Source organism: Labrus bergylta, chromosome 4 (genome assembly GCF_963930695.1).
Source record: "Labrus bergylta chromosome 4, fLabBer1.1, whole genome shotgun sequence".
Lineage (NCBI taxonomy): Eukaryota > Metazoa > Chordata > Actinopteri > Labriformes > Labridae > Labrus > Labrus bergylta.
In genome coordinates, this window is record NC_089198.1 from 22,402,789 (window position 1) to 22,513,259 (window position 110,471).

At 40.1% G+C, this 110,471-nt stretch overlaps 1 protein-coding gene across 1 annotated transcript; it reads right to left on the bottom strand.

Annotated features, from left to right (window-relative positions):
• Positions 1-1,260: 1,260 nt before the first annotated feature.
• On the bottom strand, positions 1,261-58,826 carry cdh2 (cadherin 2, type 1, N-cadherin (neuronal)). The gene is made up of 16 exons (XM_020635352.3): positions 58,513-58,826; positions 56,785-56,893; positions 23,557-23,777; positions 19,379-19,546; positions 18,106-18,261; positions 16,637-16,781; positions 16,146-16,318; positions 14,596-14,733; positions 13,931-14,116; positions 13,153-13,406; positions 12,214-12,356; positions 10,918-11,151; positions 9,913-10,146; positions 9,525-9,664; positions 5,398-5,562; positions 1,261-2,781 (listed from the first exon to the last, which is right to left on the bottom strand). Exons 1-16 carry the CDS (start codon positions 58,570-58,572, stop codon positions 2,575-2,577), a joined length of 2,733 nt encoding a protein of 910 aa, XP_020491008.1. The 5' UTR covers positions 58,573-58,826; the 3' UTR covers positions 1,261-2,574.
• Between the last annotated feature and the right edge of the window lie 51,645 nt (positions 58,827-110,471).

A 110,471-nucleotide genomic window follows, 5' to 3' on the forward strand; every position in this document is an offset into this window, starting at 1 on the left:
ATTACCCCATGTCTATTTAGTCTCTGTGTTTCTTCCCCTGTGTGTCAGTTCAATGTGGTTAGTCGGTGTTGTATGTAGTTATGTCAGATGTTAGTTTTCCTTGTGATTCCTTGTGGTTACCTTTATCACATTTTGTCTTTTCAAGAAAGTAAGTTTTTGTTTAAATAAACATTTTTATTTTTTCATTCTGCACTTGGGTCCAGTTCCTGATTTTCCACACCCGTGACAGGTCCGGCGTTTTGTTGATGTCAAACTTGGTGTTGCTTCTGGCACAAGGAGTGCATAGCAACGTAAACTGTGAGATAAGTGTTTTTTTTTTACCAGACAAGGTCATTAGAAAACAACTCTCAGTAAAAGCCCTGGCATTGTACGAGGAATTATTAAAACTACTGGTGTTCTCGTGTGGTGCAGGATGTGGAACTGATTAACACAGAGCCGCTACAATGATTACACACACTGAAAAACAAAAGGCAGGGACGGTTCACTGGTTACTCTCTAATAGACATTCATTGGGTTTTGTGAGAGGACTACGAAACCAAAACTTGCTGTTGTCTAATTTGTTTGAATTAATAACCCATGTCCCCATCAGTTCATCTGGGTGAATCTAAAGTCCTGCAGTCACAGAGCAGAGTGGAGACAGGAAGGGCAGGTGAAGGCTAAATGGTCAACCGTCATCCTGTGACTTTCATCATCGAAACTTATCAGACAGAGAACAGATTGTTACTACTGCCACCGCATACAGTACACACACACACACACACACACACACACAAGCATCTTCATCCTGTCCCAAGAGTGCAGATCTATGCAGAGTCCCCGGGGGCCGTTTTTGCAAGCATCCTTCATTTTGAGGTCAAGTCCTATCTGACCTACAGTACTTTACTGTACAAATCCCCAATATCAGACAGGTGCTGGATGGATTTGACATTTCCATGAGCTTCTGACCTTGGCTTGGCTTAAGAATGCAGATAGTGTTACAGAATGAGCTTATTGTTTACCACACCGCCTGTGAGCATTGCAACTTAGCATCCATAGACTTAAATAGGCCCAAAGCTTTTTACTCACACAGTGTGTGCAAATAATACAAATTAAATAAGAGTATGAATGATTTATTCTCCCCTCCAGTAAAGTATTGTACAAGAGACTTTTTTTTTTTGTTCACAGCTATTGTCCTTTGAGATAAATTGCACAGTTCGTGATCAAATTAAGCCTCTGCAACAATGCTGAGTTTGAGCAAAAACACATAAATAAAGAGGCAGATTTTAGCTCCAAAATTAGCATTTTATTTGGATGGTTGGGGTCAGAGATGTATAATTTGTTTTCCAGTACACAAGGTTATCCACAAGGCTTAAGTCCAAAACCTTTTCCAGTCTTAAAGCTGATCCAGTAATTAGTGCCTAGCATGTCATCCCAGCCCCTTTTTGGTACAAATTCAACAGCTGTGCTGACAGATCACTACTTTTGAAATTTTTATCACTGTTTTTTTTTTTTTTTTTAATACAAAAACTCTCTTTACTTCTACACATGTAATGTCACCCAGATTTTTATTTTTTTCACTTTGTAAATAAATTTGGGAAACAACATTTTTTTCATTTTTTGTTGTCATGAAAAGATAAAAACATGCAAAAAACTTGAATTTGTAGTCCAAATTATACATTTACAAGTTTGGAACTTTTTGCACTTTTTCATATACTACATCAAAAGAAAAAAAAGATAAAGGAAAACATTATGTACACACATCTTTTTACAGTGAAGTAAAACTTGAAAATATCAGATGATGACTAAGGCAAATGAAGTGTACATAGATTAGACCAAAACAGTTTTTTTGTTGTTTTTGTAAAATACTACATCACTTCAGAAAACAAAAGAAAAAGAAATCTGCTACAAAAGTATGATTCGTAACTCCCTTTAATTGCAACCAGCTGCATAATTTTAATTTTTTGTGTGAAAAAGTCTAGAAGTCTTGCGTACTGTACAGTGCTGCTCTTAATTGTTTTTCACTCCATCCAAAGCTAACAGATGATCCTTCATTTCTTCTTCTTTGTATTTAAATATTCTTCAACAAACAGGAGCATTGTGGAACCAAAGAAAAAAAGCATGTAGAAGCATACCAGAGTGTAACATACTGTTTGAAATCACTCAAAAAGTCAGTACCATTAAAGCCTTGAACATAAAACTAATCATTTAGATCCAAAAAAATGTACAAAAAGGCACATTATATCCCAGTGCTTCTGTACTGTGAAATTCAAGTGTAACTGAGCGCATTCAATACCAACAATCCAAGTGGTGACAGTCCACCAGTGTTCCCTCCCACAGCCTCCAAAACTGGACCACAGCCTATGCCTAAGCTTTCAACAAGCATATGTATGCGTAGACTACAACAATAAGCCTAGGTTGGTTGTTTTTGAAAATATTTCTGAATCAGTGTTTGTTTTTTCTTTCTTTTCTGTCACAGTTCTGTCACTCTCTCAGGGAATATCAGAAGCTGTACGTGTCCATCAACAAGAAATCTTTCCTTCTCATCTTTTTTTTTTCTTCTTCATCTTTTCATCCTTCAGGGAGTGGCTGTGTGTCCTAGTCATCGCTTCCGCCGTACATGTCTGCCAGTTTTCTAAAGCGTGGGCCCCAGTCGTTGAGGTAATCGTAGTCCTGGTCACCCCCGCTGCTGGAGGAATTGAGGGAGCTTAGTGAGCCGGCTGTGGAGCCGCTGCCCTCGTAGTCGAACACTAGCAGGGAGTCGTAGGGAGGAGCAGTGGGGTCGTTGTCTGCTGCCTTCAGACCCTGTACAGAGAGGAAATAAAGCATAAAGCCACAGTGAGATGAGCAGATTAAAGCGTCTGCACACCAACACTGTCTGCAGCAAGGAGGGAGACACATTAACACCCCCCCACCCCCCCACCCCCCCCCCCACCCCCCCAGACCCACACGCACAAACAGGCTAATCTTCCTTAAACCTGTCGGTGCTTCTTCCTCCAATTGTTCAGGAAAGAAGACTAATCTGACTCTGGTGTCTCTGAGTTACCTCTGTGTTGTGATTTCTGGGATGTTAGATCATCTGATAGCTGATCGAGAGCCAACATGGAGCATGACCAGCAGGCTTACATGACTGAAATCATCCCCTCATTTTTCGCACTGACCTCTTTTCAAGCCCTCCTTTTTAATAAGAGGCCCTTAAACTGAAGTACAGTTGCAAACTGATACGCTGTGATCTATAATCTAGATGGCAATATCTTTAATATACATCACGTCTCCTGCTTTAACAGTAGCACTGGGCACAGCTGAGGCAGAGATGAGAGCAGTATATATATATATGTGTGTCTGCCACGCATGCGTGTCTCCGTGTGTTATCTGCCGGCTCGTGGCACTGGTGGGGGTGGTATTATTTTGAAGATTGTGCTCGACATTCCTAGAAATCCTCATAGCATCATGAGAGGTCCTCATGGATTGTTATTGATTTCCAGCACCGTTCCCTAACGGGACTCTGGAGACTTGATGGATTGCTAATCTAGGAGTGGAGATGTGCTTTGGCCATGAACCCCTTTGGATCTGAGCCTGGGTTTCTCCCTCTCATCACTTCAACTGAGGTTCCCCGACAAATAATAAATGAATTAACAGAAGTGTAGCAAACATAACGCAGAGAAACGAGACCTCGGCTCATTGGGAAGTTGTTCAAGATTTATAGTTTCCTCTGTGCTGCCGTTATAGCGCTGAAACACTCTCAAATAAAAAGATGGATTGAATTAAAGTGCCCAGGCACTTAGCTATTATTTTCTACTTGTTAGCTTTGGTTAAGTATTTGCTCAGGGCTACGGTGCTGATAATTTGGAGTGAAATATGATAAATCAATCGTTTATTACAATTATTACCATAAGGGCTTTGATGGTTATAGCCCCCTACCTCCACAACCAAAACCCCACTGGCACTTTCATAAGTCTAGTCAATCACAGAACTCGTTATTTTAATACATCTGAATCCTCCACTGTGCTGCAGACAATCTGTGAATCTGTCCTCAGTTTTTGGAGCCAGTCTATCCCACAGATAACAAAAGAGACGTGTAATAAAACCCTTCGGCTTTTCTACTCAGTTGCAGCCTCGCCAGAGCCAAAACAAGGCAAACACTGAGCGTAATCACTTCAGCTTTGTGACACTTAGTCCACCTGTGACCAACAGAGGTCACCCAACTGTGTTTAATGTAAGCCCCCCTCTTTTGTTGCAGACCAAGAGACCTTTGTTTGTCCCCCAGTGAGGTTAAAGTCCTTAAGCTAAACCTTTGCCTAATTTATTTCTCCTTTTAATTTAATTAAAAGCCACAAGCTTCTTTGGCGTTTGCACATTACAGGATGGAGATCAGACCCCCTACCCCCTCCTCTCTCATCTCCCTGTTCCCCTGGCAGCCATCCCCCTTATCAGTTAGGTCAGATTCCAGCTCCATGTGAGCGCCGCAGCTACCATGACTGAGCTTTAGCGACAGTCAAATCAGAGACTAAAAACAGATCGACGTTGCCTAGTTTGCAGGGCCTTTTTCTAGGTCAGGATGCTCAGACTTGAAACGTCTCTTAGGTCTTGTGAGAATTTTAAAATAACAAGTGTGATGAAAGATGGTGTGCGCTGTGAAACGTTCTTTATTTGAGCGCAGGAAAAATATTACATTTTGCTCGGTATCAGCTGTTACGACAAGTGTACGAGGTGTATTAATGACACACGCTGCGAGGGTGAAAATGAGCGGTGCCTGTGTGAAGGGATCTGAGAGAAAGATGGTCGGGGGAGCAGAGCTGAGAGAGCAAGTTCTAATCTAAAAACATGGGCGCCGTCCAAAACCTCGAAGAGAGCTCCATTTGTAATGCTGTGAAACTCTTGTCTGTTGGAGCTCGTGAAAAATACATGACTGCTTTTTTTATTTTACATTCTCCCTTCATGCTGGAGTCAATGATGGCCTCAGGCAAACGAGGGCACTCTGAACACGGCACTCCCATAGAAAGCCAATGTATTGCTGCTCTCATCTCCGATTTCTATGCTGACACATCTATAACTCCACTTTGGTGGAAAGTGAGGAGAAAAACAATTATATCTAAGTGAGTTAGGATCATGTACGTTCTGGGCTTCGTGCATGTCTGAGTGGATGTATGTCAGATGAGAAAAGTTTTGTGCCTTCTGCTTGGGAAAATATGAAATAATTCATATTAATCTATTAGATTTCCAGTTTTCCTTTCGTTCCAGCATACAAGGCACTGCACAAGATACAGGCCAATTAAAAGAAAGTAATTTAACTTAACAAATAAATAAATTCAACCCTTGTGACAGCAGTGATCCTTTCGTTTCAGCTCTTTTCCTAGATTCTGATTATGCAGTACAACAATTTTACAATCTCACTTTCTGGTAACTCTTTGAATTATTTACCTCATTGATGAAGTCTCCGATGTCTCCGGGGTGGGGTGCTGCTGACCTCATGGGGTATTGCGGCTCAGGGTGGAGGGGCCTCTCGTCTAGACGGCGGATTCCCACCGGCTTGATGGCATCGTGCTCTATCGTGTCCGGCTGCTGGAGCTGACTGAGGTCGTAATCCTGGGGAACACATGGACAGATGGGAGTTAGCCGAGAAGCGTGCGGAAAACCCCAAACTGTGTGCGATTGTTTAAAAAAAGTCAAACATCCTGTGCAGACCAGAGGAAGAGGAGTTCAACTGAGTGGAGAAGATTTTAAAGTTAGACTGCAGCAGGAAGAGTTGAAGGGACACGAGGGGAAACTTTAATCTTCTTGTCTGTGAAGCAAAAGCCCAGGGACAATTTGACACATTAAAAGAGGCAGCACTGAGGGGGTCCTGGGCTGAGGACCACATCATACGCTGCAGAGTGTTTGTACTTGTGCAGCGTGCTGCAGGAAGGATGTGCAGGCGACTGTTTTGCTCTAATCAATGCCCAGACATGGGATGGTGGATATGCATAAGCCATTGCTAATCCTATTAACATTACCAAGGCAACCTGAATGGCTCGCAGTTTGTGCAAAGTCATGGGCAGGGAAGGAGGAGGAGAAAAGAGTAAGGAGAGGAAAAGAGTTTGCAGAGGAAAAACCTGTGCTGAATGACGGGATGGTATCTCGGTGACAGCAGATATGATAGAGAAAACCCCATTCAAGAATCAGGGTGTGTGCCTAATAAGCGTGCATGATGGATTGTCCCTCTTTAGAAGATTTTCGGTAATCCATCCATTTCTAATATCCCCCTTTAAAATTGTCTTTGCTCAGTTGCACATGTTCCTCCACACACACAGCCGTGCGCTCACACTTTTTCATGCTTATTCCGAAGAAAAAAAAAAGGGCTGCAAACACTCCAATGTAAAAATAACCATACCAAGATAAACAAACAACCCAGGCATACAAATACGATGAAGGACATTGACATTTGACAAACACAACTCACCAAAACGTATCACCTCAAATTTTGAACAAACATTGATTATTCATGTGTAATTTGATTTTCATGGAGAATGACAGTAACCCCCGAGGCCAGCAGGAAGGGAACCACAGCCATCGCACATCACGCAATAATGCTATCCATCATCCGAGGTTCATTCCAATGTGACTCCTGTTTGACCTTCTCTGAGGTCACACACCAGAGGGGTCAGGAGTTGGTGACAGGAATTGCAAGCCAGCCTTATAATGGCTGAACTAAGCAGGAAGGTCTAATGACACACCAGCCCCCTTCAGGGAATTGACTCTTCACACATACAGTGGCCCGCTGAAATGGCCGCCCCTGGCTCTCATGACCCACATTCGATAATGGAAGACTGAACACAGCAAAGCCTTACACACTTTATCTGTCAGAAGATATAGCTGAGCAATTCCATCCGGTAAAGGAAAAACATCCCTAAAAATAAATCAATCGGGCAAGAAACAAGAGCCCACTGGTTTTAAACCAACAGATTTGTACGAAAAAACAAAGTCTAAAGAGGGACTTCAACCCTTTCACATTTGTGAACAGGGTTCCTTTGTTATGATGGACAAAAAACCAACGCTACAGCATGCTCACTTCTATTCTACCCTGAAACAAATCCAGCATGTTTATAAAGCTGTCAGTGAAGGGTCATTATGGTAAGAAATAGTCAGACATTCAGGATTTTTTAAAATTGTTAAAAAAAACTGTTAAATACAAGGCTAGTGCCACTTAGCCTAGCTTAGCATAAAAGTGGAAAACAAATAATGTATATTTTTAATTTGGATAAGCTGTTGCAACCTTTTTTCCAGTCCTTTTGCCAAGTTAAGCTTCATGTTTGCCATCTCATCCAACGCTTTCCTAGAAGGCTAATTAGCATATTTGTCAACATTTCAAACTCCTCTTTTTAATACGATCCCTTCTGTCTCTTGTCTTGCAAGGCATAGGTGAGGGTTTTTTGGTTGTGATTCAAAATCTCAGCAATTAACACCTTTTGTACAATGTTTTCTTAATTAAAATGGGTCCAAAAATACCCCCAGGTTACAATAAACCAGAACTGACTGCGATGTTAAATTTGTCTTGCTTGTCTGACGTGCAAAACATGAGCTACTTGAAGTATCTACAAAAACAGGTCTGATTCGTTTTGTTTCACTTACTGTGTGGGATTGAAAACAAATCAAAACATTTTTCAAAGCATGCCTGCGAAGCCACACTGTTTAAGGTTAATGTGCATCAAATGATTCTGAGGTGATGTGAAGAAGCAGATGACTCATCTCCGTCTTACATTTTATTTTTCACACCTGTGAACCCGTGCACAAAAACTTCTCAATTTGCTATTATCTCTGCATCATTTTTTCCCGTGTCTGTGCAGCCGTGCCTGATCAGCTGTCTGCTTTTGATGAAATGAGTGCCTCACGAACCAATACAAACCAGGGCGATGGCAGTGGCAACTAAAATCATATACTCTGAGAGCGTCCAATGGTCTGACACTTCAATTTCCTCCCCTGCGGGAGATAGGGGGAACAGAGGTGGGCATTATAAAGACCACATCGCCGGGAAAGAAAGGGACATTTTTTTACCCAACACTGACTCGCCTGATTCGGCAGACAAGACCATTTTCTCCCGGCGCCCTGCCTTCCTCTCTGCCACTCAAAATGGAAGCTTGTTTTCTCACAATAAATTGCTGCACCAGCTTGTTTGGCTTTGAGGGGCGTTACACGTTTTCTTTTTTCAAAATGTTCTGGATAAAAACTTTGGTTCATTTTGTGTGTTAAAGTGAGGATGTGTATACACAATTGGTCGACTCCCTCCTGCCTAATCACTAGCTGATGTGAGTAATGACTTTCCCATCATATTGTTACCTTAGACAGAGCTTCATTATTGTGCCACAGCAGATGTCTATCTCTAAATGACATCAGCTCACCAATTACAAGTCTCCGAGGCTAATTTAGCACTGTGCTGGGTCAGACCGGGGTCTACTGCTCATTTCTGCTGTACCTAAGCCTCTGCAGCACTTCTGCTAGCAGCAAGACACTAGCCCATTTGTAATAACACCACCTTTTTTATGAAATGGTTCCATTCTGCTAACAAGGGGTCATTAGGACAATTGAATTTGTGTCTGCGTGTGTCTGATCAGTGGAGGGGGATACAGAGATGTGGCTTTATTGATGCCCGTGGCTCTGCTTTTACACTGTGTGTTTGTGTGCATAAGCAGGAGACAGTTCCAGTTGAGGAATCAGTTCCAATATTTCCAGAGCTGATTGGATCAAAATCTGTTCACTGCATTGATTCTAGATTTCCATATCCAGCTCCTTTCAGGATAAATATACTATTTACAGTTTAAACAGAAACAGTGTGAAAAGTGTATCTTGCAGCAGCATAGCTCAGTATGCTGCTGCAAGATACACTAGACTCACACTAGAAAGGATGACTGGAAGTGTATGCATGCTATGAGTTTACATCGCCCTCTTTGTCTTCATGCTGCTTCAGTGCTGCACATTGTAGATGTGAGATGAATGTTTTACACGACAAAGACCAAACTCCTGACTCTTTACTGTCATCTTTTGCTTACATAGTGTGGCACGATGGTATGAGCTGGGGGATGCTTGACATTTTATTATACAAGTACCAATATGAAAACCACATTTCTCTACAAATTAAAAAAATAATTACCTTCTCTAATTAAACAAACAAGGCCTAAGGTCAATGTTTAAGCTGCCTGAACAAATGCAGCTAATTCATGGTTTCCAGATTAAAACGTAGCCAAATCCTGATTGTTGTTAGAAGTATATGAAAACCCTATGTCAACACTGAGACTACTTGTTGTTCCGTGGTCTTGTTGCTATTGTTGGCCCTTTTGTTGTTTTATGCTCCTGTTGTTTCATACTCTTACTTTTAAAATGTCAAATCATTTCAAATAAATGTAATACTTTTATAATTACTTATATAAAGACTACACAAAGCAGCACCGCTAGACGTCCTTTTTATCTTAAAAAATTAGGATAATGAAGGAATCATTGATAGTTTAAAGAAACAGACAGAAAAAAAATATTATAGTGTCTAGGTACAGAGTGTACGCTGTATATACATATCTTACCTGATCCTCCTCTCCTCCACCTTCTTCATCATACTTGAGAATGTTGTCTCTAACGTCATCCTCTGGATCGATGAGGAGCTGTTTGGCTTGACGTTCTTTATCCCGACGCTTCATCCACACCACAAACATCAGAACAAGAACTGACAGACAGACAGAAAGAGAGAGTTCATATTAAAAAATAATTATAATAATCATAACAAACTGCATATTTCCATACAAGTCTAATCGGATCCCATGTTTTAGAGCTTGGATGGAGGCCTGATCGGGGCTATCTTTTTTTGAGTAATCCTTCCGTAATCTATCAGTACCTCGGATCATGTTTAGCTGTCTTTATAATCCCTGTGTGATCGTGTGATGAGCTGTATGAAAGAGGCACCCAGACACTCACTTAGGAGGATGATGATGCAGAGGAGGATGGAGATGATGGCACCGGTCCCCAGACCGGCAGCCATGATGTGCTGCTGGTCAGTGCAGTCTCCATTGATGTCACACTGGCACACTTTAATCCGCAGATAGGAGGTGTTGGACATGGGCAGGTTGCCTGAGTCTGTGATTATGATGGGGACCTCGTAGATGCCACTTTCAAGGAAGCCGATCTTCAGGCTCATTTGAGCATAGTCACCTGAGAGGCGGAAAGGAGGAGGAACAAAAAGAATCAGAGAGTGATCCGCAACAGCTCCTTGTTAGAGCTAATGCAGAAATTCAGTCACTGTGTACTAAATTAAAATAACATGTTTCTTTAGCAGAGAAGTCTTTCAGGGGGGATTAATCCAAAACTCTGAGTTTGTAACGTTTGTGTACACCGTGTTCACAGCACGATTACACTCAAATTTCACAAATATGCAGCGTGAATTCATACCTGGAAGTTGCATCAGCATATCTAATCCAAAACATGGTCAGGATTTAGATTTAGAGCTTATAAATCTGCTGAATACCTTTTGATAATGCTGCTTAGGCTAAATTCCCAGTAGCTGTAATCCAAATGCTATTATCCTATTAAGATATATTCACTGCTTTTCCAGTCACACTGTCTAATAGCTAACACAAAACAAATTGTTTCCTTCTACTCATATTTTTGGTTCAAATTAGCATAAACAATTAAGGACTGTTTGCTAATGTCAGTACAATATCACATTGTCTGCCCCAGCTCCACCTGACCTCTCTGTTATATGAAACTTTTTCTTTCAAACCATTTTCTCACAAATTATTACAACCAGTAATTGAAGAACGCTGAAAGGGTCATCGTCTCTCCCTTTATTACCTCGTAAAAAAACACAACTAAAGGCCTGTGCAGGCCAAACAGTGGAATCAACATAACATGAAGATACGTTTGCTGCATATTAGCATTAAATATGACCATAACACATAATCGTCTGTGTGTTCAGTGTCTTACCACTGATTCTTGTAATGGTCCAGTTTCTCTTCACATCTAAAGGTCGGTGGGCTAACTCAAAGGCAAATGGCCCTGCGTTGGGGTTCAGGTCTCCATCAAGTGCAGTGATGTTGATGGCATTTGGCTCTGGCTTTTCACATATCTCTGCCTCCAGAGGGAACACCTTTGGAGCATTGTCGTTGATATCCAGCAGGAAGATCTGGAGAGTACCTGTGCCACTTGCTGGTTGTACACCTGCAAAAGCCATAAGATGACACACACACACACGCTGTTACATATTCGTGAGGAATGGGATTTTACACATTTACATACGGATAGGAGTTTATACTATTGAAATGCCATCTCTCAGCCATAATGCACTCCACAGAGAAAAGTAAAGTATGGAGTTTTTAATTCGAGTTTCATGTTATAATAAGACGTTCTAAACAGCTATTGGGTCTCATGGGAGAAGTTTCCAAATTGCATACTGATCTGAAAATCTAATCTCAAGTGAGGAGGAAGACAGAAAAGGGGAGATATCAGAACATTTGGGGAGTGTGTGTGTGTGTGTGTGTTTGTGTGAGTGTGTCCACAGAACGTCTTCCTGACGAAGGACACAGGACGGGAATACTAAAGCAGACAAACAGAGCCCACTGTCGCTGCTCTCAGGCTCCTCTATGTATTCACTCAGCTAAGAGGCTTTTTTATCATTCAGGCCACGCTCAAAGGAGCTAGTCATCCAATCCTGACCCATTAATGCTGAGAAACCTCTTTATTGGTAGAGTTTTTAAGCCTATTGGCCTAAGCTATGCTCCACAGAACAGGGTAAACCTGAACAGAGGTAAATCCCACCAGTGCAGGAAGAGGTGAATATATCCACATGATGGCTGGCTCTGGGATTGCCAGCCCATTAACCTTCAACTAAGGTGGTCAGTGTCGCAGACATGCCAGGTGCCTGGTACAAGGTTGACCTTCAAGCATGGAGGATGTCTTTTGTGGCTGTAACTTAGAGAGTGTTTTTCACATGAGAGGGAAAGTTTGTGCACTGCCTTCCATTGAAAAAAAACATCACAGAGGTAGTCAAAGCGGTTCTAGCTTCAGTCTGACCTTTAAGAGGAAGGCTGTATTAGACTTCCACTCTGCTTCTTTTTGAAAAGGAAGCATTATCTCTTCCTTAATGCTCTGACAATGATGGCTTGTAACGGAGTGCTTGTGTAACAGCATGGCTAAAACACCTAGACCATGTAACCGGTGCATCACAGCAGCTCAACAAGATATTTTAGTCAACTGCAGTACCACTGAAAAATGGTTACTTACCGCTGTCAGTAGCCAGGAACGTTGCATTGTACAAACTGTTCTTCACAAAGGGTGACTCTCGATCCAAGACGGCAATTGTTGAGATACGACCTGTGTTCGGGTCTATCCTCAGCCAGTTGGCTGGATCTGAGAGTTTTGAGTATCTGAGAGAAGAAAAACAATTATTAACACAATGATTCATAATCCTTTAATTTTACTTTAACTTCAAGAAAGAGCTCATCTTAAAGTTCCTCTTATAGAACTAGTGATGAAGTTTAAAAACGTTTCATTTTGTCCCTTGCAGAAGAAAATCTCTGTGAATTCACTCTCCATTTCCAGTCTGGCCGCTCTTCCTTCTCAAAACGCACTTGTTTCTATTTGTTTACACAAAATAAATATTTAAGATGCCACACATTTTACATAATTATTCTAACTTTTGCGAACAGCCTCACAGGGGAGCCTGAACCAGCTTGTTGTTATCAGTAGCTCAAACTAATTTGTAGGACAAACCGTGGAATTACAAAGCTAGCTCATTTCACACAGACTGTTTTCAGGCAGATAAACACTTCCACGGCCAAACAGCTGTGAGGCACGACGTCTGATGATGAAAAGGGGGGGAAAAAAAGAAATGCTTGTTCAAAAACAATAAGACGGAGAAATGTGTGCTGCATAGTTTCATTTGAGCAGGAGTGATGCAGAAAGTCATCCAAGCCTATCATGTCACTATTGTTTCGCTCAGAATCAGAGACAAACCTACCAGCATCCTCTTAGCTGTTGTTGCCAATTAATTTAGCTAAATGTGTGATATAAACATCTGTGATCGGTGATCAGGGAGATACTGGATGAAATTAACCATTCTTTAGAGGCTCGAGATATTATTCACATGTGTGAACAAGACTTGAATCCTTTGATGGTTTGCAACGGTTCACAGAATTTCACTCTCCCTCTTGTAAAACCTACCTTATGCTCTGCTGCATGAAGCGATCGGGGTCCTGTGCAGTGAAGGTGGTCAGTGTTGACTCAGGCATCATTCCCTCCTCCAGTTTAATGAGTTTGGGGTTGGGCTCGAAGTAAGGGCTCTCGTTGACATCTATCACTCTGATGGAGACAGTGGCGGTGGACTGACGAGGAGAGTGGATACCTCTGGCCAGGGGGACCTCGTTCCTCGCTTCCACTGTCAGCACATATGTTCTACTGATTTCATAGTCAATGGGCTGGAAAAAAAAGAGAGAACGAGTGCACAAAGAGAGAGAGAGAGTCATACATCTCAATGCGGCATAAATGACACAAAAGGAAATCACGTCATGTCGTTGATTAAATGAAAATGGTGAGAAAGCAAGGAATTAAGACTTTGCCTGAAAAGTCTTTTTGTGAACTCTCACAATGGACAGTGGGGTGACATAAAGAGACTTTATCCTTTTGTGGTCAGCTCACAAAGTCAGTCTGTTCAATTTCATCAGAAAAAGGCTCCTACATAATAGTTATACACACAATGCTACTATTCTTCAGACAACTGAACAAGACAGTTGGTAGATTAACTTGTTGTTTAAATTAACAAGTAGCAAAATATCCAATCTTACATCTTCCCTTAAACATACTAAACATACACTCAGAAGTATTCCACCTGCCAGAGAATAATTCAGAGACAACCACTGAAAACCCTGTCTGTAGGGCATTAATTAATCTCCCATGAATCTCCAAGGGATAATGTGGGTGGAGTGAGAAGAGCAGATCTTACCTTGACGACAGTCACCAAGCCCTCGTTAGTGGTTGGATCAGTGGGCACGGAGAACCTGCCGGTGGGGTCGCCCCCGGTGATTTTGTAGACGGCGTTCCATGCCGGCGTGTTGGGCTGGTCCTTGTCAGTCACCGACAGGTTGGCCACAATGACATTCACGCGGTTTTCAGGCACCTCTCCGAAAAACTGCATGAATAAACCATGAACATGGAGAAGAGCGAGCTGTTAGTGATACTGCTGTGGCAGCGGAAAACACTCCGCACCCTGCCTCGCACAGCACGGCAGGACCAACCTCGGGTAAATAGACATCTGAGGTAACTTATCATGTCGTCATGGTCATCTCATTCCCTGTCCTCCCCTGATAGCACAACAGTGGCATTACAAATTTCAGTGATTCGCAAGCACAGTAAGTGCCTCTCTCACTCGGCAGATATCTCCGTAGTTGCATGTGTCAACATTTGGAGGAGGATATAACACTTCACACATGGCTGGCTACTTGTATATCTGTATAGCTTCAGAAATGCTGGGCCAGCAGAACTAGGTAAGTGAGCTGAAGTGACGGTTCAGTGCATACTTCTACAGCGGAGTGAAACACGGGCCCATGCGGTGCTTTCTTTCAGCACGGATTGCTAAGTTGATGTCTCAGACGAGAGTTTGTTTCTTACCGTCTCAGCAGTAAACTCTGGTGGATTGTCGTTAATGTCAGTGACTCTGATGACAGCAGTGGCTGTGTTGGAGAGGCCGTACATCGGGTTGCCCTCCATGTCAGTGGCCTGGATGATTAGCGTGTATTGAGGCACTTTCTGGAAACAAAGGGAAAACATGCAGGATGAAAAAAAAAATGCTTGATCTTTGATGAATATTATAAATTCTGTAGCCATGTTTGGAAAACACTTACTGATTGGCAGTTTATTTAACAAAAAAATCAGATAATATAATGCAATTCAAATAATAATTCCCATCTTAACTCAAGTTATTTTCAAGTATTTTCAAATACTGATTTTAGTATCGTACAGAATATTGAAGGGTCTTAAATAAAATGATGTTCCTCAGTTAGGAAAATGAGAACAGAGTAGTTGCAAAAACAGTCTATATAATGAAGCTTAACATCACTCATCCACAAACTACAGTCAAGGAAAGGACTATGGAGTAGAATCGATCTTTCTCTTATCAATTATGAGTAAAAAGTGATCATTATAATTGTAATTACATAGGGTGTAAAACTACTTTGTTTATAGTGTAGTACAACATATTTTTAAATGTCCCTTAATCAATTAACTTAATGCACATAAGTTCAACTAACATGAGACCAACCTGAGATGGCTAGCTCTATGGGGTATGTGGGTTTGCATGTGTGAAACTTGCAGCTTTGCTTTGTAGACCGTCATAAAGCTAACAAATGACTCTTTTCACATTAAAAGCCACTCCGGTGACGGACCAGTTGCTGGGTAATGAGTGTAGGGCAAATTACTTTCATGGTGGCAACTGGCGAACATAAAACGGCGGCCCCAAGGCAGAAGTGATTGAGCAGCCACCTAGCCAGATTGCCCTCACTAGAATTGCACCAACTGGCTTTGGCTTTCTATATCATTTTTTTCTTCACAGAAAGCCGTGCGATTCAATTAAATGACAAATAGTTGCATTTACAGGACGGGGAATGGAGAGAAAGAAAATTCAAACTAAAGCTGCTGCTTTGGAGACAGAAAGGAAGGGAAGGCTTGAATGAAGGAACAGAAAAATTTAGCTGCTCAGTGATGCACACTGCCTCCTTGTAAGGGTAAACAAGTGTGAAACATCGAGTCCATTTCTACTTCTCATTTAGTCGGTAATCAGAAAAATTCAGTTTGGTTCATTAGGTCTCAGACAGCCTGGATAAAAGCAAATAGACTCAAGCTGTGTTTTGTTGTCTTCTTTTAAAATAGGCACAGCCCATTTGTATTAAAACATGGAAAATTTAAATTTGGTATGCACAACAAGCAGCAAACAAAGAAGAAATGATTAAATATAATGGAAGGACTTGTTAAGGGAAGTTTTACTTGAATACTGATAATTTTATACAACTCTGAATAAGATAGGGAGTGGAATGGTGTAAACATTGAGTTGTTAGAAGAGTAAAGAAGCTGAAAGCTAAGTGACAAACCAATGCATGAGAATATAGAAACGGAGAGAATGAAACACAGGCCACAGCAGTTAAGAAAGAGCATGGTTTAATCACCTCTCTGTCCAGCCCCGCAGCCACTGTGATGATGCCGCCGGTCTTATTGTTGATGGTGAACATGTTAGAAGTTGGACTCTCTGGATTCTGAGACAGGATCTTGTAGCGCAACATCCCATTTGCAGTTTTGGGGTCATCTTTGTCAACAGATGTTACTGTCATAGCAAAAGTTCCTGTGGAATAGACGGACAAGATGTATATACTTTTACATGAGCTTTATTTGTAACCATTTTTATTGGCAATTCTCAGACATTGGAAGTTGAGTTAGATGTTCTACGTTATAGACATCCACTGTTCTTCATTGTGACATAAAAATACCACCGGATCGCTTTGATACAGCAGAAGCAAAGTTAACAAAGTGGGCACCGCAGGAATGTCATCAATGCTGTTTGATCTGCTAACACAGCAGTGTGTGAAGCCGGCAGCTCAGACTACAGCCGATCAGCTGCTCATACAGTGTGATGCAACGTTGACTTTAAGGGGTTTATTACCTGGCTTGGAACCCTCTGGAACAGTGCCGTTCCAGATTTGATGAGTGAACTCGGGTCTGTTGTCGTTCATGTCGATCACATTGATCACAATGTCAATAGGGTTTTCTACCTGGTTGCCGTTCAGGTCGACTGCGTGAGCCCTCAGCTGCAGGAAACACAAACACACATCCGGACTTTAGAACTGATCCAACACACATGTCACAAACATCTCACCTATTGAACTGCTGTCACACAATTAACCTCACTAACCATTAGTGGGTGTCGTGGTTGTGATTATAAATTAAAACATTGAGCTTAATTAACACATACAGTATATAATCAGAAAACTCTATTACATTTTCTATTTAAAGGTTGAACTATTGCTCTGGTCAAATGTGGCTTTATCAACAGTGATTGTTTTCTACGCACTTTCCCTAAAGATTGTAAACTCAAGAACCACATCTAAAAATGAATGATAGAAGAAACTATTCACTGGTGCTTCCAGAAATGTTTGATAGAACTCGGAATTGAAATAAATCATGAACTTACAAGTGAAAGGGAATTGTAACCCCTACCAACTATCATTGAAAAGCTTTCACCCTATTTAGAAGAGCAAACAATTTTGAAAATCCTACTTCTAGACCAGTGTGTGACTAAGAGAGGAATTCAGTTTCCATACACAAGACAGGTTTTTCCCACCACATAATCAATCATGTGCAAGGCAAAAAGAGAAGGAAATGACTGGATTTAGTAAGATACCTGCAAGAGTCGACAACAAATGAGCCTTTTAGCTGCATTTTGATGTTTGTCTCTTGGAAAAGATACTCAGTACTGTTGCCTACACTAGGTCAAAACAGGTTCACTTCTATTCGACAAAAACAACTCTGGTATGAAGCATTTTTATGCACTTTAAATGTATCTCTCCTGCATACAAAAAAAACTATAAGGTTAGTGCCTCATACAAGATTTAAACTCAGTGATATATATACATTTTGATCCCACCAATTCATGCTTGGGAGTCTATTAAGCTTAAGTAGCATGTATTTGTGATTGACTGGCAGTGTTCTTCAAAGGACTTGGTATTATTTACGTACCTCACAATTCTTATTTGAATAAACATGAATAAATAATTAACATTTTATTGTACAACCTCATGTTATATACAGCAGAAAATTAGTTGAAATTACGGCCAAGAATCACTTGACACTGGCAATCTCAAACATCCATATACATCTAACACTGACTCAAGAACATCACATTAAAGCCTCAAATTCTCAGACGGATCAGGCAGACTTCCTGGGAGACCCCAGTCTGCATTGTGTCTGAGGAGACTGTGTGGGCAACACATGACTCTGAAGCACATGCTGACTGGTAGGAACAAACAGCACCGCCAGAGAGAACATGTTTCTCTTCATGAAGAACAACGGAAACACCATTTGAAAGTAATAAACACATCATTGTTTTCAAATAATACACTATGTCTAACTTACATGGAAGTTTGCGATGTGCTCTCTATCCAGGGGCTTGTTGACAGAAAGCTCTCCGGAGATCGGGTCGATGATGAAGATACCTGTGGGGGGCTGGTCAGCGCCGGGGCCTGTCACACTGTATCTGAGGGAACGGTTTTTGTCGTGGTCTGACCGGATCTGTGGGTGCAAAGATGTGTTCAATAAACTTACAACAAATGACAACTATACCATGATTAACACTAGACATTAGACTTTTTCTTCCTATTTTTTTCTCTTTAATTTATGTATTGATGGTGTATGAACAATAGACAAATCAAACAGCCTTCAAGTCTGATTATAAAAAACACAGAAAAGCAGCAAATTATCTATGAAAAACTATAATAAGTAAAGCCTTTGATCTGCTATTTCATTTTAATTGCTTTATTATATTTACAGACCAGCTTCTTAACTAATTGCTGCAGCATTAGTACGTATAGTGGGTCATAAATAGGTTGCTGTGTAAAAAGTGCATGTGTCTGTGGAATATTGAAGTCGTGTCTTGGCTTTGCTATCTATTCTGCTTGCCATGTAAGCTGAGACTCTCTGTGCCTCCCCCTGAATCCATACTGAGCAAACAGAGCATTTCCTCATTCAGATATCATCCGCTAAAGCCCAGAAACATCCCTTCTAATATGGCTGGATTAAATATAATACACACAAATAGCATGTACAGGACTTAGCACTCGGTAAGGAAGTCGGCTTAATATGCTGAAAAGGATCTGGTTCTTAGCTGTCCCCGGTATTGCTTGTCCTCTGTCAGCCACCCACACCCAGCCCGGACCACAGAATTGATGCAAATGAATGGAGCTGTGTGTGTCCTTGAGCCAAGATAAAAGGAGTGTAATATCTCAACAGTCTGCTGAGGGGCAATTGTGATGGTGAGCCCTTCAGATTTCTCTCTGTCTCTGAATAATACCAGGTTACATTGATATCAACCACAGCCTAAAACAAAAGCTAAATAATACAGCGGAGAAAGGAGCTCTGACCTTTAGCTAAGTGCTGTAAATACAAAGAATTTTGTTGAAAGCCCTAGTCTGATGCTTGTGGCCCCTGAGTGGGAGTTAAGGGCAACAGGGACCTTTAAGGTTGTCATACCAAGAAAAAAAAGTATTTTCCCTAAAGTTCTGAGTGTGTGTGTGTGTGTGTGTGTGTGTGTGTGTGTGTGTGTGTGTGTGTGTGTGTGTGTGTGTGTGTGTGTGTGTGTGTGTGTGTCTGAATGTCTTTGTGTGCCTGTGTTCATGCGTGAGCAACATACCCGGACAAGCTCTTGCGGGAATGGGCCTCGGGAGTTCTCTGGGACATTGATTGGGGGGATGACCCAGTCTCTTTTCATGCGTTTGAGCTGGCTGTCCATGTTTCGTGATGGAAACGATATTTCCTTCAAATCCTTGGACATGACTGGAGGGACAGCACCTTCCTGGACCTGGAAAAAGAAAATCACATAGTTAAAAAGCTGTGTAGTGATCCTATCTATGCAGAAAAACGCAGCTTCACCTCTGTAGCTGTTGGCATTACTCTATGGATGGCAATGTTGGTCAGTTAGTTGAACCTTCATATTACAAAACAAATGAACAACTACTGGCGGTATGGCGATTCAATAGTGTGCAAACTAAATGGTTCCAAGAGGAAAAATACTTAGAGATCAGGTAACCCTTGAAATTTCTTGAGAAAAAACTAACAAAAAAAAACATGGATGCGGAATTTGTTTTCAGAGTGAAATTTCTACACACCAACTGGATAGGAAACCATATAACTAGGTTCATGCATTCATTTCCCCCTGAAGATGCATTGCTGTCATTATTTTAATTCTTGTTTTTTTATCCAGCAAAACAAACGAATTACATGTCGATTCATTTGCGTTGAGTGCTTATTGTTTGCAAATTTTTCTAAAATCTTTAAACAGCTCTCTCTGATGTCTTTCTTTGGATACAACAATAATATTCTGGTTTCATTAGACTACGAGTCCACTTGTTTGAAAGAACGTCTTTTGCTTTACATCTGCATCTGCATTGCAGTTTCTATAATAAACAAGTGAGTGTAGATCATAAAGTGCGACTCAAACCCATTGAGCAGCTGCCTGAAGCCTTTTGAATTGAACTACCCCGTACAGGCACAAGTCTGTACAAATAAAGCATAAAAGTGATTTTGTGATCCTCTTAACCTGTTTAGAAGTTGAGGGAAATTTGACATGTAAACGTCATTCACTTCAGTGTTGGTTGGAATGGCACACAATGGCCCTGTGTAGCTAGCCTAGCTGTTGTTGCTCACGACTTGGTCATGTGTAGACAGAGGATGGTCGTGTTGCTGCAGTATTTTACCTTGTTTTTGCACGACTTGCATATTGCATGACTCGTGTCCAACACCCAACTTCCCAGCAAAAATGTGTGTAGTGGATAGAGTTTCTCACCAAGGCTTGTTTGTCCTGATATGAAATGTGCTTGCATCCTGTAGTTTGACTTTTACTGCCGTCTATTGGCTTTATTGTTAACTGAACCGTAGGCGTTGTGTCTTACAAAACTGCAATTACAGCTTAACAGCTATATTGATTCTGTAAAATCTGCATTGATGCATGTTTTTGCAAGGAGTGCATGGCAATATAATGCCATTACAACTTTTTGAGCACAACACTACTTGCTGAAGTGACACCTCACTTCATAGAATTGTATTTTAGATCAATCAATGGCCCTTCACTTTTGGTTTAACAAAGGGAAATTGATGTGGTGATAAAAAGGAAACAAAACCTAATAAGCGCTTCCAAATGTCATTTACTTCCCATTTAAAATGTGTGTTCAATCAAACCATCCATTCTTTTATGACATCCTTTGTAGCTTAAAATACCTACAGTACATCCTGTGATGATATGCCATGAAGTGCTTTTGATGGGGCTACTGCAGAAGCCTCACAACACCAGCACTGGTTTGCTTTAAATGGCAGGCCTCTTCTTATGTCCTGATAAAATGCACCTACACAGACAGACCAGTTCCCATAATGGATCTGCCATCCTCCCTCTGCTGTAATGAATGAGATTTGAAACAAAGGAGGATGGTACCTGCAAGCCAGACACTAAACACACAGATGGCTCAAATTGCCTCTGCTGCTCCAGAGACTGAGGAGACTGAAGTAGTGCCAGAGAAAGTTAAAATAACCTTGAACAAAACAAGGCGGGAAGGAAAACAGAAAAACAATATGTAAAATCTGTCAATGTCAATGAATGATAGCTGGGATTTGAACGGCACTGTCAAGTCCCTTGAAGTATCTTCCCTACTGGTGCCTGAAATCATTTGAACGTTGATTGTTGTGAGGTAGTTAAGACCTACACTCTACTACAAAGTGTCCTATGCAAATAGAAATTAATTACCACTTTACCACCTTAAAATGTGATCCACATCCCATACTCCCCCTCCTCCAACATCTGGGGAGCTGTCACAGAGATTCCACTAATCATGTTTGAAATCCGATTATACTGCTTTCACACATTGGATATTCAGAGAGGCAAGCAGACAGATAGTAAAGGAGCATGCTTCAGAAATATCTATTACCCTATTAAAATGGGTCCGGGTGAGAGCAGTAATTATTTGCAACTTGTGTCTAGAATGATGAATGGCATAGTGGGCTTGTTGAGCACAACATGCATCTATCTCTGGTGCACTGGGGGTCTGCACCTATCCACACTCTGTGAACCGTCCTCCATCTTTAGAGTCCAGGGAAATGTTAGGTAGAGTGATGACCTGAGTGTTTGTGGGTGTATAGGGAGGATAAGGCATGTGTGTATTCGCCTCTTTAGAAAGAAAATACTTTGTTCCAAGTACATACCGGTAAATGTTTTCTCCTTACAGACTACGGCCGAGCTGAAGTTCTTATAGCGGTGGAGATAGTGAACGTGAGTGTCCTCTCATGGTAATGGGGATATTGTTTGGTTGTCATTGATTAAAATGTTTCCCCAAGGCTGCTACATTCATGGACTAATAAGAAATGTAATCGCTGGTGTGATTAAGAGATGCGTGATGATTCATGACAATAATTATGCTGAGGGGAAGACAACTGCTCATGACCTCCTAAACGTGCAAGATACAGGAAAGTCAATCTCTGATTTCATTACAGACAAAATCAGGGCAAACCCGAGAGCTCTCTGCAGATACAGATCAGAGCACAGCTGCTGATGACACCGCTGATTATTTGTAAACATGTCTTACCAATGTGGGGCTCTGCCTTTTAGTTAAAAACTTTGGGAAAACCTCCTGTGACTTGTTTACCTTGCACGGGAAAACTATGCTTTTGCCTTTGACCAACCGACAACGGTGACTGATGGTATCATTAAAATCACATACCTGCAGCAGTCCCTATAGTTAATGAGTGTCAGTGGGTAACGATGGTGTTTTCAAAGCCATGAAATCATTACTGGCTACACGTTTAATTTCTGCCCAGCAGACCACTGAGCCCGCAGTAACTACACATAACTGTCAGCCCTAACTTTTAATCTACACCACCTATAAAATACGACGCTAGGTCCTGAGATGATCTTCTGTGCTACAAATTTAGAAATGGCCACTTGTGACCATTTTCTTTAATGTATTACAGAGATAAAAAAGAAAGTGCACTGCTTTCTTTGTACTACAAACATGATTATTACATTTAGGGGTGTTCATTAAGACACCAGAGGTTAATAATCTAAAGTATTACAACCATGATTATTTACAAATGAATGGAAATGCTCATTTTTAAGCCGACAAAATGGGTAAAGATGGAGAGTAGCACAGAGTTTTGAATAGCATCTGTGTTAGCGTCAGTCCTGTAAGACTAAAGCAATAGATATTATCTAATTGAGCAGGATCACATAATCCACTGGCACTGCAGTTAAAAACCACTACAATAACAGGGCTTCTTTTCATTTCCTGGTTATGAGGCAGACCAATAGGACATGCGAGTGCTTTTTTGTGTGCAATTCCTCTGATCCTCAGCCAAGCACAATGTTGACATATTCTAACTAATTGCAGATGACTGCACAACACGTCCAGTGGAACAGTTAGAGAAGCGCTCCACAGCTCAGACAGATGCTTCCTGTCTTCCAGAGCTCTGAAAGAGGTGCGTCCCCTTTTGCATGATACGGCAATAACCTTACAATGACAAGGCATGCTCACTCAAATCAACTTTATGAGGAGCTATTTTGCATCTGCTCTTGCTACCCTCTTGCTATGTTTGTGCTGCTAGTAAATTGACACATTAAGTTTTAATTAGCAAGCATCCATCCAGTCTCTTGGAACACCTGCTACAATTTAGGGAACTAGTCATCTGTGAATGTGCAGTGTGCCTAATAAGTGTAAGTTATTTGAGGCGAAGGGAGAATTGATCGTTCCACCTTTCTATATCGGTAACATCAGTCAGACAATCGACAACAGGCTTGAAATGTTATGGAGGTGGTTAAGGTTTATTTACCTGCTGGCTGGAATGAGCGGAGTGCGTCAGCTTGACTTGAGTCACCCATTGCTGCTGAGTGGTGGTGTCGCTGGCCTTGATCAACAACGGTGACGCAGGGAGCTTAGAGTGCTGAATACTCCTGGCAGCATAAACCACTCCATCAGCTTCTATCCGGAAGTCGGAAGGGTTACTGCATTCAAACCTCACCAGATCGCCTCGGCCACAGTCAACAAACCTCACTGCAAGAGACGGACACAGATAGATTTACGTTAGAAAAATATCCAAACAAAGAGCGAAAATTCAAGAAAATAAACTAGAGTTAGGCAATGGAAGTGGAAGACAGATAGACATGCAGTCAGAGGGTCCACAAAGGTTTTCTGATTCTCCTTCGCGCTCATACATTATTCACTTCAAGCTGTGCCCCAAAGGTATTGCTCAAAACAGGTGCAGTGGAGGAGGGAGTTGTAGGGAGAGAAAAACTAAAGAAAAAAAGAAGGGTGCCCCTCAAGGGCTATTTAAGAAGAATGCAAAAGCCCAAAGCATTACCTTAAAACCAGATGTGTAAATTACACTGTCTACACTGCCTTAGTTTTAGACATATATATACAGGGTGGATAAACATGTTTAATTCTGCTGGATAAGTCTTTTTTTTTTTTTCAGCTCAGGCCATCACATGCTAGCTTTGTCCTCAATGACATACAGGGTTGCCTTCCGCGGATGACTACCGATCCTCAGCTCCTCCTGAGACAGAAGTAAGCGCGTGTGATGTTTATTTCATCAGCATGCTCACACAGAAAACACACAGAAAACTCGTGCACGCATACGTAGGCCACAGACAGGTGGCTCATGGGGGCTCAAGTCCCATGGGTGCCTCAGAGGCAGTGGTACAACCCCAGTTCATGTTACAAGTGAGTGACAGGGCAGCACAGCCTACGTAGCTTCTACACACCAACACACACAAACACATCCACCGCAATACTAAGAGCTCCACTGTGTGATCTCTTTGTATAGCCATGTTTCCCTGGCAGCCCCCTCCCCCTTGTGTTTATAGCACCAAATGGTATAAACGGAAAGATACAAATTCCTCCCGGCCACTGAGATCCCAATATTACCTTATACTGTTTGTGTGGAGGCTCTGCTGGTGCCGCTCTGAATTATTAAAGGAGATGTGGAATTACTTAACAAAAGCCTTGAAGGAGGATGCCTAATCTTCCTTTGTGCTGCTACCTTGGGGACTCAATGGTGTCTTCAGAGTATCATCTGCACCCTCAGCACATGAGTTCCTTCGGGCTTTGGGAGAGGATGCAGTAGATCCGTCCGGGGTCCAAAGGAAGTCATAACTTTAACCGCCAGGCTTAATTTAGTAATATCACCCAAACACATGCAATCAATTGTCCTAAAGTGCACCACACCCAACTACTACTAAATCTCTCTCTAGCGTTGACAGGGGCAAATTGAACGCTTTTCTTATTGCTTGTAACAGCAGATGTTTTCAGGTAGATGCCCCTGGTCCCGGCACTGACAAAGACAAACTTGTTTTCCTGGTGAGCAACTAAAAGAAGAATGGCTGAAAGCAACGCAGCAGGAGAGGGAAGAGAAATCTTTCCTTTTCAAAACAGACTATTATTCATAGTGAATGAGAAAACATCCTATACAAATAAGAACGTTGAGGTGGTTTATGGAAAGTTTGCAAACTGACATGCTGTGTAATCAAAATGTTTTCACCCTGTTGAACGAATCTGAAAACTTGCTCTACTTTATCAAGCACTGAACAAGGTGAACAAATCTTCTGCCAGGACTATATGCTGCACCCCACCTACAGCTATTAGTCAAATATTTCAACAGTGACAAAACAGCTTATTTTTTTTTACTTTAAGAATAGCAATTCATCTAAATGGTGCTCAACGGCTCTCAAGGTGAAATGGTTTTACAGGAGAGGCAGCCGTTACAATAATGAAGATAGAAGATGACACGATCTTTTCTCTGTACTGGAATGCACTTGATATTGACCATCTCCTTCCTGGCTGCCTTTGTTAAATTACCCTTGACCAATTAGTTTTTTCTCTCTCTTTGAACCTGGCACAGCTGACATCAGATAGATGACCTTCTCTCTGTGAAGGTTTTGCCTTAAAGCCAGCAGCCTGTAAACTCAAAGCCTTCAGGCAATCACCAGCCGGTCCAAGTCAGCAGATACACAGACAGAGGGAGAATACAGAGTAAGTGTCTGTTAAAAAAAACACACCTCACAATGCACTTGGAGGTTGGTAAGGTCTAACTTAAATGTTCTATCTGAGGTGCTTGTACTTGTATTATGGTATTTAGCAAAAGTACAAGCTGTGCTGGAATTACTTAAAAAACTGTTAAAAAACAGCAGAACTTGTACTGCAACTATTTTGTTAATTGTTTTATTATGTACGGTGAGTTTTTATACAAATTTCAGGCATTTTATTTGAACAGCTTCTCAAATAAAGATCAGCTGTTTGTTTTCTGTTTTCATTGTATATTTGAATTCTCAGAGGATTGACAATCAGTGTTTTGAAGACATCAGTTTTGACTCCAGGAAATTGTAATGGCCATTTTTCAGCATATTCTACAGTTTTACATTTTAGATTATACATTTAAAAAAAAACTAGCAAATATAGATACAGAAAATAAATGTCTAATGAACCAAAAAAGTGTGAGCAGGTATATGTTTGTGTAATGATCTGGAACTGTCTGAACCAGGCTGTTCAATCCGTCTGCTGTTTTTGTCGTCTGCTTGTGTGTTATTTTAGCAGTTCTTCTTCTGCTCATTCCACTCCACCTAATTGTGCTTAGAGGCTTTCAGTTCCCATGTGGTCAATAAATCGTTAAAGGAAAACAGTAATGTAACACACTTCTTTAAATCATCACTAAATGCCTTTGATCTGCTGTCCATATATTTCTATTTCTAACCTTCTGTCACTTTTGGCCATACATTTGTGTGAACACGGTTAGCAGTGCACTTGACAGACGCAGTCCCCTGCCGGTTATTTTTGCCCAAGCCTCTTGCAGAGCTGTGGTCCCGCTCTTTAACTTAGTCTGAAATTTGGCCATCAGGACACCTTTGAGAGGCCCTTCAACAGTCAGCCCCCTCTGCAATCACTGCACAAGCTCCCAACAGGCACGACCATTTCCAATGATAATGAATGAGAGTGTCCAGCGTGTGTCTCTTCATCTATCAGAAACACTCTGGTGGTTTAGGAAAGCACAGAAATGTGTAGTGTGGCACCGCTTAAACCCTGGCTTCTGCAGCTTATCTTTATCTAGATGTATTGGCTCCCTAGGTGCAGGGCTAAGAGAGGTCTTGGCTGCCCCACCCTATCAGACATGTCGTCATGGCCACAACGATAAAGGCCTATGGTTTGGATAGAAATGCCGATGCAGCAGAGGGGGGACTGGGGGTTAAAAAAAAAAAGGAGGGAGGGAGCGAGAGAAAGGGGGTGGGGGTGGGAGAAACAGGCCTGTCAGCAGAAAGGCCTGTCCAACTAATGCCCTGCACCGGGGCCCAAAATTACCTCCGACTCAATGATCCTATTCACAGCTTAGATGCCCCCCCTCACTGACAAGCAACACAAAAAACCAGGCTAACCTCTCAGTGGAGCCAAAGTGCCTCTCTATTGTCCACGCCGTCACGTGATAACTCTAACTCAGACAGACACAAATAGTTAGAGAGAGACCAGGAGAGGCAGAGGGAGATTCATTTTAATTTGGAATGCAGAATTTGGACTGCAGGAAAGCAAAGAAAATGTTCCACGATCTCAGCTTTTTCATGCCTGCCTGCCAAAATCACCGGCTGCAAGTGAGCAGAGCTGAGAGTGCCTCTAATGTGCTGTAAATGTGACAAGCCTGAAACCTCTCATGTGAGATCATCCCAATACACCATCACTCATTTCTGGGAAGTGAGGTCACTGACAGTTGAGAAATACTCTGCATAGGTGTTTCATCAGTAGCTGTGGATAAATGCAGACCCAGGCAAATACCCCCGTGGCAATCGCTCTCCACACACACACACACGCAGGCACGCACGCAACCCGGGCAAATGCTACGACACCCCTGACAAAATGCATTATTCACAAATGAATGTGACCAGGTTTAGTAGAGTGGCCTGCACTGGCATTGAGACAATGCAATATGAAGCAGAGGCTCCAGCTGAATGTGCTGCGTGAGACATCCATGCCAGCCCCGCTGTTCATAAGATCCTGTTAAGCCCCAGTGGAGCTCACACTCGGGTACCTCAATTCAAACTGCTGTGATATGAAATTCTAATCCAGTCCCAAAACATTGGGGAGAACATGCCAAATTAAGGACAAGGTTCTCTAACAGTGTGCAGACTTCGTGCCAGACCACAAAAATATCCTTCACAGCATATTCAGTAATTGCCCAATTATTGCCCAAACTGCTAAAATCACAACACGCTAATGTTTCCTAAACTAAGATGGCTGCTTCAGGACGTAATTGTGTAGGCATGCTTTTTTTGTCTCTCTGACTGGACTCTTTTTCTAACGCTACTATTATGAATGTAGATTTCACAGCTTCAAGGCCGGTACGAAAAAAAACACCATTATGCAGCTTATTACATCTTATTCTTCACTATTATGACTTCTTTCTATGGAGACGCATACAATGCGTGAGTATTTTTAATAATACACTACTGTAAAGAATTAAGTCATACATCTCAGGTTGTGAAAGCATAACCCATCATGTCTTCATAAAATAACCAGCGCTTGTACAATGGCAGTCATTCCCCCCAGTACAATGTCACTACTAAATCAAGACATTTCTAGAAATTCTATTTATTTAAAGAAGTTGAGAATACATGAAGGAGACAAAGGTTTATTTGTGTTTTCATAAAACAGTGTATTCTTCAGAGAGAGTGAACTGTTTGTAGCTGAAGCTTGGATCTGGGAATGATGATACTGCCTTTTGCCAGACTAAGCCCTTGAAGGCGTTTTACTAATGCACTGCACTTCAAACGCGCAAAGCGTTCCATGCATTTATAGCTGGGCCTAAAATATGGGGATTTGCATGAAAAAAAAAATAGCAATGTTTGTCCTCTGTTCAGTGTCTCTAGCAATTAAAAAAACTAAAGAGGAATTGCATCAGAGCACAGGCACATTGAACATGCAGCTGGCTCAGTTTCTAAGCCCGATTCCAGTGACCATTCTCCCAACATTTTGTGTCGTGATTATGCATATCGTTTGAGCTATTTCTCCTTCCTAAAACTGCTGCCTCGATTAGAGAATTATGAGGAAGCCCTCAAAAACTGTATTGATACTACCTCCCCTTATCACACACGCCCACATTGGTATACAGAGAGAAATTTAAGTAGCATGAATGTCTGAGCCGCTGCGGCGATAGGAGCTTGCGCAATCTGAAACACGTGGATTTTTAAGCTCCCTTGATCTAGCAAACTGGCCCTTAGGAGAGGGAAACTATTTTTATTCCTTTAGACATGTTCTTTTCTTTTTACACTTGCTTTTATTTTGCATTTGCACATTGCCGTTTGTTCTCCTGGGGATACAGCAACCAAGTTTGACAACCATTGTGTTAACAAAAAGGGACAATTACAAGGTAAGCAGACCCCCCACCAGGCCAAAAGTCACCTCCATTTTCTTCAGGATGCCAAATTCTTTATTCATTTTCAGTACAATTGTTCCCTGTTATGTCCCAGCTATGATCAGCCTGGAGAACATACTATTACGAGCTTCTTTGATCATGCTAAACTGACATTATTCCAGAGGCAGAACAGGTTTCTCTGCAAAGAAAAGGAAATGCATGATGACATTCAGGCACATTTTGAAAATTAGAAATCTCAATTGGTTATTGGTAAAGCGGAAGTGCATTAGGGACATCACAATTATTCCCAGTTCTTTGTTGGGTAAATGAAATGATTGTGTGTTTCCAGTACAATGACAGGCGCACATTGTGTGGATTACTGTGTCACTGGAGCCAAGAGCTGATAAGACTAAGCTACATCCTTCTGCAGTTATCAGTGCATAGCTACTGGGATTTTGTTCTGTGAGTTATAGAGACGAGAGGCTTGATACAGAGGCTTTAGTCTGGTGACCACATTACCAGGATGTCAGACTTTAAACGCTTCATGACGTCTTTTAGAAGAGCTCTGTGACCCCTGCGACTGTTTAAAGGTGAACATCATTATGGAAAGCATCACATTTAATTGCTGGTAAATAAATCAAACAGATAAACTGAGGAGAGCTGATATCTTAATAGGTTTGCAGAGATTTTGCAGAGAGTCTTTTCTATTTCAAGTTTAAAGACAATTTTTGATCCTTTTTTAAAGAAACCTATATGATATATGATGAAGCTAAGCGTTAGGTGACTTTGATCCTATAATAAAAATCTAGTCTCCTGTTTTGAAATCTCAGAGCTTAGAGTCGACAGCCCAGAGTAAACCCCCGAGTTCATAAAAGAATGTGTTGAACTTAATGGCCATAACAGCTTTTCGCTGACCTCCCTCTCATGTAAGGTTAATGGTTTTTAATTGCTCTCTTTACCTTAATTCAACGTACAACTGCGGGAATAGATCACTTTGTTGGGTCTACAAAAGCTTTACTGATTAACAGAGGAGAGAAGATAAAGACTGAGAACAAAAGCAGGTAGAGGTTAAAATCAACCAAGCTGTGTGAGGTTGGAGGTCAGAAGCGGGTCGAGACATTTCAGATGTCTTTGTGGAAATCAGACTGTGAATAATAATCCATTTAAGATGTCCACATGCATCACTTTCTTACTGTTTCTGCATTACACAGGTCATTCTCCGGTGCCCATACACAGCAGTAATACACATTTTAAGGAGATGCTTGGCTGAACTGTACATCCATCACTGTTGCCACCGTGCTGCTGCGTCTCAGGCCTTTTCTTTTAGAAAGTTGACTCATCTCTGCAGGCTCTCATCGGGTGGGAAATACCCATGAATATTACACATCAGATATTGATCTCAGTCATGTATTATACATTCACTGTGATGAAAACAAAGACACTACTTAAAAGAAGGAGGTCAAGTATTATGCACAATCAGCCTACTCAGACACCTGCATTAATGCCTCAGTAAAATCACGGTTTAAATTATTTATTAGCTCAATTGCCTGAAATAATTAAACTACTTTCTTAAATATAACTGGTGGTTAATGTCATAAAGATGGGATATAAAAGACAAATATGTATTATAATAGAGCCAATGACTACACCAGCGGACTGATATTTTTTTTGGAGAAGCCACGAGGGCTGGGCACTTAAAACTGCCTCAGAGCAACCTGTAATATGACATTATTAGGTCCCTTTGATCTCGAAAGCACAGACTCGAAGCTATTTAGTTCTTGCCCTTGATCATTTCTGTCAAAATCCCATCATAAAAATCAAAGAGACAAAGAAGAAGGCAGTGACCAGTGATGAGGAAACCCCTGCTGGCATTTTCACTGGCTCTTGTAAGACTTTTTTTAATCACAGCGGCAGAGCTGGTCCTGTCTCTGATTTGTTGCTGGGATAAGAAACACAGACTTACATTTCTCTCAGCACCGATCTGTACCAATCATGGATCCACAGGGACAATCATTATCCCGCTTTGGGTGGAAAAACAGAAAAGGTGACTTATGCAATGATGTCAATGTCTAGTTCTGCTTTCACCAAGTGGAAAACTAATAGTGTTAAATCATAGACAGCAAGGCTATGGACTCCAGTTTCAATGTGTCCAGCTGTAAAAGAGATCATCCATCAAACACTGCTGCCCAAATGCTATGGCTCAGCACTGGCACGGCATCTCTCCTATTAAAACTGAGTCAGGAGAGAATGTTTATGGAAATTATATCAACAATCACTAACACTGCTGCAAAGGGATACTCACTTCTTTCTTTTTTTTAAAGAGTAAGACTGTTATCATGGCAGAAAAAGACTGTTGGTGTCTTTGTGGTAGAAGATTGCTGGTGCCAGAGCAGTACAAGTTTGTGTGCAAACATAGCATGGTTTTTTTTACAGGGAGGAAACATATTTTATCAACGAAATCCTGACCATATGAGGTGAACAAGAGACAAACTGAAGCTGAGGTTAGCCACATTCTGACATAGTTATACAAATTAACAGATAAGGAATGAATAAAAGAAGAATTTTGAGGAGTTTAAACCTTGATGCATTTTTGAAAACATTGTTATCAAAAAATTCTTTGGAGGCAGAAAAACCACCAACATTACCTTTCAATTTAACAGCGTTTCACTATTTAATATAAATAAATACTACGGTCAATATGACTTTTAATGAATTGTAATTCAGGGGGAAAAAAACCCAGGGTGTTTATTTTAGTATTCTATTTTTATTCATAAAATGCCTGGTTTGTGCTTAATAATGAAAATGGTAATAAAAGTTGAAGTAAGAAAAATAAATTTAATCTTTAATCCATCTATAAAAGCATCTATTTATACATATTGCATTATTCATAGGAAGTTTAGAGACAGACACGACCAGCCAAACAGTTCATTAAAACTTTGTTTTCAACAGGACAAAGGCTGTGCAAATTAATTTTCAAGAAGACAAAGCCTGGGAGACTGACCACCGAGGAAGCTATTTGTAAGTTATCAAATTTGATAAGATGAACACTGTTGTACATGTGGAAGTGATTAAATTCTAACACATTGTCTAACCTCCTGTGTCATTGCTTGACATGGGGTTTGACAGTGAAAGGAGGCAGATCAAGCAACCATAAATAATAACCTCCATGCAACAGAGCCCCCTCTTCATCTGTGACAACCTCTGAGCATAGCAGCATGTGGTTAATGCTACTCCTTACACCTTAATGTGCTTCCTGTCTAGTTTAAAATGTAACTATCTTAATAATCTTCCTATTTTTAAATAAGTTGAAACTTTCATAATACACTGAATGAGCCAAGTGAATGACCACTCAGAACAAACACAATGACAAGAGTATAATGTGATCTAGAAAGCAATGTAACCCATGAATGAAAATACTTACATTTCCATGTTTATTACTTTATTTTTACCCAACACACTGAATGAGTTCTACTTTTTGTCAGGATGTTCTTGCTTGAAACCGCCGTGACGGCCTTTAAAAAAAAAAAAAAAAAACGCTTGCTGCACCTTTTAAGATGGGCTTTAACATTTATGATTCTTCTGAGTCCATTAAGTTTGATGACTTCAGCAAATTTACGGAAACCTCCCACTATGTTTAAACTGCGGTGAGATCTAATCTGCAAAAATAAACTCCCAACACAACAGCAGATGGACCATGGAGAGGTCGAGTTGATGCGCAGTTATGCAAATGAAATCTCAACCTGTGTCTTAGCAATAATGACTCAATACTTATTAACAGGAAAGGGATAGCTAATGGAAAAGGCATGGTTTTTGCAACCTCTCTTCCTATATAGAGAATAATATGTGTGCCCGCTTTGCATAGCACTGTTGTCAATCACACCCATGCAAATGACTGGCTCAGGTAAAGACTGATGCGGTCCACTGCATCCAATTACAAACCTAACCACACACACAAACATGCCCTTTCTGTTCAATTTCTCTTGCTTTCTTTTTAACATGCACACGTGGTGGGGCACTCTCTATCTATCTCTCACACACACACACACACCTTCAATTTCCGCCAGACAGAACCGCCCAGCAATTTAAACCAGATTCATAAAGTGAGGGATTTAACACAACACAGAGTGTCTGTAATGAAAAAGAACATGGAGGGATGAGATGCACTCACCTATAGTATAAGATGTTAAATTAAATGCATGGAGATCTGGGACCAGTTCTGGGACCAGTATGTCATGAGTAACACAGTCACAAGTTCACACTTTTTTTTTTTTTTTTTGAGAATAAAGCTAATGGAATTCCTGCTTTCTTCCTTTTTTTTTCTCTCTCTTTGGCGAAGTCGAGGCACGGGGAAAAACAAGGAGAAGGCATGTGAATCCTCTTTGGCTGAGAAACAAAGCGGCAGACAAAGGAAGATGAGGCTGACAGCCTCTGGAGAAGACTGTTATATTGTGAGATAGAGGTTGCTTCTACGTCTCTCTCCAAGAAAAGAAAAATGTTTTACCCAGTCATTTGCACGCAAAAATACAATATATATTTTGCCTTACTGATTACACAAACCTCTGTATAGTGCAAAAAAAAAGGACATACTGTAGTGACTTCAAATATTCCTGGAGGAATGGAAGATGAAATATATTTCAATTTTTAAAACAAAATAATTTCAAGAAGAGAACACTAAAAAGAAAGTCTGTGCTCAGGAGAAAATGAGGACATTCAAATAGTTCTTTTTTCAGCTAAACAAAGGAAATGAGTCATCGTAGTGGGCAGACCATTACTGTTGCAGCTACCAACCATTATCCTCATTTTACTCACTCACCCTTACATGCCACACATTATGAGACACTTGACAATTTATCTTCTCTGAACCCTTTCATGAGAGCAAAACAAACTAACATATGGAAAAAAAAAACAGCAGCTGTAGAGTCACGAGGTTGAGTAACCTGCGTTCTCCGGAAGGTTGCGAGGAGGGAAGAAAAAGAAAATCCCTCCTCAAAACAATGACAGTAAGGAAAAAGAAGCTTCTTCAAAGAGGGGGATTAGGGCAGCTGCCAATACACGGGGTGTGAGCATTTGCCCATTGCACGTTGAAATCAATATGTGTCAAATTCTGCTTGAATCACAATTAGCCCGTGCTTACAGAAAAAGACAAAAAACACACAGAGGAAAGATTAAAGACAAGCCCAATGTTTGTATCTGAAGCTTACGCATTCAACTCATACACAGCTTTTCAGACGCATGACAGCTTGTTATGTGCTGCTCCAGCACAAGAAAAGCAAACACAGAGGAAGGCATGCATTTGTATGAATTTACAAACGCTGTCTTAATGTGTCAACGAGCTTATCCCTTTGTACTGCGCTGGTTCCTGGAGAGATCAAGCTGCAGCTGGGATGCCGAATGCAGCTCGCAACTAAACATATTTGACCTGTGTGACCCTCCCCCACTCATAGTTTGTGCTCAAAAGAGATCAAAGGGGAGGGGGCAGGCTTTTTCTATAGATGGGTGGAAGAAAAAATATCTACTGTGAAAATAATTTTATGTCTGTACCTCAAGGCTGAATAAATCGTGTTTTCAAAACGATAGAACAAACTTGTGTACTTCCAGAAGACAAAGAAATCAATTTAAATGCTTTCTTCAGATCGAGGCCAGTTTGAAGACTTGGAGAGCTTCAGTTTTTTCATTTGATTTGGATTCAAAGTTGATACGCAGTGTGATACAGACATCTCCTGCACAATTCCGAGCTGATATTTATCCCTGTTACTGTTTTTTTTCTCTTTTCCCTAAAATGTAGAAGTTTAGCCACTGATGCTCAACACTGCACCATTTTGTAAGAGAGACACATCTTTCTATTAGGGCTGCTCACTTTCATATGCATGACTTCTTTTTTTTTAAAATTTTTATTTCAGGGCAGAAGCAATTTAAAACACTCCAACCCAACAAATTGACAAAATGCAGTGGAGTCGTGCCTTCATGTAAAGCAGAACGAGCAGCATTAAAAGATGAACGTTTTGTTCATTCAAAAAAAGGTTTCATCAAAAAAATCGTGTAGCCTGAAGAGCAAAGACATGTGCACACCCCAATACCACTTGTTCTAAAACAATACATCTCAGTTGTTTTAAAGATTGATGGTAACAGAAATTTCAGAAACTCAAAAAACTACAAATCTCTAGTTACATTTTTAACCTAAAAGCTGCCACAAGAAACAAATCTTAGACCATGACATAGTAACACCTCCAATATAATGTCACATGTTTGGGGTAATTAATCATTATTATTTTAACAAATAACAACACAGCAACCAGTGCTCCAACAATAGTATATACATTTTGGTATGTGAGCAGTACTTGGTGTTGGACAATGCTGAAGTCTAGGTATCTCAATCAGTATGAAACAAAAAAAATGCATCTCAAATAAAATGCTGATTTGTTTAAAAAAAAGAATAAAATAGATTTTCCTTATGTAAGCAAAATCTATGTCCTACATAACAGATATAAATAGAAACTGATATAAACAGTTGGCTAGGGTGAAAATAAAAAAAAAGGTTGTTAATAATTAGCAATGGCACAAGTCCAGTTAAAGGAAGTGTCTTCTCTCACATCTATGTAACAGTGGAGCATTAACATGTGCTGAGCATGGCTATGTGACTGGACTCAGTGAGAGTAGAGCCCTCTCACTCCCATGTAATCAGCTGAACTGAGTAGGTTCAGAGGAAGGATCTGTGCAGCTGTGCTTTATTACAGACACAATGAGTCCCAGATTAGGGGAACTGGAAGGAGAGAGGAAAGAGGGAATAACGGGGGAGGAGGAAGGGGAGGAGGAGGTGGAGGGGGGGATGAAAATTACTCCAATCACATCTGTCCTCAGTTTGTCTGCAGCTATAACACCAAACCACAAGCATGGCCGTGTACAAATCTGTCTCCACTTGGAAATCCCGCCTGCGGAAATGTTTCCAGACCTTGGGTTTTTAACGCAAGGACCCACGGGAGCAGTCTGTCTCCTCGCAGTCATGGCGATGTTCGTCAGGGTCACACTAACATCGACAGCAGTGGCACGAGCAAGCAGGTGGCATAAACATGTGAATCACTGTTGACAGCTTGTGGTGCGATTGTGTGGTCTTAGGCAAACTATCACTTTTGTTTTTATAATAAATCTCAGTTGTACAGTAAGGCTGTTTCCGTTCTGCTTTTTCTTTATCACAAATAAAACATGAGCTGTGATTAGGAAGTGTAGTTGTTCATCTTTACAGTTTTTAAGCAGCCTGAAGTATCAAGTGATCATAGTGCCTCAACCCTGAGTCACCCTTACCAAGAGAAAGAGAGAGAGAAAAAGGGGGAGGGAAGCGTGGTGCTATGTTTGGTCTGAGCTGTCCTATCATTCTGCTTCAGTGCAACCTCTCAGGCAAACAAAAAAAATGCAGGTTCACAGCAAGTTCTGCCCACAGAGGCGAGATTCACCAGAAAGACATCCCACTACCGCTGGAGCTTACAGGAAAGCCTTTCTATCCCCCTCAGAACAGCTTACGCACAAGGAGTGATTAAACATCAAACCACGCTGTTGCACCCTAATCCACCAAACTGTTTCTGACGTGCCTCCGTTTGTCCCGCTTTCTTCTCTCACACATACGCAAAGTTTAGACGTGATGATGCCGAACACTATTCAGAAATAATCCCACAATAAGATGTTGTGTTTAAAAAGTGCTGGTAAGACTTTGTTTTAAAGCTGAGAAGACTTTGCTTTGTTATAGTTTACATGCTTATAAGAGAACCTAAAGCTCACTTCATGGCCAAATGTAGTTCTTGTATTTCATCAGTTAAAATAGTCAAAAGGTGGGGCTTTTACAGTTGGCAACAACTGGCCAACTGGCACATAATACAAGCAGGATGCATGTTTATTCTTTCTTAGAGAAGTCGGAGGATTCAATTGTTCCAGGCGGGTTTCTATTTTCATTAAAACTCCCCTACTGGGCTTGCAGGTATAAGAACAGCAATTCCCGACATTGGAATTTATTCTATTTTTCAAAGCGCATGAACATACCAACAGGAATAATGGAGGCTGCATCACCAGGCGGCCGGTTTTATTACTGTGGCTGCTTCTCATCTAAGGCTGTTCTACCCACTTCTCCCCATTCCTCTGATTCACTGGAGTGGGCAGAGGAATTATGTTTTTTTTTGTTTTTTTTACTAGTTTAACCTCATTACTTTCATTGGTTGATAAAACCCTGCGCTAAAAGTGAGCTTATCATTTATTGTTTCGAACAAAGTCTATATGATCCAGGTGTGTGAGCATGCTCAGATGGATGTTGTGATTGAAAAAGAAGTCCAGGGGTGATAACAATTATAATAAATAATAAATAATAAATATGTGGTCAGCTATGGCGCAGCTGCTTAATAACCAATATGATCTCCTCTGCTACTCTATTTCCTCTAGGACCACACCGGACAGATCCGGCAATATACATGGACACCCAAGATGTACGGCCTAATAACTCACATTATATGAATTCAATAACACATGTCTATAGGCCTGCATGCTTGTTGATGGCAGCAGTAAAACAAACTTTAATATCCCAGTGTGTTAGACCTGTTAATGATCAGCTCAGAGCGCAGTAAGGCTGTAACTCACTGTCTACAGCCACCACACCGCCAATACAGGCTGTTATTCTCATGCTAACACTTAACACGAGTATTGAAAAATGTCCCTCCACAGCACCCATAAAATAACAACCCTTTGACATTTTTACAAACTCACCAGTTCAGTGACGCCAGTGTTAAACTCTAATTCCCAAAAACTCACCACATTGTCTGACTAATCTCGCTCGATTGTTTTCTGAGGAAAGCATGACAGTGACCACTTTTGAAGGTTATTCATCAGGACGCGATTTGGCAGCAGAGGGCAAATAATTAGTTAGCAGAGGTAGGGCTTTGGCAAGGCCAACGAGTACAGCAAAATATGGCAAACATGGCTTGCAATGAGATCACAGACTGCTGGCCAGCTGTGTCTGTTGATGCTGTGGAACCCTTTCAAGCCCTGCTCAACATATGGTTTGAGTCAAGTACATCAGAGTCATACTGAGTTTGAAAAACAAGCAAAGGGTCCATGTAGTCGCTAATGCTGGATTAATTTAAAACGCTGAAAACAAATCATAAAATGCATCTTCATGTATAGAAGTGCTGACACTGCACTGTTGAGGCCACATAATTCGAAAGCACTTTTCAAATGCAGAAAAAAAAACATACTTGGCTCACTGTTTAATCCTGTTTTAAATTAGAATCGAAGCTGTGTTTGTCATTGAGGTTGACTGTAACTGAACAGTCGCATGCATTTTAAATCAAGCAATCAGCTTTCTAATACGCTGCTTGAGTATCACAGGAAATTTTCCCACCTCCAAAAATAAAATCGAGGTGGGAAATGTTCAAGTAATCAAAGGGATAACATGTAATTAAATAGATTTTCCAACGCTAACCTGACTGCCTTCTTCTTCTACACATAACACAAATTAATCAACAACCATTAATCACACAAAAGTAAAACTGTTCCTATTGAAGGCTATTCTTTCTTCATAATGGCATTTTTCTGTTTTAAAGTCGAACACTGTCACAAAATTAACATAAAAGAATAGAAGATGTGTAAAAACAATGTAGGACAATATAAAAAAAATGGAGGGCCGTAAAGTCCATGACCTAGTGTCAAAAGGGATACTGTTTTATCCATTAACCCTCGCACAAGGGCAGGGAAAACTGGATTCCAGTCTGTGGCTAAAGCAAACACACAAAGCACAGCAAATGTTTACCTGGGTTTCTGGAGAGACCAGGCTTAAACTAATGAGTAACTAATGGGAACCACAGTCCTCCAAAAGCAGAGTATGAAATAGTTAAAAAATCCATCCAATCCATGTTATTCATGTGGTGGGACAGTAGTAGAACTGGGTTAGTGTGAACTTTAAATTACTTTAAAGCATGTACAGAATGTATACAGGTCAGTAAAACATCCACATTAGTTCCAATTGTTGAGCTTTGTAAACAGTTCTCTTTTACATGGCTGGCATTCATGGAATTTATTTACCACTATCTTGTAATGCTAAAGTGACTTAAGGCTTGTTATAGAAACCACAGGAGTTGCATGATAACCTGTATACATCATTGACTGCAAATAATAGTGAACAGATGAGTGACGTCACCCATCTGTTACCGCAAAGGGCTTTTGAAGCCTGTCAACTGTGCTCACTGACAAATGCTGTCTCACCCTAACTTTATTCAACCTAACAATTTCTGCTGTAAAAACAGCAGTTGGTGTGTATGTGACTTCCAGTGCTTCTTCATCAAGCAGACACTTGATGAACTAAAGGATTTTGCACTTCCGCAATGGCTTCATTTTTCAACACCGGAGGTTTCCGCTTGGTATACACCCCATTCATACTAAAGCAGGGAGAATCCAGGATAAAGACCCAAGTAGAAAAAGTCCTGTTGAACCCATTCATGCTGATTACAAACAGTTTCTTTGAGGTGAAATAAATAACACTACTATGACCAGAAATTCGCAAGTTGATACAGTCTGGGAAAGGGCGTTGTCCATGAACCTCAGCTTGTTGCTTCATCTAGAGTTACACATCCCCCCATCCTTTGTGCACAGGGACAATAACAGCATTTGGGAGAGGGAGGAGGGCTGCAGGGCTGACAGAGGGGGATCTTGTTACCTTCCCAACCACTGTCATAACAACATATGGAGGATGCTCAGTAACATGACAACAGGTCTATCTTCCTATATGTGTTTTTTAGATGCCTAAGGACACTGATTGTTAAGCAGTAAAAAAAAAAAAAAACTCACTTCAGGGTCTGCACACTCACAATATGCACACACTCAAATTAAAATCAGTGTGTTTCGGGAAATTGCATCATCCCCTTCTTTTGTACACTCATTTACATAATGTGGGCGTAGAAGGGTCAAAGATCATACCCATCACAAATCCCTTTGAGTAAGGCTCACAATGGGCAGGAGCTGAATGCTTTTAGCCTCGCGGCAAAGGGTAGAGCAACTCCTCCCAAGGTGCTGTGTTCCTCCATCCCTGCACCTCTGCTACATACTGGTATTCACAGAATTGACCGTTTGAAAATAATCTCCTATCCTGTACTGTAACCTGAAGCCGTCTGCATATCAATTTACGACAGAGAAACCAGCGCTGTGGAACAGAGAGGAGGAAAAAGAATTAGGTAGAAAAAAAACCTTGTAAAACAAAGAGAAAGAGGAGGGGGTGGATGCATAGCTCCACTAGTAGCTGTTTTATTGTATCCTGGACCATGGAAGCAACCGTGGGGCTTCTTTCAGTTGTCACATTTAAAGACCCATTTGCCAGAAGCAGGACTAAGTGTAGTCCCTGCACACTGGCAAAAAGGGAGAGACGTTCCACTGTGCTGGCCAACACTACTAAACCCAGATAGTGTAAATAAGTTTTCCATTGGCACTCATTATGACCAGCAAACAAACAGGGCTTTAACATTCCACAGAAGAAAAAAAAACAATGAAATTAAAGATACAATGGGAGGGAAGATTTCTGCAAACTAACCCGGCGTAGCTAAGCAGAGAGTTAACTACCTCTTACCCTCAACAGCATTTAAAGTGTGAATTAACTTTAAGAAAGTGTGGGTCGTGTAAAGTGCAATGGGAGACTATTGTTTTATGAGGGCATTAAATCAGATTCCTGCCTTGAAAACTACAGTTGTTGTTTTCTAGTTAAGACTCAAAGAGGGCTATTGTGCCGGAAGCCTAATGATTAAGTATGCAGGCTTCTGTCAAAATAACAGCAGATATCTTTAAGCGTCTGCAGCTGGGATGCTAGCAGATATTGTGTTGCATTCTGAGCTGGAAGGCTGGAGCAGGAAGGGGATAACATGACAGCTGTAGCGACCCGGGATACCAGGAAGACCTGGAAGCACAAACATTTGCCTTTCTGCCTCACTGGAATCCACATTAGGAGGTCAGCCACATTACTGAAACCCCCAGACATGACCCGGTGGCAGCTGTGCAGGGGAGTTTACAGCCCAAACACAAACAAGAGATTGGATGCTCAGAGAGGGATTGGTGCTGCCATGCATGTACAGTATGACACTGACATGATCTTGCTGACAGTCAGCCTGGAGTAATTTAAACTACCATTTCATGAGTAGAATCGACACGCACATTTATGTATATTCACCAAGTATGAGGGGGTAAGGATGAGAAATGAGGCATGTGGTAACATGAGAATCCCAGTTTGCATCATAAATCAATCAGGATAACATCTCCAAGGTCATATGATCTTACCAAAATACTAAAATGTTTGATGTTGTCCTTGCATATGTCCCACTCAATCAAGCTAAGGTATTCTCCTCAAGTAGACCAAAGGGACTCCAGCTTTTTAAGATCAATGTAACATGTGGAAAGACACCAATTGGACAGGGAGTGGCGCCCAAGGGTTAGATTTTAACACGGACAGACAGCTGGTGCCGTGAGCTATGACAGCAGAGAACTCATATGGAATTCAATTCCCGGTTTTATGGCTACGGAATTGTGGGCAAATTGTGGAGCTTCTCTGCTAAGAACATTAAAGGGCTTTTTTTATGGGTCTGCTAGCAGAGAGCAAGTCCATTTAATGAGTGCCGATGTCCTGCTCAGGCTCCTCCTCACTTCAACCGCATGCTGCCTCAAAGCCTACATTGGACCCTCAGCCACACGAGGGACATCTGGCCCCTCCATCTACAAACATGGACCGTAATGGGCTATTATGATGACCAGTGTCTTGGAAATATGCTCGGATTTATAGTCCCTGTGTATCCAAACCTAGAATCCTCTGTCTATCATATCCACATTAGGTTATATGAGACAGGACGCCATCAGACCTAATAAGCCTTATCCTTTCCAGAGGATGGCTATAAAATTCCCCCCCTACCATGCCAGCCTGGGCTTCAGCTCCAAGTCTAGTAAATTAAACAAATGAATGGCGTCCTGCAGTATCACAATTAAAGCATAGAATAACATGAAACTATGCAGCTCATTAAAGTGCTCCTCCATCTACACTCCAAGCAGAGCCCTGGATAACTCAATTATACATCATTTATAAGGCAGACATCTAATGTGTGTATTTTGTTTCATCCTTTCAATGTCAGGCTCATATTCTCCTGTGCTACTATGTTCCTGCATCTGAGCGTTCCTGAAGGCAGGGAAGGAGGGGGGGAGGTTACAAAGAGTCAGTTCGGTTGCCCCTGACAACCCATGGCTTTTGCGAAGTTGAGCCCTCACCATTTAAGTTCCCTTCTTTTTCATTTCACTCTTCCTCCCTCTCTTTTTTTCAGTTGGGGGTCTCCTGCTTTTATTAAGTCCCCTCCCCCCTTTCGTTACAAACACAACCGTGTTATCCATGTCAAATCCATTGGAGACAGCCTGGGGAAGTCAATATGGAGCCAATAGATTCACTGTGCAACTCCTGAGGCAGGGAAGGCAAACACGGCTGAAACTATCACGGACAGCTCAAAACAACTGCAATTTCTTTTATAAAGCAAGACTATCTTTTCAGGCAAGAAGTAATTCAAAGCTGCTATTTCTTAATGCATTTACTGAAGATTTATTCAGGTGTGAGAGAGATGTTCCAGTTCACAGTTTTTTTTTCCTCAAAGCCATGAACAAGTAAAAGAAAAGTCTAAGTCCCCATGCTTAATGAAAATCTGGACATATGAGGGAAAAATATGAAACTTTCCTCAGAGGGTGTACAAGGTCAGAGCCTAGAAAAAGGTTGTTTTTTTTTTCCACACAATAATCTGTACACAATATTGACGTTCTTGAGCAAAGGTTTAAACCAAAGACAAAGGACCAGCACAACATTTTTTTTACTTTCTCCTTTGGATACAAAAAAGATATTGGTCAGAAAATATTCTCAGCAGTGTGAAATATGAGCTATGTAGAGAGCAGGAAGATGGATTAAAACTGCATACAGCCAGGTTTTCTATTGCCTTTTTTTTTTTGCAATTAACACCTGCCAACAGCCTTTCACCCCCCCTGTCCTGAGCCGTAGGTGTTAGGAGACCAATGTGTGACCTGATGAAAGACACACTGCCAGTTAAGTGCCAAACAGTCTTTTCCCTCACTGATAGGCCATTCTTTATTTAGTCTAGCCTAAGGAGGTGTGCTCAGACCAACACAAACCGGCACCAATACTAAAAATAAATCCTTACCCTAAGCACAGTTCACCAGTCACACTTAAGTGCAGAAAGCTAGCGTTTCCTTGCCTGATAAGATAGTAACTCTTAGAATTAAACACACCAGACAGAAAATGGTTGAGGTAAAAGACAGAACATGGCATCACAAGTCAAAGTGTGAATCTCCACCTGTACTGCACTATTTCTCCCACTCTTTTCTTCTCTCGCCCGATGGCCAGAACTCAAGAAGTGACAGTGAATACTAACAATGTGAGCGAGGGTCTCCTGGGCTTCTGTACAGCAGGCGCAGCGTAGAATCATAAATGAGCGACTTTGACAGAAAACACATAGGCTTAAAAAAAAGGGGGGTGAAGGATGAGCAGCAGAGGAGGCAATGAATTTAGAGGTTGGGGGATTTTCAATATGACAGGGGGTAGTTATTTGCTGGCAGCAGCAAGCCCTTTACCAACAAAGGGCCTTTCATATTTCCTGTGAACAGAGACAGAGACTCCCATTAATCCCAGAGGGAGGGCTCATCTCGGGCTTCTCCTCCGCACATAAATTACTCTTCTTATGCCCTTCCTTCCATTACCGCTCAGTGTTTACAGCATAAAGAGTAAAGAAAGAAAGTCGAGTGGCGAGCCACACATCTTTAATGTGTTGGGCCACTCTTAAAAACAGTTAAGTCGGTGCTAACTCATCACACATGTGCCAACATTTGCTTTGCTCCAAGCCACAGTCGGGAAGCTGAGGCAACCCCTCTTTGGGTCTGTGTCCCTTCTCTCATTCTGTCTCTTAATGTCTCATTTCAGTCTGTCTTTCTCATATGGGAGAAGTGAAAAGCTCTGCCCAGCTGTTGCATTTTTGAGTAGAGAACATGCCAATCCCCACTTATCCTGCACAGAATGGAGTCTTACAGTGGTGCACAGCTGCCTGTGTACACATGCTTAGACCCCTTGGTGGTCTTGTGGAAGGCACGATAAGAGGCTAAGGAACTGTCGTCTTGTCTTGTGTGGAACACTAAGAATGGATTTGCAAGAAGCAAAGGAATGAAAGAGAGATGGCTGGAAATGGAGAGAGAAAGACGGAGAGGATGGAAAGGATGGAAAAAGGAAAAACACTCACACTTATGCATGTGCCTGGTATCTGGACCGCCTTTTTTCAAACAGACACAAATCAATGTTGGTGAGATTGCATTTTCCAAGCCCACTGCAGACAGACCAATAAATGAAGGCTGGTGATCAGAGGATAGGTTGATGGTTGGCTAGACACTGCATAGGCTGTTTCAGCTTTCAGTAATGCCTAACACCTAGTGCTGCACACATACACACCCTTTAATGCGAGCAAAAGCCATTTTCATGGTCCTCAATTTAATGATCAATTTGAAGGTGGCCTAGTTGTTACTGTGTGTGCAAATGAAAGCTACAATGACCATGCTGTCTTTCTGTGAGATAGTATTGGTTATACTTGTAAGCGGAACAAAAATATGAATTAATCGTCTCCATAATAGATTATCTCTGTTATCAATTATAAAATCATTTTCCAGGCCTCTTGTTTTTGAATAGGCAAATTGATAATATTTAGGTCTGAAGCAATAGAAACCTAGCAGTAATGGACGCTTATAATGTCTGTAGTCTTCTGACATCTTAAACATATAAGAGGATTTTATTTGACTCAATTTCATATCACTAATTGTCAAAAATTGTACTTTATTCAAATTCTGAAGATAATTTATATACAGCTCATAAATAAGTATTATCTGTCAATCAACAACCAAATCTATCAAATAGACATATGAAAGAACAATGTGTGCCAGTGTTGTCCACAGCAGTCTGTGTGCACAGAATAAGCCTGGTAATTGCAGAACAAAGGCTTGTTTGTGTCTTTTGACCTCAGCTCTCCAAAACAACACATTCTTGGTAGAAGAGATGAGAAAACATTCATACAACTTCGTCAAAGTAGTTTTTCGGCTATTAATCCAATAAGATCCCCTTTAAGGAGAAGCTGTGTGTGTGTGTGTGTGTGTGTGTGTGTGTGTGTGTGTGTGCGCACTGTGGTTGGGGGAGTTGCTTTAAACAAACACTAAATTCTGAAGTAATAAAGCCATGTCAACCTGATGGTTTATGTAAAGCAAATCCTCCCCAGCACACTTTATTTAGGACTCTTCATGTCTGAGAAGTTTCCTGTCCACTAGAGAGGCTTTTTAAGTCTGTTGGTATGACTGTAAACTGTGTCAAACTGTTTGTCAAACATTATTGTCCATAAAAGGTTTCTGTAGATTTGAAGCATGAATAATGGCTATACACTCATTCACCATAAAGACAAAATCTTTGAGTAAACATATGTCTGTCGCCTGAAACCCTGATGACCAATGGACAATGTTGTGCAGCTCTGTTGTTATAATGAAAGTTTATGATTTATAGTTTTTATCAAACACTGACAATGATTTGAAATTACATACTACATCAGAGCACTAGGAGTGTAAACAGGCCAATTAAATTAATGTCCTTATCCATTACCAACACCAGTAGCCACGGTTACACGAGTTTGAACATAAAAAAGGGGCCACCAGCAGTGTTTTTTTAGCTTGCCTTAATTCCTCAAACAACCAAAAGGTGTGATATCATATCCACCAGGCCGTGATCAACCAACACTGACTTTTTATGCTTTCCTCCTGACAAATGTAGAAGCTCTAAGGAAAGTGCTCAGCTTAAGATGCAGCATTCAGTGCCAGACCACAATGTGGCCAACAATAAGGGCAAAAAGAGTTTAAAGGCAACATCTAGATGTGGAAATTTAAGGATGTTACATTTCATCTCTATCTCCATGAGTAACTTGCATGTTGCATGGGGAAAGGGCCACTCAGAAGTGAGTGATTGAATGAAAGCGAGGTATCATTATTATGTTGCCCGCTTTGAGTTACTGAATGTGTTTGCGGCTGAAATCCCGCACAAACACACGGAAATTCAACAGACATTTTCAAGCATTTCCTGTATTTGGTTGGCATCCTCTTCTGCAACTGTACTATGTTTGAACCTAAAGCATTCGAGTGACAACCATATTCCGCTGCAGTGTGATCACATCCTAAGAGCATGTTTTTCCCCATCTCCTGGCACCCACTTGTCCACAGTCCCCGCTTGAGGTATAAGCTCCAGCGGTAGTGAGGTTTTCAGTTCCAAAATAGCCCTCCCACTCAAAGGTACTAACGCTACTCAGCAGTAGAGATAATGTTTTTTCCCTCACATTTCGTTCGTACTGTACAATTTGATAAGTAGTCCATCTGAGCACACAAATAAGTCCCTCCAACACACAAATGCACATGCATTTACAAACAGCTCTCTCAGGCACAGAAAATACTGATGCATTAGTCCTTTACCTCATCCTCTGGCTATCTCGCTGCAAATAAACAAACACTTGAAAAATTCAACAAGCTCCTCTAAATTAATCCTGCAGAGGGGGAGTGAAGCAGCATCACTAAATCAGTCTCTGTTCCTGCTCTCCAAATTAGGTAAAGCCAGTTGAAATTTCAGAGATAAATGTATAAAAAAAACACAACATACATTATTAAAAATGCCCTTGAAGGTGGACCCCACTGGGGAGGCCTTCTAATAACAAAAAGACAGTTATAGCACAAGTTCTGTGTTGTCATCTATTGCTTACTTCCACTGGGATGTGATTGCGGTCCTATGTACAAACAATGCATCAGGAATAGATAAGCTTCTCCAGAGTCAATAAAAATGGTTTTAGTTGAACCCCATAAGGGACCGGGTATGATTATAAACACAAGTAGTGGAGCTGGAAAAATAACATCATAGCATGTTGATCCAATATAAATGCGTGCCTCCCCTGCCTCCCACAAGGGTTTTACAGACTCGGAGCTAAGAGGGAGGATGGGGCTGAAATAACATGTGCTCAATCATCTCTATCCATGGCAGTCCACACGGCACACAACATTCTTTGCATGCTACATTTTATTCAACTGGTTCATTTTATGCCTGTCCAGCTTTTCTCCATTGTCTAACAGCTACCCGTTGTACAAGTAAATAACAAGCTAAGACCCACAAAGACAAAAGATTTGCGAGAGAATTAAAACTGCAAAGTGTTGTCAAGCACTTTAAATTGCCTTTGCAGAAAAAAACAAATCTTGATTTGCTGTTCTGAGTCTGCAAAATCTTTCATCTAATAATAATGACCTCAGTTCAAGATGCACTCTTTAATGTGTTTTGTGCTCCAAGTGTTAATCCTCCAGGCATTTCACGCATTGCACCCTGATCTCTCCTAGACACAGCCATGGGAGCATTATGATTCAGAGAAACTCCCGCTGTATGTGCTCCCAATTTCTACTTTGGCAGAAGACAATTGGTCAAACGGTGTGAAGAAGTCATGATTTAAATGAAAGAGAAAACTGGAGAATAAAGATGCCCCCTAGGTTTGATCCAAAGCCCAGCTCCTTAATAAGCCCAATTCATTTTCCTCTTGGGTCTGGCTCCCTCTATCACTAGTGACAGGCGTGAAAGGTCAATAACCTTGGCTCATAGCCCTCATATGGTTAGCAATGCCATAAATTAATGGTTGAGGCCGTTATTCCAAACTCTTCAAGTCAGCCGAAGGAAGCTTATCTTCTACAAAGGTCACAGTGCTTAGAACAATTAGTGTGAGAGTGAAGGGCTGACACAGGACCTATACAAGATTGAGTGTATCACATTCTGGTGCAATCAGATGGATGGTGGTTGGAATGCTGGTGAGCACTGGAAAACCTGTGTCACTGTTGTCAAGCTTACAGTATGTGCAGTTCCAGTTTACATAAAATGTGCAGACGTTATTAAACACTTTTTGACAGCAGAATAAAAAAGACTCTCTGGGACTAGGATACTTGCTTTATTTGGAATGCTTACTAAACAACAATAGTGACACCTGTAGACCCAAATGCAATTCAATGCAATGCAACAGCCTTGGAAAAAAGTACAACCTTGAAAGTTTTTGTGAAGGAACTTTTTCCCCCTCCAAACAACAAGGGAAGGCAACAGGGACCAGTTTTTCAGGACTCATACTGAACAATGCTGATCCCTTTGTTGCTGCAATGGGCCCTCCACGATCACCCTGATAGTATAATACAATAAATCACACCAAAGTATATAACCCTTATTTAAGTACAACTTGTTTTGTCTAAACTGGATTCACGAATTCCCTTTTTCTCAACATTACCAGCAGGGCTTCCATTTCTCAGACTCATTTTCATCTCAATTTGCAGTTTTTGAAGAAATAAGGAGTGTTTGGCTTAATGCAACGGATCTCCTGCTAATCCAAACAAAAAATCATTGTCGTGTATGAATGTGAGTCAGAGTCCTGAATGTAAATATTGATTTTAATAGAATTAATCATGCAGCTCAAATGGAAGTAATTTAAACATTTAGAAAGGTAAAGAGAACCATATATTTAATTCAGGACTGGGAACAGATATATAGATGCAAACCTTTGATATTTGACAGCAAACTAGAATGATTTCTGTATGCTGCTCTTATTTTTGACAGACAACATCTTGGCAAACAATTTCCATTACTCTAAGAGCTGAAAAGGGTAAAACAGGGTTTGTGCTGTAGTAGTGATGACACTGAGTATTTGGAAATCTCTTGATTTAGTGAAAATGTATTTATGATGACAGTCACTTCTAGGAACAGACAATTGAGCCATTGTAATGTCTCCACAATTATATTTATTGTGTTCGTAATTCAAGTTATAAAGTTAAAAACAACAACAAGATATTAAATCAATTTGAATCAAAATCACATTCAAACTGGTATGGCAAAAGCCTTCTTCTAAGACACCCCAGAGGTGAAGATTTGTCTAACAGACAAAGTTACGTTATGCAAGTCAGACTCAACACGCATGGAGAAATTAGATGCTTTTTAACTTGGAGGAGCAGTTAAAACCTCTAGTAAGAATGCACCCCCCACCACCCAGCCCCTGTCCTGCTGAGCAGGCAGTGCTACAGGAAATAAAGTGGCGACATGCTGCACACTCTTTAATGCCTCAGTAAATATCGACAAAGGCAGAGATAATATAAACTCAGACAAAGCAGGCTGCAGAGAGGTATGTTGCTCACTGCCATAGTGTGTGCTCAAATGGGGGACAAGAAATTGTTGCAGGTCAATCATAATATCCATGTGGTGATGGCAGACATTGGTGTCAGGAAGGCCTGGTAACAGTAGATCACTTGAGACATGGAATATGGTGGGTTACATATGCTTATCTGATGAACCAACCGTTAAACAATTTCCCCAATATCTGGTCTATCAAGATTAAACTAACATATTTACGATATATAAAAGTATGATGTTCTTTATATTGTTAGACAGGCAAAATAAAAAAATAAAATTGAAACAACTCTCACCCAATAATTCCAGGAATGATAAGATCAATCAGTAGTATATGCAACTTAAATCATATCCTGCTCTCTACAGGTGCAGCAGACACACTGAGCATACACTTCTCATAAGAAACTATCAAAAAACCCACAACCTCCACATCTAAGACAACCATCTATCAAATATATTACCAACACCACTAAAATCGCACATCACACTCATGACTGAAGCTGTGAACCAACCAAGGTCACTCTGGGAGAGAATCTCAGTTGTAAAATAAAGGACTAAATGCTACAGTACTGTCCTTGCATTACTCAATTAAGTCCCATCAATCATCAGTTAGAGTCGAGGGAGCTCCTCCATCTCAAAGCACACGTGTAAAAGGGGGGTAGGGCGGAATGAGAAGGGAGTGGTGGAGGGTGTATAAAGAAGAGAAGAGAAGAGAATATCATGGCATACGACCTAACGACTCATCAGAGGCTAATGTCCAGAGATGCGCTGGTGTGTTGAAATTGAAGCCTCTGCCGGAACACAATAGTCGGCGTGGCCGGCAGGAGGTAGACATCTCTTCCCAGGCAGGATATTGGTCTTTATGAAACATGGTTACAGTATCTGGGTCAATTAACGTTTCCCTGCTTCAAATTTCTCTTTTGTTGTCGGGGGAATAATAGCGTGCCAATTCATGTAGCCTTTTGAACACAGTTGAGGTTTAAATATGTGAGCCATGTGTGTCACCCTTATACAGAACAGGGATAAACACAAGGCTAGTTCTGTTTCTATTTCTCTATTTGTCTCAAACTGTCTCATTAATATATTCATTTGAGTATTAGCTTCCCCGTTTGACCCAGCGCACAAAGACGCTGTGTCTGCGAGCTGTGTGTCATTCAGCCCTGCTAAATCTACATCTGGGCAGCCAGTGAATGCACTCTTGTCGAACAGCAACAAAGCTTAAAAGGTAAAGAAAGCTAAATGTATTGCTGTAAAGACAAAAGATTTAACGAGACAAGGAGAAAGTAGGGGCTTGGCTGTAGCTTCCGTTCACATGCTTGCCGATTAAAAACATGAAACCAAGGCTCTCTGTGCTCTAATCTTGCTCTACATAATGAGAAAAACAAGCACTGTGTAGAGAGAAATTGTAGGCAAAATCCAACGGGGGTATTGCACAATAAACAGCTGGGGCAACACAGCAAACAGGGCTTTCTTTGTAGAGACAGGATCTGTGAAAGAGATATGGTGTTGTTTGCTCTATCAGCCAAAAAAGGCTGCCCCACAGAAGAAAAATGGCACCCAAATCCACAAATCAGTCCCCTGAAAAGTAAACAATTCACTCCCAGAGCTGATGTATTGTCTTCTAAGTGCAAGGTGGCATTTTCTTTTCCACACTGGTTCTAACATTTCTCTTGTGAAAAATGACACTAGCCTAGTTATAAGTTGGAATATATGCAAAAAGTCAGGTCAATATAGCTATTTATACACGGCCTCATTACATAGCCGGGTCATAGTATGCGCTTCCTGGGTGTTCTTAGTATTAAATAAAATCCCACCACAAGCAGTGTGTCAGCTGAACCAAAGAAAAATCACCAAGAAAGCTTCAAGCTCCCTCTCACATCATGACCAATAGGAAAAGATTGTTTTAGTAGAAGAAATAAATCTTTTCTCTTGTGACAGTGCTTTAGATGGAAGCACACATCAATTTTAAAACCTTAGCAATACAGCGTCAGGGATGGAGGGGCCCAGGTGTGATCTAGAACCAAATAACCTATAAAACCCGTCTAACCTTCACACGACTGTGAGAAGGAGCAATACAGTTAAAAAGGTCTGCCCACATCTGTTTGCTGCCCCCTTGAATCATGCCAGACAATGATATTTTGAGTTTCCAAATGTAGTTAAATGCAACCTTGTGAAAAACAAATGACATCCTGTATTTATGTAGTTAAGTCAGATTATACCGTGAAGTCTGACTGCTGATTTTCACTTTGACTAACAGATAGTTATAGAAGTCTGTGTTACCAGGAGCTGTCTGGGTTCAAGCTAATTATATGCCAAGGACAACCCCCCCCACACACTCTTACAGGCATGAGAGAGACACCTTTACTACTGACCAATGTCAGAGCCACACACAGTTAGGTGCCAACAGCAGAGGGCAGGGCCTGCAGCTGATAAGAGTGATATGAGCAGAGGTGACGAGAAGCCATCAGGATAATGTCCGCCTCTACAAAATACTTTATCTAGGCAGAGGCATTTTTCAGGTACCTGTCTACCTCAGAACATGGAGAGATTATTTTCAGGCCAGCCTTTGTTTTCGTTGAGAACCCAGATCCTAAAAAAGGTCAGACATAAATAAAATATGTTGTCTCCTGCCATGCCACCCAGTGGGCTCAAAAACACACCCACAAATTAGACATGGATGGGTGCAATCGCTTCAGTATGCTAACATTATTATTTCATTTTAACGATATAGACTTTTGACTTGAACAGATCCTCTGAAATTGGCTTTGTCGGCCCTTACACAAGCTCTGACTTACTCTTCTTCCTTGCTTGCTTTACTGTAGGCAAATAACATCAAAGGTTACTTCCCAAAACCATACACTGCCAAGATCCAATCTGCCGTCATAATATGTAGGGGATATCTAGGCCATGGTGCTACCAGGGAAAAAAAAAACAGTGACAAGGAGAAGAAAAGAAAATAAAGTATGCAGGCTGACAACAATGAAGAAAAAAAGGAATTCAACCCCAACCCGCCATTGATGCTTTAGCTGGGAATTGGAACGCAGCCTTCATTACAACATATTGATCAGTGCAAACAAAGACCCTGGATTCATTGATCCACTTCCAGAAAAAAAGAAAATGGGGGGATGGGGGCAATGAAGTGCGCTTACAAACAAACTTAAGAGTCAAACTGCTGCTTTAGATTATAAATATTAAGGAAGAAGCACAAGAATTTAAACCCAATGCATAAGACAAAGATGACTCTTTTTTTTTTTTTTTTGCAATATCATTTAAAAGCCAGAACTTCCATGTATCTCATGCCTCTTTTCATTTTTTTCACCCTTCTTCGACTGCATGATAACACCGCTGTGCTCTATAGGGCAAGAATTTGAATATTAAGAAAGTCATGTTTGGCTATTGAATAATTCAACACAGACACAGACATCAATACAGACCTCATACACCTCAGACATAAAGATCTGAGAGGCAGACGCTCTTTTTCTGACACCCTGGACTTCCAAAGATACCAGCTTTTTTCTTAAAGTTACCAACCATATACTGTATATTTCCATAAACAACAGAGGTTGATATTAAATCGAAACTCTGCAATTTAAAAAAATATATTTCTTTGTATTCCCTGGCAAATATAAATAGAGCCATAATCGTGATTTACAGTCCATCATGAGGTTGGAGCAGAAATTTAACAATCTCACTTTGCAGACTGCCTGAAAACCTGTTTTTGTGAAATTTTCTTCTGTCTGTTTCTCCATGATGAACGATCAACCCCACGGGTCACAACAACAAGAGGTAGGGGTGCCGTACAATTGCCGTCACCCTGGTGGGGGGTCAGGACCTTGTTGGCTGGTCTTTCATTCATCTTCACCTCACCAAGAAAAACCCCCCACTCGCTAAATCCCGAATCTGTGTTCAGGAAAGAGAGTATGTCAGCGAGCACTTGGCCCAGTTTACAGGAGAGGGTCGAGCAGGGTCACGTCTCACCAAACACTGGGGCCCCTTAAACACATCTGAGTGGCCCCAGCTGTACCCAAGAGCTATCACGATCTTAACAGAGCGCAGAGAACCAGAACAACATTCAAATGGGTTCAGTTGGTGCAGAATTTCAGGATTTCAAGAGTACAATGTTTTTCTTTTCAAAGGGCTGAGGTTTGGTTTGTTTAACAGGTTTGATTTAAACAAACAGAAAAGAGGGGTAATTAAACTTAATGATGGATTAACTGCAAATTCTGAGAAACATATAGCCCAAGAGAGCTCTCGAGTTTATGTACTCATTGCTGACGTTGACACAAATCTTTACAATCACATTATCAAACTAGTCAACTGTAAGTCCCTCCCCTCAACTTGTCTGTGGATCCGCCTCACTGGACCTCCATGACGAGCTCACACTTGAAGTATTTAAACCGAGGCTAAAGCAGGCGGCAGACGCACTTTTCTTTCATCACCAGAGCTTGCATAATTGTCAAGAAAATGAAGTACAACACAGGGGGGTGGGGTGCAGAGAAGAAAAATGAAAGCAGAAAAAGATGGTTGGGGGTAGGGATGGAAGAACAGCAGCATAAGAGAGTGTATTAAGCCCAATTAGGCTTTTGGGCTTTTCATTAACCCAGTTTTTAGGGAGGGAAACCTCTGCTGAATAATGCTCCGACTGACTCACTCTGCAACCCTGCTTTAAAGGCCTCATCTGAAAAAAAAAAAAAAAAAGACCTGCACAATGTGTGTCAGCTCTCCAAAGCCACCAGAATTCCATTAGACACCCAGGGGCAAACCACCCGCAGGATACCTGAAATTAAATGCAATTTAGTAAAACAAGACACTTTATCAAGTGACTAAACCAGATAAGAGAAAACACTGCACAACGCTTAAAGCTGCTTTCATCTGTATGATGGTCTGATAGGAGCTAACGACGTTTGGTCATTTCCCTCCTCTTGGTATCAGGCCAGAGCAAATAGTCCGACCCTAAAAGCAAGGTCATGTGGGCCTGATGTGGTTTTGTATCTTCAAACAATGAGCGTAACCTCCCTTTAATGGATCATTGGAGAGGACTTCTTACGGAAGAATAATTGTCCTTCCTGGTTTTTCCCTGTGCTGCTCTGCCTAGCAACTTTGAAGAAACACATTTTTTAAAAAATCTATTGAGAATCAATGGGGCATCCCTTGGCCAGCTAACAGTTAACTTAAAAGTCTAGTTTACGCCCCCCAGGAATGTGATTAAATCTTACAGTCAAATAGCTTTGTCAACTGGTTGGCCACAATTGCCATCATCAAATCCACAGGATGTCTCTAATTCAGCGCATACAATGCCAGCTGTTTGCATGTGAAGTGCTACCATTTCCAGGTTTTACAGACCTCAGGATGTGTATTCTCTTAATCAATAACAAAGACGAGAATGCAATTAGATGGGACAGCCATATCTAACAGCTTACCCCTGCTGCGTCGCATGCATGTTCTGGGGTCGAAAGCAATACAATACGAGCAAAAGGAATCAAATTACGGACATCTTACACAAGGTACTGGTGGTATTACAGAACAAGTTTAATATGAAACAAATAATTTAAGGATTGTATGCATACTTGAATAAGATGACTGGCTTAGTTATATCATGAGAAAGCCCATGTTTGGACTTGAAGGTAGAATAATTAGTGACAGCTACAAGGCTCACTCAATAAGATCCTGTTAATAATCTTATGTCTATTGGAGCACCATTTACTATGTTATTAAAATGCTAAGGAAATTCAAAGCATTAGCTACATGTGGCTAAAGCACCATTTTGAATGACAAAAACTCACAGCTACTGGTCAAAAACAATAACCCAAAACAGCATGGTACAAGCAAAGTTGAAAAACTTTCGCTATACTCTCCACAATGTGGGGGCTTTGTCTTTCAAAACATGCCACAGGAGCTTTTCATTAGAGAATGCAGTTTCATTAACATCATCCCACGCTGCTGAGCCCTGCTGCATTACAATGACACAGGAGTGCCCCTCTCTGTCAAGGAAAACTCCACAGAGCAACAACTCACTGGGGGAGGGGGAGGTAGAGAGAAAAAGGAAAGAAGGAAGAGGGTGGGGGGGGGGGGGCAAACAAAAGGGAACCTGATTACCCCTGGTCACGGCTCATCCACGAGCGACAGAGGGAAATCCATCACCTGCAGGATCAAACGGAAACTTGTGCACAAGGTAAAGCCCAGTGAAAGCTGTAACCACCCATCTTCCCTCACTCCTTTCTTCCCTCGTCATTGCTACCCCTCCCCATTCCACCTCTCTGACTCACATCAACGGCAACATGCAACTTTTAGGCACTAGCTGTGAAATCCAACACAAGTGAGAATGTTTTCTGCTCCAAATGACCTCAAGGCTCGAACCTCTCTCATGGCACACTGGTGATATATTCCACTTTTTATTACCGTCTGTAGGATTGCATTTCATGCTAGCTGGATCCTCATTTTGCCAATAACAAACTCCAAAGAGACTGTATTGGTCATGATTGCTTTAATGTAATGGGCTACTGCAAAAATAATCATTATTTTACACTTTCTTGTCTGCAACTGGTTGTTATTAAAAATATAAATGTACTACAGCTGGGTCACAGAAAGACAATTGCTGCAACAAACACTTTGAAAGACACTAAAATTGCTGTTATTTCTGTCATTGTGTGGGTGTAGCAATTGTAAGACTGCAATTGGAGACATTACCATGTAATTCTAGTATGAAGCTCAAGGCATAAAAGTGTTCCAAGTAACAGAAATAAATACTTTCTGCATATAGTTTAAAGGGATTTTAAAGAAGTGTAAAGAGAAGGTTATTGAAATAGGAGAAGCTAAATAATAAATAATGGCGAATAGTAGTGAAAAATGCACCCACACAATAAAATGCAATTTTTCTAAACTAAGCTATTTGCTTCATTAAAGTTGCAAGTATTAAAAATCTGTGGGTGATTTTTTTTCTTCTTCATTGCAACAAGAAAAGTCTCTGGTGCAATCAACAATATTTTCCTGCATCTGATGGAAAGTCAGTAGAAAAATGTAGTTTCAACTAAAAGCAAATTTCAAAACCACAAACTGTTAAAGCCAATGTATTGAACAGTACATGAGCAACAATCTGCCTGTGTTTGTTTCTGCTCTGAAGGGGGGGGGGGAAACAGCAAGTAAGCAACATCGACAGGAGCCACAGAAAGTTATACCACATTGAGCTGGTTTACGAGGCAAACTACGCGACTTCCAACACCACACGACCTCACCGAAGCTAATTGTTTAAATATGGCAGGCTTGTTCTGCTCCTCCCTGAAACGTAACACATGTAGACCTAGACAAGCATGCTCAACCCTTATGCATGCTGACAAACACACACACGTTCAAACAAAGACATAACAAGCATCAAGCCCAGAGTGGCAGCACTAGTATACGAATATTTCACCACTCACCGTTGAAAAGGGGCTGTCCTCTCTCCGTCATATCTGGCACCACAACCTTGTATACATCTTCAGAGAAGCCCAGTCGGCATGGTGGGGTGCCCCTGCCCTCTGCTACAATCTGTGACAGTGGGGGGAGGGGGGGGTTAAGGGGAAAGCAGTAGAAAGAGGGGAGGGGGCACAATGAGTCATAAATCAACCTTAACAAAATGCACTCTGTTGCCTCCAAATGCTCTCGGTCACGTTCTGAAGTCTCCACCGTTGTACAAAAGCATCTGTTGTTTTTATAGCAGGAACCGCAATTAGGATAATGAGGCCAAAAGGGTTAAGCATTAGCCAAAAAGCATGGCTAGGCAAGAACAAGCTCCATTTGTCCCCCTGGAGAGGCCCAGGCACAGGCAAGGGTTATGACCAACTCTCTGTTGGTCAGCCCCTCTGATCAACACGCTGCTCTGGACAAACACTCTACTTTGAAGTACAGGAACAAGGGAATAAAAAGTAAATGCTAACGATCCCCTGTTAGAGGAGTAAACATGAGCAAAGTCAGAGTAAACGAAAAAAAACAACTGTAGGGCTAAGAGAGTGATCAATAAAGTGCTTTTTTTTTTTTTTTACAAAGCGAAACTCTGTGCTAAGGGTGTCTGCACAAAAAGATTTGGAGAATAGTGTGGGATATTGCAAAGGGGGAAATTGCGTGAACAACACGGGCTTGTGTTTTGTTAAAACATGAATTTAGCAAGAAATCACAAGTGGATAAAATGCTCTGGTTTCAAAATACACTCCATCACACAATCTCAGCATTGATTCAGCTCCCAGGAACAGACAGAGGCCTGGCCCCTATTTCTTAGCGCTCTAAAAAAGAATGTAAAACGAGAGGAGTCCTGCTGAAAAAGAGCATTGTGGGTATCCGTGCCACTTGCCATTCTTAATCAAAGGAATTTAAATGGAAAATACTGGGAGAGAGAGAGAGGGGGAGGAGCAGAGCCGAGAATTCAGCAGTATATATATATATATATATATATATATATATATATATAGGCATTTCTGGATATAACACAAACGCCACTTCCTTGAAAGTAACTATTCAATCTGCTGAAGCTGCATTATTAAAGTGTATCGCTTATTAAGGAGCTCTGTTTCTACAATGTAGCCACAGAAAATATATTTCCTCAAGCATACTATTTTAATCCTTGTGGTTGGACCTAAATCATTATCCCGTCACCGTTACATGCAGTTATTAATAATGTGCACTGCGATAGTACTTTACAGTGGGCTACTTTTCATTGTTGCTCATTACGGCTCTCAGACAGACAGACAGACAATCATCTGACCCGAGGATAGAGACACGCTGCAGCAATCTACATAAATATTAAACCTTAAACATAATCGAGTAAGAAACAAGGTTAATGTGAGCCTGTAACGTTTAACTTCCCAAGGCATTGCCCATTAAGCAATGAACTCTAAAACAAAAGGTACGTCATCCCCATGTAGATACTTCAAACATTAAATAATTAATTTGGATGAGCACACAATTTGAACCAAAACAGCGTCTCGTGCGCATGGAGTAAAATGCCCCGTTAGCTCGCGCTACACAGACATTACATGTTACGTGTTTAAGTGCCCGTAGGAGAAGCTACCAACTCAATCAAAGACATAATCTCCAAAAGAACAACAAAGCAGCTAAAACTGTCCGGTGCAAACTCCGCTAGCTTGAAAACCCCGGTTTGGAGATTTCGTTACCTGCAGTCCTGCCAAGAGCGCCAGCAGGAGCAGACCGCTGCCCTCGTGTAGTGAGTACATTGGGACGGCCGTGACTGCTTTATTTCCCCCACCCCTTCGGAATCAGCGTTAAAAAAAAAAAAGGAAGAAGTATAAAAAATAAAAATAAGAATATCCCTCTGGCTCTGGCCGTGGTGGTTAAGGTTTCCTCTCTACGACAAAAGGCAGGAGCGGTGGCGGCGGCGGCAGCATGTAGCAGCAGCCTCCTCCTCTTGTCTTATCCAGTTCAGTACTGAGAGGGGGAGCAGTGCCTGGTACTGAGGCTGCTGCTGCTGCTGCTGCTCCCTCCCATTCAGTCCTACACACAAAACAATAAGAGCCCCGGCCACTAGTCTATAAACCGCCCATCTCACTGTCTCTCCCTACTGGTCACACAGCCAATTTCACTGCTGGGACCCGAGAGGGGTCCCCTATGTTAGCCATCATCCCATATGACAGAGTATTATAATATTAACACGTAATAGTCATGTTCACTCGCAGTGGGTGGTAGCCAGAGTTTATTCTGCGGTGATTTTTTTTTTTTTTTAATCTTAGATAATATTTTATTTTATTCTATGTTGTGCTACCACCTCCCCCCCTCTCAGTTGTAGCCTATTATATTTATTTGATATTATTAAAATGTATTTTTATCAAAATGACTCTCTTTAGGATATGTCTCCTCATTTCATAGTTGTCAGCATTTTAAGGACACCATTTATTTGCTTATTGGTTCATTTCACTCACTATATTGAAATGAGACTGTGGTATTAATGCAAAGAAAAACAAGTAGCCTATTATTATAAAATAGTTATGGAAGTTATTTAAAGTTGTCAAATGATAAGAGCCTATGTTAATTCAGCTTTATCAATGTCATGAACATCAGTGATTCAGGATCCAGTCAGTTGTCTCTCAGCCAACAAGCTTCATGGATGTTTGTTTTTTTTTCTTCTAGATTTTAATCACATTGCCCTCAAATAATTGCTGTCTACCGCTCGTGTGATCTTAAGGATCTTAGGTATCATTAGTGTCAATTATTTGGCACCAAACGTATGCACATGTTTGTTTGACACACTCCCTCTCTTACACAAATTTACACCCACACAGGCTCACTCATTGCTGCCCAACAAGCTCACTGTTTAAGAAATGACTGTATCACTGTGGAATTTTGAATTCTGCATGTCTTCACTTTAAGTGTAGAATCCATTAGTAAAGCTTTTTTCATGTTCCTCTAAAATATGCGATGAATAATTCCCTCATATTATCTTCTCATGTGATACGGACTGATAAAGGTTAAATTACCTTGGTTGTGCTGCTGATGAATTAAAGAGAAGGCTGTATGGAATAGATTGTATCTGCGACACAGAGACATGTCAGTTAGTTAGAAGAGGAAAAGTATGTTTTTTATCTTCACATAAAAAAAAAAAAAAAACAAGGGCTGACTTTTGGTTCATTTCCTCCTGGGCAATCTGTTGTTTTTCAAGTTATTGGCGTTTTGAGGCGCATGTGAGTATTTGATGGGAGAGATGCTGCTCCCCTCCTCCTACAAATCAAACCATCCGCTCCTGAGAGTGTGCTGTTATCCTAAGCAAACAGTGAGCACCATCACATCCCACTTACAGACAGCACACACAGACAACAAACACACAGACAGAGAGGGCTGAATAGTTTGTTTCACTGTTTTCTGCTTGTAACAAGTGACACAGGTCACTGCACAGTCTTGTCATTGATTAGTATACCTGATCTAAATCCTTGTTTTAAAATAATTTATCATCTCTTTGGTGGGAATAAATGCAAGCAAAAGAAGAAAGTGCAACAAAATCAAGCAAACATTCTTCGCCCTCTAAATAAAGATTTGTGTTATGTTCCAGGGACATGTCTATAATGTTTTGACTGGGGGGGGGCCCTACCCAGGCATTGACTTATCAAGGGGTGGCGTGAAATATGTATGTGCACACATACATACAGAATTGCATTTATTGAGCTTATCTAAGTATACAGTGTTACATTAATTTGTGTAGTTTTATTTAAATCAAACAAAAGACTGTCATGCTTAGTTCTCTAGAGGCTCAAAAACAAACCGGTATCTTCAGAAGTCATGAATAAAGTACCAACAAAAAGAGCTTCATTAAAACTTCTTAACAGGTACTAGCCTCCTGATGCACCCTAGTCCAATTAGTTGGTTTGAACTTAAGTCCTGCCTCTGAATGCCAATGTTAAGCTTTTTCACACAGTAGCCTATTTCAGATTGCGCGATAGTTTCCGTAGCTTAGCTCAGCCGTCATAACGTCTTTGTACATACATATTGATTGCACGATGGGGTAATATTAGTGTTCCAGTCTGTAAATTCACATTACCCACATACACAGACAGTCATGCATGCACAGACACACACACACACACACACACACACACACACACACACACACACACACACACACACACACACACACACACAAGCACTGCACTCTCCAGATGGCTCAACTGATCCTGTCTAGCCCCTGTAACACCTCTGTTGCTACCTGTGAAGACAGTAAAGAGGGGGGTCACTTCGTCCCCCTCCATTACATTCATATTTATGGTGAAACGTCACAGGGATGGAAATATTGCACCTAGAAACGGCAGTTTGAAAAGAGCATGTGATTCTGCCACATGGCGACTACCCCTGGTCACTATGCCTTTATACTGTAACGGCAAAGTTGTCTTGCTGTTTAGCCTCTGTTTCTACCTCTGATGCTGGCTAGCATGTTTTATATTGAAGGTGGGCATAACAGTACCGCCTTCACGTCTAAAGAGGATGGGTTTAAAGATGGGACCATACCGCCCTAAGCCCCCCCTGGAAATGCCCCTGATGCTTTGCCGCACAGATTTTCCTACAGCTATAAAGAAAAATTACAAAACCATGTTTCAGATTCAATGTGCTCTCTTTTTGTTTTCTCTGTAAGAATCAGGGCAGATCAAAGTGAATGACCTGTTGATAATTGATATCACATTTTGTACAAATTGTTAAATTCATGTAATCTAATCTAATTGAGAGTGGGATCAAAATGCCCCCATCTCTTTGATTAATGCAGAGGCGGTTATCTTTCATCAGTACTTGTCTGGGCTAGGAGGGGAGGAGGCGTTGGTGGGAATCCAATTTGGACTTGGCGCATTCAATCAAACAATATCATGTTGCATGATTCATAAGACCAATCTGAGAGCCCCTGAGAACCCTGTGTGTAGCATATACCTGAATTACGCATTGGCCTAAAATGTGCAGTCAAAGGTGAAATTTAGCACCAAGGTCACTGTGCAGTCCATGCTGAATGTATTCTCCTGCCTGCCATGTGTGTGGACAGATAACATTGCAGGCATGTGTGTGAGGCAGCCTTATGATGCATGTTGTGCTTGGTGCTGACACCGCGGTTGACTCCCATAAACGCAGGTGTCCGAGGGGCTGGTGGCCTGGAGGAGCCCTTGATTCCACACCTTTTACTCTGCACAATTGGATGCAGCATGGTGGCCTTGATGGCAAGGGAAGAAAAATGGACGAGGTCAGCAGCACTTTCACATCTGCAGCAATTCCTCCTGCTGACTCTGTGTTGAAACAGGACTATCACACAGTTCAACCTCTTCTCTTATACTGTTGCTGTTCAGAGCTCTGTCAGTTTAACTGAAAGCCAAAATTAAATAATTTTATTCAGTGACACATGCATACATCATCTCTCTTTTTATTCCTAATTGACATTGAAACAGTTTCATTTTATTTTACATTTAAATATGAAATGTAAATATAATGAAACTGTTTAATATAAGTAATAAGTAAGGGAGTATGTACCCTCTTTTTGGAATAATCACATTTTTTTATCTCATTTTTTATTTTATCTCATCATCGGCAATCCAGTGTGTGTCAAAGGTTGCGTTGGAACGGATTAGCGTTTAGCGACTAGCGTTTAGAAAGGAGCAACCTAGTCCTCAGAGCCATTATCAATTCCAATCAAACTTCATTGTTATGCATTCAATAAAACTTCTCTAAGGACCACAGCAATGCTCTGATTATTCTTCTCTTGTGCCAAATCAGCTCATTCAATGTTTAATGCCGTTTAAACAATGGAGCCAAATAGAGGATGCACAGAACACATGTGCACATACTCCTCTTTTTTCCATGTGTAAATCACGCCTGTGTTTTTCTTCTTCTGGTTTTCATGAGTGTTTCATAACAAGGTCACATCATGTCATTCTCCAGAAATGTTAAGCATGATGGACATTTAATGAAAATATTGCATGAGGACTTAACTGAAAAATGGTAAACTTAAGGGATCTGATTATATTGTATTTGGTGCAAAGTGACAAACAGTGACAGGGACATCCAAGAACATTTCCACTGAGTGCATTCACGGTAATTTCCAGTGAAAAGACATGTCAGTAAAGCAGCTTGGTGCCACCCCCTTGTCGACAAATAAAGGAGAAATGCTGCTTTGCGAGCTCTGGCAGCAGCTCTGGCAGCGTCTACTGAGTCACTGGGCTCATACAAGTGTGTGTCTGCCTCAATTTAGGAATTGTAGCTTTTGCTGGGGGACACATCTGCCTGCTGTGTGCTGGCGTGGCACACAGATCTAATAGTGATTGATTGCCTGATTAAGGCAAATTGTGTTGAACTCCAGAGCAACCTGAGCAGAAAGGAAAGAATCTTTCTTAAGTGATGCAATAAAAGTGTGGCTATTGATTTGTAATGGCACATGTGTGAAAAAAGGCAGTTGTCTCAATTACTCACTGTTCACGTTATCTTTTATTTTATTTCTAACAAAACTAGTGATTTTATTTCATTATTTCAGTCCAAAACTGTTTAAATAAGTATCTAACATTACTGAGTGTTTAGTACAACAACCATTATTGCCTAATCAATTTTGCCACTATGTTTTAATTAAACATAGAACATGTATTTTGTGACAGTATGTACTGTACAATAGAACAATAGTTCTAAATATTTCCAGATTTTCCCAAAGACCTCAGAGTCCAGCTGACTCTGAATAGTCACGTCTGCCCAAATTTCGAGTAATCACCTGACCTGCATCAGACTAACATGAACCCTTTGTCGCCATTGTTGAAAATGTCGAGAGGAATGGTCAGATCGGTAAGGCTGTAAGTCACCTCAACGTCGCGTACCCACGCTTGTGCTCGTGCACTAGCAACCGAACCAGGGCCAGGGCCAAGGAAGTGAACCGTGCTTGAGCACAGTACGGTGCTGTCACACTAGTCAAACCAACTGGACTTTGGGGTCAAACTTGATTGGGCACGGTACAGATTGCCTATTGTGAGTGAGTCCTTAGTTAAAAACTTAACCAAATGAATTGCTAGAAATTATACAAGACCATATGAAGGCTGTTGAGATTTGAGCTAAATAAATGCTGATCTTACAATAGCTATGCGTACAGTATATGCTAATGTTTAAAAGGCTGAATGGTTACCAGTTTTTGTGTTCTCAGGGGGAAACTGAAATTAAATGCTTTAATAAATACTTTTGCTCACAGATACAGTCACTTAATTTGTACATTTAATATTTTTGGAACCAGAAAAATGTGCAAGTCTTTTATTTTCTTTAAAAGATGTGTGTGACCGCCCTTCTGACAGATTTTCATCCGAGTCAAGTCAGTCCAATCATCTTTTTCTCTAAAAAGTGCCGGAGATAATCTGATGAGTGACTTTGCAAAGGGAGCCATTGAGGAATGTACTACATGCATCATTTTACAGAAATATACCATTCACGTGAAACACTTTGAATCAACATTTGAGTCAGTATTAAATGAAATGCATGGTAATATAGGTTTTGCACAAATGGTCATTCAAAAAGGATGTGCCCTATGTTGTATGCAATTTTGGAACTAGCTACCTTGGCTAGCATTCTTCTTCTACAACACAGCTAACAAGTTAGCCCACAAGTAACCCATTGAGATATATTTATAATAAAGCTCATATCAGCTGTCTCTGGTTTTGAAACAATTTAAAGCTATATTCAAAATTTAATCAAACAATAACTGCAATATCACATTATGCATAACATGCTATATGCATGGTCACTTTCATTTTCTCAATTTTTGCAATCAATTGTTTTTAGTCTCCTTTTGCTGTTATCCGCATGAGCATAGCCTATCAAATCATATCTTCCAGTATGCAATATTTTAAACTTCAACTTTCAAAATTGCAGTTTATAGGTTTATAGAGCTCCAGCCAACCTGAGTGTCTCTTTGGTGTCTTCAGTATTTGCAGCTCGAAATTTATTTCCCCTTATCACTATTGATCTGCAAGAAGACAAGGTCTTTGGTGGTGACAGCCTGGCCTATCTGATTTAGGGGTGGACCAACAGCCTGTCTGAGCACGGGTGCCTGGATGGATTTATATGAGGACTCATCTGCCCATGTGCATTCCTTTGTCTCACACTGAGCTTTCCTACCATGGGCTTAATTTTGGAGGCAGTCGTAAAAGAGGTCCTGTTTTTTTCTTCCTTTTTTGGTAATCACAGAGTAAATGAGGTTAGAGCTTACTATAATAGAAAAGAGCTAGATTTTTTTTTCTTGGTCATTGGAATCTGATACTCAGGAGAGTTTAGTTTTTACATTTGTTGGACTGCTTTCATGCGAATGGCAGAGGTGAATGATTTCTAAAATCTTTGAATAATTGCTGTGCGCTCAAGAAGGTGGTGAAGGGCTATCTTGCTCTCTGAGTATGTTAGATTGCCTAGACAGCTACAATGTGTTCATTAAAAGAATTAAAATCAGGAGTAAAAGTATTATACAAGGCAAGGTAGTTGAAATGCAGCTGAATAACCCAAAACATAGAATATGAAGATGCATTATTTTAATGTTCCTTCAAGGCATGCCATATAGCTAGTTTATATTAAACATAAAACATAATATATAATCAGTCTTAATTATATATAAATATATTATATAATCATAATATATAATAAACATAATGTGCATAAAAACCTTTATTATAAAGAGCAACTGAATTAAGGATTATTCAATTATACAATACACTGTGTTGTAATGAGGTTATAGAATATGATCCTTATTAGTGATAATTGCCATAGTACCTATACTAGCACCCTTGCCTGTGGGTATTAGTATCTATTTTTTCCCCTGTCAACATGAACATGATTATTATCTTGTGCATAATGCTATCTACACAGCTCATTAGCAGTCAGCAGGTTATCGAATGCCTAAGATGTTGTTTTTCTTTCATTAGTGCGGAAAAAAAACGCTCTTTTCATCTGAATCTGATAATTGCTGAAAGATTAAAACCCATTATGGAGCATTATAAAGTGCATTGTTGCTGGTTAGGTGATTCTGATTGCGATACAACCAAATCATGGACTTTGCACTGTTGACCTGCCTTTTTCGCTCAACAAAATCAGGGTCCTGCTGGCCTAAATATGATCTATTCTAACCCAGGGGCTTTAGGTTTCTGTTTTTTGTTTTGGCGCCCCCTTTGAGCAAAGCATAATGCGTAACTTTTCAAAAAGCGCTGCGCCCGACACCTTTTTCAGTTGAATTATTTCAACTTTTCAGAAAAACACTGGGAGACATCAAGCGCCTTTCTGACAGCTGACCAATCAGGACGAGCAGGACTTCCACCAGATATGTGTGCATTGCGTGTCCGCTTCCGGTCTGTTACGGGTCCGTGCACCCTAACATCCGTCAACACCCACCGGCTGCGTTCTCAGTCTGCAACACGGAGAGCACAGCCAGACAGATGGAGTACGGAGACAAAGGAATTTCCGCAGTAATGTTACAGATTCACTCGCGACAGCACGAGATAATACGAGGTTCGTGGTATAAAACTCAATACAAACCTTATAAACACGTAAAAACACACACACAGATGGTCGTTTTTCTGAACCGTCAAAACGGAGAGTTTTATTCTGAAAATAAACCGGATGTTTTAATGTTGTATCGGTGTCTGACGTCTCGTCCTGTTTGTTCTTTTCTGTGCTAAATTGATGAGTCGCGCTTGGTTGTGCTCCAGCCGGTTCCTAGATCCAGTTGGTAAGGTTACAGAACACTTGCGCATAAGCGCTCAAAAGGCACTGAAGGCAGCGCTTTTCTCTGAAAAAAGTAGTCCAGTGTGAACACGGCCTTAACTGTGAATTGTATCAGTCATTGTGAATATTTGTTGGGAGAAAGGTAAAAGAAAAAAAAGAAAAAAGTGTTGTCAGTATGACTAAATCGCTCATCTGACACCTACCCCCCCCGGCATTGGTTACAGGCGTTAAAAAATACCATACAGAAATAGCAATCGCACTGACAGTCTCATTGTTTTTGTAGCTCATAAAAAGGCAATGATATAAATTTCAGTCTGGTTCATAACCAGCTAAAATCTCTTCAAAGGAGCTTTAAGAAAAATGCAACATCTAAAGGAGCTCATGTTATATTTGAGGGTTTTCATTCTGGCAGTATAGAAAATGGTTCATACCAAAAATCAGACAGGATTTATACAACTTACAAGGGCATGTGTTGCCAAAGCAGCAGATGTTAGTGGCAGGTTGCTCAGAGCAAAGGGTGCCTCATTCGGCTCGCTCAGGAGGTGATCATGAGACATATTGCCTTTACTCTTGCCCTCAGCACAGGCACATGACTGCTCTCTTCACCCACATATTTCAGGTGTCCAGTAATGTTTGTTCATGCACTGCAACAACAAAAGGCTCTCCACAGTCATAGCAGAGATTTGTTTGGTTAAAGAAGAGCAGAATGATGTAGCAGTGTGAGTCACACTGGCACACAAAGCCTGTCCCACACGATACTTTTAAACTCCCACAGATCTTGAATGAGGCTACCTTCAGATTTGTCGTTTTTTTTTGGTAGCATGCTTTTGCTCCGTTGAACACAAAGCGCTCTCTTGTTTGATGTTTGATTTACTCTCAGCTAGTTCTGCAAAAAAAAAGTCTCAAGGAACACTTTTTTGTCTTGGTCTGTGTTTTTTTTTTTTTTTTAGCTTTTCAATTCCTCTCTCACCTTTCCCTGTGCCTAATTGGGTTTCATTGATTTACTCCTCCATGATGCTGGCTTGGCCCGGTCTCTGCTGACCCTGCAGAAAAATATCAGCCAGGATGTCTAACAGGCACTGTTCCGGCTATACACACACACACACACACACACACACACACACACACACACACACACACAGCACTCCCAATACAGGCAGTGAATGATTGTGTCAGTGAGCTGGAAGTGAGTCAACCTGCCGCTGTTGTGGCCCTCACAGCAGAACCCCTAGATTAGCGTCGCACAGAAACAACAAAAGACTCCGGGGGAGGGGGGCGACGTTAGTGCATGCTGCTCGTGGTAGGGCGGGGGGCAAACTAGCGGTCGTCAAGAGGCCCGGGGACACATCCACTCATCTGTGCCTGAGCAACCGTGTGTCACCTTGAGCTCTCTAGAGGAGGCGTCCGGACACAAACCTGCTGGGCCAGACGGGGTGTGAGGAAGGAGGAAGGATGAAGGCAGAGAGAAACTAAAGCTGGCTTTCCAGTGTGCCATATGTGATGACTGTGACTCAGTGGATAAGAGAGAGCTAAAGCAATAACTTGAAGGGAATTTGAGCAGAGTGGAAATTCAAAAAAATAAAAAAAATAAAAAAATTCACCCTTTCAATTCTGCACACAGCGATAGAGAGGATAACAAGAAAAGGATATAACACTGACAGAGCTTTGATACCGACTGTGTCCTCGTTTCCTCCTCTCGACTCCTGTCACCCTTCTGCCGTGCATTATAAACGGCTGATTATGACAGTGACAGCTTCTCAGGTGTGCAGTATGCTAGACTTGTTATTCAGCTCACAGGCATTGCTGTCCCTCCCTCATACCACCTGCACTGACACACACACACAACACACACACACACACACACACATGCGTACGTCCTGCTCACAGCTGCTGTGTCAGCGGGACTATGGAGCCAGAGAGAAGAGGATATTACATGAATCAGCCTCACACAACTGTTGTGTTCAGACTGCTATGATCCAAACTCACAATTTAAATTGGGCTTTTATTGTTTGATTTAGATTTTCATGGGCCACTGCTGTTTGTGTGAACCCTGTTTTGTTTAATTTTGGAGATATCATTACACCATAGTGGACAAAATGGGCTGATTTGCATTCCAGGAGCACACTGAGACAACCTAAAACCTTACATTTGCTATCCATGACAGCTCTGTTGGGCCACAAAGCATGTCTAATGATGATATACAGTCCAGAATGTACTGAATAGCCAAAATGTCAACATCTTACATGATAAGCCTACACAAGGGCACAAAATATTACATGTGCCCATGGCCTTATTCTGTTTTCTTATTGACTTAAACTACAAAAATTCATATTGTAAAATTTATGTTATTCCTTTTAGCTCCTCAACCAAGTCAATTTATCACCTAATGCTACATTTCCCTCAGCTCCATGGAGCGTTTTAGCATCTTTTAGCTCATTGTTTTGTTTTGGCTTCCTGCACCTTTAATGTTTTAGTTTGATCTCACCTTTCTCCAACCCCAGCGGGCAGCTATTTTCAGCCAAAAAAGGTCTGATAAACACACTCCACTATCTGCCCAATGCCAAAGAGCTGGCAGAACAAGAGTTAGTTAATAGCTGGTGAAATATTGATGCATTAAACAGTGAAAGAGCCAGATATTCTCCTGAGGAGTTTTGGAAAACCAAACTAAATGAAACCGAGCTAAATGATAATAGACATTGAACTTCATCAGGTGGCCATAAACACAGCTCCAAATGCATGCTAGTGTATCTCTGGATGTGTATTTAGACAAGTGTAAGCCAGAGAGACTTTATATACAGTATGTCAATGTCATGTTAACTGCTTGTTTTGCTGTCTGCATGAACCCAATTCATCAATAAGTACAGTTTCAAACAAAATCATTACAGCAAAAATGACTTTTCTGAGCCTAATTCTTGGAGGTGTTTTAGTGTTTTTATTTGTAGGGGGGTAAGGTCACCTTGTTTTTTTTTCACAGCTGCTGTAGGAAATGCATCATAGCGGAAATGCTTCATTAAAAACGTCAATCAAGTCAGAAAATAAGGATGTTTTTATAGCCTCGCTGACAAGCCTGCAGTAGTCCAATGTTTACTATATGGTTCTAAATTACAAACCATAAAACAATCCCTGAGATGCTCTGAACATCACACTTGAATACCTACTGTATAAAAGTATCCAACGGGGGAATTTTCCCATGAAGATTTGAGTGATAAAACATACCATATGTTGTTGCAGAATGTTCTTACCATTCCTTTTGTCATCTCCTGTTACAGTTTTTTTGTAAATAGAGGAAAGTTTGTTGGATGGTGATGTGTGAAACACACAAGGTGAAGAAAACAACATTCCTGAGGTGTTGATTTTGAGAAGTCTCCTCACATAGCATTTATTGGAGTGCCTGTTATTTCAGCATCGCCCATGGCTTAGCTCTCTAATTTGCTCCAGCTTTGGCTTCAGTCTACCATGTAAATGCAATCAAGTTGCTGACAAAGTAGTTCTGTTGGCTGAGCTGCCGTCTGCCTCCTACATTAAATAAAGAAATAAATACACGGGAAACTGATCTAAAAATAGAAAAAAAATTAATCACTTTTCGGGGCCTGGCATTGGGAAGCAGTAATTTACAGAGGGTTACGAAATCACCTTTTAAAGAACATCGATTTCATTGAGTAGTTTCTCATATTTGAGTTTCTGTATTTGCCACAACTATTTTTTTCGCCTAATCTAGCTTGACAAGGTCAATTTTGTGAGGCTGGGGTTTTACCGTAAGACAGACTGCTGACCCTTTGACACACAGATTCACAGTCAGCGTTTAATTAGCTTCCATTTTCCCTTAATTACTTTGCTTTTCTAATGCAGCCAGATTGCAAACAGCCAATATATTAGACATGATGTAACCTGAGTAGGTTAACCGAGCATTGCACCCCCCTACATTAAGACTGATTGCCCAACCTTACACATGAAAAGGTTACATCAACCTTCAATTAAAACCTCCTTCTCACTTCTCAAATACATGGAGCAGTAATGTAAATGTTAGTATAATAGTGACTAGGTCAAAAGCTGAAATGTTAATGCCCAAGTGTCTAATTTACTTTGTTTCCTTGAGGGTCAGAAATTACTTATCATAAACGCATCATTACGCCTGTATTTCACTTCTGCCTGCAGGGCTACATTAGACAGACGTCACCTTGATTAGAGGTTACAGTTACAAAGTTCCTGCTTCAGAGGTCAGTAATACAGTACAGGACTGAATATACAGCTCTAAATGCAGGTGTTGATGTATGAATTACTATTATGATAACCACCTCTCTCCTAACGTGGCCTATAGGGCAATTGTGCTGCAATGGCCAACACATTTTCCAATGGGAGAAAACAGCATCAAATTAAAGATAATAAACAAACATGTAAATTTAAAAAAACACGGCATAAAAACAGTTTTCCCCAAAATGCTTCAAAATTACCCTTTAGAAACCAATGGGAGACTATCTCTGTTTTATACAGTCTATTCCATTGTGAATGCCCCCTATAGATCTGGAGGGCTACAGTTATTCTGACGAGAGATATAGTTTTTTTCTGTGGCAACTGTTATCTGTGTTTATCTTTTTACAGCCTGTTTGCTGTCATGGAAGGTGTTTCAGCCGTCTGCATGTTTTGTATAATTTCCTAATCCATTGCTGCATGTTGCTTTTGTTGGCCAGAATTCCCCCCATACTGCCACCATTGTGCATAGAAGTATTGTATGTGTTTTGTTAATTTCTAAAGGAGTATTTAAATCCAACTCTAACATTCACATGTAAAGGAGATGTGCATTATGTCATATTAATATTCCCAGCTATTGGTCAAGGCCGCAAACACTCTTGCCTTACTAATACACGATGAACCTCAGGGACACTGTTTGAGCATCTGTTGGTGAGGATGCCAGGACCCAGACCCCCTTAAAATAAGACTGAAATTGATCCTGACAGAGAAGCTCTTATGAATGTCACAGGCTCCTGAGTGTGATGACAAATTGTATTGTGGCTAGAGTTTAGGATTCTGGTGACAAAGTGTCATCTTGCATTAGCACACTGGAGATTGGCGGATCAGGCTAAACAAGGTGGCAGTGAGGTGTAGAGAGGCAGTCAGCACATGAGACCGTTCACTACCGACAGGCTTACAGTTCAAGCACTGAGAGGGGGAGTCGGTGTATCCAAACGATTTTTAAAAATGCTAACTGTGAATCACATGATTTCACATTTCAACAGAGCTGTTTTGTTTTAAAATGTCTGTCCAGGTAGACACACAAATATGCTGTAGTATGCCTCAAAAATCTAAAAGCACCTTTAGAAATAATCAGATAAAAGCTAAAAGCTCCAGTTCTTATCAAACCTCCCTATCCAAATAAAAACTGGGAACAAGTCAAACGTCCCCACGGCATCATGTTGGAATCACAAAATATGGTGGTGGAAGAGAGCAGGAACCCAGCTGAGATTTACCGCTTCCCATTACCTGCCTTTTATTTTTAGCTATTCTTTGAGCTTGCTGAATTTCATACATATTGCCCTCTTCTATGTGGACCCCATGGTCTACTCTATTTAATGGCAGCTTTTAAGAAACTCAGGAGAAAACCTTGATGTAACATTTTTATATTTTGTTTCCCTTAGCCTTTTATTGTTTTTTGTTTTTTTTACCCTGATGCAGTATTGTAGAGTTTTACTTTTGTTTCTTTTTAAAAAATCTTTTGCTCTTATGCTTTAATTAGCTGTCTGGATTTAATTGACTGCTGTTAATTAAAATGTTTTTTTAGCTTGTGTTATAGCATTCAATGGTATTCAATTAAAAGGCTGTTGCAATGGCTGTGAATCACCTTGCTTAAACCTGTATTATTACTTAAAGGATTAGAATGGTTGATTTGAAAGGGATGTTATTTCTGATGTTTAATCCCCTTGAATATTTGAAAGCTGTTTTTTTAATGATTAATTGCTGATGCGCACTGATGAGATGAGTCCTCTTAGTCACATAGAGAGAGAAGCAACTTTATGACTTCCTTTCATCATTATCCTCCTTCTGCCAAAGCTTTGAGCTGAAAAGCTAGACATCTTTGGTGTTCTTTCCTTAACCTTCGCAGAAGATACCGGGAAGAAATACTTTAAATGTGGCTGAGGATTTGCTAAATCAATTTCTCACATGTGTCAGACAACACAAATATGTTCAGCCTGTCACTTAAGGAAAACAAAGAATAACAAAGGCTATGAAAGGGATGCTGGAAATCACCATTGCAATATCATGATTTTAATTAAATTTGTATTCCCACTTTACAATTTCAAAAGGACATCTCCCTGCATGCAAAGTAGGAAAAAATGTATAATCTTATTAAAGCTAATTAGATTTCTTATGTGAATAGTGACATGTTAAACAGGCGTCTCCTACCAGTGTCCTTCATGGGCCATACTCATGTTGATGATTATCATTAATCCTGCCAACAGAGTGGAAACATCTTGCGGTCTGTGTAATTTGAGTTGTGCTATTGATGTTGAGCATTTGGGCTGTTAAGTTATTTCCAAATGAGAATAGATTGCCATTTTCCAACAGCAAACAAAGTGCTGAACTAGGTTAAACAGACATCATAACAAATCTGCAAACAGAGGCGGCATACACTTGATTATTAAACAATACTTGACATTTATATAATGCCACATTTCATTTTGTTTGGGGTGCTTCACAGCAGGTCTTCACATAAACAGATGTGTAACCAAACCCTGCTTCCAATCTCCATTATATCCATCAAAAAATAAATCTTCTGTAGTGACTGCAGCCGCACGTCTGAGCACAAGGTGACAGGACATATGAGGCAAATTGAAAAATTAGTTGTCAGCGGTATTGATTCATCAACATCCTCTGAATCATCGACCCAAGCACGCCCAAGTCTCTGAGCTTAACTCATGAAATTCATGTTGTTCATGGCTGCAGGTTATGAAAGAAAAACAAGGCTTTAAAAAAAAAAAAAAAGGAAATAATGTGTCCTTGTTGGCATGCTTTTGGTGGATAAGCTATAAACGTCATGTTGACATTTTGATGATTCTGTCCAGTTTGAGCAAGTGGTTTATTTCTGAGTTTGCCTGTCCTTACCGCTCTGCTAAATGGGACATGTCTAATGCTGGAACAATAACAAATGATCTGTTAAATTTGCATACTGTTGATGCCACTAACATCATCACTCCTCCAATAATCACCCCTGATTTGCTAAGAGACCCCTGTTATAGTCTCTCCATATTTTTGCTATAATGTAGCATGCGGCCATTGGATGGAGGCGTTATAAAAGCATAACTGAAAGGCGCACACAAGCAAATTTGAGTCATTTACTGTTCATTTGATGAAAATGTGTCTTCACATCATGTCTTTCTTTACAGCTTCATCAGAAAGTGAGAGATCATAAAAAAAGTTATCTTATGAGAGTGTTTGGGTGGAACTTTTCAGCTTTCATTTTATTATTTAAAGCTCTCCATTTAAAACATGCCACAAATATAGAAATTAGTCAGCATCCTGCTTGGCTTCCTTCAGGCTATATGACTTCTTAAAGATGTAGCACTGTAATTGACTGCACTGCAAACTTGAAGGTGACAGTTGCTCAGTTGGGTCATTATAATAGTTGGACTTAGACTGCACTATAGGAAATCAAACAAAGCAAAATGTACGATCTAGTTCTATAGTTCTTATTGTCACACACTCAAAATGTCAGAACAAAGTTTCAGTCAGCTTTTCCCTGAAATGATGGCGCCAGGGAACTATGTGATAAAACAAAAAGGTCTAAAGTAATCTTTTTCAGATAAGATTTATAAACACTTTGCACATGTAATACCCTAACGGCCTTGCTTTGAGTTTTCTTTCAAGTTCCCCCTAAAAGTTCTTACCGCTCCATGAGATTAGACTGTGGTCCTGGCAGCACTTCAATTTAACCCAGAGCTATCTCTAAAGTCCTTGGCCTGAGTGCCTTTACTGAAAATGCTTTGGAAAAGCAGTGACACATCCTCTCTGACCTGGCTCTACCACTGCTTACAGTCACATTTTGTAGTCCAGAGTGGTGACTGAAGGGGAGTGCAACCAGGATAAAGTAGCATAGCAATAGGCTATAGTAATGCAAACCATAATACATACTGCAGTGAAAAATAAGCCTTCTTTAGCCTTTGTTGTTGAGTAATCAAAAAAAATCGAAGTGATCAATTAGATAAGGTAGGATAGAAACAAGGGGTGATAATTAACAAGGTGGAGCACCCTAAAACCCTAAAAAGGACAACCCCCCCCCCCCCCCCCCTAAAAAAAATAACGAAAATAATAACATTGAATGCTATAACACAAGATTAAATATAAATAACAACTGTGAATTGTATAGGTATAAAAAAATAAATAAATGACTAAATAAATTCATTTTTAGGGTAGAATGACGGAGTGGAACTTAACCTTTTTATTGTGTCTGATGGGATGAAAATTGGTGTAACAACAATCATTACGCGCGAAAATGTAGTTAGCTAGCTAATCTTCTAGACGTTTTAGCAGTGGTTTTCTTTTACGTTAGTTTACTAATTCCATGGAAACTGAGAAATATTCAGCTGCTGAGGAATCATTTTACCATGAGAGTAAATACGGAAGTTCAGACACCTGTGCCTAACAAAGCTCTGGCTTGTGCTGCTCAGGTGCGACCCGTCAACCACCTCCTCCACCCCCCCTACAACATAGACGACAGAGAAGCCTTTTAGAGAGATTATACATTTCAACATCAGTGGACCCTGAATGTTTCACTACATGGCAAACAATATTGTCCACACTGACTGTCTGAACAACATTAAAGTGTCACTCTGGGAAAGTGCAGCTTGTTGCCAAAATGAGAGGGCATAGCTGGCCTTGGAAAGAGACTTTTCACTGCTAAAGTTGCACTTATGACAGGAGGGATATTCATCTTTAGACTGTGCTACAGTACAGGGACCCTCACAATCTTCAGTAACACTGATGGTGAGTCAGGTTTGATCACTGAAATGATTGTGCTTCTTTGGCTTTAGGTATGTGCGCATCACATAGGCTATACTGTTGCTTCATTGCTTCTTTGCCTGCTATTGTATTTGGTCGATGGGGATGGATCAATACAGCAGACTTGTACATTAAGCACAGGGTTTTGTTTGTGTAACTTCATTTTGTTAAAGTTTGACACTGAAAACAACCCTGACTATCTATTGATTCTCTATAAGTAAGCCATAGTACAGCTTCAGAAACCTCAGCTGGTTAAAACAATTAAAAGAGGGGGAACACATGTAAAATATCTGTGAATTGAGATGGCTTTTTGCATTAGTGAGGAATTCTAAATCAATATATAATGTGTTTTCTAACACCAAAGCAGATGATATAGACAGAGCAGCAATGATGTTTTTCCTATTTCACTCAAGAGACAACAAATAGAAGAAGCTAATTAACGAATCTGTTGAGTTTTGCATTTGATCCGTGGTTTTAATTTTGATGCTACACTGGGGATTGTGACCTCTCATTTCTCTGAGTGAAGATAATGTTAAAAATACAGTTTTCACTGTAAATAGGGTTAATAAAATGTCACACTGCTTGCAATGGATTAGATTTGAATTTAATGGAGGGTACAGTCTGATACCAGAGATACACTGTTCTGTGCACCTCCAGTGCTTATTGCGGTTAATGGGTATATGCAGCTCATTCAAAGGAGTAGCAAAGCAGTTTGATGCCTAAATTTAGTTGAGCGTGACAATCATCAAAGCGGTTCAGATTAGTGAAACAAAAACAAGAGGCTGATTGTGGACATTTTCTTTTCATTAGAAAAAAAAAACAAAGTCTCTATGTGTCAAACTGTCACTGGTAGCGCTGATTAAGGTGTTGCAAAAAGTGATGTTCTCACACTAACGTTTGGGCTGCTGTTGTCACATCAAGTGACAGTTGCAATCTAGAGGGAGTGATCATGAAAAGATTATTGTTGTTCAACTGACATGGGAATTCTTCGAACGCCTAATAAATGCATAAGACGAAGACTTGAATTCTAAGGACAACAATGTTCCCACTGCCTTTTAAATCAGAGTAGTTTTCATCCCATCAAAGAGGCGGAGCAGCATTTTGCAGAATTGCATGATGAGAATACTTTGGATAAAGGATGATTCATTTTGGACCCCTCATATCTTAACATAATTGTGATAACGAAAAAAAAAACATCGAATTTTGTTTGTCCTTACCTTGAGAAGGAGTGGGCCACAGGGGCCCATAGTGTGCATCAGAAGGTAACGTTTTCAAGTAGATTGATTTAAATGAATTTCCCCTGAAATGTAACATAATTAGCTCCCTAGGGCTTTTGTAAATTCATTGCTGTAGTTAGGGCGTAGCTCTCTGTAGGGAGACTGACTCTGCATCATTTACCTTTTTATTGTACCTGCGTGTTAAAACCACTGAAATCAGATATTATAATGGTGCTGCCGTACAGAAGGCCAAGGAGGTTTTTTCAGACTGCTGCTGCAGAATTAAGGCGGTAATTACAGAGACAAATCACTTGAGCTTATCCCAGTTGTGGGAAAAAGGAAAACCAATTTCTGAACCCATTAAAGGAGTTTCAAACACATTGCATGTAGATATCTCAGCCAGATGAACGCTGTTGAAGAGTGTTTATTAGAGGACATTAAAGATATAGATTAGGGATGTTTTAATACACTCTACTTCAGTCAGAATACAATAAGTACCACAATACTGAATACATGACACATTATTATCTTCAATTATGAAGAAATTAGATAGAAGATCAATTTCTTTCCCTGACAAAAAAAAAATGCAAACGGTGTTCCCATGAGGACAATAACTAATCAGACCAATATCGTTTTTGTACCAGGCTGTAAACATGATCATTTCTGCTTTAAAAAAGGGCGTTTTTGAATGGGTTGTGTGTGTAAAGCCTGGCTCACACTGTAGGATAACGGGTCGATTTGAGCTCCGATTCCTCCTTCCCGACAATCTCAGGGTCGCTCCAGACTCAAGGCTGCTCGGAAACGATTCTCTGCTCAGATTGTCTTGTAGTGTGAGTGGTATAAAGATCCAATCTTAACCTCCCCGATCTGCTCTCTGATCGTCGTTGACGGCCCGATTTATTTCAAATATGTTTGATATTTAGAATTTAAAATCTTGACGATTACATCATGAAAGGGTCTGGCAGAAGTTGTGTGTGACTGTAGTCATGGCGACCAGTGGCAGGACGCAACCCGGCGTTTTTCTTTTGTCGAGTTTCCGGTACAGATCATTAGTGTAGCACTTTTCTGAAACTGGTATCCATATGTCTACGATTGTATCAACTTTCCTATATCCTACAACAACTTCCACTTCTTTCTCTTTCACGGACCGCCGTCCATTGGAGTATTCAAGTGAAACTTTATTAACAATTGTCAACGCTCCATCCCAATTTCACTTGAACAGTGTGAGCTCTCCGGCCGTGCCCGACAATTGGGTCGTATAGTGTGAGCACGTAAACGATTCAGTCCTACAGTGTAAGCTGACATGCCACCCCCGAAAAATTGCACAGTGTGAGCCAGGCTAAAGTTACTTCAGGGGCTGTTTGAGCCAGCCTCAAGCGATCACTCGACAAACTGCAGGATTTTGCACTTCCGCATTTGCTTCATTCCCTAATATACAAACAAACCCTAAGAATTACAAAGACATGATGAACAGACATCAGTAGCTGAATCGGCCATCAGCTACATCGTTATTTTAAACATTGTATCGCTCCTCATTTTCAGAATCAGTGCATTTTTTAAATAATCACATTTTTGTTAATATGCAAAGATACAGTAAGCAGTGGAATAGTAGACAATATTTAAAAATGTTTTCTTTAATTTTGGGTTAGCTTTTAAAGCAATTAGCTTTAAAAACACAAATATCTGCTTTAATTAAACAGGAGGTTAGTGAAAAACATTGTCATCAAAGAAACAATGACTGTGAAGGATTTCCCCTTGAAAAGCATTATTCAGAACTCCACCACTTGTGACTTTAAGCACCATGCACTTTGTGTCACTTTGTGTGTCTGCAGAGACTCTGTATTCTGGCTATATCTTTTTCTTGTTCTTTTGTCATTACTCCCACCAAGGACATCATGTTTCCAGTCCCATCTCTTCATCTGTTGTTTTGTTTCGAAAAAGGTATATTACAGATTTGAAATTCTTCTATTATAAAAAAAAACATTTTGTTCAGAGTTGTGCAGCCTTGGACAAGATAACATCCTTTGAGTGCTCTTTGGTTATTATTGCTACAATTACTGAATGTCCAGAGCACTTTTTAGTTGGTGGGTGAACTAGTCTTCTTAACAATACCAGTGCTTATGAAAGCACAATGCAAAGCCAACACAAGGAAATACTGAGGATTTTTTAAAACTTTCTTTCTTTTTTGTGTTACCTTTAGCTTTTACCCTTCAAAGCATCCATTCATGCTCTCAGTCAAAGTACAAAAAACTTTGCGTCTCACTTTCTGATTTTCAACTCACTTGAAATATTGAAGCAACGAATAACATTCTTTTAAAATTTTTAGTTTCTTTTAAAAGTGAATGTGGGGCTGTTTGAAAGGGCAGATATTTAAAAAAAATAAAAAAGATTTGTTACCAGAGGTGAAAACTAAAAACAGAACAAAGTAATCTTTGAAGGCCTTGAGTAGTGTACACAATACATCATAGCCAGGAAGTAGCATGTGCTTAAGTAATGGCTGTTGAAAAGAAGCCAGTCTTTCAGTTCTTGTTTGGGAGATGCAGACACAGAGCACAAATGTACTAAACAAATAAACAAGACAAATGATTTGTGAAGCTTGGAAGATATTTTGTGTCTGGCAAGAAACTTCATGGCGACTAAGGCTGTATCCAGAATGGTTTCAGTCATATAAGATTTGGAAAAAGATTTTTTGTGGATTACTTGAATATTGTTTCTTGTTATCACTTTACCAGTATCTTTTGATCTATAAAAATAAACCAGAAAAGGTTGGCTAGTCATTGAACTGCTAGTCATTTAACTCGATCTGTTTGTTTTGAGTGGGGGAGAGGTGTGTGGTCGCTCAGGATAGAAAGACCGTCTTATCAGATATTCCATAAAAAGTGGCTGAACATTTCAAGGGACTGTATTAAATGCAGGAGGCTGAGAGTTAATCAATCTAGTCCATCTACGTTCAAACCCTAACCAATGTCCCAGGTGCAGCTCACGGTAGTAGGACGACCTAGGAGGAGACACTTCAAACAAACAGCCGACTTGATTTCAAACACCGCCGCCTACTTCATGACCTGTAAGCTAGACTAGTAGACTGATAGACAGATGGAGGTGTGGTGTTGTTCGTGTCGTGCTTCATGTCTGTTGAGTTGGTTGAATATCTAATTAGTAAGATACCTACAAATTAAAAATGACTACAGTGTTATTTGAAATTTGCAAGTTGTCACAACACAATTCAGCCACAGCAACATTTAATAATGTGAACATTAATATGAGCATTGAAGCAAAAATAAAGCTAAAATACTTTCCCACTTAACTTGATACATGCTCTCAGTTACTTTGTGATAGTAGTTACTAATAACTGTAACTAGTTACTAATATCGAGTAATGTGCCCAACGCTGCCCATTCCTAATCAAAAGGACCCAATTAAGGTGGTTTAGACTTAGACTTTAGATTTTAGAATTTAGACTTTAGACTTTATTGTCCCCAAGGGGAAATTCTTTTCCACAGCACCGTTACTGTCCAAACAGACCAGTCCCACCAAAGAGCAGTCACACACAGAAAGTGTTTGTGGATCTGATTAGATGCCTCCTGGCCACCTCCCTTTGGAGGTCTTCTGGGTACGTCCAATTTGGATGAGACTCCGGGTTACGTATCCTTTTGGGCCTTGGAATCAATCAATGAATCAATCTTTATTTGTATAGCGCCAATTCATGAGAAGTGTCATCTCGAGACACTTTCCAAAAGCAGGTAAAATACCTTACTCATTGCTATGTTACAAAAAGCAGGTAGTAGACAGAAATTTAAGTTTGATCATTTGTGACCTTAATTCTGTATGAAATAAAAATGTTGATAAACCGTTGTCTCGTAAAGACAGGTAATGAAGTTTGTCAATACAAAGCGGCTGTCTAAGGTTGACTGAAAACTTCATAAACAAAGTTTTAAAATATTATATAATTTTGGTGCTTATGCTTAACTGACAGTTGAAGTGGTTATAAAAGGACATATGCTTCAGAGTAACAAGATGGAATAGCAGCGTCCTTTATATAGCAGCGTCTGCCAATCTGTCCTCGCTGTTCAGGAACCTCAACTTTGGTTGAGCTTGTTTGGAACCTCTACCAGCAAAAAACAAACAAACACTGAAATTCAAATGTGAATCGCAGTTACCTTTTTATGGGGATTTAGATGGAGCTGTTTGGAGTTGGGGCTTCCTATTCATTTATTCTGCCACCATCGAGCCGCTCAGCTGTATTACTGAAGTGATGCACTGTGACAGTTTAAAGCTATTTTTATCTGCCTTCTCCATCGTATTGAGAAATTACAGCTGATTTACTGTAGAAAAGTCATGGATTTTGAGTTGGCACCACCTGAACTTGATACAGCTCATAACAGCGTCTAAGCCTGCCTATTGAGTTTTGTTCCTCTGTGACCTGTAGATCAAAGTAATGGACTATCACAGGCTCTGCACACCAAACTAAAGAGGCTCGAGCTACTGTCTACTTTAATGGTTTTCAGGTTCTTAATTATAGGACAGTTTCCCCCTGAGCAAAATATCTCTTGTCTGGAAGAGGAAGACAAGTGTACATTTTGAACTGATCAATACAATGAAGTGGTTTGATTAAAAGTAGCCTACATGAACAGTCTCCATCAAATCTATTAACAAAATCTTATTGACTGGCAGCAATTAAACAAAACGGTCTACTCAGTCTTCTCAGTCAGTGTTACGTGTGTGTAATATGTTTTCAAGCACTTGACAAAATTAAATAGTCAAAGTGATCTTGGCTGGCTACTTGCAACATTGATTTACTTTTGAGAGAGTCTGTGTCCTCCACAAGCAGCTCGAGAGGCTCTGTCCTTTTGCACTCTGCTACTGTTGACATCTTGCACAAGTGCTCCGATAATGGTCAGATGACTTTTTGTCCCAACAAGTTCGGCGGGTCAGACGTGTCATCCATTCTACTTCGGTCTGAGGCGATATTGATCCGTTCTAAGTGTATCTTCTTTTTCTCTCTTAGCAAGGATCTCTGCTGCCGTGGGAGAAAAATACTCCTTACCCTACTTATCCGGGCTAAACACAAAACGTCTTACATCTAGACATGCTGTAAACATTGATATGATGCAGCCGGATGGTGAAAAGCTGAGGCATTGAAAGTAAATGTTTCTGGAGTTATGAGATCTTGACTTGAAATAAAAAAGTTTCCAGCTCCTGAGATATTCAAGCTTGAAAAGTGAGGCACGGAGAATCATAGATTTCTGACAAAAAGAGGCCACCTTTAATGTTGCTGTAAACACCCGTTCTATTCTGAGTAACACTGGAACTGAAAGTCGGGATATCGAACTAGCTTTTTAGGAGCAAGATGTTAAAAAAGTACTTACTCACTTAGTCAGCTTCATGCAAAATCATTCTAAATTTGATCTGTTGAGGTAGGATGATGAATTCACCATCTAAGATAGTATCATCTTTTTGGATATATATTGATGCATTTTCACAAAACACCTTTGTCATCACTTTCAAAGTCATCGTCTTTACAAGCAACTATATATTTAAGCAAATTTGCTACATGCTAATGATCAAAACCAACCACCGTTTTGGTTTGTTTAAGACTTTAAAGCAAACAAAAGTGCTTCATTCACCTGTTGAGTAAAAATAAATGGCTTCATCCAGCCCTTCTTATTGTGTATTTATGGGTCTTTCATAGGAGCATTTCTTAACAGTGGTACAATGTGATTTGGCAAACTATTTCATAGAGGCAACCAAAAGAGCAATGTGTAAGTCTTGAAGCTGGAGAATACAACAAAAAAATGGCAAGAGTAATAATCTAGATTTTGAAAGAATCACTTTGTACAAGTGTCAAAGTCACTAAATCCAAATACATAGAGGTTTGGGTTTCCTCTTTCATGGGGGAAGACAAGTACACGAGAGAGAGAAAGAGAGAAATTGAGAAGAGCTCTTGACATGGTAGACATTGTGAAACAAGTATCTACTTTGCATTTCTTGGGGAACTTATAGCCCCCTGAGCTTCTGATAGACACTGATCATACGTAATAAATACTTGGCCAGATGAAATATTTAATGCGTGATTAAGATGACAGCAAGTCATTGAAAAACTGTGTTCATTTAGATAGTAAGTTATACTTTTCTAGTTAAGTATTTTGTATTGGCCCCTAATTTTAACAATAATTGCCAAGCGATTTCTTATTACTTTAATTATGTGGGCTCTCTTTAAAATGCCCACTCCTTATCACACTTATAGTGCACACTTCTCTAAAAACAGACTGAATAATTTAACTGGTAAGTGGGATTGGCCTTGAATCAAAGATGAAGCTTGTCTGGAGTAATGAAGAGCCTTCTGTATGACCATGTTAGAACTGCTCTGTCAACTCACTGTAGTGTGCTTAAAACTAGTTTTGCAAGTGTTTCATCAGTCATGCATAATTTTTCTTTGATGCACACACCCGACAACAGTGAAGAATGTTATCCTGATTTTATATTGCAATCACTGAATGAGATACAAGGTTTTTCTTTGCTTGCAGATGCATCAGGTAGATGGCCTTTTAGAATTTAAATCAATATACTGCTATTTTAGTACAGTGTCCCTCAGTTTGTCTTATGGATAATTTATTTTATTATATTTCTAAAACTGATTCTGATACTGACTTGAGTTTTTCTGTACTTGAGTAAACTATGAATAGACTTATACTGAGTACCTTTTTATACCATGCGATTAAAATGTTTCCATCATTAATTTTAAAAAACTTTAGTCCATAATTTGCACTTTCTGCCAGTCATTGAATTAGATTGTTGCATGGACTGTCATCCTCACCAATAAGTGGTACTGCAATTTAGCCAGTTTTGGAGGCTCTGGAATAGCTCACATTTTTGGCGGTTAAGTTAAGAAAGCATTGAAAAAGACAAACTAGAGATTTGCCTTTGCATGTAAATAACACAGCTTTTTAAGAATCCTCTTTTGTAACGTGTACGGATGAAGTCATTTTATAAGCAAGCCTAAGGCAATTGCATCAAACACAAAGAGAAAAAGAGAGAAAAATGTATTTCTGTCACTGTGCTCAGAGGTGAGCTAGAGTAGACAGTCAGCTCACTCGATGACTTTGAGAAGTTCTACAAGACCTCATCCAGTCACGCAAGCTGGATGTGAGCGATTCGAGGCAGACAGAGATATCATCCATCAGCCACTTCACCTGGGCCTAATGGCTTGCCGCAGACAGCCATGTTTGACTGTGTGTTTGATGTGTGCATACCACATACCCACCTACTCTTTTTATGTCAGAATATCAGCGGGCAGCACAGTGTCAGGGGCTCACAAATGGATTTTCTAATCCACTTGTTTGCTGGAAGTTCTTTCAACCCCCCTAGGTTTTGATGCCCAAGCCAAAAATGTACTTAAACACAAGTGTTGCCTTTAGACTCTTGTCTGTCTCGCCGCTCCTCCCCAACAGCTGTCTTTGTGTGTTCTGACTGACTAAAACATTTCCACGGCACAGGAGAACAGATGCAGACAGGAAAGGCGAAGGACATCAGGAAAGCTCAAATAATGAGATGTCAAGCAGGGCAGACCATAATTGTTAATTACATTTATTCCAGTGCTTTTGGAATGCAGCCATGATGCTTTCAGGAATATAAAGTGGTGTCCTCAACATGTTCCAGGTTCTGCCTTTTTAAATGGGCCCTGAGCGATCAGTCCTGAAACTCAATAAGTAGAGCCCTATTTCATTCTACAGGCAGGCTAAACGTGACCATATAAGGAGAAAAGACCAACTTTTAAAAGCAAGATGGATAATGGCTCGACAGCTTTATACTGAATGAAAAAATGGAATCTTTAAACTGGCTGCCAACGTGCTATAACTCTACTCTCACATAAATAAACCTCACCATCAGCAGTGTGACATGGCGTACAGGAAACTGGAAATCACGCCTTGGGTGTTTGCTTTTACTCGGCCATGTTTACTTGTTCTGCGCTTTAACTGACAGATTCAGTTGCCTTTCCTCAGCTTTAAACTCCTCTTGAACTCTAGGCGTCAGATAATAATCACTTCTCATAACATCTGAAAGTACTTCAAAAATGTTTAAAATGCCCTTAATGAAATCTGCCAAATCTATTTCAATAAGGCACTATCTGAGTATTTTTAGATCAAAATAACCGTAACTGGAAATATTTTTTAAAGCTAACAATCAAATCAAATGTATCCCATAGGTCCCTCCTTCTCTTGTGATTGGTTCTATAGGTTTTATCCTGTTCCAGAAGTCTCAAAGTTCAGTTTCATGGGAACTTTAAAGGCTAAAAGTCCTAGTTGCACTGCAGTCCCTTGGACAATTTCCAGACTATTTCAGGACAATCAACTCCTGAAGTTTGAGGAACTGCCTTACACACATTTTCCACACAGCAGGAGATTGTGTCAGACACACTTTTATAGGAGTCTTCGAAGTCTTGCACACTGAAGACTGTTTCTGGGTTAATTTCTCTACAACATGTACACAGACGCACCCAACATACATATGAAACACTAAATTTTAAAACATATTTGAGGTAACTGAGACAAGGAGTAAAGAGTAGAAAGCAGCGAAACTTTGCTCGACATTAACGTCGTCAAACGTTCCACTATGTTCACCACATCAGTTCACCATGACTTCATGTTGACATTTAAAGGCAGGGTTGGTATTTTTTTTGAAAACTAGCATGATTTTGAAAGTAGCATTCCCTCATTGCTCCGTCTGCACCCACCTCCTCCCCTCTGTGCTCCCTCAAAAGCCACGCCCCCTCACCTACATGCACAAGTGCCATTGGTCAAGAAGTGGAGCTCAGCTCGTGCTTTGAGTGTGGGCTTGTGCATGCATGGGGTAGAGAATGAGCAGGGACACAGGGAGACGTGATTGGTTCATCATTTACATGCTTACAACTGCTACAGATGTCTGTCAGGAGGACCTAGAGGCAATTTCAACCAAAATCTTAAAAAGTGTATCTGGAGAAAATTGGGGGAGGACGGTAGGAGGACGTCCACTTAAGGTTGGTGTGAACAAATATGTAACCCACCTGGACAACGTTAGGAAATCTCCAGCAGCGCAGTGTGTGTGGAAGGGGTTTCTGATTCTGTATTTTCGCGTCTCTTATCTTCTATCATATAAGAGTGAAAAAGAGTTTTGCGTGAGAATTGGGCTGAATATCCTGCCAGCTTGCTGCCTTAATTGAATTCTAAAAAGAAACCGTCAATCATTCTACTTCTCTGTCACTCCAAATGTCGCTGCAGCAAAGACAAAGACCCGGCAGAACTACAAACACGGCTTTGTTTTGGAATCAACAACTCCTCTTCTGATGTACATATACCTTCCTAGTTTAACTTGCAACCCCCAAACCATCTGCTGTCAGCCATTGGTAATTAGTTTTATGGTGTTCTTGGCAGCCAGAGTATGGCTTCCCGATAATTACCCTTTTATTGTTTTTGTATTCTATTGTTAATGTTGTTGTTGTTTCGTGGCTTGTCCTAATTAAAAGTTTGGAGCTTCGCAGAATGAACACAGACCGCCCTTTTTGTCCTTTAAATAGTTTATCCTGCAGAGCTAACATGAAAGGAAATGATGGATGCAGAAAGGGACAGGAGCAAATATAGTGTTGGGGTTGAGTTTTTGTAACCACAGGCTGTGATAACTATAAGACATTTCAGGTTGTTGGCATATCTGTCTCTGAGGAGAAACTATCAATATTCTCTGCAAAAACCTGTTTTTGTTTGTGGATTTCTTTTTCCTTTGGAAACAACCTGTGTCTCTCCCCTCTTCACATTTCTCTGACATTCCTCTATTTCCTTCTGCTGTGTTTTCCCCAGAGAAAAAGAGAGTCAATATTCGCCCTGCATCTCTCATCGTGCTGTTTGTTTTAATGGCTTTTAAGTTGACAGGCGGTCAGAACTGGCTTTCCCTGCTTTTAAAATGTGTTGTCTGAGAGGTCTCTGGTGCAAAGCCTCGGTCATCGCCGCAGCCAAATCCACTTACACACAACCCAATAAGCTCTCTCATTCAACAGCACACATCAACCTGAAGTAAAAGCTCTCGAGGTTAAATGGAAGACTGGACAGAGAGAGGCCGGCTCTAAGTGGTATCGACACACAAACATAAATCCATCTTGAACATTTGGAGACACAGTTCTTCACTGATCATTGAGATTCAACATATACATCATTTTTATATCTCAGTGTACTTGAGCTTTTTGAGTTGTGTTGCAAAGTGTCTGTTTAGCTTTTCAAATCAAAATAGATGTTTGGTTGACAATCAACACGTTGTTTAATGGCTAACTTTGATAGCGGCTGTGGCTCAGTTGGTAAAATTGATCGTCTCTCAACTTAAGGTTAGGGGTTCCATCCCCAGCTCCTGCAGCTACATATCTGATGTATCCTTAGGCAAGGCGCTTAACCCCAAGTTGCTCTCGCTGTTTCGGCAGCTGCGTGTATGAATGGGATCAGTTAATTCTGATGGTCACTTTACATAGAAACCTCGGCCATCAGTGTGTGAATGGGGTTGAATGGGTAGGTGTAATCTGCGGTGCCCTTTGAGTAGTCAGAAGACTAGAAAAGCGCTAAACAAGCTCAAGCCCATTTACCAATATGTTTATTTTAAAGCCCTCACACTAAATTTTCCTGTACGGGCCAAAGTATTGTTTGTCATATTGTTTATTCAGATCAGCACCACCCTTAATTCCTGTATCTACCTAAATAAGTTTTGTTTCACCTGCAAAATGTCCTCATCTGTGAAGAGAAAACATCAGATGTCCCCACAGTCAGAAAAAATAAAAGTATGCATCCTCTACTCATGTTCAGTTTTAAAATCCAGGAGGAGAGACATGTGACATGCATTGCCTCAATCTGCACATTGTCCTCTGTTTTTATTAGCAGTGCGCAATAAATCTTATTTTTATCATCACTGTGATACCGACTTGCAAAATAAACACAATGCAAAAGACTTCCTGAATGGCAATAAAAAGTCAACTCTTACAGATACAGATGACATGCTCTTTTACTCAGAATATAAAAATATGGCCAATCAGGTGAAGCCACAGACATCTGTCAGCGATCCTCATACACACAAAAGATAAGTGACATGTGTTATGTGTTAAACATGTTCTTTTTCCACAGAAAGGTGTGATACCCTTAACAAGAAAGAGCAGCACGTCACTGAGAAGAGTTTTTCAGCTCTGTATTTTTCCTTGATTATTAAACCATAGACTCCAGGGAAATGTTATTTTCATTTTTCTTTCAGCCCCCTTTTTTTTTTGCACAATTGCTTGCCGTCGGCAGTCTGCTGTGAAGCAATAAGGGCTATGTGTGATACAGCCTGAATGACTGATTACTAGATCTTTAAATTCCTATTTAACCAGAACTTTGTGAAAGCAATCAAAACATTTTTTTCTATGTAAGATTTCATTTCTTTTCTAGCTCAGTCTCTTGCTATTTCCCTCCCCTTGTTCTGGAAATTATCAAAAGTGTCGGTTAGACAACAGAGCATTTTGTAGGACGTAAAAACGACAGAAAGACTTATATGCATGTGGTGCACAGGAAGTGTTAATGCTACATTTTTTCAGCAGAGATAACTGGAGGCCACTTCAGCCCAAAGCACTTAAAATTATGAGTACTTTTTTTCCTCTTGAATTGGTTGACATCCATGTTTTTTTAATTACAACATGATGATTGAGGCGGTCAGCTGTCACTTTCACTTAAAATCTGAACATCAAGAAGTGGCCTGGTGATCCTGACTTTCTTAAACTATTTATCATAACTTAAAAGTGGCCCGTCCATTTGAATCACTCCAACATCCAAATGACCATAGTAGTATTTGATAAGAAAGATCAGATAAAATCATGGCTTCACTCTTGCAAAGTATGTGACAAATTAGGAAAAACATACATTATTTTTGTTATTGTAAACTTTTTTTGAAATATAATTTTAACTGTTGAATGAGTGAGGGTCTGAGTACATCAGTACATACGATGTTACAACATAATTAATGATCAGAGTTTCCTAAGAAAAGGAAAAAAAAAATCAGGTTTCATTGATAGACACAACTACCATTCATCTACATCAAAACCTGTCTCATAGGTTGTATTCCATCCCTCACCCACAAACATAAATAAATATATACTTATCCACAATACGCAAACACCAACAATTACAATTACAAACAACAGACACATGCATACGCGTCAACTGACATACACCAGGACAGATTGAAGGGGTCATTTGAGTTTTTGGACGCTGGTTGAGCTTCATAAATCGTGCTCCATATACTGTTACATTGTTTTCCTCTGACACTGTCCTCTCAATACTCAAAATATATTTCATCAGTGCTTTCCATTTTTGAAATGTAGGTGCTTCCTTATTTTTTTACAATTTTGCAATATAATAATTGTTGTTATAATTGTTAACTCAACCATAATATTTTATACTTAATCTGAATCCTATTAGTCCTTAAAGACCTCAGATAGTTAACACAAAGTGATAAAACAGTGTTTGCTTTAGTTTGGAACAAAATTAGCTTGGGTTCTTCTCCCTCCATTGAACAGGAAAATGTACATTTATTTGAGGATTTTCCTTTAATTTATTTACATTTCCCTTCTTCCTAATAGGTCTGCTGTTACATTACTCCAAATCCTTTAACCTTAATGTCACAACATAACATATTTGTACTGGCTAATGACCTGTGCTGACAAGACAGAGGGCTGCAGCTATCTCTTTATTTAACACACTGAGAGTAATGATTTGCACTCAGAGGGGGCCCCGTTGAGAGCCGGACATCTCAGTCTGTGTCCTTTAATAGGCCCTGTCTCCAGTGATTAGGGATTGTTGACAGGGGAAGTTGTAGTGCCAAGCACCAGATGGAGCCCCCAGTTTCTTCCCCCCATTTATTACCACCTACCTAATCTATGCTTATGCTAGAAAATTACTAGCCTGCACACACATGCACAAATGAGCACACAGATTTTTCTTTTGCTCATTATGTCAAATATCAGATGGTGAAACAAACATTGTTAAGTCATGGGGGACAGCTTTGCTTTCTTTCCTCCCATGCCTCCAGAAAATTCTGGGTCTCAGGGCCACACTGGCAATCTTACTGCTGCATCATTACATGCCAGTTCACTGCACAGCATCAGGACTTTTTTTTTTGGTCCTAAACCCGGCTGGAACCAAACTAATTAGCCTGTCATTTCTATTCTCTTGTCTTCGAGGCTGCTGGATTTTCTGTGATTAGTTTCTTCTATGTCATTTCCAAAATGGTTCATAGGCCGCAAACTCTATTCTGTCTAAATGAATCAACAGTGTCCTTTCTTCTTCTGCTACAAAAGAATAAAGTTCAGTCCTTGAGCTAATTGTAGAGAGAAAGCTCTGCCTCAGAATCACTTCCCTCTGAGAGGCAAAGAGGTCTTAATCTCTCTTTTGCATTGGTGACGGCCCTCTCCTTTTTTCCTGTCCCTCGCAGGCCTCAAGAGATCACATCCAGGTTCACCCACGCAACCCCTGGCCGACAGAGGTTGTAAATGACCTGCACCTCTTGACCTGTGCTTGTACACATCCTGTACTACCACAATGTATCGGGCAATGCATAGTGATTAGCTATGTCCTTTTCTGGGTGCTGAGGGCTAAAGTAATTTGAATGAAAGTCAAGGATAACTAATGGGCTACCTGGATGAATAATAAAATAAAATCCTTTCTCCAGCGTATTAAATGTACACAGGGCATATTAGATTATATACAGTCTTCCTAAATGCATCCCTATATATGCAAAAAGGGACCTAATGGCATACTTATGCATAGCGTTAGCCATTATGCATGAGCTGGTTCAGTTTAAGCCACCATGAAAGCCAATCAAACCATAGCCTTCCAAATACCACTGTGCTCCTTATTTTTCTGAACAGTTTATTCTTCTGAAATCAGCAATTAATGGCACAGAGTTAATTGCTGCCTGAACTACTGATGACCTCCTCTGCTCCGCTGCTGCAGTGTGTATACCCTGAGAGAACAGTATAATAGATGTACCAGGGAGGAAGGATGTGCTCAGAGGATTAGTCTTCGCTCTTTTGTAAAGCCAGCCTGTGATTTTTTTTAAAGATACAACCAGACCAAAAATAAAGAAAAGTGGCCAGAAATATATTTGAAAGTTGTTTCAATTAGTATTGAAGGGATTTCAAGCCACAGAGACTCCTCCAAAGTTCTGGAAGTCTCCCCCCCCGAGCTTTGTCTCTATCCATCATACATGGTCGTTAACCTGTGACACGTGGCAACCAACCACCAATCATAAATCACTTTGTCCCGGGAAAGAATACAATTTCTACACCTCACAATGCAATCCCACATGGGGGCAGAGAAATCAAAGCAGGCGGTCACATTGTCCTGTGAAATGGGGAAAGGAGCTGCAGCTTGTCGCATGTGACGACAGTTGCATAACCAGCCCATGTTAGCTGATAGGCGCTGGCCCCCTGGAGCATGCTAGCTCTGCCCTAAATTGGCTATTATTACAACTAATGGCTGTAATGATGTACATGTTTTTCCCAGCAGGACAGTGCAATTAGGATCAAGAGAATTTATTGGCTCCGCAGCCTCCCCATACCCTCTTTCCATCACAGTCTTGTAGCATGTGCGTTTATTATGTATAGTATTTTTGAGTGTGGGTGAGAAAGATCTGTATAACAGTGAATGATTTAACATGTTTTTCTTTTCGCTGATCCTGAATTCATGACAAAAAATACCCTCTTATTGTTTTGTGTTAATCTTTATGTAATTAGCTTAAAGGCTTAATATGCGATTTTTCACACTTAAATGTAATAGAAATCAAGTATATCCTCTGAAAATAAATCTGTGAGTCATAACTGTCTACAATGAGTGTAACACCTGAGTCCCACTGTCTGTGATGCTTTCCGAGTTTTCTGAGTCCTATCTTCAGTTTATTTACATCGCCTGGACGGCCAGCCGGCTCATCCCCTCGCGTATAAAAGTTGTTTAATTGAGTGACTAGAGAAAAGAAGAATAACATACTGTACTCACTGCTTCATTAAATGTCACGTAAGCGTTTCTAGGTCATTTCAGGTAAATTTACATGCAGTGTGAAGATACGAGTATTATAAAGATCGCTAGCATGCTAACACAACAATGCACTGCGAGTTGTTTTGGTTTCATGCTGGTGGTGCTCAAGGCCGACATCTGCTGGAACAAAAAAATTGCATATCAAGCCTTTAACTTATTTAAAAACAAATTAGCACAATCAAAATATAACTGTGTCCTTATAACGCTCAAAATTTCAATGAAATACAAAAGTTTTACAATCATTACTTTTTGAAACTGATATAATTTGTTTTAGTTTTCCAATCTCCTGTTGTCACTGTGTTTCACTTCACTGTGTGGGTTGTTGTTAGTTTGTTTTTATTGTTTTTAAATTATTGAGAACCACAGTGGAGGCAGATAAATGTAAGCAGTACTCACGTCAAAGACAAGATAAGGAAGTTGAACACAAACTTTCCTCTGAGGACAATGAAGTGTTGTATCGTACTGTGCCATATGGTATCATATGGTATTGTACGTTTACATTTTAAGGATGTACGCTTTTATATGGCTGTTTTAATTCCTGTGCTTAAAAATTTTCAGGGAGTAAAAGGAGTGATGGACATCCTATAAAAAATGCATATTAAACCTGAGAATCATGTGCAAAACTTTACTGGGAAGATTTTTGCGATTGTCTTGATTATGACTGCATTATTCATCAAATAGGTCTTCCCTTTGCAACTGTCCTCCCTTCAGCTTTCCAAGAGGTTTTTGTTCGTAAAGCTGTAAAGCTCTCTCACTGGAATTCACATTCGGCCTAAAAGACACTATGTTGCTTTTGTCCACTCACATGTGTCTGATACACACTGTTTTGTTAAAATTAAATAAAGCAATTTTGTTAGAGGAGCTCTGATTTGTAGTGTTTTAAATTCAAAATTCAGCAAACCCCCGCCCCCTCCCCTCTAGAGTCGATGTGCATGCGGTTGCCAATGTCGGAGACTGGATGCTTCAGTATCTAACCTCTCTCCATTTATCAAAAACATCTCCAATATTGATTCTGATTTTACAAAATTTCTGGTCATGGCGCTTATGAGAAAAATGCCAAGGCTTTTTAGGTCGTTAAGAATCAGTTACATCTTAACCAGTTCTCTTGCCTGTTTCCTTTACTGCAATACCTGTTGGTTTGACCTGATAACTGCTCTCATATCTGGCAAACCGAGGGGAATCTGAATCGGCTGTTTCGGGGTGCCTTAAAACCGCCTACCTTTTCTGGTCAAACAAATAAAGACCATTCTGGACCAGAATCAAAACTTAGATTTAGGACAAACTGGCTGCTGCATTGTTGTCGGAGAAGCCAGCAATTCAACCATGTTTCCTTAATGTCTGATGATATAGTCGGGTAGTAGCACAACACATTTTAATACTTTTCGGTCAACACATTGTCTTTGAAATATATTAATATGTTTGAAAAATAAGCTTATATTGGATTTGTTCTGTATGCTACTGGTTGCCAGGGTAACTGGGCTCTTATTGCAGTAGATGTTTATTTAACACAAAGGAAACGTTTTAGGGTTTGCTTGCAGCTATATCTCTTTCCTAATCTTGACTTTGTGAAAACGTAAACACACACACACACACACACACACACACACACACAATTAAATCAGTCTCTTATACACACATGCACACATTGTGCCCATCAAGTCATGTTTCCATGGAAACTAGGGTTGAAAAAAGACACTGCCTTAATCACTTGAAAGAAGTACAAACTCTGCTCTCATCAAGCCTAAGACGTCATTTTCCAATACGATTTTGAATTCAGTATGTGAAATACGTGGAGGCATTTTATTCTATTACCCAGAGTTATACACGGTGACATCTGGGAGAGCGCTCCGATATGTTGTACTTGGGGTTAATTAAAAATGTAATGGTCAAGTCTGTATTTGTAATAGAGCTGACAGCAGCTCATCATTCATTCAGATTGATTATATATTAAACCAGTGGTCTGTATAACCGGCAGTCACAGACGACTATATGGAACAATTATCCCTGAATCAGTGCTGATGATGCCCATTGCTCCGAGTGGGACGTGTATGGAAACCAAAGGATGTTTCAAGACCTTGTTGAAATACTGATTGTATTCACTAATTTTCCTTGAAAACATTGACACACAGCTATTCCATTACTTGAAACATTTTGATTGAAACATCTTAAATGATTTGACATACAATCCAAATTTCTGGTAATGATTACTTGAAACAATTGAATCTGCGTCGTGATAGAAATGTGTTTAACAAATCTGCAGTTAATCTCTAGGCCTATATCTGTGTCCTCATAGTAATAAACAAGATGCAGTTGTACCAAGCAAAATCCTCTCTGAAAGTCTATGAAAGTTACAAGAATCCAAGAACCACATAAATAATGTAGTTACTAAGAATTCCATTAAACATGCATTATAATAGCTTTGCTTATCAGTCTGAATACAAAATTCATAAACACAATCAGGAAAAGACCAAATGACATATTTTTGTAGGCCAACCCGGAACTAGCATCGCCATGGGGTCTTTTGAGAATTTGCCTAAAGGATTTTTCCATTGGATTTTGGAACATTTCAGAAAAAAAGCTCTGTGGCAAACGTTTCTGATGCGTAGGCGTTTTGTTCAGCAGGATAATCTTCACAAATGAACACCATTTTTATGATGTTTGAAGCATTAATGCGGCCGACAGGAATAAAAAGCTTATGTTATGCTATCGCAAACTACACCACTATCGGATTACCGTTATGCTTCAGACGATCTCGGATAAACTAATCCGCATACCTTAATAAATTCTTTATTGACCTAATATTTGCCTTAACCTAAAGATTAAACCTACAGGAGACACCACGGACTAGTGAGAGTTCCATTTAGTCATTTGTTAGCAACTGCCTTTTAAGGACACGTAAAAACTTCAAAATTCACAAGTGGGGGTATTGCCTAACGTAGTTTATGTCATCTAACAAAATGCCAACATCTCTTAAGCTTTTGTTAACCACAGATCTTATTTCAGGCGTTTAACCACAAGCCCATTCATATTTCCCATTGACTTTTTGGCGCTCAAATGCTAACTTACTTCCTGGTTTTAGGACTCATTCCTGTGGCGCGCTACAGTATAGACTAGGGATGCAACAATACAGTCATCCCACGTTTTAATACGTACCTTGTTTTTTTGGTCACGGTTCATGGTTCGGTTTGGTTCTGATGGCCCGGGCCGTTAAAGTGTTTCCAGTGCTAAGTGTTTTAGGCTAATTTTACAGAATAGCAAGGCATAAAGAAAGACAGCTACTTTTTTCATTATTTATTTTACTTTGAAGCAAAAACAAATTCATGGTATAAAATAAACAAAACTATATAAAATACATATAAAATAAAATAACACTTCCAAAGGACAAGTGCTTAACCCTGGCAGCCCACAGCTGCCGGTAGCCCATACAAACTAGAGAAATATTAATTCAAAAGTAAAATAAATAATAAACAAAAATTTACTACTTTCAATAAATAAACCTGTACTTCAGTAAACATAAATTGGCTATTTCAAATAAATGAACCTGTACTTCAGTAAACATAAATTGGCTATTTCAAATAAATGAACCTGTACTTCAGTAAACATAAATTGGCTATTTCAAATAAATGAACCTATACTTCAGTAAACATAAATTGGCTATTTCAAATAAATAAACCTGTACTTCAGTAAACATAAATTGACCATCTTAACAAACCTGTACTTCAGTAAACTTAAATTGGCCATTTTAAATAAATAAATCTGTACTCAGTGGCCTACATTAAGATTGTAAAGTGCAATATCAGTTTGGTCAGCTATCTATTGCTGTATTTTGAGGTTCTTCTGTAAAAAGATAAGCTTGTCGACATTCTCTGCATTAAGGCGAGAGCGATTTGCACTTACAATGTCACCTGCAGTGGAGAAAATTCTCTCACTTGCAACAGAGGTTCCCTGGACACAGAATTCCTGAAGAGCCTGTCACGAATGTTGTCATCAAGGTAAGGCAGGGATTTAAACCTGGGGTCCAGGGCTGTGGCCTTTTGGAGGTAGTCATGAAGTAGAGGTGGGTGATATGGGAAAAATATCATATCACGATTCTTTTGGGGCAAAATCACGATTTTTTTCATACTGATCTTTAGACAAATTTGCAAGTTACTGACCAACCAAACTTATTTCCCTGTATAATGTTTTTAAATGCACAAAAACTGTGCTGACAAGTTTAATCTATTTGAAAAACATCTTTGAAGGGGGTCTGGAGGTCTCTCACCCAAAACATCTTTAGCAACAGAAATGTCTTTCCCTCAATTTGATCAATATTTATGCACAAATTGAAGGTTTTCTGCACCACTTAGAAATTATGATTTAGTTATGTGTCCTCTTTTATGTTCATCAGGAACATTTTCACGCAGTGATGCATTCATTTAAAAACATGTAGACTTCGAGTTCTTGTGTTTCTGTTCTATTTAGCCCTGCAAATTTCCTACAGCTGTAGCTTCATACAGGCTCTGCAGCCTTTGTTGTTTTTTATGACATCATTGGACTAACTTTAGTTTGGTTTATATATAATCAAACATAATACAGAATGTGTTCATTCTGTAACACATGATCAAAGTAAGTTTTACTGAAAGAAGAGTTTAATTAAGTCATCGTTGATTGACAGACAGACAGTCACCATGGTTACTCACTCTCACCTGCCTGCTGCTTTGTAACGTTGTTTAGTGTAATCCCTATAAATTCAGTTATCACAACAGGTGAGCTTCGGGTGGAGAAGCTTGATAAGTAACTTTTTAAAACTGAGAGAAAGCAGAAAACACCAACAGCAACATTTTAAACACTGGGGTTATATCTCTCATCACTGACTGTTTGAGCTCCGCTCTGTCTGACTCTCTGCAGACTGTTAACGTCTCTCCGGCTCGTTAAACGGTTTCTTGAGTTGCTGTCCAAGATGTAAACTTAACTGTGCAAACTATGTGGATAAGTTAACTGTTGCTCACAGTGTGTCGGTTTGGAAAAATATCACAACAGTTGCATTTAACCGGGATGAAGTTGTTTTTGCGAACTTAACTTTTAAGTTTTGTTTTCACCGCTACAGAGTAAAAAAAGAGGGAGGGAGACGCGTCTGTGTCGGAGCATAAACTGAAGCATGATAGAATAAACACATTAGCCCAATTCTACGATCTCTCTGCTTTGGCAGACCGTCAGCAAGTTGAAATCCTTCACGATCTAATATCGTTATATCGCCCACCACTATCATGAAGATCAGGGTCAATGTACCTCCTTTCCAGGTAATTTCTTATGGCCGCTTTGGCTTCTTTGACTGTTGCACTGTCATCACCTCCTGATGAAATAGATTTGAGAATCATCTCTTTAAGAGGAAGGATCATCGATATGGTGGGGGTTGTTTCACTGCTCATGAGAGTTGTCACTGATTTCAGTGGTTTGAGTAGTTGAATCAGTGCTTCTGCAAGTTTCTGCTCACTATCATTCAACATTGCTGTGTCCTTGACAGACGTTTTCAGACCTTTGTCCTGTAAGGCAGAGTAGATGGCGGACTGCTGTTCTGTGCATCTTTCAAACATGTCATGTATTGTATTCCACCTAGTTGTGACATCATGAATTAACTTGCGTCTTGGCAAGTTTAACATCTCTTGCTTCACAGTCAAACGTGGTGGGCAGTAGTGCTTTTGTGAAAAAAAGTCACAATTTTTCTGACCTTCCCCAGGAGACGGGACATGGAGTTGATTGACACTGCTTTCTTGGCTGCAAGGTTGATTTCGTGCGCAAAGCAACCAATCTGTGGCCCCAGTCCATCAGCTTCACGGATCGCATTGACGATATTGGCTGCATTATCTGTGGTTACAGGGAGTGATGTGTTTGGCCTCTCCAACTTCCACATATTTATTGCATTTGTTAACTCCTGTGCCAAATGGGCACTTGAATGACTTTCATACAGGGGACGGGTCTGGAGTACTGCGCTCTTCATTTCCCAATCACACAGATAGTGAACGGTCACAGTGAGGTAACTCTCTGTTGCACGTGAGGTCCACCTGTCTGTCGTGATAGCAAGGCTCTGTGCTTTAGCAAGTCCGTTTTCAATAACCTTTTGCGTTGTTTCATAAAGGTCAGGAACTACCTGAGTGCTGAAAAATGTGCGAGAGGGTATTTTGTAACGTGGATCCAGCGTATTTATAAGATGACAGAAGCCCACATCTCCAACAACCGAAAACGGCTGCAAATCCCTGGCGATGATTACCCCCACTGCCTTTGTTATTTTTTTTGTGTGGGGTATGTCTGAACGAAGGCACTGGCAAGGGACTGTTGCTTTTTGGATGACGGTGTTACCTGTTTGGTCACCCTGCTTCCAGACAATGATATCGCTGGGTGATGGCGCCGCAGATGGGAAGTCATGTTGGAAGTGTTTCCATTTAAGTAGGCGATACGTGTCAAAGAATGTTTACAGACAGTCATTTTTTTGTTCACCGTTTTCTCTTCCTTGTCATTAGTCTCGACAATGAAAGCTACATGTTCCCACACTGCTGACTTTAAAGAGCCAATATTATGCCCTTTTTGGGATTTGTATATGTAATCTATGTACCTACTTTTGTACGTTCACAATAGCTTAAGTCCGAAAAAAGTGTCTGTTTTCATGTACTGCTCCTCCTTGCTCCCTCTCCACTCTGAGTCCGTCAGCTACTCTCTGCTGTGCCCCCACTGTTAGACCCCACGTGGGCCAAGTCTGCTCTGATTGGTCTGCCGATCCGCTCTGTCGTTATTGGTCAGTTGCTCAGCACGCTTCTTGGAAATTTCAACATGAGCTGCAGGACTTGCCACAACGAGCCAATGGACTTAGATCAGTGATCTCACACTGACAATGACGTCGGACTGACACATTTTTATCGATTGGGGCTAGAACTGAGCGTTACATGCAGCTAATGCTACAGCTAACAGGAGGAGGTAGGAGAAGCCGGACTTTGAATTTTTGCACATAGATGTGCCTAAACATACACAGGACACTTGGAAAACACACTAAAGAGCATATAAAACCAGAAAAAGCATAATATGGGACCTTTAAAGACCGCGGTGCCTCCTCAAGCCGTAGCTGCTCCTCACTGCTCGCCATGCTAAAAGTATTGCTGTTGTCAGCGTCATCAAACTTTGGCGCGTGGTGATTGGCTATTAACTCACTTGGTGGGGATTCCTCATCCCTGCGCGCTGACTCACAGGCACTCACAGGCACACACAGGCACACACAGGTAGAGCCAATTTAGACCGCAATTCACAAGTCAGTATTGAACCGTGGATGCCGTACTGAACGGTTCAATATTTTTTTGAGAATTGTTGCATGCCTGGTATAGACCTTGTTCTTAAGAAGGGGCATTTCAAAAAAGCTCCACATGATCTGTCTTATTACAATTCCAGTTGCACTTACTAAAAACTTACACTCGTTCTTCAAAATTGCAAACTATTTGACAGCCATTTTGATAAGAGGATCAAGACATCAATCAAGATAAAAAGGGATATGTCAAAGTATTTAGGCAGAAAAATGGAAAACGTGTATATTAAGGTAAGGCTCTTTTCTGACTTTACTCATACATTTTCAAATAATTCCCCATTCATGGCCACATTTGTTAACATTTGACCTTAGTGTTGTATTTGATATAATGGTTGGATATTGAAATACATGGTGGATTCTGTTATATTTATCCATAACAAATCTGTTGGCCATTTGGAGCAAAAGCAAACTAGTGGTATTTTAAGTCACATGTGACAGATTTCCTTTGTTAGTGACCCCTATTCTAAAGCCCTGGATCATGATTCATGTCCTTCATTGAGCAATTTCTCTATGAAAACTGTGATCATAAATATCCCGATTGGAACAATTACATGCTGTAATAGATCACTACTTGGTCATCTTCTACCTTGAATTTTTTAACCATGCAAATGTAAAGCCAGCCATTAAAGGTTACAAATATGATTTACTGCTTTATATACTTTGGGGGAAAAAAGCCATGATTTAAGTGTCAGTTCCAGGCTTTTCTCCACCCGTCAGTTAAAGCACTACACAGGCTCTATCTGTGTTTTCATCACCGTCCCCTGAGGCAGAGCTCTGATGTGGATGAACTGAAGAATTATCACTGTGGGTAAAGATGGCCACCTGTATACTGTACCGGAATTCATTGCAATTCTTTTTCTCATTCTGGTGGTTTTTATCTGCAATAATAAAAAAGAAAAGGAAAAGAGGAAAATATTTTAAAAAAGACAAATAAGACTGAATTTATCTCATCCAAATATTCAGAAATGGATAATACATTTAATGGAAACCTAGCAACAGAGGGAAATAAGATAACACAAAGAAAAAAGTTATTCTGCATATTTTTGACACCTTGCAGGTCATTGAAATTAAGTGCTAATGAGTAACATAAAGCAGAATTCATCCATTAAACACATTTTCCTCTCTGTCCCAGTGGTTTAGCTGTGGAGGCTGGCATCCCTTTGCAGAATGATTTCCTCTGGTACTGAGTCATGACAAGCACATCACCAGTCAAATCTTATTTGGGTAAAATGTATCATTTCCCACCCTTTAATCCCTGGAATCAAATGGAGAAAAACCAGTCAAAAAAACATCTGAGCTTCCCCCGGATGAGTCTCATGAACACTGATTTGGAATTATGCAGAAGTGTCAGAAGTCACTGAGCTGGAAACAGGGAAGCATCAAGAAACAGGCATTTTGCATGATTTTTCTATCAGTACCATATACTCTTAAGGGCTGGACAAATGCAGGGTCAGACCGGGTAGTTTCAGAGACTTTAAAATGTGTCGTTCAATCAAGGAGTAAAACACATCTGCTGCACTTGAGCTTGGAGTGCTGATATCTAAGGTAGACAGAAGAGGAAACACTACTGCCAATGTTCTATTTCTTATGAAGAGAAAATTAATACAAAAACTGTTATGCAAAATTATGCAAATAAATAAATCCGCCTTTCTTCATTTAGAGTGAGATGAGAGCATCAGAGAAAAGATGAAGATCAGATTTTGAGTTGAATAGCTTCTTATGTAAAGTCTTAATAGAGTGAATTAATGAGAAGGGATTCAATGCATTATAGCCATTTCTACTCACTGTTATATTTAATGCTACCATACACAACATCTTTACTATTCAGTTTAAGGTTTAACTGACCATTTTATCATCGTACAATACTACTATATATATATATATTTTTTTTTGCCTTTGTGCCTTAATTGAATAGGACAGGGAGGGGATGGCATGCTGCAAAGTGCAGAGGTCGGATTCGAACCCACAGCCGCTGCGAAGAGGACTTTAGCTTCAACTTGGGCACAACATAACCGCTAGGCTGTTGGCACTCCATTATTGTACAATACCAACAGTTATTTTACTCCAAAGTTTATTACTGAAATGTCAAAATAACTTGCTACTATGTGTTCTCTTTTCATGCTACGTGGCTCTTTTCACGCTGCCCTTCTACTTCACTCACTTTAAGGAGTGATGCTTTATAACATGCAACAAAAACACAGTCATAAAACTGAAAAGCAGACACTGAAAAATCTGGTTGCTTTAAAAGCATTACCCTAAGCATTACTAAGACATGCACCTTAGCTGATGACTGATTGAGAAAATAAAGAATTTAAGCCCAACATAGCTGCTCTTTCAGATAATTTACTTTAATATCCCTTTTGATACTTCTCAGAATTCCCCTAAGGAAAAAAATGTCTAAAAATATGATCCACTAATCTTAAAAAACTGTCTGAAAGACAGTCTAAAGAGTTTGGAAATGTTTTGGGCTAAAAAACTGTCTAAAAATATGAACACAATGAAATCAACTTCTCTACAAGGAGCAGAACAATCCTGACATGTAGTAAAGGTCTGCAAACACGCAGAGCACAGCTTTGTATATGTATACAGTATATTTTCTGCACATTAACCATTTTTAACATAAGTTTCTAAAATAACAGTTCTAATATTATTTTCCTGTCTAAAGCTAAGAGACTGTAGTGTTTAGGTAAATACTTTAATCCAGAGAATACAGTATTCTGCAATTCTACAATTCATTAAACAGACGATTTTATCCAAAACGTACATCAGAGAGTAAGAACAACACAAGCAAGGCTCTAGAAAAAGAGGAAACAACGTCAGTAAGTGCAAACAAACAGCTTTAAGTCTAATTGGACACACAGGTGCTGAGAGGCAATTTACAGAGGCAAAGCACAACATTGACAGCTGTTCTTGAGAGTTCTAATCAGCATCTCAAACCATCCTAAGATCGCCATTATCAACCAAGACATTTGTCATCATCATCATCATCATCATATCTATTGTTATCAATACTATCATTAAGTGCGTAGGTGTTCAAGAAAGAGCTGGGTCTTTAGCTTTTTCTTAAAGGTGCAAAAGGGACTCTGCAGATCGAATGGAGTTTGGTAGTTCGTTCCGCCACCGGGATGCGACAGAGGAGAAGAGTGTAGCTAGAGACTTGGGGCCCTATTGTGAAGGGTGGAACAGACGCCTTTTATTGGCAGAGCGTAGTGGGCGGAAGGGATCGTTAACCTGGATGAGCGAGTACAGGGAAGGAGGAGCCGTTTTAGTCGCTGTTTTGTAAGCAAGCAGCAGAGTTTTAAATTTGATGGGAGCAGTAACTGGGAGCCAGTGTAGGGAGATGAACAGCGGAGTGACAGTATTTGATACCAGTAAACTGAAAACCCATTGTATGCGATACAGAAGTTGCGGTAGGACATAAATATAGCTGTCCATGGTATTATGTGTCCATATGGTCTGATCTTATCTGATTCAAATGCTTCATAAACATATATGTTGTAGAGAAAACTTGTCTCTTGCCAATGGCATTGGCAGAAAAAAACGGTTATAGAACACTATTAACAGAATGTTTTAAAAGAGATGTAAGTTATGCAAGCCTCCAGGCACACACACATGAGGGCTCTAATACCTCCCTTGTTTCTCCAGTTTTATCCGCATATGTTTTCATACCCAGTATGTAAAGATAATTACAGCAGGTACATGAAACATTAAAACATTGCATGTTCTGCTAGCAGTATGTGCTGTATGATTATGGCGGACATTCTTGTAATGAAGAGTTTGGAATATTCTGCATTAAAGTAGACTTCTCATTCAGTCCGTTAAATGTGCTGCAAAGAGAACACATCCTGTTTTACATCTTAATCCTATACACGTGCTTCTTGCACCATGCTGCGATGCCTTCCAGTTACATGTATCTTTATGGGTTTTTTTTTTAAACGTGACTGTCTTGGGGTTACTTCCCCAAACACTTTCTGATTTGCCTCAAGCAGAGATGAGTTTCACTTTCTTTCAGATAGTTAAGTAACAGAGAAACTATATTAATATATATTCTTGCGGCTTGTATGTCTGTGCCTTGGAGGCCTCTCAATACACATCCCTTCACCAACCTTTAAGGAACCTTTAAATTCAACAAAAGCCAAACTATCAATATAAAGTGATGGGGAATATCTTTATCCTTGACAAATGTATTGATAAAAACCTGGCTACTATTAACCTGCACCCCCCTGGCAGCACTGTCAGAGTAGCTGTACTTTTGGAAATCTGTCTAATCCAGTTTTCTGTGTAGGCTGTGATACCGCCTGGAGAATGAAGTTATCTGTCAACTTAACAATTGGTTTGTTTAGTTGGTACAAGGCCAACAGAGCTGTCAGATTTACTGAAATAAAAGAGAATCAGAAATAATAATCCAACTTTCACAAGATCTGGAGTTGTTTAAAGTTGTAGTATTTCTCTACACTTCTCTTACATGCAGATACCTCAGTGGGGGCCTCTACGGCACTCACCACGGGGTTTTAACAGCATGCTTTTTGATGTGTTTAGATGGGTAGATATAGAAAGAGGGATGGAGGAAGGATGAGAAAGAGAGCAAGCATTAAGTTCAAGGCCAAGTTAGTTTGCATTTTACACTTTCAAGCTGGAGAACAGCCTGAAAAAGCTGAGAGAAACTTTGAAGGAATGTCACAGGAGACCACTTCATCGCTGTGGAAGTCCAATCAAAGGTTGTTTTCATGAACCTCTTTATTATTGATATCCAGCAACCAACAGTGGACACAATGACAAGTGCTATGTGCATGACTTCTTCATAGAAACACATAAATAGTCATTATAAATTAGCAGTAGGCAGTGCAAAATACTCTTTGATGCTTAAGCCATCCATCCAGAATCCAAAAAAATCATGGATCCTCTACAAAAAAGGAGCCTGTAAGAGAGAAATGGTTGGATATTCACTTAATTTTAGACAACCATTTAATAATCAGTGTAACCAGTAAGAAATTATGCTTTAGCAACATGGGTAACAAGTAATGCCCTCCCTATGTTGCAGAAAATAAGATATTTGTTCCACTCACTCACATTTGTAGCAATAAGTCACAGCAAGCAGTAGGACATGGCTTGCCAGCTCCCCACAGACGAAATATGAGGACGGTGATTTTATTTAACAGCTCATTTAGCATTCATGTATAGTACCTTTAGCCCAGGTTCCTAATGGCCTGTATCCCCCAGGATTTGTCAGAAGATGTATGAAAATGCAAATATTTCAGCAGGAAGTGCACACAGCTCCCGCGGCAAAGAGACAGATTTGATAGAATTGCATTAAAACTCTGGCTCAGGTGGGAGTCTTCAGCTGTTTTTTTTAAGCACATAATAGTTACAAACACTTCAGTAGTAGCTGCAGCTGCAGTAACACGGTCGCAACACTCACACCATCAGGGAACAAATTAAACTTCATGAATGTTTATCATTGTCTTAAAGTGTGATTTGATGAACCATGTCACTTCTTTTGAACAGTTGTGCTCTGACTTTAGCTTAGAAGATATGATGTATTATTGGAATATTTGCTTCTAATATGTTTCTACACTGCCAGAAATGATCATGATAGTGTCAGTTATATTTTATTTGACTTCAAGTACAGAAACAGATTCCAAAAAGACAGATTTTGAAGCTTAATAGCTACATAATGGTTTAACTTTCAGCTTGAAGTCTTAATAGGCCTTTAATCCAAATCTAAAAAACAATGTCATGTTTGTAATATTTCCCTTCAAGGATTGAATTGAGTTGTAATGAAATCTCAAAATCTGAAATTAGAACGCACTACTGCCAGCTAAGAATACATTTTGAGCTTCAGTTGACATAATTCACTCGTAGGGATGTTCCTCTGTGTCAATTTTTAAAGTCTATTAAGCGCAAAATTTAAAATCGGTTTAACCGAATAGTCCAAAGGTAAGAAAACACTAATAGTCCGCCAAAATTAAAATTGTCCCCCTTGCAAGTTATGGATTGCTACTGTTGATTAACCAGTTTAACCTGGCACAGCCTTCATTCATTTTTTCTGGATCAAAAAACTGACAGACACGTTGCTCCTACGAGATGCAATCCAGTGACTGTATTTGTTTACATCGGGGCAATAGAGCCAGAAGAGAAGGCCCATTAGTAAAGGCTACAGCAGTCTACTCCTTTAGCTCTGACTAGTAGTGGTCGGCTGTGTTACAGCTTGGACATAATATTTGACTGGCAATGAGGGCCAAAAATACTACTACAGCCTAAAATATTACTAATGCATTTTAACTGACTAGAAATTCTGGTGCCAACTAGGGTGACAATGTTTAATCCTTTCGTCCACAAAAGACGGACATCCCTAGTTTATATGCACACATGCATCTCTGTATGCCAGACAACAAATCTAATGTGTTCTGCCTACAAATCACAACAGACCAGAAAGGGACACTAATCTATGGAGTAACTGAAGGAGAACTCCAGAAAAAGAATCACTTGTTCAATTTGTGTAGTAACAATGAAAGTCTAGCTGTGTAGCATAATGCTTTACATAACCAGTCCTTTGTGTATCCATGTCCAAACTACGAGCAAGGCAGAAGTTTAGTTCATTATCACACGCTCTGACTCTGTTTGCTCTGATAACGATTGCTGTGCTCTCACCCACACAGATCATTCAGTGGTTTACTAATCATTGATCAGAACAGCTCAGTAAGTCTACTGTTTCACTATGTGTGGTGTGCTGCTCTCCTCCGGATGATTTACAAGTAATTGAACTGTCACATAGCTTTTGCATGGAAAATACCTGTGTGGATACTCTGTTGAACTGCATGCTTACTGCTGTACTACTGCAGTGTAACTTTGTGATTTAAAGTTGGTTACATGAACTTATTGCTTTCCACTTGCTACAATGTGCTTCCTAAAACGCATTTCATTGTTTATCTTACACTTTTTTAGTTGCATTTACACAAAAGTTTTTTAATAATTTCTGTACCTTTTTCCAAATGAAGCTGTGTTTCAGTTAGCTCTGAAACGATTCCTCGCATCAATCAAGTACCTCAGTTTCTAAAAAGCCTTGAGGTCAAATTATTTGAGGCTTTGTATAAAACTGAATTACTACACAGGGCTCTTTTTCTGCTCTGCTCGTGTGTTCCTACCACGGGTGAGTTTTCTTCTTTGTGAAACACACTGACTGACACATCGCCTTTATGATTCCTCATCAGACACAGCGGCATGATGAATTTTGGCTGAGCCTCTTTTCTGAGAAGCTGCAACTGTGTCATTTTCTTGTATCATATTCTGTTGGCTTTTTAAAAAATATATTTCTTATCATATATAAACATTTATGATACCGAAACAGCTTTAATCTCCCGCTAACTTTTATATTTTAATCGACACACATGCTCTTATACTGCCCTACAAAGGCAAAAGGCAGTAACTTCAATTTTTTCGAAAATTAGTTTTTGTCATTTTGGAACATTACAGATGTGCTTTATTATGAGGACAAATATCTTGAGTCAATTGTGTTGTTTTTTTGAGAAAATAGTAGGTTGTATTTGCCTTAACTTCCAAAAGCCCTCAAGAAACCAAGGCAGAGTCCAGTAACTTCACTCATCAGGGTCTTTGCCTTTGAACTGCAGCATTCAGGAACGCTCAAACTGAGTTAAGGTCTTCTGCCTTTGTTTTGCTGCGGATCAAAGTGAAGTTACTGTTTTACTGCAGTGGAGTTAAGGTGTTATGCTTTTGTCTTAATATCTGTCATCAAGCACTTAATTGTGCCATGATCACTAGATTTCATGTATATGTTATCATTATTATCATATACTGATTTAATACAGTGATCAGCAACCAAGGGAGCTAACAAATAGAAGTTATTGCCTTTTGCCTTGGCATGACCCCTTATTATTGTACACGCAATGCAACGGCAGAGTACCTTAACTTCCAATTAAGGGTCAAAGGTCATGTTTAAGCTCAAGATTTTTCTGTACATTAATAACCTCATTAAAAAGACAAAGAATTGCCACATTTCCAATTTTCTGCCTGCAACTCATTTGGCTGGACAACAAAAAGACTTTAAAGTCATTTTTCTCAGTTCTACACTCTGGCGACTTAAGGTCTTTTGCCTTTGCAGGGCAGTATAGTGTGAAACCATTATTGATAGTATACATTATTAATTGGTTTATATTTTTAGCACAGAGAGGGAGAGAGCTCGTATGTGAGCTACACTGACTTTTTACCTGACAGTGGCACGCAGTGTGTGGTATTTTTACAGGCATGTCTCAATAGATGCAGTCCTGTGTGCTTTTAATACAATATATGGGCGATCAGATAAGTTCGGAACTTTCAGCACTATCTTCAGCTTTTTCTTTTCTAGGATTTGTCGGTCACAATAGGAAATGTTTCTACAGCGATGAAATCAGATGTGATCTTCTCAACAGAAGCAACATCAGTCACTGTGGAGAGGATCAATGAACGTAAGTTTGTAATCTTTCAGAGCCCTCTGTCCTATTCTACTGGACAAAGTCGCATTTCCTGTGTGCAAGCGTGTACTCAACAAGCAGGGGCGAGTTTAGACTTTGATTTGACCAGGATGGCCCAACCCTGACTTATGCCGAGGTGGCATGAAGTTTGTGTGCATGAACAAAAAGCTCATCTTTTATTTACCCTTATTAACAAATGTAATTATTAACAAACTAAGTTAATTGTTCATTTAATACTTTTGTATATTACCATTGCTCTTGAATATAGCAAGAGAATTTAATGAAAAAATGAATTGACCATGCAATATTTCTTATTTGATTGCTCAAATAATTGGCAGAATAATCGATAGATTACTTGATAAGGAAAAATATGGGCTACTGCAGCCCCAGTTTCATTAGACTTAATGTCCATTTAGATGCAAGACCAGACCCCAAGTTCCATTTAAAAAGAAAAAGCAAATTATATGCTAACAATATTACCTTTTTAATGATTGAGATATCTGTGTTTAATCTAATGGAAATCAACTGTACATTCAGAGAATCTGTTATTACAGATTATGTTACTGAATAATTGAAGTGTATTATTTTTCCAGGGAAAACACATCCCTGTGCTCACACAAATGGACACAAACATACAGCCACATCCATCCCATTCAGTCAATGAAGCATTGAACCTGAAGGTACAATGAATCTCCGCTCTTTGCATCCAAAGCAATCCATTTAATTACATCTCTCACTCCCTAATCTCCCTGCTGTTGACTGACTATGTATTTGAAAAAGTGATTGGCTATGTGCCTGTATAGTATTGGCAGCGTTGGTCGCACACATGCGCATATAGCAGGGTTAGAGAAAACTCAGCCAATCCCATTAGGGCTGAGCTCCTTCAGGGTATCACCCCCCTATTAGACAATGAGTTACCAATGGCTCCTAATGAGTTTACCACAATGTATTACCTGGCACCATCCTACTGTACACCAACACAGCTCTAGACCAGAAACAATAGAGGCAACAGCAGATTCCTTTAGATGATTTCACTAAGGGGAGGAAAAACTCCTGAGCTGTTATCAGGTGTTGGGTGTCTCTGTCAGCAAGTGTCAGTTGGATCACAAACAGACCTCCATTTTTTTCCACAGTGTTGTAGTTACTGTTAGGTGTGCTATGCTAAACAAAGACACACCTTTTACAAACGTCACCAGAATTTGTCTTAATAACTGCATGTGGCTCATCTTTCCTGGCCTAAAAGAACATGAAATCCTCTGCGACCCCCCCTCCCCTTCACAAAAGTGGGTTTCAACAAAAATATTTGTACATATTTATTATTATTATTATTATTATTATTTTCGGGGCATTTTGTGCCTTTTTTGGAGAGACAGGACAGTGGATTGAGTCATAAATCAGGGAGAGAGAGAGAGGGGAATGACCAGCAGGAAAATAACCTCAGGTTGGATACAAAACTTTAATGTAAGTTACATTTGTTCAAAATAACGGCAAGGCAAACTACGTCTAACCCAGGTTAAGTTTGTGTGTGCCCAAAGCACAGTTGTGTTGTGTTTGAATCTGAATGTCAGAAATAACCACTACACGTCTAGAACGTTTCAGTCTCAGCTGCTCAGTCACTGTATTGAGCTGATGATAAAGCTAGCAAACCCATGTTATTGAGCCAACACTGCTGCAAGCTAATGCTAGCAAACTAGCGAACAACCCCCACCTAACAATTAGCTAGTGAATGTTAGCCAAACCAAACTATAACTGTAGCCCAACAGTGGAAAGTTGAATTCTAACAACACAGACAGAGGATTGAACAAGAGATGAGATTTTTCATTGTTTGCTGAGACTGATAGCCATCATAGGCCGTATCTTATCTTTAAATGTTTTAAATGACAGGAAATGTTATGACATAATCTTTACAACCCTGTCAGACAGCAACAAAGTCTGACGTAACCTCTGGTGGTCTAGTCTTCACAACAGAGCAGAATAACAAATCAGGTTTCACAAAACATGAGAATGGTGAAAAGAGTTGATCCATAGACATGTGAAAAGGATGATGATTGACAAGGTTATGGTGGAGGATCCAGCATTTAAAGAATGAAGAAATCGTCATCAGCTAATATCTTGTCCACTTATACAGGTCACAGAAGTGTTGGAACAAGTTTATTAACTGGTGGGAAAATAGTCTTACCTTGGAGTCCCCCACTAGGTGAGACACAGTTCAAAAACTCATATTGAGATTGGAATTAAAGTAAATTAACACGGTAAGCCTGAAAATACATTAGTAGAAGCCCAGTACTTGACTGTATTGCAGAGTTTCCCACGGTTCTCACTTGCTGTCTGATAAATGAGAACTCACTGTGGGAGGTATATTAATCACTGAAGCTCAGCGTTGCTGTGGAAACACCAGGACACAAAATCCTCTTTTGCTTTTATACTGAGCCCACCTGGCCTGTTTTTATAGCACTAAGGGTCAGCCTTCAGTAACACAAGGCAGAGTGTTTTTTATTGATGCACTGCTCAAAGAAAGAGCTGTGATGTGTGTGTGTGTGTGTGTGTGTGTGTGTGTGTGTGTGTGTGTGTGTGTGTGTGTGTGTGTGTGTGTGTGTGTGTAAAGTTCAGTCTTTGCCTCAGGTTTGTATGAGTTCAAACCTTCTTCTTGCACACCCCATGGCAAAAAACCCTCGTAAGATAAACACCTTCCGTCCTGACAGATAGCACATATTTGTATCGCACCCTCAGTTCGTAAAGTGAGAGCTACAAAGGAGAGATGAGAGGTGTGATAGAGTGGAACAGCTGATCTAGCATTCATGTAAATGACAGTTTTCTCTGAAGTTTATCTGCTCTAGAGAAAGAGCTGAAC

Coding starts and splice junctions, on each gene's coding strand:
- cdh2 (XM_020635352.3), bottom strand. CDS start 58,572: ATGTACTCACTACACGAGGGCAGCGGTCTGCTCCTGCTGGCGCTCTTG. Junction 14,117..14,595: donor CAGAGTTTACTGCTGAGACG/GTAAGAAACAAA, acceptor TTATTCATGCAG/TTTTTCGGAGAGGTGCCTGA. Junction 11,152..12,213: donor GTTCCTGGCTACTGACAGCG/GTAAGTAACCAT, acceptor TGGCTTTTGCAG/GTGTACAACCAGCAAGTGGC.